The sequence below is a fragment of the Coregonus clupeaformis genome, chromosome 27 (assembly GCF_020615455.1).
Source record: "Coregonus clupeaformis isolate EN_2021a chromosome 27, ASM2061545v1, whole genome shotgun sequence".
Taxonomy (NCBI): Eukaryota; Metazoa; Chordata; class Actinopteri; order Salmoniformes; family Salmonidae; genus Coregonus; species Coregonus clupeaformis.
This window is the reverse complement of record NC_059218.1, coordinates 30,200,548-30,344,726: the sequence shown is the minus strand read 5'-3', so window position 1 is coordinate 30,344,726 and position 144,179 is coordinate 30,200,548. Positions and strand designations below refer to the sequence as shown.

General features: G+C 43.5%; 1 protein-coding gene across 1 annotated transcript; it reads left to right on the top strand.

Moving 5' to 3' along the window:
- Positions 1-37,826: 37,826 nt before the first annotated feature.
- On the top strand, positions 37,827-99,075 carry LOC121541730 (leucine-rich repeat transmembrane neuronal protein 4). The gene is made up of 3 exons (XM_041850997.2): positions 37,827-38,380; positions 63,206-64,854; positions 97,278-99,075. The coding sequence occupies exons 1-3, from the start codon at positions 38,377-38,379 to the stop codon at positions 97,341-97,343; spliced, it is 1,719 nt and encodes a 572-aa protein (XP_041706931.2). The 5' UTR covers positions 37,827-38,376; the 3' UTR covers positions 97,344-99,075.
- The last annotated feature ends 45,104 nt before the right edge of the window (positions 99,076-144,179 follow it).

Here is a 144,179-nt window from a genome sequence, read left to right as displayed (position 1 = left end):
ACCGGCTGGTACCCTAATACACACTGAAAAGGGGTTAGTTGGGTGGAGGAGTGGCGGAGAGAGTTCTGTGCCATCTCGGCCCAGGGCACATATCTCGCCCACTCCTCCGGCCGGCCCTGACAATATGACCTCAGAAACCTACCCACATCCTGGTTGACTCGTTCAACCTGCCCATTACTCTCCGGGTGGTAACCCGAGGTAAGGCTCACCGAGACCCCCAAACGTTCCATAAATGCTCTCCAGACTCTGGAGGTAAACTGGGGGCCTCGATCGGACACTATATCCTCGGGCACCCCGTAATGCCGGAAGACGTGAGTAAATAGAGCCTCAGCGGTCTGTAGGGCCGTAGGAAGACCCGGCATGGGAAGGAGACGACAGGCCTTCGAGAACCGATCCACAACGACCAGGATGGTGGTATTCCCCTGTGAGGAGGGAAGATCGGTAACAAAATCCACCGAGAGGTGAGACCAGGGTCGTTGTGGAACGGGCAGGGGCTGTAATTTACCCCTGGGCAAGTGTCTGGGCGCCTTACACTGGGCACACACTGAGCAGGAGGAGACATAAACCCTCACATCCCTGGCTAACGTTGGCTACCAGTACTTCGTACTAAGGCAGTGCACCGTCCGGCCAATACCCGGATGTCCAGAGGAGGGGGACGTGTGAGCCCAATAAATCAGCCGATCCCGGACCTCGAGCGGGACGTACACCCGACCCACCGGACACTGTGGAGGACTAGGCTCGGTGCGTAACGCCCGCTCGATCTCCGCATCGACCTCCCACACCACCGGTGCCACCAGACAAGACTCCGGTAGTATGGGAATGGACTCCACGCACCTCTCCTCCGTGTCATACCGACGGGACAGAGCATCTGCCTTCCCGTTCTGGGACCCAGGGATGTAAGTGATCTTGAACACAAACCGGGCGAGAAACATAGTCCATCGAGCCTGGCGAGGATTCAGTCTCCTAGCTGCCCGAATGTACTCCAGGTTACGATGGTCGGTCAGAATGAGGAAAGGGTGCTGAGCCCCCTCAAGCCAATGCCTCCACACCTTTAGGGCCTGTACTACGGCTAATAGCTCCCTGTCCCCTACGTCATAATTCCGCTCCGCCGGACTGAGCTTCTTAGAATAAAAAGCACAGGGGCGGAGCTTAGGTGGTGTACCGGATCGTTGAGAAAGAACTGCCCCGATACCGGCCTCAGACGCGTCCACCTCAACTTGGAAGGGTAAAGTGGGATCCGGGTGCGCCAACACCGGGGCCGAGGTAAACAGGTCCTTCAGTCTCCCAAAGGCCCTGTCCGCCTCAGCTGACCACTGCAAGCGCACCGGACCCCCCTTCAGAAGAGACGTTATGGGAGCTGCCACCTGTCCAAAACCCCGGATAAACCTCCGGTAGTAATTCGCAAAACCCAAGAACCGCTGCACCTCTTTAACCGTAGTTGGGGTTTGCCAATTACGCACGGCGGACACTCGGTCCACCTCCATTCTCACCCCTGACGCAGACAACTGGTAACCCAAAAAGGAAACTGACTCCTGGAAGAACAGACATTTCTCAGCTTTGACATACAGGTCATGCTCCAACAGTCTCCTCAATACCCTGCGCACCAGGGCTACATGCTCGGCCCGAGTAGCACTGTACACAAGAATATCATCTATGTACACCACTACTCCCTGCGCCTGCATGTCCCGGAAAAGTTCGTCTACAAACGATTGGAAGACTGATGGAGCATTCATTAACCCATATGGCATGACGAGATACTCGTAATGGCCAGATGTAGTACTAAATGCTGTCTTCCACTCATCGCCCTCCCTAATGCGCACCAAGTTATATGCGCTCCTGAGATCCAATTTTGTGAAGAACCTTGCCCCGTGTAAGGACTCCGTCATGGTCCCAATCAGAGGAAGTGGATAGCTGTACTTCACCGTCACCTGATTGAGACCGCGGTAATCAATACACGGACGCAAACCTCCATCCTTTTTCTTCACAAAAAGAAGCTCGAGGACGCGGGAGAAGTGGAGGCCCGTATGTATCCCTGTCTCAGAGACTCGGCAATGTAAGTCTCCATTGCCCTTTTCTCCTCCTGTGACAAAGGATACACATGGCTCAGCGGAAGCGCTGCTCCTGTCTGGAGGTCTATCGCACAATCCCCTTGTCTATGAGGTGGCAACTGTGCCGCTCTGGTCTTACTGAACACGAGCGCCAAATCCTCATACTCAGGAGGAATGTGCAGTGCTGGCATCTGGTTCGGACTCTCCACCGAGGTCGCCCCTACGGAAACACCCAGACATAACCCCTCACACTGAGCAGACCACCCTTTAAGAGCTTTCTCTACAACGAAATAGTAGGATCATGGGTCATCAACCAGGGAAGCCCCAGTACCACCGGATACGCAGGAGAGTCGATAAGATAGAGTTGAATCGTCTCCTCATGACCCCCCTGCGTCATCATCCTAAGTGGCGCTGTGACCTCCCCAATCAACCCAGATCCTAACGGACGACTATCTAGGGCATGTACAGGAAAGGGTTTTTCGACTGGAAGGAGGGGAATCCCTAACTTAACACAGAATCTCCGGTCTACAAAATTCCCAGCTGCGCCTGAATCGACTAGCGCCTTATGCTGGGACCCGAGGTGCAACCTGTGGGAAACAAACAGGTAAGGTAATGTGAACGACAGAAAGCTCTGGGTAAGTAGGGCGCCTACTCACCTGGGTGGACTCCCCACTGTATGACCTGCTCTCTCCCTCACCAGGGGACCCTCCCCAGCACCTAGCCGCGGTGTGCCCTCCGCGCCCACACTTGGTGCAGGAGACTGCCCCCCTCGGGCTCCTACCTCTTCTCCCTCTAGCGCCAGCACCTCCAAGCTCCATCGGACACTGCTCGGAGGCGCTGGAGGGTGGAATGGGGGCCCCCACCTGGGACGTCCCGCGGGGTCGCCAGCAGGTTGTCCAGTCGAATGGCCATGTCCACCAGCTGGTCAAATGTTAGTGTAGTGTCCCTGCAGGCTAACTCCCTGCGGACGTCCTCCCGAAGGCTACATCTGAAGTGGTCTATGAGGGCCCTCTCATTCCACCCCGCATCAGCCGCTAGAGTCCCGGAACTCCAGCGCAAACGCCTGAGCGCTCCTCATCCCCTGTCGGAGGTGGAATAGACGTTCCCCGCCGCTCTCCCCTCTGGTGGATGGTCGAAGACCGCACGGAAGCGACGGGAGAACTCCGCATAGGTGACTGTGGCGGCGTCTATTCCCCTCCACTCGGCGTTGGCCCACTCCAACGCCTTGCCGGTGAGACAGGAGATGAGGGCGGAAACGCTCTCGTATCCCGAGGGCGCCGGGTGTATGGTGGCAATGTAGAGCTCCACTTGTAGGAGGAACCCCTGACACCCGGCAGCGGTGCCGTCGTACGCCCTCGGGAGCGAGAGCCGAATCCCACTGGGTTCCGGTCGATGGACGGGCTGGTTGTCCGGTGGTGAAGGTGATGGTGCGATAGGTGGGGCTATGGGAACCCCGCTGGTCTCCCATCGACGAAGGGTGTCCATGACGCCCTCCAAGGCGTGCCCGATACGGTTGATCCGGTGCTCGTGTCCAAGGAGACGCTCCTCCATGGGGTCGACGGGTGCTCCTGCTGATTCCATTCTATGGTGTGTAATTCTGTCACGGTGCTGTGTATGGGTGTGGTGTAGAATCAGGCACAGGCAGCAGAGGGTAAGTCCAACAAGACTTTACTGAGCACGAAAATAAATCCAAAACAGCCCGGAGGCAAAAAGACGCACACAGGCGTAAATACAAGCGCACACACAGGTGCGTAAATCTCTCCTCACACAACAAGGAGGAAGCTCAGGAAAAATAGCGTACCGACACGGGTAGCGCAACCACGACACGAACAATTACACACAACACAAACCTAACAACAAGGAAACTAAATAGGGTGCTAAATGACACCTAACACAAAACAGGTGTGACTAACAGACAAAACCAAACAAACAAGAAACATCGAGCGGTGGCAGCTAGAACTCCGGAGACGACGACCGGCGAAACCTGCCCGAACAAGGAGGAGGAGCCGCCTCGGCCGAAACCGTGACAATAAGTGTTCAATTGGGTTGAGATCTGGTGACTGAGATGGCCATGGCATACGGTTTACATCATTCTCATGTTCATCAAACCATTCAGTGACCACTCGTGCCCTGTGGATGGGGGCATGTCATCGTATGGGGGCATAGCCATGATAGCCAAAATAATGGCCAAAATAATAATTAACTCAGGTACCACACCTGTGTGGAAGCACCTGCTTTCAATACACTTTGTATCTCTCATTTACTCAAGTTTCCATTACTTTGGCAGTTACCTGTTGCTAAAGTTGATTGCTGTAAGCACTTCCTGAAGATGACTGAAGAGTATAAACTAGATCAATACAAATATAGAATTCTACTTATGTTTTACATAAGAGAAGTAAACAAGTATTGTGGCCATTTTAGTAGTCTGGTGTGGCAACTAAAATGTTGATGCTGGATTCAGATCAGACAGATGATCGGAGAGCTCACCCTGCATTTGGGCAGCTTGTCAACAGCTTCAATATATTCTGCCTGAAGAGATGAAGGCCTAGATTCAATCATATCCGTGCTAGCCGACAGCGGTTGTTTTGGCGGTGTCAGAGGTGGAACTGCGTTAGAGCTGTAAAATCCACAAGCGGTCCACATTGCCATTGGATGCACTGAGTCACATTAGTAGAAATCCCATGCAACCGTGTTTCAAGTTCGAACACTGGCATGTGTGATCTAATCTACATCTCGATTAGCCTGATATAAATCGTATCATTTTGTTAAATGATTTTCAAATACACTTTCTCGTCCTGAACTTCTAACGGGAGTGAAACCGGTGTGGCTTCGTGACAACGATCAAGAGCAGCTGCTCACCGATTTGACAACTCCAATGCAGTTGGCACCTCCGACACCGCCAAAACACCAGCTATGCGGGTGTCGGCTAGCGGGGGTTAACGCTTGATCTGATTGAATCTATGCCGAAAACACCATGAAAAACAATGGTACTGAATGGATCTATTCAGATAATATGGCTTGTAGACTTGGCCATTCTCATTACAACCCAAGCAGAACGGAATAGCCTTTGTCTGCTCTCTCCTCTGTATGTTTCTGTCACAGAGCAACAGAGAAAATGGAGAAGCCATCCCTTCATTCTGCAGCTCCTGGTTGGAATCGCACAGCAACAGCCCAAAACAAAGTGGAGAGAAAACATAGACGCAGCACCAGCACATTGTCTCTCTCTCTCTCTCTCTCTCTCTCTCTCTCTCTCTCTCTCTCTCTCTCTCTCTCTCTCTCTCTCTCTCTCTCTCTCTCTCTCTGCTCGCCAACCCAGCCACAACTCTGGCTCCACGATGGATCTGCAATGAGGGAGATGTGATATAAAGGCATGCACATACACAAGCGCACACACACGCCTCCTCCCACATGCCCTCCCCTATAGAAACCACCACCACAGCAGTCTGTGGGCGCTGAGCTGAATAGATGGAACGGTGCGGTGGAGGATATTGAACACTGCCCACAAACCAAACTCACCCTCTGCTAGCTGAGGTGAGGGAATAAAAACACAGAGGCAACAGGTTCTCTCTGAACCCCATCCGTCAATATTGTGTAGCCATAAAAAAGTCTAAATGCATAAGCAGAAGAGAGTATGGCAATCCCCGTGGATTCACATTGTGAACATTCATGTTTATGCAGGGTTTTATTGTAGTCTTCATATGGTGGGTGGTAGCCTGTTCCCATACTTTGTGTTCTGTAGTCAAATCTTCTATCGTTGTCAAGCCTTACATTCTGGCCTCACTGCATATCTGAATGTGTGAACATTCCTGAAAACTGTGATCCAATCAGATGCATTTTTTTTACATTTCTGTAATTAAAACTAGTGAGAGCCCACAACACAGACAGCAAGAGATCGAAGTTTCAGAAAGTCTGTTTGCTGAAGCAGTCATTTCAGGCTGCAGTCGGCCTATTTCATAACATATTTTCCAGTAACTTGGTGGTAGATGAACTCATTTCAAAACGATGTAACTAATTCAGTAATTCTATCACCATGTACAGATGTAGGATCTTAATTTGAGCCAGTTTGTTACAGCAGGAAAATAATCCTGCAGCAACAGAAAATGTGAAATATTATGTGGATTGTAATTAAATACGCACTACAGGATCATAAGCACAACAAATTCGTAACATACAGTATGATTTGGAGTCGTACCATATTATACGAATTGCAGGAGGTAACATATCATACGAAATGGATGATGTAGTACACATTTTAATGATGTGATACACAAAAAACAAGGACCACTTTTGGCTTGTGTGCACCACTTTCAAAACTATTTGCTGAAATTATACAATAGTTTGGTCTAAGTGCCCGGGACTGGGTTTCTACTAAGCTAACATATGGAATTGTTTTAAGATGGTCATACCAAGGATCATTTAGCTTTTTTATTTAGAGTTTTAGGACCCCTGTAGGTATACAAAAAAAAAAAGTGTTTTATGAAACATTGAATTTGGCCTTACATAGAAACATGGAAAAACAGATAGTCCAAAACTAAATAAAAAGGAAGTATGTTTTGAAGTGTCTGTCCTATATCTGAGAGATAAAACCCTTTAACTGTCACACTAAGATTTATATGTCAGGGTGGAAAGAAATCAGAAAAATACACTACATAACCAAAAGCATGTGGACACCTGCTCGTCGAACATCTCATTCATGGGAATTAATATAGAGTTGGTACCTCCTTTGCTGCTATAACAGCCTCCACTCTTCTGGGAAGGCTTTCCACTAGATGTTGGAACATTGCTGCGGGGACTTGCTTCCATTCAGCCACAAGCGCATTAGTGAGGTCGGGCACTGATGTTGGGCGATTAGGCCTGGCTCGCAGTCGGCGTTCCAATTCATCCTAAAGGTGTTCAATGGGGTTGAGGTCAGGGCTCTGTGCAGGCCAGTCAATTTCATCCACACCGATCTTGACAAACATTTCTGTATGGACCTCGTTTTGTGCACGGAGGCATTGTCATGCTGAAACAGGAAAGGGCCTTACTCAAACTGTTGCCACAAAGTTGGAAGCACAGAATCGTCTACAATGACATTGTATGCTGTAGCGTTAAGATTTCCCTTCACTGGAACTAAGGGGCCTAGCCCGAACCATGAAAAATAGCCCCAGACCATTATTCCCCCTCCACCAAACTTTACAGTTGGCAGTATGCATTCGGGCAGGTAGCGTTCTCCTGGCATCCGCCAAACCCAGATCAAATCAAATCAATTTGTATTTGTCACATGCACCGAATACAACAGGTGTAGACTTTAACGTGAAATGCTTACTTACAAGCCCTTAACCAACAATGCAGTTCAAGAAATAGAGTTAAGAAAATATTTACTAAATAAACTAAAGCAAAAAAAATTAATACAAACAAACACAATAAAATAACGATAACTAGGCTATATACGGGTGGCCATTTTATTAATAGTTCAGCAGTCTTTTGGCTTGGGGGTAGAAGCTGTGAAGGAGCCTTTTGGACCTAGACTTGGCGCTCCGGTACCGCTTGCCATGCGGTAGCAGAGAGAACAGTCTATGGCTTGGGTGACTGGAGTTTTAGACAATTTTTGGGGCCTTCCTCTGACACTGCCTAGTATATATGTCCTGGATGGCAGGAAGCTTGGCCCCAGTGATGTATTGGGCCGTACGCCTTACCCTCTGTAGTGCCTTAGGGTCAGATGCTGAGCAGTTGCCATACCAGTCGGTGATGCAACCGGTCAGGATGCTCTCGATGATGCAGCTGTAGAACTTTTTGAGGATCTGGGGACCCATGCAAAATCTTTTCAGTGTCCTGAGGGGGAATAGGTGTTGTCGTGCTCTCTTCATGACTGTCTTGGTGTGTTTGGACCATGATAGTTTGTTGGTGATGTGGACACCAAGGAACTTGAAACTCTCGACCCGCTCCACTACAGCCCCGTCAATGTGAATGGGGGCGTGTTTGGCCCTCCTTTTCCTGTAGTCCACGATCATCTCCTTTGTCTTGCTCACGTTGAGTGAGAGGTTGTTGTCCTGGCACCACACTGCCAGGTCTCTGACCTCCTCCCTATAGGCTGTCTCATCGTTGTCAGTGATCAGGCCTACCACTGTTGTGTCGTCAGCAAACTTAATGATGGTGTTGGAGTCGTGCTTGGCCACACAGTCGTGGGTGAACAGGGAGTACAGGAGGAGACTAAGCACGCAACCCTGAGGGGCCCCCTTGTTGAGGATCAGCGTGGCAGATGTGTTGTTGCCAACCCTTACCACCTGGGAGCAGCCCGTCAGGAAGTCCAGGATACAGTTGCAGAGGGAGGTGTTTAGTCCCAGGGTCCTTAGCTTAGTGATGCGCTTTGTGGGCACTATGGTGTTGAACACTTAGCTGTAGTCTATGAACTGCATTCTCACATAGGTGTTCCTTTTGTCCAGGTGGGAAAGGGCAGTGTGGAGTGCGATTGAGATTGCGTCATCTGTGGATCTGTTGGGGCGGTATGCGAATTGCAGTGGGTCTAGGGTTTCCGGGATGATGGTGTTGATGTGAGCCATGACCAGCCTTTCAAAGCACTTCATGGCTACCGACGTGAGTGCTATGGGGCGGTAGTCATTTAGGCAGGTTACCTTCGCTTTCTTCGGCATAGCGACTATGGTGGTCTGCTTGAAACATGTAGGTATTACAGACTCGGTCAGGGAGAGGTTGAAAATGTCAGTGAAGACACTTGCCAGTTGCTCTGAGTACACGTCCTGGTAATCCATCTGGCCTCGCAGCCTTGTGAATGTTGACCTGTTTAAAGGTCTTGCTCACATCAGCTATGGAGAGCGTGATCACACAGTCGTCCGGAACAGCTGGTGCTCTCTTGCATGCTCCAGTGTTGCTTGCCTCGAAGCGAGCATAAAAGGCATTTAGATCGTCTGGTAGGCTCGTGTCACTGGGCAGCTCACGGCTGGGTTTCCCTTTGTAGTCTGTAATAGTTTGCAAGCCCTGCCACATCCGACGAGCGTCAGAGCCGGTGTAGTAGGATTCAATCTTTGTCCTGTATTGACACTTTGCCTGTTTGATGGTTCGTCTGAGGGCATAGCGGGATTTCTTATAAGTGTCTGGATTAGTGTCCTGCTCCTTGAAAGCAGCAGCTCTAACCTTTAGCTCGGTGCGGATGTTACCTGTAATCCATGGGTTTTGGTTGGGATATGTACGTACGATCACTGTTGGGACGATGTCGTCGATGCACTTATTGATGAAGCCGGTGACTGAGGTGGCATACTCCTCAATGCCATTGGATGAATCCCAGCACATATTCCAGTCTGTGCTAGCAAAACAGTCCTGTAGCGTAGCATCCGTGTCATCTGACCACTTCCGTATTGAGCGAGTCACTGGTACTTCCTGCTTTAGTTTTTGCTTGTAAGCAGGAATCAGAATTATGGTCAGATTTGCCAAATGGAGGGCGAGGGAGAGTTATGTATGCGTCTCTTTGTGTGGAGTAAAGGTGGTCTAGAGTTATTTTTCCTCTGGTTGCACATGCTGGTAGAAATGAAGTAAAACATAAGTTTGCCTGCATTAAAGTCCCCGGCCACTAGGAGCGCCGCTTCTGGATGAGCATTTTCTTGTTTGCTTAAGCCTTATACAGCTCGTTGAGTGTGGTCTTAGTGCCAGCATCGGTTTGTGGTGGTAAATAGACGGCTACGAAAAACATAGATGAAAACTCTCTTGGTAGATAGTGTGGTCTACAGCTTATCATGGTACTCTACCTCAGGCGAGCAATACCTCGAGACTTCTTTAATATTAGACATCGCGCACCAGCTTTTATTGACAAATAGACACACCTTGTCTCACCAGACGTAGCTGTTCTGTCCTGCCGATGCACGGAAAACCCAGCCAACTGTATATTATCTGTGTTGTTGTTCAGCCACAACTCGGTGAAACATCAGATAATACAGTTTTTAATGTCCCATTGGTAGGATAGTCTCGAACAGAGATCATCTAGTTTATTCTCCATTTATTTCATGTTGGCCAATAGAACGGATGGTAGAGGCGGGTTACCCACTCGCCGACGAATTCTCACAAGGCACCCCGATCTCCGCCCCTATATTTCCATATTTACTTCATGCGAATAACAGGGATTTGGGCCTGGTCTCTGAGAAGCAGTATATCCTTCGTGATGGACTCATTAAAGAAAAAATATTTGTCCAGTTCCAGGTGAGTAATCACTGTTCTGATATCCAGAAGCTATTTTTGGTCATAAGAAACAGTAGCAGCAACATTATGTACAAAATAAGTTACAAACAATTCAAAAAACACACAAAATAGCACAGTTGTTTAGGAGCCCGTAAAACGGCAGCCATCCCCTCCGGCGCCATTCAAACTATCCATCCATCGGAATGCCAGATGGTGAAGCGTGATTCATCACTCCATAGATTGCGTTTCCACTGCTCCAGAGTCCAATGGCGGCAAGATTTACACCACTCAAGCCAACGCTTGGCATTGCGCATGGTGATCTTAGGCTTGAAGAACAGTTATTGCGCTGATGCTGCTTCCAGAGGCAGTTTGGAAGTAGTATTGAGCGTTGCAACTGAGGACAGATGATTTTTACGCACTACACACTTCAGCGCTCGGCGGTCCCGTTCTGTGAGCTAGTGTGGCCTACCACTTCGCAGCTTAGCCGTTGTTGCTCCTAGATGTTTTTACGTCACAAAACAGCACTTACACTTGACCGGGATAGCTCTAGCAGGGCAGAAATTTGACCAACTGACCTGTTGAAAAGGTGGCATCCTGTGACGGTGCCACGTTGAAAGTCACTGAGCTTGTCATAAAGGCCATTCTACTGCCAATGTTTGTCTATGAAGATTGCATGGCTGTGTGCTCGATTTTATACACATGTCAGCAATGGGTGTGGCTGAAATAGCCGAATCCACTAATTTGAAGGGTTGTCCACATACTTTTGTTTATATAGTGTATGTGTGTTTAGCCTTAATATAGGCCATACATTTATATGTTTTATTTGCATGACTTAATATTTGATAGATAACGCATCTCAAACATCTCACCCAGGCGGTTGAGTTGCCCAATTAGGGTAATCTAATTTTGCATTGGAATTTGCATAGACATTAATTAACATTATGTCTGTTTCAGTTACTTAGTGGAAGACAGTCCTAGTTAAATGAGAAATTATATCAAATATGAATAAAATATGATACATTTGTGTGTCAAAATATGAATGTTTAACAATGTTAATGAATGCGTTTACTGTTTATATGCTCAACATACCTATAAAAATGTACTGAATAATATTGTGAAACATATTGAAGATAACAGGCAGACAGTAAATACTGATATGAATATGAAAATAGTTTTCTATTTGCACAGACAAAAATAATCCCATTACAATATTTCTCCATTGTCCATAATAGCTATCTTTGACTAAATTGCATTCCTTTAATGGGAAACTGAACTGCCTGGTAGAGCATATTTTTCAAGAGTTCCTAAAATGATAAACAACAACATTTAAATAATTTCATCATTCCAAAATGAGGTCAACAATATTTTACAGTTTTGTAATTTCCCATTTTATACACAATTAGTACTGAAAAAAATGTGTGGTTAATGAGGTTCGGTTTTGCTAATGTTCACTTCCTGGTTTTCAACCATCTTTGAATGTTAAAAATACAGGATTCCGATAATGAAAACCACATGATCATTTTACTAAATGGCATTGGTTGAGATTATAAAATATGCCAAACAAAATTCATGTTTAATTTCATTTTAACAAAATTCTTATGTTTAATTTCATTTACAATTGTTTGTCAAAATTAGCTGAACCGCCCAGTTGAGCTGCCTGTTAAACAGATAAGACAGAATGTTTTACATTGGAATTATCTGTATATCTTCGACGCCGAAATGCCCCATTCACTTCCATTCTTTTTTTGTCCCGGTACCGGGTTACCTTCAGACTAGTCCTGTGACACTTGTTGGGGTCGTAGAGCAAAACGGAGAACAACTTCATGTTTGTGAGAGTCTCATTCCATAGTTTGTAGCCCAAACATTCAGAGCTACAGATTTGTTCATGAGAAGACTGGATGTGGATGTGTCCTGGTCTGACTGACAGCGCTGTAACTCCACCGCAGATGAGGAAGGCCGACATCGGCGGATGCGGTGAATATAGCCCATGCAATAATCTCTATTTTAAACAGACAGATGTTTTTATTTGTATTATGCTAATTAGATTTGCGCAGGGGCACAGATGTCGACTCTTTTTTAAATACATTTTTTTGTAGGGGTTGATACATTTTTCGTAAGGGAAAATCAAGTCTGAAATTTCAAAGTGGAAATTTCAAACTTCAGAATCTTTTTTAAACATCAAACACACAACAAGTTTTACATTTCCTGCATTGCAGGAAATTTCTTCTGCAACCGGGTGATCAAATTAAGATCCTGATAAGGTGGCTTTACCAAAGCTACAACATTATCGAAAACATAATGTTAACTTTCACTGCTATGCGGATGACACACAGCTGTACATTTCAATGAAGCATGGTGAAGCCCCAAAATTGCCCTCGCTAGAAGCCTGTGTTTCAGACATAAGGAAGTGGATGGCTGAAAACTTTTTACTTTTAAACTCGGACAAAACAGAGATGCTTGTTCTAGGTCCCAAGAAACAAAGAGATCTTCTGTTAAATCTGACAATTCATCTTGATGGTTGTAAAGTCGTCTCAAATAAAACTGTGAAGGACCTAGGCGTTACTCTTGACCCTGATCTCTCTTTTGACGAACATATCAAGACTGTTTCAAGGACAGCTTTTTTCCATCTACGTAACATTGCAAAAATCAGAAATTTTCTGTCCAAAAATGATGCAGAAAAATTAATCCATGCATTTGTTACTTCTAGGTTAGACTACTGCAATGCTCTATTTTCCGGCTACCCGGATAAAGCACTAAATAAACTTCAGTTAGTGCTAAATACGGCTGCTAGAATCCTGACTAGAACCAAGAAATTTGATCATATTACTCCAGTGCTAGCTTCCCTACACTGGCTTCCTGTTAAGGCAAGGGCTGATTTCAAGGTTTTACTGTTAACCTATAAAGCGTTACATGGGCTTGCTCCTACCTATCTTTCCGAGTTGGTCCTGCCGTACATACCAATACGTACGCTACGGTCACAAGACGCAGGCCTCCTAATTGTCCCTAGAATTTCTAAGCAAACAGCGGGAGGCAGGGCTTTCTCCTATAGATCTCCATTTTTATGGAACAGTCTGCCTACCCATATGAGAGACGCAGACTCGGTCTCAACCTTTAAGTCTTTACTGAAGACTTATCTCTTCAGTAGGTCATATGATTGAGTGTAGTCTGGCCCAGGAGTGTGAAGGTGAACGGAAAGGCTGGAGCAACGAACAGCCCTTGCTGTCTCTGCCGGGCCGGTTCCCCTCTCCACTGGGGTTCTCTGCCTCTAACCCTGTTGCAGGGGCTGAGTCACTGGCCTGCTGGTGCTCTTTCATGCCGTCCCTGGGGGGTGCGTCACTTGAGTGGGTTGAGTTACTGACGTGATCTTCCTGTCTGGGTTGGCGCCCTCCCCCCTTGGTTTGTGCTGTGGTGGAGACCTCTGTGGGCTATACTCGGCCTTGTCTCAGGATTGTAAGTTGGTGGTTGGGGATATCCCTCTAGTGGTGCGGGGGCTGTGCTTTGGCGGAGTGGGTGGGGTTATATCCTTCCTGTTTGGCCCTGTCCGGGGTTTCTTCGGATGGGGCCACAGTGTCTCCGGACCGCTCCTGTCTCAGCCTCCAGTATTTATGCTGCAGTAGTTTATGTGTCGGGGGGCTGGGGTTAGTTGGTTATACCTGGAGTACTTCTCCTGTCTTATCCAGTGTCCTGTGTGAATTTAAGTATGCTCTCTCTAATTCTCTCGTTCTCTCTTTCTCTCTGAGAACCTGAGCCCTAGGACCATACGTCAGGACTACCGGGCATGATGACACCTTGCTGTCCCCAGTCCGCCTGGCCTTGCTGCTATTCCAGTTTCAACTGTTCTGCCTGCGGCTACGAAACCCCCTACCTGTCCCAGACCTGCTGTTTTCAACTCTAAATGATCGGCTATGAAAAGCCAACTGAGAGACCTGAGCCCTAGGACCATACGTCGGGACTACCGGCCGTGGTGACTCCTTGCTGTCCCCAGTCCGCCTGGCCTTGCTGCTATTCCAGTTTAAACTGTTCTGCCTGCGGTTATGGAACCCCTACCTGTCCCAGACCTGCTGTTTTAAACTCTAATGATCGGCTATGAAAAAGCCAACTGAGATTTATTCCTGATTATTATTTGACCATGCTTGTCACTTATGAACATTTTTGAACATCTTGGCATGGTTCTGTTATAATCTCCACCCGGCACAGCCAGAAGAGGACTGGCCACCCCTCATAGCCTGGTTCCTCTCTAGGTTTCTTCCTAGGTTTTGCCTTTCTAGGGAGTTTTTCCTAGCCACCGTGCTTCTACACCTGCATTACTAGCTGTTTGGGGTTTTAGGCTGGGTTTCTGTACAGCACTTCGAGATATTAGCTGATGTAAGAAGGGCTATATAAAATAAAATTGATTGATTGATTGATTGATTACATGTTCATGTCATTCCATTACTTTTCTTGAGTAAACATTGAATCATTTCCTCAGATTCGCAAGAGTTATCTTACTAACACACTGATGGTGGTATTGTAAAATTACTGTTACCGTGTTTATGGCACTATTACACCTCTACGCCCACTGGTAGCCATGGTAGTGCTGTTGACCGTGGTGTTCCACAGGGTGAGGGGTTGAGGTGTTGCTGTAGTAGTGTGACTGGCAGGCCTATCTCTCTGTCTCATTAGATAGGATAAGGATAGATCACTCTAAGAACTGTCTCCCTAACTCACATCTTTATGAGCTTTCTCACTGTGCTGTGTGATTACAGCAGCACCTCTATTTTTAGACACAGCAGGGTGAAAGGTTCTGCTCTCTTTTCATGTCATTATCATCCAACATTTACAGGTTGGAATCCATGCAAAGCTGTCCTTAAGCATCAAACAGATATGATGAGTGAGGAGAAAGGATTTGCCTCTAGTTTGTTCAATGAAGCCATCAAAGAATGGCTGAGAGCTTCTTAGCTTTTTTCTGATGATTGCTAATAACATATAAAATTTATTTGATTCTATACAATATCTTTACCCCTTTAGATGAGAATGAATGTTCTGAATAATGTTTGCACTAATTAACACACTGGACTTGAATGACTAGGGTTGCAAAGGGAGGGTATATTACTGTAAACTTTAGAAGATTACCAGTAAACTACCAGAATGTTGGTATCGTTCAAATATTTTATTTAATCTATCACAAGACATCTAGTTGCCGTTATGGGTACTTCAGATAATCACAGGTATCTGTAATAATCTCTGGCCCTCTGTGTGGCCTTATCACATGTAAAATAAATGAAATTATTAAATAAGATGATTTTTAAATAAATAATACAATGACAACTGTAAAACATTAACCTAAATAGAAACCATCAACTTAGTAAATAGCATTGGTTTTTAATATGAGGGTTTCAGTAAATATATTTTATTTATTTTTTACAAACTTTATTTTACTATGTCGATATGTATTTGCTGTCAATGTTTTTGCCGTCAAACTGGTGGCAGTTGTGAAAAAAGTAAATAGTTGGAAGAGTTGCAGAGTTAATTGAAAATAATGGCATTGTTGATTGGATGCTTTTTTCATTAATTAGGCTATTTTCTCTTGAACCATATGGTCTATCTACTAGAAACTCATGGACAATATGGACACAGATATAATACATTTATTACAACTTTTAAAAAAAGTTATTCAAGTATAAATTACCAAAGTTACAACAGATTGCCATAGCTTTTCTGTTAATTACCTAAAGTTACTGAATATTCCGGTAACTTCGGTAAATTACCAGTAGCTTTCCACCCCTATAGGACAGATTACACAATTACATATTTTAAAGTTGCACTTTGTAAAATGTGTGTCATTTTACCTCTGACTAGTGCAGTAATTGATAGAACAGAATGATCTTGGGTAAACTAACGGTACAGATCTTACACACACAGGCCACACAGGGAAGTGGCTAGTGGTAACAGACATCAGGAGAACAGATGACAGGCTTTTACAACCTTATTGCCACCTAGGCCTCTCTGAGTTAATGTGGTATTCAAGACATAATTGCAGGCTCTGATTAAATTACAAACTAAATTACTATGACATAGAAAGCTTACTCAATTAAGCCTGATGGCCTTGAAGGTACATTTGGTCGATGAATGCTTTGATGAATCTATTTGGTGAGTTTCAGAGGGGTACCTTTTATATCATTTTAGAAGAAAAAGATTGAGAGAGAGAGAGAGAGAGAGAGAGAGAGAGAGAGAGAGAGAGAGAGAGAGAGAGAGAGAGAGAGAGAGAGAGAGAGAGAGAGAGAGTACAGTAAGTAAGTAAGTGAAGCCCCAGGAGTAAGTGAAGCCCCTTAGTCATTTGATTGAATGGTTGACGGGTTAAAGTGGGAACCTTGATGACTTTCTGTGTTTTTAGGCCTTTGATAAAACATTTAAGTACAGTAATGAATAAGACAGTTGATAATCTTTGCTCACTGCAAAAGTGAAAAATAAATCCCAGAAAAATCTTTGTGCATTCAACTCACTCTCAAAATGTACAAATACTTATTCACATTTTTATTTTACTCAAGAGATAACAAATGTTATTGTAGCACTCTTGATCCTTGAAGGCAATTGCAAAGCAGGAGTGGGTAGTGGTTTGAATATAAAAACACATTGGCCATTCAATGACCACACAAGCTAATTAGCATTTGAATAATGTATACTTATTTTTACTGTAGCAATTTACATCAACAAGAACCCTGAGATTCAAACTTTTTTGTAGGCATTTTTGAAGTTTATAATTTTATTTATTTATAAAGCTCCTGGAGGCTTATGAAAAAGTGAATTCACACACACACACACACACACACACACACTTGTTCTATCCTCGTGGGGACCAAAAATGTATTTCCAATCAAAATCCTATTTTGCTTAAAATAGCCTTTGTTCACCAGGGAGCATTTCCCTTCTTTTACTATCCTTGTGGGGACATTTGGGGATTTCAGGTCCCCACAAGGATAGAAGAATAAGTACACACACACACACACACACACACACACACACACACACACACACACACACACACACACACACACACACACACAAATTTACCTCCCTCTCCTAAAATTTCTCAAATGCCTAAAGAGCTGCATTGATGTAAGATCCAGCCTGATCTCACAACCTGACATTGTTGCTTGTTAAAGGATTGAGAGGGGCATGACTGGTAGAGCATGTTAAAACTTGTATCAGTAATAGGTTATTGCTAATTATGAATGATAGTCTAAGTAGGCCTACATAATGTTACCATAAATGGAAGTGACAAGATAGAGGTTTAATTGAAAAGCCACAGGCCGTCTTTGGTAGTAATGGGCCCACACTTTTAATGAGAAAGCCCATTTTACAAATGTTCAATTTGGTTTTAAATTGAAAAATATTTGTTAAATGCACATTTTCTCTCATCTGCTATTTTGAGACTTGTTTTCCTCTACTGCAGTAGATCAGACAGGCACTGTGACATTTTCAACACCATTTTCATTAGCATGTGGCCAAGGTCTAACAGTTAGACACACTGGCCTCTGACCAAATAGCTCCCAGAGTTAAACTGCTCTAGTGAATGCATCGCCATAAAGTGGTTTAATAAATGAAGTAGGGACAAACCAGATGGTGTACTAAGTAAAGAAATGGAAGTAATTGGGTGCAGGTAATTGGGTGAATATGGTTGGGCTGATAATGAGGTGTTTGGACTAGCATGGCTCTGCCACGCATACACCCCACTGACCTTAGGGTCCTGTCTCTCTGGGGCCAGGGTGGGAGGGCTCCATCACTAGAAAGAAATGGCCACAAGATGAGCCTGGGTGGCAGCAGGGTGTAGCGGTCAAAGCCCTCTAAGCCCCAGGTAAGCTGTGAGGGCAGAGAGGAGCACACCTCTGAGAGCGACCTTGCTCTGGGTGCCCAGGTGGATGATGGGAGGATGAGGGAGGTTGAGGGTGAAAGACCTGTGGTTCTGTATCTGCTCTGTCGGGCCCAATTAGGCATTAAAGCCCTCCACCATGAGGTCAGCTGGCTCAGTGCACAGGTCCGTGATGAGCTATGGAGTAAATTATGTAACTGTTCTGGAAATAACGTAAAAACTCATGGTATTTTTATAATGTCAATAGCGTTGCATAAAATCATACTTGGCAACTCTATATTGTGGACATGCATTAGTGGAAAATAATTTTAGGAAGCCTAGATGGTATGATGACACAATTTGTTGGTCACAGGAAGTCAATCATGCTACAGAACTGAAAAACAAAACACTTTTGGATTGTCCACATACATGCCAGTTGGACCAAATGTTCAAGTCTGTTTACACACAGATGAAGTATTATTTTATGCATGAATCTACTCCTGTGTACAGTAGCATGTTGGCATTCCTCCAAGGACCATGCTTCTCCTTCTAAATAATTAAGTCTTGGGCCTCGGTGAAATGGTGTATATTTTCATTAGAGAATGTGTAGAGGATCTCTCTGAGTCAGTGAGGCAGTGTGGGCGCTGTTCAGCCTACCTGCTGAGGGAGGAGGTCAAGTCAGAGCTGGGGAGCTCTGTCAGAGCATCACCTATCGTTGTAGCGATAAGCTCTAGCACAATTACTTCAAAGACGTTGCTAATGCATGCGGAGAGGGTCCCTCCCACACTTCATGGTTATCAATCCCACTTCTCACACAGAGGAACATGAACCATGCCCAGTGAGTGGGGTGCCTGCCTGGGCCTCTCCCACTGTGGAAAAAGGGATTTGCAGTCTCGCTGGCTCTGTGCAAAGCTGAGTGCAACATGAAAGAGGAGCAGGCCTTTAGTCATGTTACCCAACAAACCAGGGGCGAATCCACCATTAAAGCAGCAGGGACATATCCGTTTTTTTGCATGGGCTGCATCTCAATCCACCGCATCTGCCGATATCGCCCTTCCGCATCTGCGGTGAAAGGTGGCAGTGCTAGAGCGATGATTGTCAGACCATGAGACATCCCGAAAATCGGTCTTCTCACGAAAACATCTGTAGCGTCCGAACGGTTTGGCCTACAAACTATTATGACCACTCTATGAGACTCTCACGAACATGATGGTGTTCTCCATTTTGCTCTAGGATGCCCACAAGCCTCACAATACCCGTCTGAAGGTCCCCGGTACCAGTTAAACAATTAATGGAAGTATACATTGCATTCGGAAAGTATTCCGACCCCTTGACCTTTTCCACATTTTGTTACGTTACAGCCTTATTCTAAAATTGATTAAATTGTTTCCCCCCCCTCATCAATCTACACACAATACCTCATTACAAAGCAAAAACAGGTTTTTAGAAATGTTTGCAAAAAAAAATAAAAAAAAGAATGATCACAATTACATAAGTGTTCAGACCCTTTACTCAATACTTTGTTGAAGCGCCTTAGGCAGAGAGTACAGCCAGGTTGGATGGGGAGTGTCGCTGCACAGCTATTTTCAGGTCTCTCCAGAGATGTTCGATCGGGTTCAAGTCCGGGCTCTGGCTGGGCCACTCAAGGACATTCAGAGACTTGTCCCGAAGCCACTCCTGCGTTGTCTTGACTGTGTGCATAGGGTCGTTGTCCTGTTGGAAGGTGAACCTTCGCCCCAGACTGAGGTCCTGAGCGCTCTGGAGCAGGTTTTCTTCCAGAATCTCTCTGTACTTTGTTCTGTTCATCTTTCCCTCAATCCTGACTAGTTTCCCAGTCCCTGCCACTGAAAAACATCCCCACAGTATGATGCTGCCACCACCATGCTTCACTGTAGGGACGGTGTCAGGTTTCCTCCAGACGTGACACTTGGCATTCAGGCCAAAGAGTTCAATCTTGGTTTCATCAGACCAGAGAATCTTGTTTCTCATGGTCTGAGAGTCCTTTAGGTGCCTTTTGGCAAACTCCAAGCGGGCTGTCATGTGCCTTTTACTGAGGAGTGGTTTCTGTCTGGTTACTCTACCATAAAGGCCTGATTGGTGGAGTTCTGCAGAGATGGTTGTCCTTCTGGAAGGTTCTCCCATCTCCACAGAGGAAAACTGATCCAAAACGACTTACAAATTGGTGCATTCACCTTATGATAGCCAGTGGGACAACCACTTTACAATATTATTATTATTATTATTATTATTTTTATTTTTTTCTCTCTTTGGGGTGGGGTAAGGGGGGGTAGAATGATTACTTTATCCTATCCCAGGTATTCCTTAAAGAGGTGGGGTTTCAAGTGTCTCCGGAAGGTGGTGAGTGACTCCGCTGTCCTGGCATCGTGAGGGAGCTTGTTCCACCATTGGGGTGCCAGAGCAGCGAACAGTTTTGACTGGGCTGAGCGGGAACTGTGCTTCCGCAAAGGTAGAGGGGCCAGCAGGCCAGAGGTGGATGAACGCAATGCCCTCATTTGGGTGTAGGGACTGATCAGAGCCTGAAGGTACGGAGGTGCCGTTCCCCTCACAGCTCCGTAGGCAAGCACCATGGTCTTGTAGCAGATGCGAGCTTCAACTGGAAGCCAGTGGAGTCTGCGGAGGAGCGGGGTGACGTGAGAAAACTTGGGAAGGTTGAACACCAGACGGGCTGCGGCGTTCTGGATGAGTTGTAGGGGTTTAATGGCACAGGCAGGGAGCCCAGCCAACAGTGAGTTGCAGTAATCTAGACGGGAGATGACAAGTGCCTGGATTAGGACCTGTGCCGCTTCCTGTGTAAGGCAGGGTCGTACTCTGTGAATGTTGTAGAGCATGAACCTACAGGATCGGGTCACCGCCTTGATGTTAGCGGAGAACGACAGGGTGTTGTCCAGGGTCACGCCAAGGCTCTTCGCACTCTGGGAGGAGGACACAACGGAGTTGTCAACCGTGATGGCGAGATCATGGAACGGGCAGTCCTTCCCCGGGAGGAAGAGCAGCTCTGTCTTGCCGAGGTTCAGCTTGAGGTGGTGATCAGTCATCCACACTGATATGTCTACCAGACATGCAGAGATGCAATTCGCCACCTGGTTATCAGAAGGGGTAAAGGAGAAGATGAATTGTGTGTCGTCTGCGTAGCAATGATAGGAGAGGCCATGTGAGGATGTGACAGAGCCAAGAGACTTGGTGTATAGCGAGAATAGGAGAGGGCCTAGAACTGAGCCCTGGGGGACACCAGTGGTGAGAGCACGTGGTGCGGAGACAGATTCTCGCCACGCCACCTGGTAGGAGCGACCTGTCAGGTAGGACGCAATCCAAGAGTGAGCCGCGCCGGAGATGCCCAACTCGGAGAGGGTGGAGAGGAGGATCTGATGGTTCACAGTATCAAAGGCAGCAGATAGGTCTAGAAGGACGAGAGCAGAAGAGAGAGAGTTAGCTTTAGCAGTGCGGAGAGCCTCCGTGACACAGAGAAGAGCAGTCTCAGTTGAATGACCAGTCTTGAAACCTGACTGGTTTGGATCAAGAAGGTCATTCTGAGAGAGATAGCAAGAGAGTTGGCTAAAGACGGCACGCTCAAGAGTTTTGGAGAGAAAAGAAAGAAGGGATACTGGTCTGTAGTTGTTGACATCGGAGGGATCGAGTGTAGGTTTTTTGAGAAGGGGTTCAACTCTCGCTCTCTTGAAGACGGAAGGGACGTAGCCAGCGGTCAGGGATGAGTTGACCGCTGGTTCTTGGTCACCTCTCTGACCAAGGCCCTTCTCCCCCGATTGCTCAGTTTGGCCGGGCGGCCAGCTCTAGGAAGAGTCTTGGTGGTTCCAAACTTCTTCCATTTAAGAATGATGGAGGCCACTGTTTTCTTTGGGACCTTCAATGCTGCAAAAATGTTTTGGTACCCTTCCCCAGATCTGTGCCTCGACACAATCCTGTCTCGGAGCACTATGGAAAATTCCTTCGACCTCATGGCTTGGTTTTTGCTCTGACATGCGCTGTCAACTGTGGGACCTTAAATAGATAGGTGTGTGCCTTTCCAAATCATGTCCAATTGATTTTTTCTTTTTACATCAATTTTAGAATAAGGCTGTAACGTAACAAAATATGGAAAAAGTGAAGGGGTCTGAATACTTTCCAAATGCACTGTACTGTATATGGAGATACTGTAGTTTTAGTGCCTAAAATAAGGGGATAGATACATGTAAAAAATAAATAATCTCTCAGATATAGGACAGACACTTCAACAAGAAACTTCCTTTCGTTTTTGGGGGGTACTATCTGTTGTTCCATGTAATGAATATGTTATTAATGTGTTTCTATTGGCTAATAGCTGTAATGCCAAATTCATCCAATATTTTTTAAATATATTTTACAATTCTGTATCAAATAGCTAAATGAGCCTTGGTATTACCATCTCTATTACTGTTTTTAGATTTAATTTATACCTTATTAAATCTGTTATTTGTTACATTGGACTGTGTAAAACCTAGTAGTACTACTTATTTATCGGTCCGTACTATCCTTGCGAAGTCCCTACCCCATTGAAGTTGACATTTAAAATGGTTAAAATAAGTATAGAAAAGGTGGACTGCATAAGGAGGGTTTGACTGCATCGATAATGCAGATGAAACAAGATGCAGGAATCCAAATAGTGTGGTTTTATTGCACACAAACACAGGAGCACATTTGGAAAGGTTGCAGGATAATGTTGTGGTTTACTAGGGAAATACAAGAGTAAAATACAAACACATGTTAACATACAAGCATGACTGACAAGTGCAAGAGATAAATAACTGAAATGCATCTTACATGCTGGACTGACAGGAAATTGTACTAAGTAATTTGGCAGCAGCATATACACTTTAACTTCAACTAAAAGGATCTTAATATCAACATTTATACGTGTTCTTCAATAATGGAAAGTACTCACTTTGTGAGTCACGCATGACATGGAATGGAAAACGTAAGTTGCCGCCCATTGCATTCACCAACAGGAATAAGGAAGACTGGAGGGAGAAACTGCTGCTTAAATAGTCAAGGGTGCTAATAAACTGAGTGGGGTGGAGACAGGTGAGGGGAGCAGCTTACCGATCACTGCACCTGTACACAGCCCATCTGTAATTAGCCCACCCAACTACCTCATCCCCATATTGTTATTTACATTGTTATTTATTTTGCTCATTTGTACCCCAGTATCTCTACTTGCATATCATCTTCTGCACATCTATCACTCCAGTGTTAATACTCAATTATAATTATTTTGCACTATGGCCTATTTATTGCCTTACCTCCATAACTTACTACATTTGCACACACTGTACATAGATTTTGTATTGTGTTATTGACTGTACATTTTGTTTATTCCATATGTAACTCTGTGTTGTTGTTGTTTTTATCGCACTGCTTTGCTTTATCTTGGCCAAGTCGCAGTTGTAAATGAGAACTTGTTCTCAACTGGCTTACCTGGTTAAATAAAGGTTAAATAAAAATAAATAATAAATAAAAGGGGAGTGGCAAGGGAGGGGTGTGGCCAGAGTAGACGGAAAACCTGGTTTCTGCCATGAGCCTTTGTAACAGTAAGGGTTAAGGTTTGAGTTAGGTAAAGGTTATGGTTAAGGTTAGGGTAAGGGTAGGGGTTAAGGTTAGGGTTAGGTTTTAGGGTAGGGACGTCCCAAGGGTCCCTGATAGCACTGACCCTTATTTCTCTGAAAGTGAGGCAGATATATAGCAATTTGCAACAAAAAAACATGATTATTTGTCTCTCTGAAATTAAACTATCAAGTGATAGATTTTAAACAAATACATGTATGTCATTGAATAACCCCATGCCATGACTAGATAGTGAAAAAACACACCAATCTCATTCATAATTTCTTTCAACATTTCTTGAAATGGATATAGCGTTTTGGAATGAAACTCTTCATATGCCCTGAAAAGGCCTGTCTCATGACTAGTTTCCAGTGAGAAGTCTGCACCAGCCTGGAAGGGAGGGAATGTAGACAGAGCAGAAAATAGAAAGTGTCAGGGTAAATTAAAAGAAGAGGTGTGTTAAGTTATTAATCAAATGTGTTACAGCCTACTTCACCCACTTATCTTCCTCTCAGTTGAGGGAGAGAAGCCAGACACATTCTGTTACATGCTACTTGAGTCAGAGCAGTACAGCTACCGGAGGTGTCTTATCGCTTGCCAATATACACACTACCTTGGCTCGCTTGTAAGCTTGAGATGTTTTTAATTAGTCATTCAGTGAAATTCAGTTTTACATAAACATAGTGGGGATAATCCAAAAATAGACCAAAAAGGTGCCTATGATTATTTATTTTTTAAGTATAGTTTTCAAAGAATTTCATATTATTTACATACTGCTTACATGTAGGAAGGCCTATAATGTATTGGCATGATGTTTCAGGATAATTTTGATGACAATATAGGATCATATGTTATGGCATTATAATTTTCTCATCTTGTAGAGAGATAAATATATGCATTAAGATTGGGGCAAAACATACCTCAAATTAAATATTGATTGGACCCCCAAAAAATATGATTTTCAACTTAAGAAATTGATTTGTGCCCTAGTGGGTTTTATTCAATGTTCGTCTCACAGAATTAAAGCAGTATTTCACACTGTGATTCGGTGTTATAACTTTCCTTTGGGTCCACACAATCTCCCCCTAAAAAAGCTGGAGATTGTTTCGGTTCATAAAAAGTAAATAGCACAAAAATACAGTAACTAACAGCCTGTGAAGCCATATCTTTAGATGCATGTACAAGATATATAGATAGACCTTATATAGCATAATGGCCAAAGGCTTTTCCTCATATCTGGTCATATTCGGTAAGATATAGTTAATAAGATCCCTTTAAATTAACATAATTACACAATTTCTTTAGCATGTTCTCTTTAAATACACTCTTCAGCAGCACAATGATAAAAATGCAGTGCTCATAATGTCACTGCCCTTAAGGCTCTATTCAATTTGTATCACTGAAGCGTTACAGATTGCGCGATAGAAATGTAAAGGTAATTTCCGATTGAGCCGACATATGCGTTGTTTACCGTGAATGCAGTTTCCGCTAAAGTGGGAATATTGCCTTTAAATTCAATCACATTGCAACGCTGAACTTCTGTGATACGGATTGAATGGAGCCCTTAGTCTTATCAACATTGGCAAATAATGCACTACTTGTTTCGAGAGAGATGTGTTGTAAAGATAAATTATTTTCCAATAGTGTGACAATAATCAGGTTTCCATCCTGTCACGTTCGTTGAATGACGGGTCAGACCAAGGCGCAGCGTGATATGCTTACATGTTTATTGAACTATAAACACACGACAAAACAACAAAGGAAATGAAACGTGAAGTCCTAAGGTAGATAACCAACCAACCTTAACCGGAACAAGATCCCACAACTCAATAGTGCCAATAGGCTGCCTAAGTATGATCCCCAATCAGAGACAATGAGCGACAGCTGCCTCTGATTGGGAACCACACCGGCCAACATAGAAATACCCATCCTAGATAAACCACATAGAATATACACAAACAAAGAATATACACACACCCTGACTCAACATATACGAGTCCCCTGAGTCAGGGCGTGACACATCCAAACATTTCATGCGGATTAATTACCTGACGCATTAAAAAAATCACAACCGGGCCAATGGAAACAGGATATGCTGGTACAATTTTATAAATGCTGACAGACAATTTGTTCTTTCGACATGGTGGGATTTCCTTTTGTCAGTATATTTAATTATGCGAAAGATTGCGGTGGAAAAGCCTTTTTGTGCAAATGTTGATACAATAACCATTATATCGAAGTAAACTTGAAGTCACGCGATGTTATCCCAGTTAGCAATGAGCAATCGGAAGGCTGGCATCCCTGCAGAGTGGTCGCGCACCGTGCTTTTTTGCCCATCATCTCATTCACGGGGCGCCAGCGATATGCCGCTTTGTTTTTTTGTGGGCCCACCCATGGCCCCTGCCCAGTCATTTGCAACTTTTCAGGGAAGTCAGGAACCAATATACACAATCAGTTAGGAAAGCGAAGGCTAGATTTTTCAAACAGAAATTTGCATCCTGTAGCACTAACTCCAAAAAGTTTTGGAACACTGTAAAGTCCATGGAGAATAAGAGCACCTCCTCCCAGCTGCCCACTGCACTGAGGCTAGGAAACACTGTCACTACCGATAAATCTACGATAATCTAACATTTCAACAAGCATTTCCACCTGGCTACCCCTACCCCGGCCACCAGCTTTGCACCCTCCACTGCAACTTGCCCATGCCCCCCCCACCCGCTTCTCCTTCACCCAAATGCAGATAGATGATGTTCTGAAAGAGCTGCAAAATCTGGAACCCTGCAAATCAGCTGGGCTAGACAATCTGGACCCTTTCTTTCTAAAGTTAGCCGCCGAAATTGTTGCAACCCCTATTATCAGCCTGTTCAACCTCTCTTTCGTATCGTCTGAGATCCCCAGAGATTGGAAAGCTGCCACGGTCATCCCCCTCTTCAAAGGGGGTGACACTCTAGATCCAAACTGTTACAGACCTATATCCATCCTGCCCTGCCTTTCGAGAGTATTTGAAAGCCAAGTTAACAAACAGATCACTGACCATTTAGAATCCCACCGTAACTTCTCCGTTATGCAATCTGGTTTCCGAGCTGGTCATGGGTGCATCTCAGCCACGCTCAAGGTCCTAAACGATATTATAACCGCGATCGATAAAAGACAGTACTGTGCAGCCGTCTTCATTGACCTGGCCAAGTCTTTCGACTCTGTCAATCACCGCATTCTTATTGGCAGACCTTGGTTTCTCAAATGACTGCCTCGCCTGGTTCACCAACTACTTCTCAGATAGAGTTCAATGTGTCAAATCGGAGGGCCTGTTATCTGGACCTCTGGCAGTCTCTATGGGGGTGCCACAGGGTTCAATTCTCGGGCCGACTCTATTCTCTGTGTATATCAATGATGTCGCTCTTGCTGCTGGTGACTCTCAGATCCACCTCTACGCAGACGACACCATTTTGTATACATCTGGCCCTTCATTGGACACTGTGTTAACAAACCTCCAAACGAGCTTCAATGCCATACAGCACTCCTTCCGTAGCCTCCAACTGCTCTTAAACGCTAGTAAAACTAAATGCATGCTCTTAAATCGGACGCTGCTTGCACCCGCCCGCCCGACTAGAATCACTACTCTTGGCGGGTCTTACTTAGAATATGTGGACAACTACAAATACCTAGGTGTCTGGTTAGACCAAAAACTCTCCTTCCAGACTCACATTAAGCATCTCCAATCCAAAGTTAAATCTAGAATCGGCTTCCTATTTCACAACAAAGCCTCCTTCACTCATGCTGCCAAACATGCCCTCGTAAAACTGAGTAGCCTACCGATCCTTGACTTCGGCGATGTCATTTACAAAATAGCCTCCAATCCCAGCCTTATCTTAGCTCATTGGTCACCATAGCAACATATGCACTCCAGTAGGTATATCTCACTGGTCATCCCCAAAGCCAACACCTCCTTTGGCCGCCATTCCTTCCAGTTCTCTGCTGGAGACTCTTATCTCCCTCACTAACTTTAAGGATCAGTTGTCAGAGCAGCTTACCGATCACTGCACCTGTACACAGCCCATCTGTAATTACCCCACCCAACTACCTCATCCCCATATAGTTATTTATTTTGCTCATTTGCACCCCAGTATCTCTATTTGCACATCATCTTCTGCACATCTATCATTCCAGTGTTAATACTAAATTGTAATTGTTTTGCGCTATGGCCTATTTATTGCCTTACCTCCATAACTTACTACATTTGCACAAACTGTATATAGATTTTCTATTGTGTTATTGACTGTACATTTTGTTTATCCCATATGTAACTCTGTGTTTTTGTTGTTTCTATCTCACTGCTTTGCTTTATCTTGGCCAGGTCGCAGTTGTAAATGAGAACTTGTTCTCAACTGGCTTACCTGGTTAAATAAAGGTTAAATAAAAAATTAATAAAAATGTGAAATCCATAGATTAGGGCCTAATGAATTTATTTCAATTGACAGATTTCCTTATATGAACTGTAACTCAGCATAATCTTTGAAATTGTTGCTTGTTGCATTTATATTTTTGTTCAGTATATATAGAGTACCATTCAAAAGTTTGGACACACCTACTCATTCAAGTTTCTTTAGTTTTTTTATATATATTTTCTACGTTGTAGAATAATAGTGAAGACGTCAAAGTTATGAAATAACACATATGGAATCATGTAGTAACCCAAAAAGTGTTAAACAAATCAAAATATATTTGAGATTCTTCAAATAACCACCCTTGATGACAGCTATGCACACTCTTGGCATTCTCTCAACCAGCTTCACCTGGAATGCTTTTCCAACAGACTTGAAGGAGTTCCCACACATGCTGAGCACTCGTTGGCTGCTTTTCCTTCACTCTGCCGTCCGACTCATCCCAAACCATGGTCAAGGGAAGTGGATGATAAACTTCATCTCCTTTAGTGTTTGGCACCAGACAACTGCTCTGGGGAGCTGAAGTGCATCATGCTCAGTTAGACATTGGATTACATGCAGGATCTTGGTGAAAGGCCAAGATGCCCCAGAGGCACAGCAGCCACAACACCATAGCCAACATTTAGTTGACCATAATGCATATTGTGAGATCAAGCCGAAACATTCAATACAGTTTAGATTCAATGGCCAAAACAGATTCATATGATATCATTAAAGGTATTTGACATGACAAGATGTATATTACTATATATACAGTATATGGTTATATAGGCAATAGACAGCATTGCACAAACCATTGCCAAGAGTGCATTAGACACACTCAGTGGTGGCTCCTCAGAGGAGGAAGGGGAGGACCATCCTCCTCAGTGAATTTCATAAAAATTAAAAATTAAAAACATTTTATAATTTATCCTTTTTAGATAAAACTACTAAATATATTCACATGTAACCAAATAATTGATTAAAACACACTGTTTTGCAATGAAGGTCTACAGTAGCCTCAACAGCACTCTGTAGGGTAGCAACATGGTGTAGCTGGAGGACAGCTAGCTTCCGTCCTCCTCTGGGTACATTGACTTCAAAATAAAACGTAGGAGGCTCATGGTTCTCACCCCCTTCCATAGACTTACACAGTAATTATGACAACATTCGGAGGACATCCTCCAACCTATCAGAGCTCTTGCAGCATGAACTGACATGTTGTCTACCCAATCAAAGGATCAGAGAATGAATCTAGTACTGAAAGCATAAGCTACAGCTAGTTAGCACCGCAGTGCATAAAATGTGGTGAGTGGTTGACACAAAGAGAGAGAAAGACAATAGTTGAACAGTTTTGAATAAATTATTTTTTTTCTAAAATGAAGGAGAAGCAAGAGAAAGTAGAGAGAGAGTTCACAATTTTTTTTCACTTTCAGTTTCACTTACTTAGCTAGCAAATGCAGCTAGCTAGTTTAGCCTACTCAAACACCCTACTCAAACAGAGGGATGCTATGTTAGCTAGCTGGCTATGACTATCCAACACAACACTGGAACTCTTCCAAGTCAAGGTAAGCTTTTGGTTTTACTAATTTATTGCCACCGGGCCGCCGGTGTAACTGCTAAACTGCTTACTGACTACACACTGTAACGTTACTGCATGATTGTAGCGGGTTTAGTAACGTGTTAGTTCTATTAGCTATGTTGACTATGACGTTACTTTAGCTAATGTAGGCCGTGTGCAGCGGTTATGATATGGTTTGGCTTGGAAAGGTTTTTTCGCCTGGTCACATACAGCTGATGTGTTGTGCATTGAAGTCCACAAACGAAGGGAAAAGGTGAGAGGAGGAGAGTGCATAGATGCAAGAAGGAATACAATGTGGCTGCTATGAAAGTGAACTGTGTTTACACATAATCAGGGGTGTATTCATTCTGCAAATTCAAAAATAAATAAATCGTAAACAGAAACAAACGGAACGAAACAGGGATAAACATACTTGAATTTCTCAAATAGAAACTCTCGTTTGCAACTGTTGGACTAATGATTACACCTTAGATCTGCTAGATGCAGGCAAGAGTGTGCAAGGCGGTACTGAATGTGTCACTGTCTGTCCATGTGTCACTGTCTGTCACCTCCAATTTTTCTATCGACCTGTGTGCACCAACATTGTAAACTTTAATTCATAGGCTTGGTTGTAGCAACCTCATGATGGGTATAGGGAAATTTTGAGTATCATGTAGTAGCCTAAACCTATCAATGTTACATTGAACTGGATAAATGGAATATGAATGACCAATATGCTGTAATAGAAATAAGGCCATGCTCATGAAAATAACAAAATCATCCTCCCTCATTTTAAACGGCACCGACCATCGCTGGACGCACTCTAGCATTGTATCACTAGAAATAGCCTCATACAGCCTCCAGGCAGGAGGCAGTACACATGCAGTACCCTAATCCCTACTTATACCTGCAGTGGTACTGTAAATAACCCCATGCAATACAAACCTGTATTTATGTTCGACAGCCATATGTACTGTACCACTCCACAGTGGCTCATGTTGCCATGGGTACAATCTGCCGACCACTGGGATCCAATCCGCCCAGAAACAGAAGTGAATGCATGTGCAATTTAATTGTTTCTCAAATTATTCATGAAAGCAGGTGGTGATCTATACTGAAACAATGGGGAGGCCTATCTATGGCGATATGATGTACTCAGGAGATGGATATATACAGTGCTCTGAGACTGAGAATGCAGTCTGGTTGAAACAAGTTCATGCTCTGACAGTCGAAAATAAGTGTCCTTTTCTTTTTAGGACCAGGTTGAGGTGGAATTGTCCAGAACATCTGTAAACAACAAGCAATTAGCAGCAAGCATGCACGGTTCAAACCCTCCAATCACAGATTATATGATTATATGATGTAACCAATCACTTTGCCACCCATATCCACCTTAGTCAACACCTCTTAGTAGGCCACCATCTGTAGTGAACACTTTCTGCAGGGTCTCTTCTACATCTCACAATGAAAATGAGTTCTGCAGCTCAACATCTGTTTGCCTAGGAGCAAGAGACAGAGGGCTGAGTAGAGTGTAGTTCAGGGTGTGGGGTCAGGTCAACCTGTTCTGTTTGTGTTGCACTGTGCTTTGTGCTATCAACACACAATTCCCTTCCTTTTCGACGCACATATTCCCTTCGACAGCAGCAAGGTCAGGCTCCAACCCTGTTATCTCAGAGCATGATTCTGCTCTTAGCCATAGTCAAGGGCTGAGAAATCAATGCCGGCTACCCCTTGTCTCTTGTCTCTTGCTGTGTGTCTGACTGAAATGAATCCCCTTCGGATGTGTGCTGTGCTTCTCTCCTCAGATACCGAGGCAGGCAAGCAGACGGGATGTCAGAGCTACCAGGAGGATACCTCCCCCAGGGAGTCATTTAGCCCCTGCAACATCTCCCAGATGACGGGTCAGACTGGTTTCACTGCCATTCCCAGTCTTAATCTCATTCTGTAGAAGGAGACTTGGCTCTAAGGCACAAACACACACAGAGGATTTGCATGAAGGCAGTAGGGAGAAACAGGGATTACAGCATTGGTCCTGAGGACTGTAAGCACATTATGTATTGGGCAGGAACCGGGTCAGGGCGGAGCCTATGGGTCCTGATATTAATCAAATGCAATGTCTCTACACAAGGCTCCTTTACCAGCAATCAGTACAAATAGTTGAACAAGTCTAGTACTAATGTGCACACTTTAGGTTGTATTCACATTGCCATCAGTAAACCAAGGTATGAGCAAAGTGCACATACTGTACAAACACAGTCTGTCACTAATACACAGAATAAGACAAATTTCCACAAATGATCCAGGCAGTAAGAGTCATACATGTATGACCTTAGGTCATCAAAGTTTACTCTGATGTGCTCATGTCAGCAATGTACAGTTAATAATTAGTCATTTAGCAGACGCTCTTATCCAGAGTGACTTACAGGAGCAATTAGGGCTGAGTGCCTTGCTCAAGGGCACATCGACAGATTTATCACCTAGTCGGCTCGGGGATTAGAACCAGCGACCTTTCGGTTACTGGCACAACACTCTTAACCACTAAACTACCTGCCACCAGTTGAAGTCGGAAGTTTACATACAACTTAGCCAAATACATTTAAACTCAGTTTTTCACAATTCATTACATTTAATCCTAGTACAAATTCCCTGTCTTAGGTCAGTTAGGATCACCACTTTATTTTAAGAATGTGCAATGTTTCGGGTAGCCTTCCACAAGCTTCCCACAATAAGTTTAGTCATTTAGCAGACGCTCTTATCCAGAGCGACTTACAGTTAGTGAGTGCATACATTTTCATACTGGCCCCCGTGGGAATCAAACCCACAACCCTGGCGTTGCAAGCGCCATGCTCTACCAACTGAGCTACACAGGGTGTTCTTCGGCTTGCAAGCACTCCCTTTTTCCTCCAAACATAACGATGGTCATTATGGCCAAACAGTTCTATTTTTGCTTCATCAGAACAGAGGACATTTCTCCAAAAAGTACGATATTTGTCCCCATGTGCAGTTGCAAACCGTAGTCTGGCTAATTTATGGCGGTTTTGGAGCAGTGGCTTCTTCCTTGCTGAGTGGCCTTTCAGGTTATGTCGATATAGGACTCGTTTTACTGTGGATATAGATACTTTTGTACCTGTTTCCTCCAGCATCTTCATAAGGTCCTTTGCTGTTGTTCTGGGATTGATTTGCACTATTCGCACCAAAGTACGTTCATCTCTCGGAGATAGAACGCGTCTCTTTCCTGAGCGGTATGATGGCTGCGTGGTCCCATGGTGTTTATACTTGTGTACTATTGTTTGTACAGATGAATGTGGTACCTTCAGGCGTTTGGAAATTGCTCCCAAGGATGAACCAGTCTTATGGAGGTCTACAATTAGATTTTCTGAGGTCTTGGCTGATTTCTTTTGATTTTCCCATGATGTCAAGCAAAGAGGCACTGAGTTTGAAGGTAGGCCTTGAAATACATCCACAGGTTCACCTCCAATTGACTCAAATGATGTCAATTAGCCTATCAGAAGCATCTAAAGCCATGACATCATTTTCTGGAATTTTCCAAGCTGTTTAAAGGCACAGTCAACTTAGTGTATGTAAACTTCTGACCCACTGCAATTGTGATACAGTGAATTATAAGTGAAATAATCTGTCTGTAAACAATTGTTGGAAAAATTACTTGTGTCATGCACAAAGTAGATGTCATAACCGACTTGCCAAAGCTATAGTTTGTTAACAAGAAATTTGTGGAGTGGTTGAAAAATGAGTTTTAATGACTCCAACCTAAGTGTATGTAAACTTCCGACTTCAACTGTAGGCCATTTACTGTACTACAGTTAAGTGCTCTCCAACCAACACTATCCGGTGCCTCTGACCATGGCTTGACCAAAGAGGTTTTATTAATGTCAAGATGGACAGGCTAAGAGGGCCAGTAGATTCCCCTGTATCCTGTATCATTATGTTCCTTTTGTTAACTTCCCTGTATATCTCCTGTCCCTCAAGTATTTCTGGTGAAATTAAGAGCATAGCAGCAGTTATTACATTTGATTTGTTTTGCTCCTCGGTGAGTGAGTGCATGTGTACTAGAATCAGAGCAGGTGGTCAGTCCAGTTCAAGAGTTCAGCAGTCTGATGGCTTGTAGATAGAAACAGTCTCTGAGCCTGTTGGTATCAAACGGAGTAAACAGCTTGTGGCTGGGGTGTGTGAGGACCTTGATGATGCTGCGTGCCATCCTCATGCACCATTTCGAGTAGATGTCGTGGATGGGTGGGAGCACAGTCCCAGTGATGTACTGGGCCATCTTCATCACCCGCTGTGGGGCGTTGCGATCGTGGACGAAGCAATTCCCGTACCAGGTCGTGATGCAACCAGTCAGGATGCTCTCGGTGGCGCAGCAGTAGTATTTGGAGAGGACTCGGGGTGGCATGACACATTTCTTCAGCCGCCTTAGGAAGTAGAGACGCTGTTGAGCCCTCTTGACAAGAGTGGTGGTGTTGTTGGTCAATGACAAGTCCTCTGTGATGTGCACGCAGAGGAACTTCAAACTGCTGACTCTCTCTACTGCAGTCCCATTGATGTGAATCAGGCATGTTCCCTCCTCTGCTTCCTGGAGTCAACAGTCAGCTCCTTTGTTTTGCTGACGTCGAGAGAGGGGTTGTTGTCCTGGCACCACAACGCCAGTTCACTTACCTCCTCCCTATAGGCTGACACGTCGTTGTTGGTTAGAGAGCCATGTTGTCAAGGAGACAGGAGAGATGTGTTAAATGGAATTACAGTACGTTTGCCTCCCTCTTTCTTTACTAATTCATGAGTTTACAAGGCCCATATAAGTCTGAACACCGTAGGGAGGTGTAAAACCATCAGACTCAGTGTAAAAGAAGTGAACGCATGAGAAACACACAGGCTCAGAGGAGAGAGAATCAGGGCCGTCCACAACAGAAGACATTGTTTACATTCCTCCTTCATCAACTTACCTTCATCTGAACTCCATCAATACAATCACACTGTAGCGCTGAACTTCAGCGATATGGATTGAATAGAGCTCTTAGATAATGTGCTCTGCTGCTGTGGGGGAACAGTAGAGCGATAGGTTGGCTGGCACACAGTGGTTTATTCATATCAAAAGTAATTATGCTCTACTCTCAATTAATAATAGATTAGTAAACAAACGTTTGACTACTTATTGTGTTCATCAGGACTCAATAATGTTCAGTCATTTTGAAACCATGGCATGTCAATAAACTACTAATTAGATTCAACAGCAGATGTACTGTTGCAATGCAGATAAACAGTGTACAGGATGTTGTTCAGTAAAGTACAGTACTGTGCCATAAGACAAACCAAATTAATTATTTTATGTTATTCTTTGCTGCAGAGATTTTGACCTTGAACAATAAGAGTGAGAAATTCAGGTGTAGGATCTTAATTTGATCACCCTTTTGTTGCTGAGAATTTTATGATGAAATGCAGATGAGCTTCGTGATTTACATAAATTCACTGAAAACACACACTAACAGACAGTTATATTAACAGTATTGCACTTTTCATTTTCTGCTTTAACTTTACAATTTTATGGGTAGTATCAACTCTTATCTATTATCGATTTAACTGCGACGTTCATGATTTCTAATCACAAAACTCTTCAGCAGAGAGAATAGTTCCTAAAGTCACACATCCAAATTCCGAAAGAAAGAAAGAAAGAAAGAAAGAAAGAAAGAAAGAAAGAAAGAAAGAAAGAAAGAAAGAAAGAAAGAAAGAAAGAAAGAAAGAAAGAAAGAAAGAAAGAAAGAAAGAAAGAAAGAAAGAAAGAAAGAAAGAAAGAAAGAAAGAAAGAAAGAAAGAAAGTTCACACACACATACACACATGGCACCGCTGAAGTTACTTTTCATGTTAGTCAGGAAAGTTTACTGAGAGGGGAACCCCTTGGGTCTGCTCTGACTTGAGAGCATCTGAACAGGTCACAGCTTCGCCTCTTATATGTAATGCGTTAATACATCATTAGCATTGTCTAGCATTAGTCTTTAATCATGCAAGCATCCAATCTGGCAACCTCGTGTGGAAGCTTCCAATCCGGCAACCCCATGTGGGCCCAAAAGATGTCTGGCTGTCTGACAGGTGATAGTTGTGGTCAGTAGTATTCTCTCATGTCTTCACTATCATTCCAACCCAATCACCTAATCAATCTGATTCATTCATTGTGTCCTCTCAATCAATACAAAAACAACAGCCACAAGCTGCAATGAAGGAGGTTTTAAAGAACCTCTTATTTTTTCTGTGTGCTTAACAATCTCTTTTTTTTGTTGAATATAGAGTGCGCTGACAGTGCCATTGAGGTTGTTGTGAAAAGTTAACATTAGCTGAGTTTCTGATGAAAGAGACTTTATTACATTGTAGAAGACACAAACCTTCTTCTAGCCTTCTCTATCAGTTGTTTCTAGTCATACTCTGTGAATGGTAAACGTCTATGATTTGATGTGCGTTATGCACTGCAAATTAACTATCCTTCAGAGACAGTTATTTTGAAATTAATTAAATTCAGTTGAAACGTATTACATTTCATTTCAGGACACTAGTTGCAGTTATTGCTGTAAATAACAATACATTGCAAGCATGTAAGTCTCCCGAGTGGCGCAGTGGTCTAAGGCACTGCATCGCAGTCCTAGCTGTGCCACTAGAGATCCTGGTTCGAATCCAGGCTCTGTCGTAGCCGGCCGCGACCGGGAGACCCATGGGGCGGCGCACAATTGGCCCAGCGTCGTCTAGGGTAGGGGAGGGAATGGCCGGCAAGGGATGTAGCTCAGTTTGTAGAGCATGGCGTTTGCAACGCCAGGGTTGTGGGTTCGTTTCCCACGGGGGGTATAAAAAAAATAAAAAATAATAATAATAATAATAATGTATGCACTAACTGTAAGTCGCTCTGGATAAGAGCGTCTGCTAAATGACTTAAATGTAAATGTAAGCATGCGTAAGTAAGTAAAGAAAGAAACAAAAACTTTCTCCACAATACAACAGACAATATTTAAAGCCATCTCTTTCTCTGTGATGCTTTATGCTGAAATGTGAAAGTAAGGTGAAGAGTGGGAGTAAGCTGCCTGTTTCAGCAAACCTACTCAAAACAAAGCCTAGAGCTAATAATGCTCAATAATGAGAGAATAAGCTAATAACGGGAGACAAAAACCATTGTATTAGACTTCAGTTTTAATGGCTGTGGATAAACCCACTCTGAAGGAAATGGTTGGTGATGATAACAACTGCTAATTATGGTAATTATGACCTTTTGTGCTTGAATGATCCTTGCTCATGTCAAGAGTGTCAGAGAACCTAAGTGCCCATAGATTTACTTATGTAATATGCATGTGACATGTGCCATTTAGCCTCAAAAGTCAATCCTCAAACACAGGCGATTAACCTTTTACTGCAGTGGGCTAAATCAATGTCACACAGAGTGATTCTTGTAGACTTAAACAAATCTACTTTCAAACAAAAGTATACACCTCACACACATGGTTATGGGCTTAAAGAAAATAAGACCCCTGTATCATGGCAGATATAGAGTTGGAATGGATTGAATTTTGAGTTTTCATTCCAATGTTACACTTTATATATATATATCACAGAAGTCTGAAATATAACAAAACTGTTTGACATATAACACCGGATTTTCGTTGTTTTATTTGTAGTAATCGTTATTAATTATGACATTTTGAAAAATATTAATAACATTCTCACCCATGAGGCCAAATAGGTCACTTTTGGTAATTGACTGCAGGAAAGGGCTACAACCTGCCTGGCCTGAAAGGAACCATCCACAAATACTGATAGTAAGCTCTCTGTGCACTGCAGTACTGGTACTGTACATAATGTGATGTACGATGTAACAATGGCCTTGAGCTGAATCAGAGACACTTGAATCAAAGTGGTGTCCCTGTCCCTGATATAACACCTGTTCATGTATATATAGGGTTAGCTGCAGAGTGTTTTGGGAAGAGGAGATAGAAAGAAAAGGGGTGCATTAAACATAAATCTGAAACCATAAGCTGTAAAGGGCAGTTCTTTGACAGAGACATCTGCAGACGAAACTGTTGGTTCCACTGCTGCAGCTCTACCTGACACACACACACACACACACACACACACACACACACACAATGTACAGGGACACCGACAAACTCAGGGGCGCGCGCAATCACGGGCGCACGCTCGCATCAGACTGCACACTACAATGCCAGCCCTGATTCCTCTGCTCTCCCTCAGAATTCGACGCTTTCTCTGGATGTTTGTGGCAAGACTGCTATGAAGGCATCATAAAAGGCTGGTCTTATTCTCTTAGCAAAACGTAGAGAGTTTTATTTAAACTTTTCATCCTGCCTTTAGCATTCTCTTTATTTTGTGTATTCCTGTTGTGGGTAAAACCACATACCACAAAAATATGAGTTCTGTGCGTCGGTAATTTTTTTCCTTAGGCTACCTCGAAAATAACCTAGATTCATGCCTAACTTGAACGAAATTCTGATTATGACTAAAAGTTAACACATCGTGGATAGCCTATGGTCATGGGGGTAAACTTGAATTTGGGGTATATAAACCAATAACGTTTGGATGAATTGTTTAGCATGAGAGCAGGTGAGCCAGTCTTCGTGTTTGTCTAGTGAGGCGACGTGCGCATTTCCCGCTGAAAGAACGAAGCGGAGTATTGGAGAACGGAGGAGAACGGCGCAGTGATCTGTGCTGGGGATTACGCCTCCGAACACCGCAGAAAAGCCAGCCGCACCGATATGGGTGAGTGGATACCGTCCGATTTCGAAACGATTGTGGGGGGGACCCGTTGGTAGCTTACTGTTCAATGTAATATATTCATAGTCAAGCACTATCTTTCAATCAAGAGCGGATGATATGAGTCAGTGCCATTTTTTTCTCTGAAGGGTAGAGTGGCTGCAGTCTGCACAGGTAACAGGAGACTGAGGGGTATGAGATTAATATTTTGTCATTATCAAGATTCGAAGCATAATGGATATAAAATGAACCTTTATACCACTGTTTAAAAATGAGCATGTGTCTCCTGCTTTTAATTGAAAGGCTATAAAAGGTGTGGTGCACTTGTTTACAGATCATTTGATTTTGCTAATTATTTAATGATGCATTTGTTTATATGCATAGGCTATGCACTAATGCGTTATGGACAGTTGTTGAGATATTCTAGTTTCGCCAAAGTGTTGCTTTGCTCTGCCCTGCTCTGTATGAGGATTCCACACTGGTAAGACGTCGGTATGGTCTCATTATTTTATTTTTTTATGAATATATTTAAAACAATTGACCTCTGCCCCCCTTAGTCATCCAGTGTTGACCTAGCTGATGAGCCATCCCTGCCGTGAGGCAGGACCCAACAGGTCAAAGGGGCAGTGCAGTCAAAAACGTGATTTTCTTGTATTTTATATATATTTCCACACTATGAGGTTGGGATAATACTGTGAAATTGTAAAAATTATGATAATGTACTTTTAGTGTGAGAGTTGTTTGAAAAGACTGCCTGAAATTTCAGCTTCTTTGGCTGGGTGGCATCACCAGGCGGTATACACAAAACATTAGGAACACCTGCTCTTTCCATGACAAAGACTGACCAGGTGAATCCAGGTGAAAGCTATGATACCTTATTGATGACAACTGTTAAATCCACTTCAATCAGTGTAGATAAAGGGGAGTAGACCGGTTAAGAAGGATTTTTAAGCCTTGAGACATGAATTGTGTACACTACCGTTCAAAAGTTTGGGGTCACTTAGAAATGTCCTTGTTTTCGAAAGAAAATCACATTTTTTGTCCATTAAAATAACATCTAATTGATCAGAAATACAGTGCAGAAATTGTTAATGTTGTAAATGGCTATTGTAGCTGGAAACGGCTGATTTTTAATGGAATATCTACAAAAGCGTACAGAGGCCCATTATCAGCAACCATCAGTCCTGTGTTCCAATGGCACGTTGTGTTTGCTAATCCAAGTTTATCATTTTAAAAGGCTAATTGATCATTAGAAAACCCTCATGCAATTATGTTAGCACAGCTGAAAACTGTTGTGCTGATTAAAGAAGCAATAAAACTGGCCTTCTTGAGACTAGTTGAGTATCTGGAGCATCAGCAATTGTGTGTTAAAAATATTTAAGTGCCTTTGAACGGGGTATGTTAGTATGTGTCAAGAACTGCAATGTTTTTTCACACTCAGCAGTTTCCCATGTGTATCAAGAATGGTCCACCAGCCAAAGGAGATCCAACTAACTTGCCACAACTGTGGGAAGCATTGGAGTCAGCATTGGCGGCAGAATCTCTGTAGAACGCTTTCGACACCTTGTAGACTCCATGCCCCGACAAATTCAGGCTGTTCTAAGGGCAAAAAGGGTGCAACTCAATATTAGGAAAGTGTTCCTAATGTTTGATATATGGTATACTCAGTGTAAGTTAATAGACGAATAACAAAGAGAGTTTGCCCTCCTCTCTGGTAGGTTAGCGTTTTTTGTTATGAATCCTGTTCTGGAGGCAGCTCTGCGGAGTGGTCACTAGCTAGCACAGCCACAAAGTCATAAAATCATATTTTAATCCTAAACCTAACCTTAACCCTAATCTTAGCCACACTGCTAACCCTAATGCCTAACCCTAACCTTAAATTAAGACCAAAAAGCACATTTTTGTTTTCATGAATTTGTACAATATAGCCAATTTTGACTTTGCAATTGGCCTATCTAAGAGGACATCGCTCAGTTCTGCCTCCAAGACAAGACTCATGACAATAAATGTCAACCTGCTCCTCTCTGCCAATAACAGCTAGTTTTCAAGTTACACATCCCTCCCATTAGGCTCCTCCTTCTCTCAGACTACTCCCAGACACCAGACAGTCCTAGCAAATTTCTTGCTTGAGAAATCTTAATTTTCTATAGAGATAAAAGAAAACGGCTGCATTGAACCTTTAAACCCAATTACTGCTTCGCCTATCGACTCCTTTAATCAGTGGCTAGAGATAGATTCCTCATGGAGTTATCAGCTACTGCAGGCCACATCACTGCCCATTAAGTTCACTCTAACTCCTCAGTATGGATAGCAGGGGAGAGAGAGTCTGACAGTGGCTTTAGGCATACATTTCTACCTACCAATGCCATGGCTAGCTTCTCTGATGGGATATGCTATCCCTACTGACACCTGTGCATCAAAATGAAAGCTCCAGTGATCTGTCACTTTTGGAGATACACGCTTAAACGGTCATGCCCTGCCCCCGGTGCCCTGTCCCCCTTCCAGCCCAAATGTCAAGTGCTGGTAAGTTGCATGGCCGGAGGCGGGGGGGGTGGGGTGGGGGGGGTGGGGCTATTTCATATGACCTGATTTTGGCTGTTGAAGCCTGATCTTAGTACACCTGGCACCTCATGGCAGCACTGTAGTGTAGTGGAAGTCCTAGAAATTAGGAATTCATGCTCTTTTACAATGGTGACATTTCACATGCCTCATGTGTCATAGCTCATGTGTCAGAGGAGAGTTGGACTGAAATCCAACCAACTAATTGGTTCTCACTAGTAGCACTGGGAAACTTTCATAAATATACTTGCTTTGCTTTGTATGAATTCTGAATGCTTCATACATCTAGGAACCTGCATCACAATGAGACAAATCAATACACACATGAATAACAGCTGATTTTATTTAACCTTTATTTAACCAGGAAGTTCCTTGAGATTAATAATCTTTAAATTTGAGACCTGTATATCAAGCCCTTTTACATTTAACTGTGATGGAACAAATGAAAACAGTTATACTACCTTCTACTTAAAATGTCTTCCCTCCCAATTAATGTACATATCCATTGATGCAGGTTCTGGCATGGTTCTGTCTCTCAAGAGCCTCTTAAGAATTGGTTTGGTGGGAAATTGACATTTAAGGGCTATTAACATTTCATTGGTGGCTCTTACCTACAAATGACTGTTGAACACCATCATAGAAGGATAGGTGATGGAGATCATTGGGGCTATAAGAAGGCATGGTCTAATCGTCAGCTGTCTTTGATGTAGAATGGTTCCTCTATGGCTTTATCTGTCTGCTGCCATGATCATTTACGTGTTCCTTGCTGATTGTGCTTGTTAAACAAAGTGTAGAGTGGATCCATGCTTAATCCCCTCCGCCTTGCATGTTTACTAAAACAAGACATGCAGTAACTGCTCTCAGCTTCATTGAGACCTGGGATCACATATGGCTTAATGTAGCCACCTACTTAATCTCCTCCTGGATAAAGATACTTACATATACTTTCTTTTATGGACATTTCTAACACACTTTGTGGTTGGCATTTCAAAGAAACAATGGAGAGGTCTATTTTTGATTTAGTTGCAATGTATTCCTAATTATTTATTCTAAAGCTTGGTTGAAAAAAGTCAATATGGCTGAACAGGCTATCAAACAGAGTTACTTCCATGGTTAGGCCTTATTTACAGGCTGCACCCGAGCGGTTCGCTGTCCATTGTAATGTGGTGCTGAATTTCAGAATTCTGATTATGTCACTGTCCATGGTGCTGAATCTCCTCCCGCTGCTATTACAGCTTGTTTCCTGTGACAAAGATGCCACACACTTAAAGCAAACAGGTAAAAGCATTATAATGTGGTTATAATGCATTGTAAAACTTGTCATAAGCATGTATGACCCCCTCATAGATGCTTATAACAAGTTATAGGCTTCATACCTGTCTGCTTTAAACAATTAAATAAAGTTGTTGGCTCAGCTGCAAGCCTGTTCATTGATAATGGGCAATGAAACCCTAGAATTATCTATACTCTTTTTATTATTGTGATTATATTAGCTAATCAGCACTTAATGCCCATAATTGTTCAGTTTAATCTTGGCATTAACTCTTAACCCTTGAGTTGTTATCTACTCAGTGTGAAATTCTGGAAAATATCGCTTTGCATACTTTAGAATAAATCATATGGCAAAATAGACCCACTACTATACCATTATATGATATGCACTGGAAAATACTAATAAGCACAGTTAAGGCATAGGAAAATACAAAGTTAAATGCAAGCTAGTTCCCCCCCAAAGCCTATCGAAGAGAGCGCATAAGACAGCTCTTGCTCTTCTCTTGAGCCTTCCCCGATATGTTTTTTCTCAAATAATTTATTATGCTGTGCAAATCCCTCCCCCAGCCTCCCACTCTGATTCCAGGGATGTGTGTGTGTTGGCCTCTCTCCCTCAGTTCTGCTTCGGCAGGTCAGAGACGTACCAAATCTGCCTCATTCCAGCCACACAGAATCATTGAGGTTAAGGATGTTTGTCCTCATTTCATTTAAGGCTCTAATTTATGCACTGTAATCCAGGCTGAATTTCTCTCACAATTACTCTCTCTTAGTAACCAGCTCCTATACTATACGGCTACAGCTGTTGCTGTGCTATACACTCTTAGGAAAAAAGGTGCTACCGTATCTAGAACCTAAAATGGTTATTTGGCTGTCCCCATAAGAGAACCCTTTGAAGAACCCTTTTTGGTTCCATGTAGAACCCTTTTTGGTTCCAGGTAGAACCCTTTTTGGGTTCCATGAAGAACATTTTCCACAGAGGGTTCTACATGGAACCCAAAAGGGTTCTACCTGGAACCAAAAAGGTCTCTCCCACGGGAACAGCCGAAGAACCCTTTTGGAACCCATTTTTCTAAGAGTGTAGCTTTAGCTCCTCTACCACTGCCTCACCTACCTCTGCCTCCACTACCACTACCTCCACTGCCTCTGCCTCCACTACCTCTGCCTCCACTACCTCTGCCTCCACTACCTCTGCCTCCACTACCTCTGCCTCCACTACCTCTGCCTCCACTACCTCTGCCTCCACTACCTCTGCCTCCACTACCACTGCCTCCTCTACCTCTGCCTCAACTACCACTGCCTCCACTACCTCTTCCTCCACTACCACTGCCTCCACTACCTCTGCCTCCACTACCTCTGCCTCTGCCTCCACTATGCTCTACTACTGCTCCCTTGTTCTACTGTGAACTGGAATTACAGCTCTCTCCAATTTCTAAATTAATGGGTGTAAAATAATGGGTTTAAAGTGTGTAAGGGTACTTCATTTCAATATTGCAATTTAAGTTTGACCAATTAATCTGTGTTGCATGATGGCAGTCCTGCATCGGTAATATGTCCCAGACTTATGTGGCCTGAAAGTCTTTTTTTAATTGTATGTGTCTTAAATCTGAGTGAACACACTCACTATTACAGTATATCACATAGTGCTACTAAGCCAGAGCTTGGCTCAGCACTAGTGTTGTCATGATACCTACATTTTGACTTCGATACAGATACTAGGTTTAGTATTACGATACTCGATGCCGAAACAATATCACAGCAAAAAATAAAAGAAAGCTTATTAGCTAAAGTCACAGATTGTTTAAAAAAATTAACATTGCACAATATGTTGATAACTAGTAGAACAACTAAAATAACAAATATAATATATTCTATTCTATATTCAATTTATTTAAAAAATAAAACACCATATTAAATAATAGAACAATATATTACATTTTCCTTATGCAAAACCATATCTGGGACTCAGAGCATACAAAGTATATATTTTTTTACATCTAAACTGTTTAAAAATGTTATTTGATACATATCAGGGATAATTTGCTCATCTATGGCCATAATATTGGGTCAAATTACAATTATTAGACCTAAGATTCATTATTCATTACAGCTAAATAATTGTATGTATTAAATGAATAGTTTAGTTCCAAAACAACATAAAAAACACTTTGAAGCTAATTTCTGAAGCTTCAATATTGCAATAGTTTACTGTGCAACACTACTCAGCTGTCACGCCCTGACTCTTAGGACTTGTATTTGTTGAGTCAGGGTGTGTATTTTCTGTGTTTGCTATGTCGATGTTCTATGTTTAAGATCTAGAATGTGTAGATCTATGTTGGCCTGTGTGGTTCCCAATCAGAGGCAGCTGTTGCTCGTTGTCTCTGATTGGGGACCATACTTAGGCAGCCTTTTGGCACCTGTTAGTTGTGGGATCTTGTTCCGTGTAAGGTATGTTGTGTGTATGCTACCTTGGACTTCACGTTTCGTTTGTTGTTTTGTCGTGGTTTTTATTCGTTAAATAAACATGTATGCTTATCACGCTGCGCCTTGGTCCTTCTCGTTCGTAAACGATCGTGACAGAAGACCAAGCAGCGTGTTCAGGAGCAAACACTGGGAATTAAACAGGAGGTTACGTTAGTAGATGTCCTCCTCGGTTGGGGGAGAATCACGGAGGAGGCCGTCCGTTACCGGAGGGCGATGAATGAGGATGCCCAGGTAGGAGAGGAGAAACGGCGCCAACAGTGCCGACGACAGAGACCCGAGAGGCAACCCCAATCATTTTTGGGGGGGGGCACACGGTGTGGACGACGAGGCAGCAGGAGGCAGCGACATGGCGAATCTGCAGGTTAGGAGAGGAGGCCACCAGGTTACGGGGGCTATTGGTCCAGAGGGAGCAGGAGTTATTTGGTCAGAGGGAGGAGCTACAGGAGGCTATAAAGGAGAAGGAGAGTGTAGAGGCACGGCGAGAGGAGCTGGTTAGGCAGCAGAAGGAAGTGGTGCGTGTCGCCAGTCCGGTCCGGCCCATTCCTGATCCCCGCACTAAGCCAGTGGTGCGTGTTCCCAGTACGGCCCGACCCATTCCTGCTTCCCGCACAAGACCAGTGGTGTGTGTTCCCAGTACGGTCCGGCCCGTTCCTGCTCCCCGCACTAAGTCAGTGGTGCGTGTTCCCAGTACGGCCCGACCCATTCCTGCTTCCCTACAAGGCCAGTGGTGTGTGTTCCCAGTACGGTCCGGCCCGTTCCTGCTCCCCGCACTAAGCCAGTGGTGTGTGTTCCCAGTATGGTCCGGCCCGTTCCTGCTCCTCGCATCAAGCCAGTGGTGCGCGTCGCCAGCCCGGCCCGGCCCGTTCCTGTCCCTCGCACCAAACCAGTGGTGCGCGTCGCCAGCCCGGCCCGGCCTGTTCCTGCCCCTCGCACCAAGACAGTGGTGCGCGTCGCCAGCCCGGTCCGGCCTGTTCCTGTCCCTCGCACCAAGCCAGTGGTGCGCGTCGCCAGCCCGGCCCGGCCTGTTCATGCCCCTCGCACCAAACTAGTGGTGCGCGTCACCAGCCTGGTCCGGCCTGTTCCTGTCCCTCGCACCAAGTCAGTGGTGCGCCTAGCCAGCCCGGTCCGGCCTGTTCCTGTCCCTCGCACCAAGCCAGTGGTGCGCGTCTCCAGCCCGGTCCGGCCTGTTCCTGCCCCTCGCACCAAGCCAGTGGTGCGCGTCTCCAGCCCGGTCCAGCCTGTTCCTGTCCCTCGCACCAAGCCAGTGGTGCGCGTCGCCAGCCCGGACCGGCCTGTTCCTGCCCCTCGCACCAAACCAGTGGTGCGCGTCGCCAGCCCGGCCTGGCCTGTTCCTGCCCCTCGCACCAAGCCCGTGGTGCGCGTCGCCAGCCCGGCCCGGCCCGGCCTGTTCCTGCCCCTCGTACCAAGCCAGTGGTGCGCGTCGCCAGCCCGGCCCGGCTTGTACCTGCCCCTCGCACCAAGCCAGTGGTGCGCGTCGCCAGCCCGGTCCGGCCTGTTCCTGTCCCTCGCACCAAGCCAGTGGGTCCAGTCCGGCACGGCCCGTGCCTGTTCCACCGGTGCCTGGTCCGGCACCGGTCAGCTGCTCCACTCCGGAGCCAGAGCAATCCGCTCCACCGGGGTCCAGTCCAGCTCCGGTCAGCGGCTCCACTCCGGAGCCAGAGCAATCCGCTCCACCGGTGCCTGATCCAGCTCCAGTCAGCGGTTCCAGTCCAGACCCAGACGTCTGCCCCTCTCCAGGTTCGGGGTCTCCCACACCAGGGTCCAGACAGGGCTTGGTACGTCGTGGGAGGAAGGAGAGGGGAAGCTGCGCGCCGAGGTCCAGACCAGACCAGGGGCGCAACAGGGAGGTGGAGAGTAAGTGGTGGTCATGCCCAGAGCCGGATCCGCCTCCGAGGCGGAGTGCCCACCCGGCCCCTACCCTGTTATGTTTATGTGGCGCGGTCGGAGTCCGCACCTTTGGGGGGGGGGTACTGTCACGCCCTGACTCTTAGGACTTGTATTTGTTGAGTCAGGGTGTGTATTTTCTGTGTTGTGTTTGCTATGTCGATGTTCTATGTTTAAGATCTAGAATGTGTAGATCTATGTTGGCCTGTGTGGTTCCCAATCAGGGGCAGCTGTTGCTCGTTGTCTCTGATTGGGGACCATACTTAGGCAGCCTTTTGGCACCTGTTAGTTGTGGGATCTTGTTCCGTGTAAGGTATGTTGTGTGTATGCTACCTTGGACTTCACGTTTCGTTTGTTGTTTTGTCGTGGTGTTTATTCGTTAAATAAACATGTATGCTTATCACGCTGCGCCTTGGTCCTTCTCGTTCGTAAACGATCGTGACATCAACACTAATACATACTTTAAGCTGTCTGCTCCTGTGTCGCAAGGAGACACTAACAATGGTCAGAGTCTAGACTATGGATTCTCTTGCGTCTATCACTTTCCTTATCCACTCACTCACCTTAACACCAGAGACCTTGAGTTAGCCTGGGGTAATGTACTATAAAGGAAGTGTTTGATCTTGCCATTTTATCTTTACAAGGAGGGGGTCAGTCCTCCATGTTGTTCTTCTTTGAAGCCCTTAACCCCTGTAACCCCTGGTAACTACCCACTATAGAGGAGAGCATGTTTCTATGTAGGCAGCAGCTCAGAGTAGAATACCAGAGATGTTCTACTTAAGCAATAAGGCCCAAGGATGTATGGTCTATGGCCAATATACCACAGCTAAGGGCTGTTCTTAAGCACGACGCAATACGTAGTGCCTGGAAATAGCCCTTAGCCGTGGTATATTAGCCATATACCACCAACCCCCGAGGTGCCTTATTGCTATTATAAACTGGTTACCAATGTAATTAGAGCAATACAAATACATGTTTTGTTGTACCCATGGTATACGGTCTGATATACCACGGCTGTCCGCCAATCAGCATTCAGAGCTTGAACCACCCAGTTGATAATGTCTGATATAACACTGCTTTCAGCCAATCAGCATCCAGGACCCAAACTACCCTGTTTATAATCACTGACATTTAAGTGTTTTACGGAGCTCTGACATACTCGAGTTGTATCTTCTTCTTCTTCATTTCAAATACACATTAGAAATAAACAATTTTGAGCCATGTTATCTTAAGACCACATTTCTTTCCCCATTGCTAGTAGTTCAACGTCCATATTGATTTATACTTATCCAGGAAATCTATTACTGAGTGTGATTGAATAGGAATTTTTTTTACACATCCTATACCGTATCTGACCCATGCTATATGTAATATTTTTTGGTTCTCTGAAGTGCTCCATGGTGCAGCTCTCACGGTGCTGGCCACTCTACTCACATGGGCACTCTGGGAAATAGCCTTTGTGTCAGTGCACAACAAGAGGACTGTGCATTCAAATGAAATATCAACTTGTCGCCCCGCCAAAGAAGACGACAGCTGACTCTGCCATGGCTGCCAGAATCCAACTCAGTCTTATGAAAGAGCCAACCTCTGTTTTAGATGATTTTAAATGAGTTGCTTTTAAATGAACTAACCTTGGAGGAGCTCGGTGCCATCAATGTACAGTATTTTAGTATTTATTATTTTTGAATAGCTTTTTATTTGCAGCTGTCACGATCGTCGGATATAGAGGACCAAGGCGCAGCGTGGAAGGTGAACATACTTATTTATTAAATGATACACGAACAAAACAACAAATCGATACGTGACGTCCACAGGTGCAAAACACAAACCAACACGGAACAAGATCCCACAAACACTGTGGGAAAACCACCTGACTAAATATGGTTCCCAATCAGAGACAACCAGCAACAGCTGATACTCGTTGCCTCTGATTGAGAACCACTCTGGCCAACATAGATATACAAAACTAGACTAGACACAACGAGCACAAAACATAAACTCTACACACCCTGGCTCAACTTAAAAGAGTCCCTAGAGCCAGGGCGTGACAGCAGCGCAACCCTGAGGTGGTAGCTATGCTTACACCAGAAGCTCGTTTCATGCCTTTGACTTTGTAAAGAAGGTTCTGTGGAATGTACTAACATTCTGCCACGACCTTAAAGTAGAATGTTGCAAATGAAAATGGCATTAGAATAAATTGAGCTGCCAGTGTTCATCCTTTTATGAGATGTTCCTCTCACTGATGATTGTAGCAGAAGTAGAGCATTGGGAGGCACAAGCTCAATGTGTTCATCCTAAAATGAGATGGAAAAGTAGCCGTAGTCTTTAAGTGTAGCATTACATCATTGGATAGAGAGGGTGCCAGATAAAAACCTGGCTGGGGCTATTTTATGTCATGGTAATGTTAGCTAAGCATTGTGTGTGTGTGCGTGTGTGTGTGCGTGCGTGCGTGTGCGTGCGTGTCTCTGTGTCTGTAAGTCCTTTGTCATTGCATCTCTCATGTTCTTTCTTAATTCCCCTTGGTATGCCTACAGAGGCAGGCTGGGGCATAACAATTTGTTTTACTCTATTTTATCTAATAGGCTTGTTGATTAATCTCTGTCATGCAAGTGGTTTCTAGAGAGCATTAGCCCCACCTTGGGAAGGCGGACTCCTGGCAGGCCCTATATTATGTCAGATCCATGTGATAAGGGAAAATCAGGTTACGGCTGAACAGGATGTCACGTTTAATGACCAGTAATGACCTGATGATTAATCAGAGACGTCTTTCTGCCTGGCGCTCTTTAAAAGCCCCAGAGGGAGCCCGATAAAGTCACATCCAATGGGTTTTATCGCTCCACGTCCGTTCATAGGTCTATGTTGAGCCGACGTGTGCTAATTAGCGTAGCCGTCATGCGGAGATTTCAATGAGCCTGAAGCATGGGGAAATTATATGTTACATCTGGGGAATTTTCCCGGATGTCCAGGTGTGTCTATTGATTTCCCCACTATGGAGTGGCACGTGTTCTCATGCAAGCCACCAAATGGTGTGTAAGTGATCTAAAAGAAGAGAGGGTTCTCTGTAGGCTCACTGGAATGACCGTTTAGGTAAAAGTGATGAGTCTGTAAATTGCAGTGGATGCTTGGCCAGCTCTGTCGGTGCACTCTTAATGAAGGTGAGGGCGGTGGCTATGCATACTGTATTGGTTTAATGACCTCAGGGCTTCATTTACACATAGCAGCTTGAATCATCCTTTCCAATACACAGTTTGAATCATCATTTCATAAACTGGAGGCTGCATGATTTTCTCTCACAGAGGAGTTTTTCCTCCAACTATGAGCCAGAGAATCATGGGAAAAGAGATTATATGAGGAAATTGCCTCTCCTGTAATGGATTTCATTTTGATGCCTTAGAATATCAGGATTATTCGGGGCTGCAATGGGTGACTGATAAAATGCAGCCTCAAATTGGATACTGATCATTTTGTGACCATACTTGTTAGTCAGAGTTTAAACAAGTTTACACGGATGAAAGGCAGCTTAAAGCCAGAACCAAAGGACTGTGAGATGAAAGATAAAACAAGGCATCAGCACATTTATTCATCCAAGACCAAGCAAGAACTCTGATCAGAGTGGTAACATGCTACTAACAGGTTTCTGTTTCTTCATGTCTAGTGCATGTCCAGTTCTGTTACTAACACCACTGGACACAAAGAAACAGAAATAACTTAATAGACACTAAAGCCAATGTACGGCAATAGTCTGGGCTCTCAAACCACCAAGGTCAGAACATGATCAAATACTGAGGGGCCACAGAATGTAAATGCAATTCAAAGGCCAGACACGTACTGCATTTTTAAAAAACATTATGAAATCATGAAAACCATACGTCTTTTCATGAGTGAGCTGTGGCTTTACCAAATAGGTTAGGACATTTTAAATGAGAGATTGATATTCCATTGGAAAAAGGAAAACCTGCACTTACTGGAAATAGTCTTTAGAAGTTTTATTTTCTTAAACAGCAGCAAAGGTTGATATTTCATCGCATGATTTAGGAAAAGAAACGTACTATGACTGTGATATGTGGTTGTCTCACCTAGCTACCTTAATATGAATGCACTAACTGTAAGTTGCTCTGCATAAAAGTGTCCTTTATGTCCTCACGGATATCGAGTGAGAACACTTCCCTAGAGAATTGGCTGCTCTGATCAGGGGCCCCATTAGGCTTGTCATACCTTCATACTGACCTTGTGCCATCTTGCGATATTCAGTAATACCGGCACTGAACACAAGGAATGCTATTTTCAAACCCCACTGAGCCTCTGTAATCTGAAGATTAGCAACGCTAACAAGTACATGTAAAATCTCATAGCGAATGCTAGCTAAATGCTAAAGAGCGCATTGCAAAAATGTTATACAATCTCTGACAAACTCTTTGCAGGACAGACATCCCAGCTCCTAAAGTTATACAAGTAACTAAAAAATGCTGCTCACAGTTTGCTGCACACACAAAAACAAATATTAGACAGCAAGGCTCTTGATCCAGGAGGGGATTCCCTGATGTTACCAAGAGAAGCTTGATTTTGCAAGAAGCTAACCACTTAGCTAGATAACTAGCTACTAAATTAGCAAACCAAATGCAGAACTGCAGAGCATTTAGCACATTTTAGACAGTTAACTTAATACTTATAAGATATATAGCTGGCAAACATTTTGTTGTGAATTCCATACTACAGTGAAGTGACTCAGAAGGATCTGGTCTCTAGTCCTTGTGTGCTTGTAAACAAACACCATGTGACTGGGGTTCTAAAGGTAAGCTTCATAATGAAAAAAAAATGTGACAGGTGAAATGAAGAACACGATCTGCTTTATCTCCTAACATATTGCACAAGTTGACTGTAGGAATTTACTTTAAAAGTAGCTACAAATATTCAAATGTATTAAAAATTTTTCAAAGAAATAGTTTCAATAGTATATTTTTTAATTTTTTAATTTCACCTTTATTTAACCAGGTAAGCCAGTTGAGAACAAGTTCTCATTTACAACTGCGACCTGGCCAAGATAAAGCAAAGCAGTGCGATAAAAACAACAACACAGAGTTACATATGGGGTAAAACAAAACATAAAGTCAAAAATACAACAGAAAATATATATACAGTGTGTGCAAATGTAGCAAGTTATGGAGGTAAGGCAATAAATAGACTATAGTGCAAAATAATTACAATTAGTATTAACACTGGAATGATAGATGTGCAAGAGATGATGTGCAAATAGAGATACTGGGGTACAAATGAGCAAAATAAATAACAATATAGGGATGAGGTAGTTGGGCGGGCTAATTTCAGATGGGCTGTGTACAGGTGCAGTGATCGGGTAAGGTGCTCTGACAACTGATGCTTAAAGTTAGTGAGGGAGATAAGTGTCTCCAGCTTCAGAGATTTTTGCAATTTGTTCCAGTCATTGGCAGCAGAGAACTGGAAGGAATGGCGGCCAAAGGAGGTATTGGCTTTGGGGATGACCAGTGAGATATACCTGCTGGAGCGCATACTACGGGTGGGTGTTGCTATGGTGACCAATGAGCTAAGATAAGGCGGGGATTTGCCTAGCAGTGATTTATAGATGGCCTGGAGCCAGTGGGTTTGGCGACGAATATGTAGTGAGGACCAGCCAACAAGAGCGTACAGGTCACAGTGGTGGGTAGTATATGGGGCTTTGGAGACAAAACGGATGGCACTGTGATAGACTACATCCAATTTGCTGAGTAGAGTGTTGGAGGCTATTTTGTAAATGACATCGCCAAAGTCAAGGATCGGTAGGATAGTCCGTTTACGAGGGCATGTTTGGCAGCATGAGTGAAGGAGGCTTTGTTGCGAAATAGGAAACCGATTCTAGATTTAACTTTGGATTGGAGATTCTTAATGTGAGTCTGGAAGGAGAGTTTACAGTCTAACCAGACACCTAGGTATTTGTAGTTGTCCACATACTCTAGGTCAGACCCAGTCGAGAGTAGTGATTCTAGTCGGGTGGGCGGGTGCAAGCAGCGTTCGGTTGAAGAGCATGCATTTAGTTTTACTAGTGTTTAAGAGCAGTTGGAGGCTACTGAAGGAGTGTTGTATGGCATTGAAGCTCGTTTGGAGGTTTGTTAACACAGTGTCCAATGAAGGGCCAGATGTATACAAAATGGTGTCGTCTGCATAGAGGTGGATCTGAGAGTCACCAGCAGCAAGAGCGACATCATTGATATACACAGAGAAAAGAGTCGGCCCAAGAATTGAACCCTGTGGCACGCCCATAGAGACTTCCATAGGTCCAGACAACAGGCCCTCCGATTTGACACATTGAACTCTATCTGAGAAGTAGTTGGTGAACCAGGCGAGGCAGTCATTTGAGAAACCAAGGCTATTTAGTCTGCCAATAAGAATGCGGTGGTTGACAGAGTCGAAAGCCTTGGCCAGGTCGATGAAGACAGCTGCACAGTACTGTCTATTATCGATCGCGTTTATAATATCGTTTAGGACCTTGAGGGTGGCTGAAGTGCACCCATGACCAGCTCGGAAACCGGATTGCATAGCGGAGAAGGTACGGTGGGATTCGAAGTGGTCGGTGATCTGTTTGTTAACTTGGCTTTCAAAAACTTTCGAAAGGCAGGGCAGGATGGATATGGTCTGGAGGGGGTCTAGCCCAGATGATTTGTAGGGGTCCAGATTTTTGCAGCTCTTTCAGAACATCAGCTGTCTGGATTTGTGTGAAGGAGAAGCGGGGGGGGGGGCATGGGCAAGTTGCAGCGGAGGGTGCAGAGCTGGTGGCCGGGGTAGTGGTAGCCAGGTGGAAAGCATGGCCAGCCGTAGCAAAATGCTTTTTGAAATTCTCGATTATTGTAGATTTATCGGTGGTGATAGTGTTTCCTAGCCTCAGTGCAGTGGGAAGCTGGGAGGAAGTGCTCTTATTCTCCATGGACTTTACAGTGTCCCAAAACTTTTTGGAGTTAGTGCTACAGGATGCAAATTTCTGTTTGAAAAAGTTAGCCTTTGCTTTCCTAACTGCTTCTGTATATTGGTTCCTAACTTCCCTGAAAAGTTGCATATCGCGGGGGCTATTTGATGCTAATGCAGTACGCCACAGGATGTTTTTGTGCTGGTCAAGGGCAGTCAAGTCTGAGGAGAACCAGGGGCTATATCTGTTCTTAGTTCTGTATTTTTTGAATGGGGCATGTTTATTTAAGATTGAGAGGAAATTACTTTTAAAGAACAACCAGGCATCCTCTACTGACGGAATGAGATCTATATCCATCCAGGATACCTGGGCCAGGGCAATTAGGAAGGCCTGCTCGCTGAAGTGTTTTAGGGAGCGTTTGACAGTGATGAGGGGTGGTCGTTTGACCGCGGACCCGTTACGGACGCAGGCAATAAGGCAGTGATCGCTGAGATCCTGGTTGAAGACAGCAGAGGTGTATTTAGAGGGTAAGTTAGTCAGGATGATATCTATGAGGGTACCCATGTTTACGGATTTAGGGTTGTACCTGGTAGGTTCGTTGATAATTTGTGTGAGATTGAGGGCATCTAGCTTAGATTGTAGGACGGCCGGGGTGTTAAGCATATCCCAATTCAGGTCACCAAGCAGTACGAACTCTGAGGATAGATGGGGGGCAATCAATTCACATATGGTGTCCAGGGCACAGCTGGGGGCTGAGGGGGGTCTGTAGCAAGCAGCAACAGTGAGAGATTTATTTCTGGAAAGGTGGATTTTTAGAAGGTATAGAAAACGGTATAGAAGGTATAGAAAACGGTATAGAAAAACCATCCCATTGCTATTTCCAAATGCACCGCTATACAGTATATACAGTATACTGCCCAAGCCTAGGCACCATGTCAATGTACTGTATGGAGCATCTGATCTACACACAGTCATCCATCCGTAGCCTACAGACCTCCTTGATAACTGAAGAAGCAATCCAGCTGAAGGGGCCACTTCATGGACACACATCAGTGCTCAAGGGAATCCAATGACTTATCTGAGGTCAGGAGGTCAGGAGTCTCCTGGTTTACATTTAAAGCTAGAATTCTTAATTTAATCACAAAACGGGCACCCCGCCTCTGTTTTGGTATAAAGCTGAAGGATGGGCCTAGAGAAATGTAACGACTTTCAAATTCATAGACAGAGCTATGGATGCAAGAACTGTAATATCACAAGATGGTGCTGACAGACACAGTTGCCATGTTTCTAGCTCCTAGACAACTACAGGATTTATGTGTGTGTTTTTCCTACATTATTTGCTCAGAACGTTTCTTGTATTATTACCTACAGCTGAAAATAACTTTTGGATATTCGATCGGTGGTCACGCACCAGAAATTCGAGCAGAAATTTGCCCTACTTCTTCTTCCCGAGGCAGATATATTAATCCCGGGGCCTGCAACAAAATCTGACGCCGGAGAAGAGGAAGAAGAAGTAGGGCCCTAGTCAGACTCAAGTTGCATGCATACCATCCACCGCTTCTAAGTATATTACTCGCTAACATTCAGTCCCTGGACACTAAAGTAGATGAGCTCAGGGCGAGGATCTCCTTACAGAGAGACAGACATCAGGGACTGTAACATAATCTGTTTTACGGAATCATGGCTCTCTCCAGATATAATGTCCCCGGGAACAGGAAGAAACAACATTCTGGGAAAAAGAAAGGAAGAGGGGTTTGTTTCATTATATACAACTCATGGTGTGATTGTGGTAACGTTCAGGAACTCAAGTCCTTTTGTTCTCCTGATTTGGAATACTACCATCAAATGCAGACCGCGTTACCTCCCAAGATCATTTTCTTTGGTCATCGTCACTGCCGTATGTATTCCTCCCCAAGCCGAAACCGCAATGGCTCTAAAGGAACTACACTGGACTGTGCAAACTGGAAACCAGTCACATTTATTGTAGCTTGGGACTTTTATAAATGAAATCTGAGGAAAACGCTACCGAAATTCTATAACATTTACATTTACATTTACGTCATTTAGCAGAAGCTCTTATCCAGAGCGACTTACAAATATCAAGACATGTCCTGTCCTTACGCGCATCACGGACTGGATTATGCTCGGCCGCCAGAGTCTGCCGTCTGCCTAACGGGCGCCTGGACTGCCCGTCTGCCCAACGCCCGTCTGAACTGTCCCGTCTGCCAAGCGCTGCATGAACTGCCCGTCTGTACTGAGCCTGCCAGAGCAGAGCCGGTCCGCCGACAGGAGCCGCTGGAGCCGTCCGACAGATGCACGCCAGAGCCTTCCGACAGACAGGATCAGCCAGAGCCTTCCGCCAGCAGGCCAGCCAGAGCCTTCCGCCAGCCATGAGCAGCCAGATCCGTCAGCCAGCCAAGAGCCGTCCAGCCAGGAGCGCCAGGCCCGCAGCCAGGATCCAGCCAGGATCCGCCAGAGCCGTCAGCCAGGATCCGCCAGAGCCGCCGTCCAGCCGGGATCCGCCAGAGCCGTCCAGCCAGGATCCGCCAGCCAGCCAGGATCCGCCAGAGCCAGCCAGCCAGGATCCGCCATTCAGTCCGGTGCTGCCCCTTAGTCCGGTGCTGCCCCTTAGCCCGGTGCTGCCCCTTATCCTGGTGCTGCCCCATATCCTGGTGCTGCTCCTTATCCTGGTGCTGCCCCTTATCCTGGTGCTGCCCCTTATCCTGGTGCTGCCCCTTAGTCCGGTGCTGCCCCTTAGTCCGGTGCTGCCCCTTAGCCCGGTGCTGCCCCTTAGCCCGGTGCTGCCCCTTATCCTGGTGCTGCTCCTTATCCTGGTGCTGCCCCTTAATCCAGTGGGATTAAGTTGGAGGGTGGTCATTTGGAGGAGGCTACGAAAGCGGGTAGTGACTATGGTGGGGTGGGGACCACGACCAGTGCCAGAGCCGCCACCGTGGACAGACGCCCACCCAGACCCTCCCCTAGACTTTATGCAGGTGCGCCCGGAGTTCGGGCTGTGATGATTAGAACTTATCGAAACCAAAAACCGTGGATAGATGGCAGCATTCGCACAAAACTGAAAGTGTGAACCACCACATTCAACCACGGCAAGGTGACTGGGAACATGGACGTGTACAAACAGACCATCTATGACCTCTGTAAGGCAATCAAAGAGGCAAACGACAGTACAGGGACAAAGTAGAGTCGCAATTCAACGACTCAGACATTACATTTACATTTACATTTACGTCATTTAGCAGACGCTCTGGGAGAACAAGTATTTGATACACTGCCGATTTTGCAGGTTTTCCTACTTACAAAGCATGTAGAGGTCTGTAATTTTTATCATAGGTACACTTCAACTGTGAGAGACGGAATCTAAAACAAAAATCCAGAAAATCACATTGTATGATTTTAAAGTAATTAATTTGCATTTTATTGCATGACATAAGTATTTAATACATTAGAAAAGCCGAACTTAATATTTGCTACAGAAACCTTTGTTTGCAATTACAGAGATCCTACGTTTCCTGTAGGTCTTGACCAGGTTTGCACACACTGCAGCAGGGATTTTGGCCCACTCCTTCATACAGACCTTCTCCAGATCCTTCAGGTTTCGGGGCTGTCGCTGGGCAATACGGACTTTCAGCTCCCTCCAAAGATGTTCTATTTGGTTCAGGTCTGGAGACTGGCTAGGCCACTCCAGGACCTTGAGATGCTTCTTATGGAGCCACTCCTTAGTTGCCCTGGCTGTGTGTTTCGAGTCGTTGTCATGCTGGAAGACCCAGCCACGACCCATCTTCAATGCTCTTACTGAGGGAAGGAGGTTGTTGGCCAAGATCTCGCGATACATGGCCCCATCCATGCTCCCCTCAATACGGTGCAGTTGTCCTGTCCCCTTTGTAGAAAAGCATCCCCAAAGAATGATGTTTCCACCTCCATGCTTCACGGTTGGGATGGTGTTCTTGAGGTTGTACTCATCCTTCTTCTTCCTCCAAACACGGCGAGTGGAGTTTAGACCAAAAAGCTCTATTTTTGTCTCATCAGACCACATGACCTTCTCCCATTCCTCCTCTGGATCATCCAGATGGTCATTGGCAAACTTCAGACGGGCCTGGACATGCGCTGGCTTGAGCAGGGGGACCTTGCGTACACTGCAGGATTTTAATCCATGACTGCCGTGTGTATTCCTCCCCAAGCCGAAACCGCAATGGCTCTAAAGGAACTGTGGTCCCAGCTCTCTTCAGGTCATTGACCAGGTCCTGCCGTGTAGTTCTGGGCTGATCCCTCACCTTCCTCATGATCATTGATGCCCCACAAGGTGAGATCTTGCATGGAGCCCCATACTGAGGGTGATTGACCGTCATCTTGAACTTCTTCCATTTTCTAATAATTGCGCCAACAGTTGTTGCCTTCTCACCAAGCTGCTTGCCTATTGTCCTGTAGCCCATCCCAGCCTTGTGCAGGTCTACAATTTTATCCCTGATGTCCTTACACAGCTCTCTGGTCTTGGCCATTGTGGAGAGGTTGGAGTCTGTTTGATTGAGTGTGTGGACAGGGGTCTTTTATACAGGTAACGAGTTCAAACAGGTGCAGTTAATACAGGTAATGAGTGGAGAACAGGAGGGCTTCTTAAAGAAAAACTAACAGGTCTGTGAGAGACGGAATTCTTACTGGTTGGTAGGTGATCAAATACTTATGTCATGCAATAAAATGCAAATTAATTACTTAAAAATCATACAATGTGATTTTCTGGATTTTTGTGATAAAAATTACAGACCTCTACATGCTTTGTAAGTAGGAAAACCTGCAAAATCGGCAGTGTATCAAATACTTGTTCTCCCCACTGTATGTGGCAGGGACTCCAGACAATCATGGATTATAAAGGGAAAGCCAGCCACTTCAGACACCGTCGCATCGCACCCGGACAAGCTTAACACCTTCGAGGAAAACTAAATTGAGCTGCTGACGCAGGCCCCCATCGCTTACAAGGACTATGTGCTCTCGTTCTCCATGGCCAACGTGAGTAAGTCATTTAATCGTGTTAACCCTCGCGAAGCTGCCGGCCTAGACTGCATCCCCAGCCGCGTCCTCAGAGCATGCTCAGACCAGATGCCTGGAGTGTTTACGGACATATTAAATCGCTCCGTATCCCAGTCTGTTGTCCTCACTTGCTTTAATATGTCCACCAGTGTTCCTGTACCCAAGAAAGCAAAGGTAACTGAGCTAAATTACTATCGCCCCATAGCACTCACTTCTGTCATCATGAATTGCTTTAAGAGGCTAGTTAAGGACCATATCACCTCCACCTTACCCGACACCTTAGACCCACTACAATTCACATACCACCCCAACAGATCCATGGACGTCGCAATCGCCATTGCACTGCACACTGCCCTATCCCATCTGTACAACAGAAATACCTATGTAAGAATGCTGTTCATCAAATACAGCTCAGCATTCAAGCCCATCACTAAGCTCAGGGCCCTGGGTCTGAACCCCTCCCTGTGCAACAGGGTCCTGGGCTTCCTGACGGGCCGACCCCAAGTGAGGAAGGTAGGCAACAACACCTCTGCTACGCTGATCCTCAACACGGGGGCCCCACAGGGGTGCGTGCTCAGCCCCCTCCTGTACTCCATGTTCACCCATGACTGCGTGGCCACGCACGTCTCCAACTCAATCATCAGGTTTGCTGACAACACAACAGTGGTAGGCCTGATTACCAACAATGACGAGACAGCCTACAGGGAGGAGGGGAGAGCCCTGGCGGATTGGTGCCAGGAAAATAACCTCTCCCTCGACATCACCAAAACGAAGGAGCTGATCGTGGACTGCAAGAAAAAGCAGAGAGAGCACGCCTCCATCCACATTGACAGGGCCGCAGTGGAGAGGAAGCGCTACCATCTAGAAGGCAGAGACAGTACAGATGCATCAAAGCTGGGACCAAGAGACTGATAAACAGCTTCTATCTCCAGGCCATCAGACTGGTAAACAGTCACCATTAGCTGGCATCCGCCCAGTACCCTGCCCTAAACCTTAGTCACTGTTACTAGCCGGCTACCATCCGGTACTCTACCCTGCACCTTAGAGACTGATGCCCTATGTGCATAGACACTGGTCACTTTAATAATGTGTACATACTGTTTTACCCACTTCATGTATATACTGTATTCTAGTCATGGCTTATTCTATATAACTACTGCTGTACACACCTTTTCTGTACTGTCCATACTGTCTATACACACCATTATATATATATATATATTCCAGACTCTGACTTTTTACATTTGGATTATGTGTGTATTGTTTTGGATTGCTAGGTTGGATCGAGAAACACAAGCATTTCGCTGCACCTGCGATAACATCTGCAAATCTGTTTACGCGACCAGTAAACTTTGATTTGATTTGACCATCCATGATATCAAAATGATCGTTTTAACCATGTTTTGAGGCTATGTAGGGTTTGTTTACATTTACATTGTTTACAAACATTGGGGTAAAATAAGCTTATATTTTGGGTTATCAAGGTGTATGACAGTTCAACTAAACTCATGAGGCATTTATAAGTTATATTCTTCAACAATCAATGGGTATATATCATTATACCCCCTATTCTCCCTAGTAAGTTGTTCCTTCCACTGTCAAACCAGCCCAGAGTACCCCCGCCCCCATATGCTCCCTAGTACGTTTTTAGCGGAGGGTGCAGAGCTGGTGGCCGGGGTAGGGGTAGCCAGGTGGAAAGCATGGCCAGCCGTAGCAAAATCCTTATTGAAATTCTCAATTATCGTAGATGACAGTGTTTCCTAGCCTAAGTGCAGTGGGCAGCTGGGAGGAGGTGCTCTTATTCTCCATGGACTTTCCAGTGTCCCAAACGTTTTTGGAGTTAGTGCTACAGGATGCAAATTTCTGTTTGAAAAAGCTAGCCTTTGCTTTCCTAACTGATTGTGTATATTTGTTCCTGACTTACATATTTTTTTACATTATAGTCATTTAGCAGACGCTCTTATCCAGAGCGACTTCCAATTAGTGAGTGCATACATTTTTCATACTGGCCCCCCATGGGAATCGAACCCACAACCCTTGCGTTGCAAGCGCCATGCTCTACCAACTGAGCTACAGGAGGGCTGAAAAGTTGCATATCGCGGGGGCTGTTCGATGCTAATGCAGAATGCCACAGGATGTTTTTGTGCTGGTCAAGGGCAGTCAAGTCTGGGGTGAACCAGGGGCTATATCTGTTGTTAGTTCTGACTTTTTTGAATGGGGCATGCTTATTTAAGATGGAGAGGAAAGCACTTTTAAAGAACAACCAGGCATCCTCTACTGACAGAATGAGGTCAATATCCATCCAGAATACCCGGGCCAGGTTAATTAGAAAGGCCTGCTCGCTGAAGTGTTTTAGGGAGCGTTTGACAGTGATGAGGGGTGGTCGTTTGACCGCGGACCCATTACGGACGCAGGCAATGAGGCAGTGATCACTGAGATCCTGGTTGAAGAAAGCGGAGGTGTATTTAGAGGGTAAATTAGTCAGGATGATATCTATGAGGGTGCCCATGTTTACGGATTTAGGGTTGTACCTGGTAGGTTCCTTGATAATTTGTGTGAGATTGAGGACATCTAGTTTAGATTGTAGGACGGCCGGGGTGTTAAGCATATCCCAGTTTAGGTCACCAAGCAGTACGAACTCTGAGGATAGATGGGGGGCAATCAATTCACATATGGTGTCCAGGGCACAGCTGGGGGCCGAGGGGGGTCTGTAGCAAGCGGCAACAGTGAGAGATTTATTTCTGGAAAGGTGGATTTTTAGAAGTAGAAGCTCAAACTGTTTGGGCACAGACCTGGATAGTATGATAGAGCTCTGCAGGCTATCTCTACAGTAGATTGCAACTCCGACCCCTTTGGCAGTTCTATCTAGACAGAACATTTTGTAGTTGGGGATGGACATTTCAGAGTTTTTGGTGGCCTTCCTAAGCCAGGATTCAGACACTGCTAGAATATCAGGGTTGGCGGAGTGTGCTAACGCAGTCCGGGAGCAGTTTGATGGCTGCTACGGCACAGGCGAGCAGGAGGCACGGTTGTTGATTGCGTGTGCTAGCGGGCCGGGCTAGCAGATGGATCTTTGTGGTCGTCGCAACGGGAAGCCTGTTGAAACCACATCAGGCGATTACATCGGCAGACCAGTCGTGATGGATCGGCGGGGTTCTGTGTCGACACTAGGAGGTCCCGTCCGGTTGACAGAGAGGTATATAGTCGGGAGATGGGCCTGGCTCGAGGCTAGCTCAAGGCTAACTGGTGCTAGCTTCGGGACAGTGGTGATTAGCCAACAACAACATCCATTCGGTTGCAGCTAGCTAGTTGCGATGATCCGGTGTTAAAGGTCCAGTGATTCAGTGATTCCGGCAGAAAATCCGATATGTTCTGAGTCGATAGCGTGCTGTGCAGACTGGCCGATAATTGTCCAGGCTGGCTGGTAGGTAGTGCAGGCCACGGCTAACGGTGGCTAATAGCAAGTAGCTAGCAAGTAGCTAGTTAGCTGGCTAGCTGGCTAGTTTCAGCCGGTTCTAGATAAAAAGGTATAAGAAATAATAGAATCCGTTCCACATTGGGTGAGGCGGGTTGCAGGAAAGTATATTTAGTTGATGGATGAAAAGTGAGATTGAGAAATATATACGAAAAAGACAAATAAACAGGAACGAGCACACTACAGAATACACGACCACACTGCTACGCCATCTTGGATATCAGTGGTTCCTTCCACTGTCAATCCAGCCCAGAGTACCCCCCATTCTCCCTAGTAAGTGGTTCCTTCCACTGTCAAACCAACCCAGCCAGAGACTAGCATAAGAGAATAAGAGGCTGTCAGGTCAGAGTGTGTCTAAGGAGAGAGCTCAGCTGAACAGCCCCATCCTGTTGCTACCTCAGCCTGCCTGCACAGCCGTTTTGCTCACAGTCACGTCACGCTGTCTTTATGTGCAAAGGGAGGACATCACACAGCAGGCAGCAATGTGTCTCAATTAGAGCTAAATCTACGGGTGTTCTTGTTTCCCAGCAAATTGTTTAAAATGGGGACAAGCCGTTACTGTCTGCTGCACAAGAGAACAAAGCAAAGAAAGAATAGGATCAAAGCGTTGAATCACAGAGGGGTTGAGAGGAGTGTTATGTGTCAAGAGAAGTAGGGTCTTGTCTCCTGTTTATCAGGGCATATGCTTAGTTTGTGTGCTGTCTGCTTCAGCATTAGAAATGCAAAAAGCTCTAACACAAGACAATGAGCCCTGCACAGGTTCACTGGGGTGAAAAGAGAGCACACCAATTACCCAAAACAAACATTGTGTGTGTGCACTTTGTCATAGCAAATGAAGTAGGCATGTTTTTTCACTGCTGTCTAGCAACATACCTTGAAAGTATGGGATTCATAATGTAGTAATTTCTTGTACATCAATTTAAAATTGATTACAACGAGAATATAAAAACATGATGTATAAGTGTTTACTTACAGTATGTGTATTCATTTCAATCAAATATCTTTCAGAATGTCCTTTTACAATGTACGGAGCTTTCTTGAATGTGGCAATGATGAACGTACTCTAATTTAACTATACGATTATGAGTATTTATCATTTTATGGGTATTTACATGGATCTGCCTTAGTAAGAATTCCTCTCTAACATGCCTGCTTCTTCTCTCTCTCTCGGTCTCTCTATCTGTAGGTTCCAGGCTGTGTGATGTACGACCGGTGCACCTCCCCCCCATCCTCCTCCTGCTCCTCGTCCTCCAGGCCATGCTGCCGCTCTGTTCTGGTGAACGCACCTGCCCTCACAGCTGCCGTTGTGAGGGGAAGATAGTCCACTGCGAGTCAGCTGGCTTCTTGGACGTCCCTGAGAACATCTCAGTGGGCTGCCAGGGCCTCTCTCTTCGCTACAACGACCTGCACACGCTGCTCCCCTACCAGTTTGCCCACCTTAACCAGCTCCTCTGGCTCTACATGGACCACAACCAGATCTCTTCTCTAGACAGTCGGGCCTTCCAGGGGGTCCGCAGGCTTAAAGAGCTGATCCTCAGCTCCAACAAGATCTCTCAGCTCCACAATGCCACCTTCCATGGGGTGCCCAACCTCCGCAGCCTGGACCTGTCCTACAACAAGCTGCAGGTGCTTCAGCCGGGGCAGTTCCACGGCCTGAGGAAGCTTCAGAACCTCCACCTGCGCTCCAACGGCCTCACCAACGTCCCCATCCGGGCCTTCCTGGAATGCCGCAGCCTGGAGTTTCTGGACCTGGGCTACAACCGTCTCCGGGCCCTCACCAGGACCACCTTCCTGGGGCTGCAGAGGCTCATGGAGCTTCACCTGGAGCACAACCAGTTCTCCCGGATCAACTTCTTTCTGTTCCCACGTCTTGCTAACCTGCGGGCACTCTACCTGCAGTGGAACCGCATCCGAGCAGTCAACCAGGGCCTGCCCTGGACCTGGCACACGCTGCAGAAACTGGATCTGTCTGGCAATGAAATCCAGACCCTGGACCCTGCCGTGTTCCACTGCTTGCCCAACCTCCAGACCCTCAACCTGGAGTCCAACAAGCTGTCCAACGTGTCCCAGGAGGCAGTGTCTGCCTGGATCTCCCTGAACTCTATCAGCCTGGCGGGTAACGTGTGGGACTGTGGGACAGGCATCTGCCCCCTGGTGGCCTGGCTGAGGAACTTTCGTGGCACTAAAGACACCACCATGATATGCAGCAGCCCAAAGCAGCTCCAGGGAGAGAAGATCATGGAGGCTACGAGGAACAATGGAATTTGTGAGGAAACAGATTACTTCCAGACAGAAACCCCTTCACCGACCCCAGATTTAATTGAGACGACACCCGACGCAACCCCCGCACCCACCAGCCCCCCTCCACCCCTGCCTCCACCTACCACCCTGGCCCCCCTACCCCCACCTCGGCCTCAGTCCCCCCCCCGGCCCACTTTCCCCAGCCGGGTAAGGATTGACCCCAGAGACTCCCCTCCCCAGGCCCCGCCCTCCCTCCGCAGCCTGGTGGTGACTCAGCCCCCAGAGCTGGAGCACATGTCCTTCCACAAGGTGGTGGTTGGCAGCGTGGCGCTCTTCTTCTCCATGTCGCTCATCCTGACAGTCATCTACGTGTTGTGGAGGCGCTACCCGAATGCGGCACGGCTCCTGCAGCAGCGCTCCGTGGTGGGCCGCAAGCGGCGGAAAAAAAGCCCAGAGCCTGAGCAAAACCTGAGCTCCCAGCTGCAGGAGTATTACATGAGCTACAACCCGGCCGCCACCCCTGAGGGCTTGGAGGTACTGGGCAACGGGACTGGCTCCTGCACCTGCACCATCTCCGGCTCCAGAGAATGCGAGGTATGACCCGTCGCATCAGCCTTTTAAAAACAAAACCCAAAAAGCAAAAACACAAAGGCTCAAGAGAGAGAGAGGTAAATCCTTTATCAGGCATGCACTGTTTAGAGAAACTTTGGATCAGGGCTAAGCACCCTTGACTCTTGGTTCATAACACGCTCGACTTAGAACCTTGAAGGTTTCCAATTATTTCTGCAGTTTTCATTCATAAATCGAACCGGACACTGGAAACATGAAAATGACATTTAGAACCAGGAGGCAACGGTAACCTAGCTCAGGTTCAGAGAGCTGCATTATTACACGTGTCATGTTTGGCTCGCTGGCTTTAATGCACTTTGTTCACTTTATCGTTTGTATAGTTTATTTGCCAATCAGCTTATTTTTGTTCAGCGTTGCACTTCAACAGAGTTTTGAGGCACAATTCTTAATCATACACACACTTTTTGCATGGCTCCAGTGACAGATCCTGGATACTTGCACACTGTTCCTGCTTCAAGGTCTCACACAAGTCATTGCTACGATATCATGGCATGGCTCACTGGATGCTTTGATATACACTACCGGTCAAAAGTTTTAGAACACCTACTCATTCAAGGGTTTTTCTTAATTTTTACTATTTTCTACATTGTAGAATAATAGTGAAGACATCAAAACTTTGAAATAACACATATGGAATCATGTAGTAACCAAAAAAGTGTTAAACAAATCAAAATATATTTTATATTTGAGATTCTTCAAATAGCCACCCTTTGCCTTGATGACAGCTTTGCACACTCTTGGCATTCTCTCAACCAGCTTCATGAGGTAGTCACCTGGAATGCATTTCAATTAACAGGTGTGCCTTCTTAAAAGTTAATTTGTGGAATTTATTTCCTTCTTAATGCGTTTGAGCCAACCAGTTGTGTTGTGACAAGGTTGGGGGAGGTATACAGAAGTTAGCCCTATTTGGTAAAAGACCAAGTCCATATTATGTCAAGAACAGCTCTAAGCAAAGAGAAACGACAGTCCATCATTACTTCAAGAACTTTGAAAGTTTCTTCAAGTGCAGTCGCAAAAACCATCAAGCGCTATGATGAAACTGGCTCTCATGAGGACCGCCACAGGAATGGAAGACCCAGAGTTACCTCTGCTGCAGAGGAGAAGTTAATTATAGTTACCAGCCTCAGAAATTGCAGCCCATATAAATGCTTCACAGAGTTCAAGTAACAGACACATCTCAACATCAACTGTTCAGTGGAGACTGTGTGAATCAGGCCTTCATGGTCGAATTGCTGCAAAGAAACCACTACTAAAGGACACCAATATGAAGAAGAGACTTGCTCGGGCCAAGAAACACGAGCAATGGACATTAGACCGGTGGAAATGTGTCCTTTGGTCTGGATTCCAAATTGGAGATTGATGGTTCCAACTGCAGTGTCTTTGTCAGACGCGGTGTGGGTGAACGGATGATCTCTGCATGTGTATTTCCCACTGTAAAGCATGGAGGAGGAGGTGTTATGGGGTGGGGGTGCTTTGCTGGTGACACTGTCTGTGATTGATTTAGAATTCAAGGCATACTTAACCAGCATAGCTACCACAGCATTGTGCAGCGATATGCCATCCCATCTGGTTTGGGCTTAGTGGGACTATCATTTGTTTTTCAACAGGACAATTACCCAAAATACCTCCAGGCTGTATAAGGGCTATTTTACCAAGAAGGAAAGTGATGGAGTCCTGCATCAGATGAGCTGGCCTCCACAATCCCCCGACCTCAACCAAATTGAGATGGTTTGGGATGAGTCGGACCGCAGAGTGAAGGAAAAGCAGCCAACAAGTGCTCAGCATATGTGGGAACAACTTCAAGACCGTTAAAAAGCATTCCAGGTGAAGCTGGTTGAGAGAATGCCAAGAGTGTGCAAAGCTGTCATCAAGGCAACAGCTGGCTACTTTGAAGAATCTAAAATCTAAAATATGTTTTGATTTGTTTAACACTTTTTTGGTTACTACATGATTCCAAATGTGTTATTTCATAGTTGTGATGTCTTCACTATTATTCTACAATGTAGAAAATAGTAACAAGAAAGAAAAACCCTTGAATGAGTAGGTGTTCAAAAACCTTTGACTGGTAGTGTATGTGTGTGTGTTTGTGCATAAGAGTGTATAAGAGTGCTTTTTAAATGTGTAGTACATTCAGAGTATGTGAGTAAGTTAATGTTTTGTGTGTGTGTGTGTGTGTGTGTGTGTGTGTGTGTGTGTGTGTGTGTGTGTGTGTGTGTGTGTGTGTGTGTGTGTGTGTGTGTGCGTGTGCGTGTGCGTGTGCGTGTTTCATCTATAGGGGCCTTTCTTTCAAGGCCAAAATGAAAAACAGGGCAGGGGTTAGCTTAGGGCCACTAGCTTACCCTGTCTTGACCAAACTGAAAATGTTCGTTCTCCACCTCATGAGATGCCAAAAAAACAAACTCCAAATCGATTCAAGCCAAATCACAACATGGATTAATGAGGTATTGATCAGCATCAGTTGGATGCCCCATAACAGAGCGACTGGACCTCCCTGTCCTCTAATGTGGCAGAGTAGACACAGAAGAGATCCCAGTCCGCATGGCTGCATGCCTCTACAGCCACTTAACTCAACAGTGTGTTTAGTAAAATAGCAGAGGGCATAGTGTAAGGGGCATTCTCTTAACTCAAGCCTGTTTTGGGAAGATTTATGGTAATCTCAAAAGAGCCATAGCGATATGTGTAATCCCAAATCTTATGATATGGCTCTTTAATGCGGATGGATCCCCCCGGCCTGCTAAGATGAGGCACCTATTTATACCCAATACCAGGGTAATTACAATCACCAGCCATTGCACCACGTCTGCGTTTGATCTCAGGAAGCATGTTTTCCTGCACAGATGCGCTGTTTTATGAAAAGATACTCACCTGAAGTGATTTCGTAAAAGGGGATTATTTATGTTCAGAGAGGAACTGTTTTGGAAGGAGGAGAGAAAAAAGTGACAGAAAGTAATATGTTTATTACACTCCACTGGAAGGAACCAAAGATCACAGGAAGCGAAAACTAAAACCCTGTAAATGTTTTGTTTGTATAATGAGGAAATTAATTGACTCACTCATGTGTTTACAGGTTGAATTAATGATTCTATGACAGTGCTGCAAAACAAAACAAGTCCACAGAACCCATGTTATCCATATGAATGATCACTTTCAACATGATCCTTTCTGCTGACTGCAGTTTGCTCAATGTTTTATCATTAATAGTAATGAAGGAATAAGGCATTTATTTAATATCAGAACTCCCATGGCACCGATGTCAAATTTCTATTCTGCTCAAAACCTTTTCTAATAATTTTTATATGCTTAACCTTTCGTGAGTAATTTTAGAAATATGACATGAAGTACCTATAGGCACCAATCTACCAAGCCATTCATTATAATTCTATGAAAAGGAGAGCTGTTGCATAACTAATTATTTTTGCACTCTGTCAACGCGTTATGCCCTTAATCCATGGAGATAGAGAGACCTCTTATTACCTGCAATGTGATTAACTCAACTTTAAAGGCTGGCATATTATTTCTGATTGGAACTTCATTTAATTCAATCTGAGTTTCTCTCAGACAATGCATATATTTTTCCATAAGTGGATCCCAAGGCCTGTACTTTCTTTTTTTTCATGGAAACATGGCAGTGAAATGAAGTACAAATGTGTTTTATCCCAATTACAGTGACAATGTGAATCTCATCCCCTCAAACACAGACACTCTTCTCCCTGTCCTCTGCAATGTACTAAAGTGGGTCTGCAGCAGTTTTTTTTCTATGTTATTTTGTTGCTCATTTAGGTGAACGTTTAATAATTGAGGAGCAGGCATCAGCTCGGTTTAACTTGATGAAAGAGCCATATTGCCGGGCAGCACAGCTGGCTGTGCCTTTCATTATGGCTCAGTGCAGTGCAAGCAATCCCAACGGAAAACGGTGAGAAAGACTGGGAGCTGCGGCACGCTCTCAACTGTGCCTGTGATGAAATAAGAAACAGTCAGGATGAGAGAGGAATGCTTGCTGCATGCCGGGTCAAAGCCCAATTAAAGCACCAGAGAGAAAGGATCAGCCTAAAAAAAATACCAAAATATAATTTTTGAGTGGATTTTCCCTTCAAAAAGGAATAGTTTCACCATAATTTACATTAAATCTGACAATTTAGTCATTTAGCAAACGCTCTTATCCAGAGCGACTTACAGTTAGTGCATTCATCTTAAGATAGCTAGCTGGGACAACCACATATCACAGGCATAGTAAGTACACTTTTCCTCAATAAAGTGGTTATCAGCAAAGTCAGAGCTAGACAGTGGGGAGGGGGGGGGGGGTTGTGAGTCAAGTGTTGGTTCACACTGTAAACCCTAATAAGTTCACATAACTCAAAAATTATTTTGTAACAGATTACACAAAAATATTTTAGTGATGTTTTTAAATGTTTTAAGTTTACATAAAATAAAAATTACATTTACAGTGGCCTTAAATTATCTCAATGTTATCTTATAAATATTGATATTCCTCAACTTATAATTAGGGAGTAATTCACTCAAAATTTTCAATATTTTTCAACTCATATAATGTGGGAAATACACTCAAAATTTTCAATATTTTTCAACTCATATAATGTGGGAAATACACTCAAAATATTAAATATTCTTCAACTCATATAATGTGTGAAATACACTCAAAATTTTCAATATTCTTCAACTCATAATGTGGGACATGCAATCAAAATTAATTCTAAACTGAAATACTGATGTCGGTCCATTACACAATTATAATCAGCGAATAATGTTAGAAAACATGAAAGTGACACCACAGTGACAATTTAACTTTTTTTTTATTCAACACAATGTGCTTTTAAAAAGGCATGAATCAAAAGGAGCTCAGTCAAAACAAGTGCTTGTCATAAATTAAAACAAAAAAGGAAAAGGAAATGACTCCATAAAAACAAAATGTGTTTTAAAGTACATTAAGTGTTAATAGTTCCATATTCTGATAGTGGTCATTGGTACAGAGGGTAGATTCAGTATTTTGGGTCTCCATATCACATAATTCAGTAAACATTATGATAAAAACTCAAAGGCTTCATGATAAAATTCAATAAGATTCTAATTATAATCCATCCTCAACAGCAATGACAACTATTAGAATGTGGAGCCATTTAAAACCGTTTTGGCACTTACTGTACCTTGAAGGCTGCAACTCACTTTTTTTAAACAAAACATTCAAATAAAAGTACTGGTTTCTACTGTGCCGTACTTCAACTGGCAACATCAAGGTAAGCATTAGGTCACACAACATTAAACATGTATAGTGCATGAATTCAACAGTCGTTTCCCACAAGTACAGTACAAAAACTTGGGCTTGGCAATACGTCAATGTTGTGATATTTATCTATTAACAATCAATGTATTAAATCTGAGGTAGAAGTGGCAAACAGTGTAACATATTAAACATGAGGTAGAAGAGGCAAATTATTACATTTGTAAAGAGGAAAAAAACAAAAAACATCCTCAATACTCAGCTCAACAAATAGTCCATTCTGAGTGATTCACTCATTGAACAAATCATTCTTCAGTGTCAGTAGACGCCCTTTCAGTGGTTTGTTGTCCTCAAGACACATCACAACTTTTTGGATAAATGTGAATGTAAGCTCGAGATTCTTTGGGTACTGTAGGTCTAGTGCATAGACATACCCAAAGAGCAAGAGAAATGAGTCAGCCAGGTTTGTGGGACCACTCACAAGTATTTCATCTTCCACGACAATACAGATGCTCTCAGGGCTGAAGAGGGCCGCATCAGTAGTATCATCAGTGACAACTGTCAGGAGAGCCACCGGAGTGTCAGTGAGGTCTGGACCATCTGCTGACTATAAAACACAAATAATACAAAAATGAGTTCAGCCCCTCAAGGATACAAATCATGCTAATGATGTCTAGACATTACGGTCACTTTGCACTTAGACTGCAACTAAGCTACATGTTTAAACTATTTTCTTTACACATGCTTATTATTTTATGTTAGTTTCACACCTACCTGTAAGCATACTTTTTGTTTAGTGGAATTCTTTATACTTACCTTTTCATTTATGTAATTTCTACATGTCAGTTTGCAGAATAACAACTCAAGGAAACTTCATAAACAGGTTCTGGGGGCTATTCCAGAAAGGAGGTTCAACAAACTGAGCCTAACCCTGAACTCAGAGTTGACTTACCCTGTGAAGTGAAACTGAGTTTTCAGTTACAGAACAGCTGATCTGGGTTAGGTAAGTTGACTCAGAGTACTTAACTCTGAGTTGAGCTTGTGCCTGACGACTAGTAAAAAGCCACCATCAATGGAGCTCCGATACGGTTATTCACCATGGCAACGGGAGAAAACAGGAAGCAGACATTTTCTGGCTGCGGCTGTTATATAAATCACTGACAGAGTTTCAGATGCAGTAGTCTTTTCATTTTGAATTTAACATCACTTTATTTTATATTAGCCTTTAAGGAAGTGGTTGAATGTTGTTCAATGTTTTATTTTAGGCTATTTTGTTTTATTTAAATCGGCTGAAAATGAAATAAAAACATTTTATCTCATACTCAATGCGGCGACAAACTAGAAACACGGACTTTGAAATTACGTTGTTGGAAAAAATACAATTGGCTATACTGATGGTTTTCACATAACCTGCTTTCTGGAATGCCCCTCTGGTTCTCCTAGAGTTCTTTGAGTGATGTCATGTTTAAGCTGACTGAATAGCTAAGCAAAGGGATTGATAGTGAGGCCAGTACACTTACATTACAGGTCCTGAAAAACTTGGAGGCATCTTCACGCAGGTACACAGGAAGTGCACGAAGGACGAGGAGGCCCGTCTCATATTTACATCACGTTGTTCCTACATGGACAAAAAATATCCAGTACAATAATAATTACACAAATATCAAAAACATTCATTGTACACTAATTATAGTAAAAATGAAAATGTTAAAAGATTAAGCAAGTTAGTTATTAACAAGCAAAGCATCAAATTTGTGTGCTTATAGATCTGCTATTTCTGTTGTTGTTCTTTGTATTTAACAAAGTATTAATAAAGGGTTCAAGTGATCAACTGTTGACCCCACAGTTGAGATAAAAACATTTAGAGAAATAGCAAAAGAATGACTGTGGAAACACATAAAATAAAACCAATTATTAGTGTAACCTCTCACCAGGCTCGAATTTGACTCTCACGATATTACCTTATTTAGAATATCTGAACAGCATGGGATATTAGGTGAGAAGGACATCTCCAATAAGAATCCCTATTGTAAACTTGCTAGGGTGAATGACAAATAGGGTATTAACTTCAGATAGAATGATTATAGACTTGGTTATTGTTATAAGGATATGCTTTCCCATGCATTAAATGAAACTGAAACAGTAAATGACTCCACCAATAAAACAGACATAAGGTTCAAGATCTATATTAATCAAATGTTCAATGTATCACATCAAAAGAAATAAAAATTATAAACCCCAATGATTTTTCCACAACCCATGTCCAAATTATTTGCAAGCTTGCTTAAACCCTGGGCGCGCGTTGGAGCTCATAAAAAAAATGACGACATACATAAAGTCCCGAAGTCCACCCCACATTTGTAGTTACTCACTACTTGTAGATAATGCCTCAGCAAAATATAGTAGTTCCGTGCAGGTGTCCTCACAAGATCCACCGCGAACACAGCTATCAATGCAGCCAGTACTCGGTAGCAGCAACAGACATCCGTTGGAAACCCAAACTGATCGTCACAAGCAATTCTCTCCAAGTCTTGCACGATGCTAGGCTAACCTCTAGGATGTCGAATGTCTCCACAATGCGACGGCAGCTTCAGTCTCCACTTGGTCTTTCTTAACTAAATAATAAACACTCTCTTATAGAAATAAAATCAGGATTTCCCTTAAAAAAAACTCTGTAGGTATGGTTTTGTTCTCTCTTTCTCGTTTCCTTTGGTCGTTTTTCCTTCACCAACCCCACTAACGTCTCTCCTCTCCCTTCTTTCAATTTTTCCCTCTCTTTCTTTCCCAGCAACCAGTCCACTCTCCCATTGGCCACAACTTAACAAGTTAGCTCATTGGTCAAAACTTTAACGAGATACGTGGGAAATTTAAACTTAAAAGTAAACCAACCTATTCACTTGTACATTTTTTTAAACATTGCTTCAAAAGAAATGCATTAATGACATTACAAATCAGGAGCTATTCGATCACCCTTTAAATCTAATACCAATGAATTATAACAAATAAACTCTATACTTGGTTTTAGCAATGTATTACATTAGTAACACTATTTCATAATACATCCTACCTGAACTGTTAAAAGGATTTCGAGATAATCTCACAACCACACACTTGAGCCTAGGAAGAAATACAAACACAGGCCTGGTTAGCATCATGATAATTTTTAAACTATTTACAACAAATATTCACTGTGCACATTGTACAAATGTATTCCCAGTTCCACATTTAAGACTATCGAAATTCAATTTTTTTTAAAAACAACAAAAACAACATTAGAGTTACTTACCAAATCAGAGGTGATGATAAGATGGCGCTTAAGAAAACGAGGGCAATAAGACTAATGATAAAAACGCGAGGTGGTGGTGGTTTCAAGCGGGCAGCATAAAAGTGCGCATTGCAAACAAATTAAAACAAATTAAACTCTGTTCCACATCCACAGCTTCGACCCAAACATCCCCGCATCAAGGCAAATTCAAGATGGCTGACTCAGCTTTCCTGAGGGAGAGACGACCCACCCACCAGAACGTCATGACGTCGTTAACGTCATGACACTACCTAAACTTTTTGAGCGTTCCACACAAATTACCTATAAAATATTGAGCCCTCTTCAATTAAAGTGGCATAAATCTCAACAGAGCTCAACACTTTATAGTTTGGTCAACTGCATAACGACATTTGACTGTTATGACCTTATTACTTATGAGCTAGTACAACTGTTTGGGATTACAGTGCAGGATTTTATGTTTTATTTTTATTTTTAAACAAGAGTTCAGTTCACGTAACAGGGTTGACCTTAAAATGAGGGCTAGGTTTTTTTTCAACCTTACAATTAATCACTAACCACATTAACCACAAATTATAGTCTTCAGAAATGACTATGTCAAAGCAACAAAATAACTAGGGCTTTACAATGATGGTGAAAACTTTGAGAAATGTTGAGGTTAAGTGGGTTAAACTCTTCAAAGAAGTCACAGAGAGTGCACAGAGGAACATGTTAAAATGCTGAATTTCAGAACTTTAGCAAGTCTTTATTCATATAGAAAATCAGATTGATTGAATTGTTCATGTGGTCTATATTAAAGGGTACTTAATTTAATATAACAGGCTTTTAAAATCCAATTTCTACTTAAAATATCAAAGGGACACAAAAGGGACTCATTTTGTGCAACGACCCTTGTAGAGAGGTATATCTCTCGCGTACTAAATCAGACTTAAGTCTTCTTCCTTCTAAAAACTCTGATAATTGAGAAGAAGTCGGCCATGCTTTTTGCCCCTCTGAGCTCAATTAGAAGAGATTTACATTCAGGTAGCTCCAAAACACTATCATTTGTATTTAATTACCTGTATAATGCCTCCCTCTGACATTTCCTTACAAATAGAGAGAAATAGTGTTTTCTTGGCAGTGGTAATGGAAAAAAAGCACTGAGACATACAGTACCACACTGAGAGCATAGTCACAATACCTTTTCATATGGTAGAAGTCATAACAGAGATTTTATTTGAACTTATTGGCTGAAACACAATGAACCACTCAGGAAATAACAGACATGGTTTTATGATGAAAAAGAGCGGTTAGGTGCAATTAATGGAATAATTTTACATTGAAGAGTGCTTATCATGATAAGCATTCAATCAGCATGACGGTTTGAGCATTAGTATGGTGCATAGCTTCAATTGAGTGAGCCACTTTTCCTCATCAGGAAATTATGAGCTACACTCCGCTCACCGCTACTGGGTAGAACTATTTCAATCAGCTGTTAAGTGATTGAACATTGTCTGCTTCCTCCATGGATATGGTCAGAATAGGACGTTTAAAGGCGCTTAACAGTTTTATGTTCCCTTTCATCTGAAACCTAAATTGAACTGGCCAACCTTAAAAATGCACTGTAAGGGTATTCTATATACACTACATGGCAAAAAGTATGTGGACACCCCTTCAAATTAGTGGATTCGGCTAATTCAGCCACACCCGTTGCTGACAGGTGTATAAAATCAAGCACACAGCCATGCAATCTCCATAGACAAACTGAGGAGCTCAGTAACTTTCAATGTGCCACCGTCATAGTTCGTCAAATTTCTGCCCTGCTGGAGCTGCAGTCAACTGTAAATGCTGTTATTGTGAAGTGGAAACAACAGCTCAGCCGCAAAGTGGTAGGCCACACAAGCTCGCAGAACGGGACCTCTGAGTGCTGAAGCGCATAGCGCATAAAAATAATCTGCCCTCGGTTGCAACACTCACTACTAGTTCCAAACTACCTCTGGAAGCAACGTCAGCACAATAACTGTTCGTCGGGAGCTTCATGAAATGGGTTTCCATGCCCGAGCAGCCGCACACAAGCCTAAGATCACCATGCGCAATGCCAAGCGTCGGCTGGAGTGGTGGAAAGCTCAATGCCATTGGACTCTGGAGCAGTGGAAACGTGTTCTCTGGAGTGATGAATCATGCTTCACCATCTGGCAGTCCGACGGATTAATCTGGGTTTGGTGGATGCCAGGAGAACGCTACATGCCAACTTTAAAGTTTGGTGGAGGAGGAATAATGGTCTGGGGCTGTTTTTCATGGTTCAGGCTCTTAGTTCCAGTGAAGGCAAACCTTAACGCAACAGCATACAATTACATTTTAGACGATTCTGTGCTTCCAAATTTGTGGCAACAGTTTGGGGAAGGCTCTTTCCTGTTTCAGCATGACAATGCCCCCGTGCACAAAGCGAGGTCCATACAGAAATGGTTTGTCGAGATCGATGTGGAAGAACTCGACCTCAACCCCATCGAACACCTTTGGGATGAATTGGAATGCCGACTGCGAGCCAGGCCTAATCGCCCAACATCAGCTCCCGTCCTCACTAATGCTCTTGTGGCTGAATGGAAGCAATTTTCCAACATCTAGCGGAAAGCCTTCCCAGAAGAGTGGAGGCTGTTATAGCAGCAAAGGGGGGACCAACTCCATATTAATGCCCATGATTTTGGAATGAGATGTTCGACAAGCAGGTGTCCACATACTTTTGGTCATGTAGTGTACATTATTAATAATGACCTGAAAATTAATAGCACATTTGGTTTGAAAGTTATTATGGTAATAGAAATCACAAAGTATTCAAATCAACATTTCATGCTATTCCACCCATGCAAACTTCAGTTTGGACACTCCGGGGCTCTTGGACTTTAACTAAAGGAAGGTTTAGAGTATACCATGTCATAACCATGTATACATGGCCAAGGGAAGTGGATGATAAACATAATCTCCTTTAGTGTTTGGCACCTGACAACTGCTGTGGGGAGCTGAAGTGCCTCATGCTCAGTTCGACATTGGATTCCATGCAGGATCGTGGTGTAAGGTGTCCACATTCTTTTGGCCATGTAGTGTAGCTGATTTCTGGGGTAATCCCGACCAGGTTGGGGGAAGCGATGGGTCGGGTTCTTCAGGTCGTCCAACGCCTGGAGAGAAGAGGAACCGATCCGTCGAGACCAGCTGGCCAACCAGATCAAGCCACCTACGTCACAGCACCCGGAGGGATCCAGATATCTCAACCACGGGTGTTCGATGGGACGCCGGATGCATGTTAGGGATTCCTTCTCCAACTGGAGCTGTACTGCTCCAGTGTCAGGCCGGCGCCATCAGATCGAGAACAGGTGTCCGTCCTCATTTCCTGCCTCTCGGGGAAAGCCCTGGAGTGGGCCAACGCGGTTTGGAGAGATGGAGGAGCTGCGTTGGAGGACTACAGGGAGTTCACCCGCCTATTTCAGGCAGTTTTCGATCACCCGCCCGAGTGTTGAGAGGCGGGTGAGCAGCTGGTCCACTTGAGGCAGGGGACGAGGACAGTACAGGAGTTTGCGCTGGAGTTCCGTATTCTGGCAGCAGGATCCGGGTGGAACGAGCGGGCTCTGATCAACCAGTTCCGGTGCCATCTACGGGAGGACGTCCGACGGGAGCTAGCCTGCCGTGACACCAGTTTGTCTTTTACCAAACTGGTGGACATGGCCATTCATCTGGATAACCTGCTGGCAACCAGAGGACGTCCTGGAGGAGGTCTGCCCATTTCCGCCCCGACCATCGCGGATCCAGAGCTCATGGAGCTGGGTGGTACCGCGCACCGAGAGAGCGGAAGACGACAGTGCCAGTGCCAATCGGATGGCTCGAAGGTACATTCCACCACACGTTGTCGTCAGCGCTGTTTTGGGTCAGGAGGCGGCCGGCAGGGCACTCTCGCATCACCCCAGGTATTGAGCACCCACACTTGTTCAGAGCCCTCTGCGCACTGTACCATACCCATATACTTCCCTGATTACATGAGAGTTCCCAAGTGTAAGGCCCTAGTAGATTCTGGCGCAGCTGGGAACTTTATGGATAAAACTTTTACACGCCGCCAGGGCATTTAATTAATTCCCCTCTCCATTCCACGCCCCATCAGAGCACTTGATAGTCGACCATTAGGGTTCGGGTTGATAAAGGAAGTCACGGTACCAGTCACCTCGATCACACAGGAGACGTATTGTGAGCAGATCACTTTTTCCATAATTGAGTCTCCTGCTTTCCCTGTGGTGTTAGGTATTCCGTGGCTAGCACTCCACAACCCCACTTTCTCATGGCCGCAGAGGGTTCTCACAGGGTGGTCGCGAGAGTGTCAGGGTAGGTGGCTGGGTGTTTCCGTTGGTGCAACCACGGTGGAATGTCCAGACGGTGCCTCCACCGTGCGCATTCCCCCAGAATACCATGATCTGGCACAAATAGTCTCCAAGAATAAAGCAACTAAATTTCCACTTCATCGGGCGGGGTATTGCGCAATAAACCCTCGGTTAGACGCTGTACCTCCCAGGAGTCATGTGTATCCCCTGTCGCAGGTGGAGAGGGAGGCTATGGAGACATACGTCACCGAGTCCCTGCACCAGGGGTACATACGTCCCTCCACTTCACCCGCCTCCTCAAGTTTCTTTTTTGTGAAGAAGAAAGACGGCAGTCTGCGCCCGTGCATTGACTATCGACCACTGAACAAGGAGACGATTAGATCTAGTTATCCTCTCCCCCTCATTCCGTCAGTGGTTGAGTCATTGCATGGAGTGTGCTTCTTCACTAAATTCAGCACAACCACGGGACATTATGAATACCTGGTGATGCCCTATGGTTTGATGAATGCTCCCTCAGTCTTCCAGTCCTTTGTGAACGAGGTGTTTCGGGACATGCTTGGTCGCGGTGTAGTGATCTACATCACATCTTGGTGTATTCCGCTACGCGCGCCGAGCATGTGTCCCTGGTTCGCAAAGTACTGGCCTGACTGTTGGAAAATGACCTTCATGCTAAGGCAGAAAAGTGTATGTTTTTCCAGCAGTCTGTCTCCTTCCTCGGATACCACATTTCCTCCACAGGTGTGGAGATGGAGGGCGACCGCATTGCAGCAGCGCGTAATTGGCCGAATCCAACCACGGTAAAGGAGGTGCAGCTCTTCCTTGGCTTCGCCAACTATTATCGGCGGTTTATCCGGGGCTTTGGCAAGGTCGCAGCTTCCATTACATCTCTGTTGAAGGGTGGGCCGTCCCGGCTCCGCTGGTCTGCTGAGGCTGACAGGGCCTTCAGTAACCTGAGGGAACTTTTCACCTCGGCCCCGGTACAAGTCCACCCCGATCCATTACTACCGTTCGTAGTGGAGGTGGATGCGTCTGAGGTTGGGATGGGAGCAGTCCTATCTCAACGCTCGGGCACGCCACCCAGGCGCCGCCCCTGTGCGTTCTTCTCAAAGAAGCTCAGCCCGGCGGAGCAGAACTACGGCGTTGGTGATCGGGAGCTGTTGGCTGTTGTCCGAGCTCTGAACGTGTGGAGACATTGGCTCGAGGGGGCGAAACACCCTTTCCTCGTCTGGACGGACCACACGTAAGCTGGAGTACATCCGGGCAGCGAGGAGGCTGAACCCTCGCCAGGCCAGGTGGGCCCTATTCTTCACCCGGTTTGATTTCACTCTATCATACATTCCGGGTACGAAGAACGTGAAGGCAGACGCACTGTCCCGGCTGTATGATACAGAGGAGAGGCCCAGAGACAATACCCCCATACTGCCAGACTCATGCATTGTGGCGCCGGTAGTATGGGCGATGCACGCGGCTATAGCGCAGGCATTATGCTCAGATCCATCTCCACCGCAGTGTCCAGCTGGGCTGCAGTAGGTGGCTGCACTTATCCGTGATCGTCTGATCTACTGGGCACACACGTCACCCTCCTCTGGTCACCCAGGTATCGGTCGTACAGTGCACTGCCTGACCGAGAAGTACTGGTGGCCTACCTTGGCTAAGGACGTGCGGGTGTATGTTTCCTCCTGCTCAGTGTGCGCCCAGAGTAAGGCACCTCCCCAGCTGGTAAGTTCAAACCTTTACCAGTTCCACAACGACCATGGTCTCATTTGAGTGTTGATTTTTTAAACTGATCTGCCTCTCTTTCAAGGGAACACCACCATCCTGGTCGTTGTGGACCGCTTTTCGAAGGCCTGCCGCCTCCTTCCTCTGCCCGGTCTCCCCACGGCTCTGCAAACTGCGGAGGCCCTGTTTACACACGTCTTCCAGCACTACGGGGTACCAGAGGATATAGTGTCTGACCGAGGTCCCCAGTTCACGTCAAAAGTATGGAAGGCGTTCATGGAACGTCTGGGAGTCTCGGTCAGCCTGACCTATGGGTTCCACCCTGAGAGTAATGGGCAGGTGGAACGGGTAAATCAGGATGTGGGTAGGTTCCTGAGGTCCTATTGCCAGGACCGGCCGGGGGAGTGGTCGGTGTTCCTGCCATGGGCAGAATATGCCCAGAACTCTCTCCGCCACTCCTCTACGAACCTAACGCCATTTCAGTGTGTTTTAGGTTATCAACCGGTTCTGGCACCGTGGCACCAGAGCCAGACCGAAGCTCCTGTGGTGGATGACTAGTTTCGGCGCGCGGAGGAGACGTGAAACACTGCCCATGTTCACCTCCAATGCGCCGTGCATCGTCAGAAGGCCAATGCTGACCGTCACCGCAGTGAGGCCCCCGTCTTTGTACCGGGGGATCGGGTCTGGCCCTCGACCTGGAATCTGTCCCCCCACCTGCCCTGCCGGAAGCTGAGCCAGCGGTTTGTAGGGCCGTTCAAAGTCCTGAGGAGAATCAACGAGGTCACATAGGTTATTACTCCCCCCTGATTACCGTATTAACCCCTCGTTTCATGTCTTTCCTCAGGCCAGTGGTGGCTGGTCCGCTCCAGGAGTCTGAGGTGCGGGAGGTCCCTCCACCTCCTTTGGACATCGAGGGGGCGCCGGCGTACTCTGTCCGTTCCATACTGGATTCGAGGCGCTGGGTGGGGGGCCTTCAGTACCTTGTGGAGTGGGAAGGGTACGGTGCTGGGTCCCAGTGAGGGATATACTCGATCCCTCTCTGTTGATGGACTTCCATCGTCGCCATCCGACTCGCCCTGCTCCTCGTCCTCCTGGCCGTCCCCGAGGCCGGTGTTCGTGCGCTGCTGGAGCTGCGCGTCAAGGGGGTACTGTCTCCTCCTTGCTCAGGCAGGTTTCGGCGTTCATCGTCACCGGCTTACTAGCCACTACCGCTCCATTTATCATCATTCCATTTGTCTTGTCTTGTCTTGTCAATCACACACACCTGGTACTCATTCCCTCATTAGTCTGTGTATAAGTGTTCCCTCTGCCCCTTGTCCTTTGTGAGTGATTGTTCATTGTGAGAGTGAGTAGCTCGGTTTCCCTTGTGCTAGTTTCGTTTTGACGCTTGCTGCACTTTATTCATGTACACTGAATAAACTCTGGATTTCGGTGTTTTACCACCTGCGCCTGACTCCGTCATTCACACATCATCACACGTATACCAAGTGCCTCACATGTACACGCCTTTCTGATGGCCTCACGGGCACCATCCCACTTCTTACACCAATGTAGCGAATTTGTGGGGTAGCCCAAAGGTGTTGGCTTGACACTGCTAGGCGTTGGGTTAAGGTCGCTACACTATGTTTATTAGTGTGATATCTTGTTTGTTATGATTATGAACATCTTGCTACATATGAGTGCTAGGAACAGGTTACTGGCTACCCCAATGGCTGTGGAAAGTCAAACTGAAAAAGAAATGTACAGTATTAGGATTTTTGTGTAAGATATTTCCATGTCATAAGATTTCAAGTCAGGTATAACTAACTACCTTTTTGATCTGCTTCTCTACTCAAAAAGAGCTGCCCCCTATTCAAAGACCTCTACATATGTAAGAAGCTAAAAGGTTATTTAATTTCAAATAAACTATAATCTTGTTTTCATACCCTGGATATTTATCTAGATTATAGATATTGCTGCTGACATGATCTTGTACAGTATATCGGAATCTTCGCATTGTGCTCCACGTTCCATTATAATATAATTACATCATAATAAAAATCAGTGTCAAATGAGTGCCGCTATCGATGTATTGTTCATGTCTATCTTGTGTTAGGGGAAAGAAATGTGTCCTCCATTGTGTCACCTTTCATACCGGGTCTACCCTGCAGCACAGAGTTACTTTCAGAGATACCCCTCCTCCCCTCAAACAGCTTTGAAGACAGGGGGCATGTCACGCAGCCCGACACAGGCCTCCGTTTTCATGTCCCCTGGCTAATTTCCCCTCAAGTCCCGTTCCACTTGACAGGCGTTCCTCTAAACACCATTTACAGAATGCTTTCATTCTCCACTGCCTCTCCCGCTCTCTCTCCCCACTTTCTCTCTCGCTCTCTCTGCCTCATCGGCTTTAAGTAGCCATTAAGTGCTTAAACGCACACATTCCACTGAGGCTTCTTAATGAATATCCAATAGGTTCTGGTTTGATATTTTGTCCCCATTTTTCAAATCATGTCTCATCCCTCTTAACATGATCTATGGTCTGCAAGAGAGCTGCTTAATGTGTGCGTCATCTGATCTTTTCACTTTAATTATGAATTAACTGATTAATTAATTGATTCAGTGATCAGGTCAATATTGTCTCCGTAAAGAATAGGGGTGTGAGGTAGTCTCATGGTTAGGTGGAGGGTTTAGGTGGAGGATGATGAACTAGTCCCTGAACACTCTCTCCATCCTCTAGCTCCACAACATCACACTGCCATTGACTCTCTAAAGGAGAGTCTAAATCTGTCTATAAAAGGCAGTGACTGACAGAAACGAGACTAAATAGCATTGAGCCCCGTGAGGCAAACACATGATGCACCTGATGGTTCTTACATGCCAATGTTGTTATCCCAAGCTTGAACTCATCAACTCTGTGTCTCAGGAGCAGGACTTTATTCCTCCTTGCCTATATTGCAGACATGACCTGAAATTGGTGCCAGTGTGCAGTAGCTCCTCAGGACGCCCAGTGTGAAGACTGTGGCTGGATGGATAGGATACCCCGGGCCCATACAGGCTATTCCCTCCTCCCAATCCACCCACACTACAAACCCTACTGAGCTGTTTATTAATAGTTGCAGCTGGCACCACAACGGGCCCTGAAGCTAAGACAAATAGGGAGAGCAAGTAGGCCTGTTTTATAGCAAATCTGAGACTAAGACAGTGAGGGGAGAGATTCTAAGACTGATCTGCTGCTGTGACACCGGAAGGAAACAAACGCAGTGGCAGTGTGGCACCTTATATCAAAGAGCTACCCCCTCCGTTGCCTTAAATTGAATTTTGTAATCTTCTACCTGCTCCTGTTTCCTTTTGCCGCCGGCGCTGGCAGACACGTTGTACTGCGTCCACAGATAACAGTAACACCCACCCACCTTCCAGCTCACCCACACACACTGCTATAGTCTATATACTGCAACACAGAGTTGAAGACACACACACACACACACATACACATGTGTGTGCGCAGGCTAGCACTCAAGCGCACGAACACACACACATACACACACACAATATCCAATCACATACAGCAGGTGATTGAGAGTGTGTTATTCTTTCAAACAGACAAAAGCTACTTTACAGTATTGTCCAAGTGACTCCACGCAGGTCTTCAGTGTCAAGCCATTTGTCTTATTAGAAACCTCATCTCCATTTATTTTGCTGCCTTCCCCTCCCCACTTCCTTATAGCCCTCTGGTCCATAAGCAAGGAAAGGTCAATTAAATGGGCTGAGGGACAGAGGGAAAAAAGCCTGCAGGGATTCAGCTGCGATTGAAAGCAAAGAATGAGCAGCTCCTGCACTCCAGGCTCTATTTATATCAAGATGAGGTGGGAGGATAATGTGCCATCAGTTAGGAGATGGCATTAAATCAACTTTGATCAGGGAAACATGGATCCAGCTCCTGAGAGAGGCTTAAGACAGTCCTACAGCTCAGTAGGACTGTCTTAAGGGTAAAGAGGGAGATATGGATCTGCGTCTAGGCACGCCTGGTCTACAGGACAGTGAACCTAACCAGTTAACACTGGGAACCACAAAGGACTTTCATCTGACAAGCAAATACAACATGTCATATATGCCAGTTTCTAAAACATGATTTTGCTTTTCACCTATTGGCTGAAAAGTCAAAGTAAGGTCTTTTCGTAAATACACATACCACATTTCCTTTCAGAGTATTGTCTGAAAAGTTACGTTTTGGCATCTTCACAGTGTGGTTCTATTAATTGTAGAGCCCTAAGCTAAGGAGTCCAGAGCCCCAAGGTCTCATAGAGACAATATCATTTGATAAGGAGATTCTAAAGTGCATTGAATATCTGCACTGTTGAGACATTGCATCCTATCTTTTTTCATATCAAGACAAATCAATGCAAACCATCAAAAAAAGCATAAAGCAACAGCGTTTTTGTCGATTCCCCCTCCTAGTCACTCTAACTGTACATCACATCATTTTACTTTACCATTCCTAGGGTTGCTTGAGTGGAGGCATATTAGAGGGCTTCAATGCCCTGTGTCACCTCTGTCATCTCCTCCTGAAGATGAATACATTAATAGAGATCTTGAAAGACTGTCAATTAAATCCAGATCAACAGCACCATCAGGCATCAACACAACTAACTTCTGCTTTGAAGATACAAATGTTTTATATCAGGGACTATTTTTTGCCCATAAAGTTTTTACAGAACGTATTTGCAGTTTTGTTCTCTTGTCACATTAATTTTAATTCACAAAGACTTTGGCTCTCTTTCTCAGCAAATGTTTGAATTATTAAAGGGTGGTTTTCAGAGGGGAATGGAGACATTTGTCGAGATCCACATATTTTTTAAACGTGCCCTATAGGCATATACGTTCACTCAGTGCCTGTGTTCAGCTGCAGTCACTATCACAGTGAGAACACAACCCACACTTCCTGTGTTCTCTACTTATTTTCGCCAGTTTTCCAACAAAGCCACTTTTCTACTTAGTGGTATTACACAAGCTTCTTTGTGTACAAATTAATGATGCCCCTTGAATAATAATGGTGAGAGGAGATAGCCTTGTTTGCCCTAATTTAACCACTGAATTACGGCTAAAGAAGGCTGATTTCTTTGTTAGATATTCAAGGTGGAGAGCTTATCCTGTTTAGGTAGTTTTATAAACCATGAATAAATTGATAAATACGTGGATTAAAGAGGTAAAGTGCCTTGCAAAAGTATTCATCCCCCTTGGCGTTTTTCCTAATTTGTTGCATTCCAACCTGAAATTTAAATGGATTTTATTTGGATTTCATGTAATGGACATACACAAAATAGTCCAAATTGGTGAAATGAAAAAAAATTACTTGTTTTAAAAAAATCTAAAAAATAAACTACGGAAAGGTGGCTGCATATGTATTCACCCCCTTTGCTATGAAGCCCCTAAATAAGATCTGCTGCAACCAATTACCTTCAGAAGTCACATAATTAGTTAAATAAAGTCCACCTATGTGTAATCTAAGTGTCACATGATCTGTCACATGATCTGAGTATATATACACCTGTTCTGAAAGGCCCCAGAGTCTGCAACACCACTAAACAAGGGGCACCACCAAGCAAGCAACACCATGAAGACCAAGGAGCTCTCCAAACAGGTCAGAGACAAAGTTGTGGAGAAGTACAGATCAGGGTTGGGTTCCAAAAATATCCAAAACTTTGAACATCCCACGGAGCACCATTGAATCCATTATTAATAGTTAGTTATGCACGCTCAAGTTTTCTGTTTTCTTGTCTTATTTCTTGTTTGTTACACAATAACAAATATTTTGCATCTTCAAAGTGATAGGCATGTTGTGTAAATCAAATGATACAAACCCCCCAAAAATCCATTTTAATTCCAGGTTGTAAGGCAACAAAATAGGAATACTTTCGCAAGGCACTGTACACTCAGTCAGAGATGGAAAATTATGTTAACATCTTTGTAAAATCCTTTTAATATCCTTTTTTTGTTGGGATGGAGAGTTTGTTGGATTTTTTATGATATTTGTTTGTGTGTGTATGTGTCTGAGAGAGAGAAAGAGGGAGCGAGGGATAGAGTGAGATTGTGTTGGAAGGAAGCTGCCGCTCCTAATGTCGTCGTCCATCACTGTCATAAATCGAAATCATAAATCATAACACACACATACGCAGGCACACACACACACACAATTTCATTGGGACATGTTTGGTTGGATCCTCTACAAGTAAATTGCATCACATTTCCTTTGAGAGATCCTTGAGCCACCAACATTCCTAAAGCATGGCTTATGTGTCTTTTCTCTACTCTCTGCAATGCATGTACAGTACATACATACAATCATTCTCTACCGCCCCCAGAATCTTATCGCTATTCTATCACATACTTAGTGACTGCAGCAGTCCATAGTTAAATCCTATATATGATAATTTGTTCCAATAGATCTCAGCCACTGCCTGTGCTGGCTGCCTGCCTACCTTTGTAAGGCTCCTGGAGATTTGTGCACCCTGTCACACTGAAGTTTGCGTTCCAGTTTGAGTCATGATACGCGTCTCCGGGCAAAACATTACTCTTGCTGTCAAGATTTATATATTCATGCATTCATGCTTTCAGCACTACAATTAATCTGTGCTTTTATTATTTTCTTCTTAAGGAAGAGGGGAAAGGAGGGGGGAAATGGTATACATTCAAAATAAGATAATAATTAAACACTATGTTTAGACATTGTATGATGTTATCACATTGTCATGAAATAGCACAGTATATTGGGTGGAAGGTAGGGACCTCCATGAGAATGACTCTGATCAAATGTGTTCCTGTAAACATCAAATTTGCCTCCAGTATAGTTTCCGATGGTTGATACTCCATTTAGCTTGTTTGTTTTTAGAGCTACCGATATCAGATCCGAATTTGACCCGTTTCGTCGCAGGAGGAAAATAATCCTGCAGCAGGAGGATTTGAATATCTGAATAAATATTTAGAATTGCCGCCAGGGAGTAGCTGGAAGCGGTGTTTGTATACAATGCACCTGTACCTAGATTGTACCTTATGTAGGCTACGTGCAGGCTACAGCGCGTCTCGTATTAATTCTTATGTGGATTATAATAAATAGACATATTTGTAGGGGGTAGATTTATTTTTCTTAGGGAAAATCTGTTTTTGTTAGATCAATTGTTTAATTATATTTTGAAGGCAAGCAATAGCCACAGCTAGAGTTGGCATGGGTTTGAATCCGGCCCACTGTTCATGGATGAACGTCTATTTCTGATGCATTAATTCTGCATGGTTACAGGGTTAATTCTGAGTGGTTGCATGGTCAAAACAGAAACAACTCAAAGGTTGTTTACCTAAAATGATCAATCCTATATTGGTCTTTCACAGGCAGGCCAACCGAAGCTCTATTGTGAACGTAGGCTAATAGTAGGCCTACTATTGAAACAGATAAATGAGGCTGTTAACTGAGTCAGAAATTCACAGGTTTCTGGTTTTTCCTCTTTCTTTTCAGGTATTTGCTCACTTTTTTATTATTATAGGAAAACAACAAAAGTGGTTGTTTTAAGTCCATGACAATGCTTAAACCACATCAGGACATCTCTTTTGAGGTTTGGGAAAAATCTAAGAAATTCAGATTTCTTTGTCTAGTTACCCTTTAATTCAAGTGCACAGGTACTGTACCTAGCACTGTTTTTTGGTTAGCTGTGTTTCAGTAGCCTAGCACATGAGATGGAGTTTACAAAACAAATGGCCACCGGATTGATGCAAATAATCATGATATCATTCTGACAGGTAGGCATAGGCTACTTTGTAGCTAGTTAACATTTAATTGAGATAGTTTGTGGGAAAGCCTTTCCATCTACCAGAAGACCTCCACTACAATACTTTGATGCGCATCGTGGGGACTAAGAAGTGAGTATACGCAATGCACACTGAAAAACGTGTTGTTATACATATACCTGCGTATACCCTTCACTACACTGGAAATAAAGTATTTCATCATTTACCACTACTGTGGTAATTTACCCAACACTTTGTATGAACGGAAACTAATGTTGGTGTAGGTTATTGTTTTTATTTTATTTGTTTCCAATTTATTTTATCCAAAGGTGTCTGGCATGATAATTTCTTATGAAGATCGGGGGTAAAATATCCCTGGACTGTCCATATTTGAAATGTGTAAATAAATAAAGTAAAATGCCAGAAGGGCGTGGGCCGGATTCGAACCCACGCCAACAGGGTAGGTCTATACTGTCTGTGCACGGCTGTGCTGAAGGCAGTGCCCTTACCGCTAGAATACCCCAGGCCAAGTTTTAACTCAATTATGACCATAGCATACACTTGACACTGTATTTCGTAGCCTAGTGGAGACCAATATCTATCTTGTGTTATTAAGATATATAAAATGACGGTTGTTGATGTGTAAGGCTGCATTTCAGATACATTGTTGTACGTTTGAATGTTGCAGTAATAGGACCTAGGCCTAGCATTTGAGCAAGCGAGAGAGAAAGTTATTTTGATAGCAAGCCCTAATCCCAATTACTCGACTGCCCCCGTATTGAGAGAAAGAGATCTGCTCTTTTTCAGGGACTCAAGAGGCTCATTTGAATTTTCTGAAGCAGCAGCAAATTTCTCGGTGACAAAAGAGTGATCAAGTTAGGATCCGACATCTATATCTACCCTCTCACTTTAATGAAAAAAATAGATTAATTTATTGTAGCTTTGTACAATAAATTAGTCAGAACGTATTAGTCAGATTGAGATTTTTGGTGCAGGCCTATGTTTCCCTGCAGGTTTCATGAAAGATGAACAGAAATTGTTTTGAGCCCCTTTGTCTTTGCCTTGTGTTGACCACTATTTACTTGGAAGTAACCAGCAAACATAAAACATTGCTGCCAGAGCAATGTGCCCCGTTATGCACAGCACGTCTTCATTATTAAAGTCACAAACATTCTGTGATATGTTTACTAAGGACGATACAGCAGGATAATTACTGGGGTTTATGAGGCTGGGAACTTTCATCGAGCTATTTGCATGTGAAGACATACAAGTCTACACAAATATGTGAAGGACCTTTATAAATTATATGACCGACCAGCTCGATTCGGTCCTATGTAGCAACATTTGAAATTGTGTTTTTTACATTGGATAAAAGTAGAGACTCAGAGCTAGAAAATGGTGTATCATACACTGCAGTTGAGGAACAATGGGATTGTAATTCTACTTTGAAATTTGATAAACTTTAACCCCACTTTTGAGAAAATTGCCCTTGAATGTGTTGATACGCCTACTGGAGAGCTCTTCTTTGTCTACACCCATTCAGCATCTTTCACACCCTCTTAAGCCTTAGCCCCACCCATCTCTTTAAGGATTCACATGGGAGGCCATGTGCTTGTAGTAAACAACCAAAGATTTCAAGATTAAAGTGGTGAAAGTAGTAGCAAAAATGATAGGATACAGGATACAGAAGGTGTAAACAATACAGTGAAATGGTTACTTGCATATTTGCATAATAGCAATATCCAAAAAAAAAAGTGTCCAGATAAATATTTTATAATTATTTGATGACTCTTACCCAGACACACTTGTCTAAATTGATGGGTCATGTGAAGGAAATGCTATAACCACCCCCCAGCAATATCTAGCTAAGTGGATGGGTCACTATTGTCTAGACATGTACACATGTTCATTAAATACAATAGATGGCTGTAATCACCCCCAGACACACCTGGCTAACTTGATGGGTCATGTAATCATCTGGCGAAGTGGAGTCTTTTGTTTAGACATCTAGCTAACTAGCTAGCTAGCTAAACAATGAACCTAATGGTGCTTTCAAGACAACTGGGAATTTGTATAAATACGAGGTCAAATCATGCTGTCAGTGATCTTCAGGTCAGAAAGGCGGGGCTCTAGAAAGAGAGTTGGAATTCCTAGTTGGATGACCATTCAAAATAATTTTTCAAGGTCGGAGCTAGTTTTTTTCTAAGTTCCCAGTTGTCTTGAACGCACTGAAGTCGGAGAATTCCGAGTTCCCAGTTCCGAATTCCCAGTTGTTTTGAACGTGGCAATAATACCAACCCATAGTACTAGCAATACAAACTGATTGTCATAGCTAGCCACCATACATGAATCTGCAGGTAACTCAAGCTAACCAACTACACTATATATACACAAGTATGTGGACCCCTTCAAATGAGTGGATTCGGCTATTTCAGCCACACCCGTTGCTGACAGGTGTATAAAATCAAGCACACAGCCATGCAATCTCCATAGACAAACATTGGCAGTAGAATGGCCTTACTGAAGAGCTCAGTGACTTCCAACGTGGCACCGTCATAGCATGCCACCTTTCCAACAAGTCAGTTAGTCAAATTTCTGCCCAGCTAGAGCTGCCCCGGTCAACTGTAAACGCTGTTATTGTGAAGTGGAAACGTCTAGGAGGAAAAGCAGCTCAGATGCGAAGTGGTAGGCCACACAAGCTCGCAGAACGTGACCACCGAGTGCTGAAGTGCATAGAGCGTGAAAATCGTCTGTCCTTGGTTGCAACACTCTCTACCGAGTTCCAAACTGCCTCTGGAAGCAACGTCAGCACAATACATTTTTGTTGGGAGCTTCATGAAATGGGTTTCCATGGCCGAGCAGCCGCATACAAGCCTAAGATCACCATGCGAAATGCCAAGCGCTGCTGGAGTGGTGTAAACTCGCCGCCATTGGACTCTGGAGCAGTGGAAATGTGTTCTCTGTAGTGATGAATCATGCTTCACCATCTGGCAGTCCGATGGACAAATCTAGGTTTGGCGGATGCCAGGAGAACACTACCTGCCCGAATGCATAGTGCCAACTGTAAAGTTTTGTGGAGGAGGAATAATGGTCTAGGTCTGTTTTTCATGGTTCGGACTAGGCCCCTTAGTTCCATTGGAGGGAAATCTTAACACTACAGCATACAATGACATTCTAGATGATTCTGTGATTCCAACTTTGTGGGAACAGTTTGGGGAAGGCCCTTTCCTATTTCAGCATGACTATGCCCCGTGCACAAAGCGAGGTCCATTAAGAAATGGTTTGTCGAGATCGGTGTGGAAAAACTTGACTGGCCTGCACAGAGCCCTGACCTCAACCCTATCAAACACCTTTGGGATGAATTGAAGCGCCGACTGCAAGCCAGGCCTAATTGCCGAACATCAGTGCCCGACCTCACTAATGCTCTTGTGGCTGAATAGAAGCTAGTCCCCGCAGCAATGTTCCAACATTTAGTGGAAAGCCTTCCCAGAAGAGTTGAGGCTGTTATAGCAGCAAAGGGTTGACCAACTCCATATTAATGCCAATGATTTTGGAATGAGATGTTCGACGATCAGATGTCCACATACAGTGCATTCTATTAGTATTCAGACCACTTCCCTTTTTCCACATTTTGTTACATTACAGCCTTATTCTAAAATTGATTAAAAAATATAATAATCTTAGCAATCTACCCACAAAAATCCATAATGACAAAGTGAAAACAGGTTTTTAGAAATGTTGGCAAATGTATTAAAATTAAAAAACAGAAATACCTTATTTACATAAGTATACAGACCCTTTGCTATGACACTCAATTGAGCTCAGGTGCATCTTGTTTCCACTGATCATCCTTGAGATATTTCTACAACTTGATTGGAGTCCACCTGCAGTAAAGTCAATTGATTGGGCATTATATGGAAAGGCACACACCTGTCTATATAAGGTCCCACAGTTGACAGTGGATGTCAGAGCAAAAACCAAGCCATGAGGTCAAAGGAATTGTCCGTAGAGCTCCGAGACAGGATTGTGTCGAGGCACATATCTGGGGAAGGGTACCAAAACATTTCTGCAGCATTGAAGGTCCCCAAGAACTCAGTGGCCTCCATCATTATTAAATGGAAGAAGTTTGAAACCACCAAAACTCTTCCTAGAGCTGGCCGCCTGGCCAAACTGAGCAATCGGGGGAGAAGGGCCTTGGTCAGGGAGGTGACCAAGAACCCGATGGTCACTCTGACAGAGCTCCAGAGTTCCTCTGTGGATATGGGAGAACCTTCCAGAAGGACAACCATCTCTGCAGCGCTCCACCAATCAGGCCTTTATGGTAGAGTGGCCAAACGGAAGCCACTCCTCAGTAAAAGGCACATGACAGCCCAGTTGGAGTTTGCCACAAGGCACAGAAAGGACTCTCAGACCATGAGAAACAAGATTCTCTGGTCTGATGAAACCAAGATTGAACTCTTTGGCCTGAATGCCAAGCGTCACATCTGGAGGAAACCTGGCACCATCCCTATGGTGAAGCATGTTGGTGGAAGCATCATACTGTGGGGATGTTTTTCAGCGGCAGGGACTGGGAGACTAGTCAGGATCGAGGGAAAGATGAACGGAGCAAAGTACAGAGAGATCCTTGATGAAAACCTGCTCCAGAGCGCTCAGGACCTCAGACTGGGGTGAAGGTTCACCTTCCTACAGGACAACGACCTTAAGCACACAGCCAAGACAACGCAGGAGTGGCTTCGGGACAAGTCTCTGTATGTCCTTGAGTGGCCCAGCCAGAGCCCGGACATGAACCCGATCGAACATCTCTGGAGAGACCTGAAAATAGCTGTGCAGCGACGCTCCCCATCCAACCTGTCAGAGCTTGAGAGGATCTGCTGAGAAGAATGGGAGAAGCTCCACAAATACAGGTGTGCCAAGCTTGTAGTGTCATACCCAAGAAGAATCGAAGCTGTAATCGCTGACAAAGGTGCTTCAACAAAGTACTGAGTAAAGGGTCTGAATACTTATGTAAATGTGATATTTCAGTTTATTTTAAAAATGGATAAAAACCTGTTTTTGCTTTATCATTATGGGGTATTGTGTGTGGATTGATTAGGGGGAAAACAGTTTAATCCATTTTAGAATAAGGCTGTAACGTAACAAAATGTGGAAAAAGTCAAGGGGTCTGAATACTTTTCGAATGCACTGTACTTTTGGTCATGTATTGTAGGTTCAATGTTAGCTAGCTAGCTAACAATAGGCTATAACTAGCATAATATTACAACACAGATCATACACGTAACGTTAGCTAGCGAGCCCGCCAGCTAACGTTAGCTAGCTATCTAACAGTACACTTTAACTTACAATGAAAAGGACTTTCTGACAAAATTTGAAACTTATAATATCTGAAAATGTAGCTAGCTAGTCTCTTTCCCATATACATGGATGAATACTTCTCCCTCACTGTTGTGGATACCATGGTTGCCCTTAGTTTGTAGATGTAATCCGGAGACAGGTGTTTTTTACAACAGCCTTCTGTGTTCTCTTTTCGACTCCCTCTGCATATTTGCAATCAAACACCAGAATTGTGTCCATCTCCTTATCTATCATACTCTGCTTCCACCGGGCATCCCACTGATTTTAAAACTTGGTAAACTTCTTCCGTGACAACAATACTGTTGATCGCCATTTCTTCCCCATCACTGTCATCAAAAGATGCTACAATGTCTGGTTCAATTAAAATGTTTAACCTAAATCAGGGATTTCCTCATCGTCTGATTTATTTTCAGAGTCAGCATGGCACGATCGTCCTCCAGAAAGTGGAGAGCAAGACTTTTGCGGTTCTTCATGATATCTTTCAAAAAAGCCACAGTAGAAAGCATTATCTACACATACTGAGCAGCTCATGTTATAGACAGGAGCATGTTAAATGGCAGACCAATTCGAACTAATCTCTCGGCATGTCCAGCCCATCCATTATCTCAGCCAATCATGGCTAGTAGGAAGGTTCCTGTCTTTTTCGTGGCTAAACCAACTAGGCTTGTAATTTAACAATTGCATTCGTATTTACAGATGGCATACAAGTTTGTTATTAAGGCTCATGAAAGTTCACATGTTCCAGAAGGCATTTCTGCCAACTGTAAATTGCTCTGGATAAGAGTGTCTGCTAAATGACTAAAATGTAAATATTTGATAATTCCCAAAAAAAGGTGTAAAGCAAAAGAGAGAGGGAGAAAGAGAGAGAGCGATACAGAGAGATAGCGTTAAAAAACATATGAGGTTAATAGCTCCAGAGTTTTACAGTATATTAATATATGACCAGCAGGATGTAACATTAACAATGTGCTATCCTCTACACAGAGACAGGCAGAGGGAAGGAGATAGAGAAGCTCAGCTTTGCTCCCCTTTCATCCCTCTCTCTTTTGTCCTTTTCTAGTGAGAAGATTAGAGCTGCCACATGTCCATAATGATCTCATTTGTTGGCAGGGGGGTGAATCACACAGTCCCCAGTGTGCTTCCTCACACTCACCTCCTCCCCAGTCCTAGCAGACCTTGTTAATCACATGCCCTACAAAGACCTAGCATGGGCCGTGTTCATCCACTGCCACCGCAACCCGCTCCACGATCCATGCACAGGTCACTGAAGCATCATTTAGCACAACTAATTTATTCTGCTTGCTGTTTCGTCTCATGTCAAATAGGAGAGGAGTGAAAGCTTCAGTAAAATAAGTAAAAGAAATTGCTGGCTAATTGGAGCCCAGGGTGGAGGGAGAGAGAGGGAGAGAGGACCCTGTGCTCCCAGAAAGAGGGCCTGGCATTTGTCTTTGTTAGCTCCCACTACCCTGGCACAGAGCAAACTAATTACCTCATGTTTATATCATCCTAATTAGTGCACACTCTAACAGGCTAATTACAAGAGTGTCGCAAACTCTCTGAATGTTTCCTGAAAAGTAGAAGACTGTCTGAGAAGTGTGGACATTTTGGAGTGAGGAATCTCTAGACTTTGTTTGAGATGCATATGTCTTTGTGCTCTGTTTTATCTCTTACATCATAGCTACAGGTGTAGGATCTTAATTTGAGCCAGATTGCTACAGCAGGAAAATAATCACGCAGCAACAGGAAATGTGAATTATTATGTGGATTATAATGAATGGACATTTTTGTAGGGGTTGATACATTTTTCGTAAGGGAAAAATTCTGAAATTTCAAAGTGTAAATGACAAATTTTAGAAGCCTTTTTAAACCTCAAACACACACAAATATGAAATGTCCTGCATTGCAGGAAAGTTATCCTGCAACAGGGTGATCAAATTAAGATCCTATATCTGTAACACAGCTAATACCCATGGCAGGGTATGTAGAGCTGTTACTGTAGGCACATCCATAATAGAAACACTTACATAGTCATACTGAACAAAAATATAAATGCAACATGCAACAATTTCAACGATTTTACTGAGTTATAAGGAAATAAGTCAATTGAAATAAATAAATTAGGCCCTAATCTCTGAAATTCTCATGACTTGGCAGGGGGCGCAGCCATGGGTGTGCCTGGGAGGGCATAGGCCCACCCACTGCGGAGCCAGGCCCAGCCAATCAGAATGAGTTTTTCCCCACAAAAGGGATTTATTACAGACAGAAATACTCCTCAGTTTCATCAGCTGTCCGGGTGGCTGGTCTCAGACGATCCCCCAGGTGAAGAAGCCGGATGTGGAGGTCCTGGTCTGGAGTGGTTACACGTGGTCTGCGGTTGTGAGGCCGGTTGGACGTACTGCCAAATTCTCTAAAACGACGTTGGAGGTGGCTTATGTAGAGAAACTAACGTTACATTCTCTGTCAACAGCTCTGGTAGACATTCCTGCAGTCAGAATGCCAATTGCACGCTCCCTCAAAACCTGAGACACCTGTGGCATTGTGTCACGATCGTCAAACAGAGATGAGGACCAAGGCGCAGCGTTGCAGGCAAACATACTCTTTAATTAGAGACACGATCAAAAACAACAAACGATACGTGACAGTTCACGGTCTAACATAAACAGACTTGAAACAAGATCCCACAAACACAAATGGGAAACAGACAGTTTAAATATGGCTCCCAATCAGAGACAACCAACGACAGCTGACACTCGTTGCCTCTGATTGGGAGCCACTCAGGCCAACATAGAAATACACATACTAGATAAACAAATGAAATGCACACCCTGGCTCAACATACAAGTGTCCCCAGAGCCAGGGCGTGACACATTGTGTGACAAAACTGCACATTTTAGAGTGGCCTTTTATTGTCCCCAGCACAAGGTGCACCTGTATAATGATCATGCCGTTTAATCAGCTTCTTGATATGCCACACCTGTCAGGTGGATGGATTATCTTGGCAAAGGAGAAATGCTCACTAACAGGGATGTAAACAAATTTGTGCACAACATTTTAGAGTAATACACTTTTTGTGCGTATGGAAAATTTCTGGGATATTTTATTTCAGCTCATGAAACATGGGACCAACACTTTACATGTTGCGTTTATATTTTTGTTCAGCACACATCTATTTTTATATGGTACCTATGTTCCAGTGTTGTCTGCTAAAGAAGTGCAGGTAGCCACAAGGAGGCTTATGTTACCAGAACGATGTCTGAATTCAATAGTGGAAAGGCTATTTTACAAGAAACCCCATTGGGTTATCTGTCTCTGTTGCATAAGTAACATTTCTGTAAAATGTTTGCTTCAGTGAATTCATTTGTTATAGTGTCCTGAGGTAAAGGTTGTCTCTGTGAACGTCTGTAGTCAAAGTCTGTGTGTGTGTCCCCCTGGCTGTATGAGCTGTGTTAAAATTGAATTTGCATGAAGTTCTAAGATTAACTCAGTGCACCATTAGCTCCCCACCTGAGAGACTCAAATGGCATATATTATATTATTATATTCAGCGAGAGATGATTGAGTTGTGTCTGGCTGTTTGATAACTGGCTGAATCAAAGTTGGGCTCAGGGCATCCTAGATGTAGCCTTACGTCAGAGGGAAACAGGATCTGACACTCACACACAGTTATCTAAGCTGTGGCACCAGAACGCTTCGCCTTCATAATTCCATGCAGATTCTGAGAGGTCCAGAAATTGCTTAGGACTGCAAAATCCAAAGTATTTCAGAACATCTACATTATTAAGACTGGATTTACATGGAGCCAAGACCCAAAATAAGCTTTTTTAAAGGTTAAAATGCAAACTAGGGGTTTTAAGGAGGGAAAGGCAAAGAGGCAACCTTGGTAAGGCAGAGACTGAGTCTATCCCTGCCGCTGTTCGGGTTTAAGATTAATTCACAGCTTGTGGCTCTGGAGTTAAAATAAGTGTGGAGATTCCATTGCTTAAATACAAGCTGGAGCGGAGCTCAGTGACTTTAATTGACATTCAAAACACTCCAGGAGGAATGAAGACCTTTTTTTTTTGTGGTTTAGGGGAAAAAACACATCTGTGGTGTGGAGGAGCAACATAGGTTAATACATTCCCATATCTGCAGAGAGGAAAACTGCTAGCTGAGATGTGTCATGTAAATACGAATGTCTTTCAAAGGGGGAAACATTATGTAGCCTAATAGGTCAGCACCAGAGCGATATTTTAGATTCAGGCCTTTATCGAACTAGAGGGTAATTGAGATAACGATCATTGCGCACAATACACATTACTATTAGTATTCAGAAAGGATTAAAACAATTTGTTTAAGATACAATTTAAGCAAGGTCAATTGAACAGAATAGAACAATTTGATTTAAATTCCGAAACGTGAATTAACATTTTCTAAAATTAACACGGATGACGAGTCAGAATTTTAATTTTGTGGAGTCTCATCGTTCTGTCTCTATCATTAAGCGAAGCCACTCCATTTCAAACTTCTAAACTGTTCAAGCGGTAGCATTTCATTGTCTGCTTAATTGCTTATCCTAATTTGCTTTTCTTGCATTGTCATGGCTCCAGGGTGCCATGATCAGATTAACCAGGAACTGTACTTAACTTTATGTTGTAACCACCACCAATGTACCACACTCACAGACTGCTAGATTGTTTTAACTTTGCTATCTTTATTTTCCCCTCAGAGTGAATACACATGTCCCCGTCCACTACCTGGAGCTTGGCTTGGAGATGTACCCACCATTCACTAGAAGACGTACGTTTTACCAGCCAGTTGCTAACAAGCAGAGGAATCAGGCCCTACAACACTACAGCTACCCCATTACTGTCTGTCCTGATCTTACGGTGGCACTCTCTAAACATCTGATACAGACAGATGTCAAACTATACCTCAACAGGCCCATTGACAATCTAATTTGGAAGCAAGAATGACTTTCAGGATTTCTACCACTGAATATTTCTCCATAATCTTTCTGTATCTTGGTTCTCAGCTGCCCTACGACAGTGTTCATCCAACTATGACTAAGGTTGCTGTTAAAGCCTTGGCCATGTTAACCCTTTGATTGAGGGGGTTTGGAACAATTCACGTCTGCAACACCTCTCTGACCGTTGCCACAATGGGTAGTGTCACCCTGTCACTCTGCTGGAGGCTGGCGAAGTGAAAATGGTCTGTGGAGCATACGGACCATTACAGCTAATGGAGGTGACAAGTGGACAGGGCGGTGGCCGTCCAGACGCAGATTGTCCCTTCTTTCCCGGCAAGAAACCACAGGTGTCAGCCCAGCAACGACCTGATGATGTGCACTGAACAAGTAGCTCTGACTGCCTGGCAAAATTGAAATGTGCAAACTCTGCTGTGTGTAATTTAAAATACATTTCCATGTTTTTTCTTTGCTGTTGAACAACCCATTATTTGCAGCTGTGGTTTAGAAAAATATCAATAATTTCTATTCTGCCAAGATGGCTTCAAAAAAAGCTATGCTCTCGTTTGCAGCTCAGAAGTGTTCATGTGGATTTTGTTTGCTTTATAAGTTTACAGCGTGTACCTGTCTCTTGAGTAATATTTGAGTAAAGCTCTCATTGTTCATCTAGTCCCCTGGGGAGAGCTGCAGTCAATAGCTGGAGGTACTTTTCTGAGAAGTCTGAGGATCTGGTCTGGAGAACAACTGATCTTCATGCCAATCACATCTAGTAGTAGAGGAACTCAATCTATTCCCAGACACACAGACAGCTGTAATTACACATCATGGCCCATAATCAGGAAAGAAAAGAAAGAGACTCAAACTTCTCAACTGTATATGACTATTTACAGTATTATTTGTTGCTACCATCTTTCTCCGACACCAAAGGCCTTTAGGGGTGGGTGTTTTGGATCTCTCTGTCTCGTGGGCACTGGGGAGAACTCTAGCTTTGGTGGTTCTGTCTCTTTAAAAGGACCAGAGGATTTCACAACAGAACCATTTCAAAGCGGAGTTGCCTCGGTGGGAATTCTCACTGATATGAGACTAGTGCCATAGGGTGAACGCACTACAGAGATGGATGTTCTGTATGAGCCATTTTATCTGTGTGTGCGTGTGCGTGTGCGTGTGCGTGTGTGTGTGTGTGTGTGTGTGTGTGTGTTGGAATGATGAACGTTCCAGAGAGGATTCCTTGAATTTCTCTAGAACCTTTGAAGATGGATGAAGCCTCAACGCTCCCCCGTTCTTATAGTACTACAGTGCTCTTCTGCCAAATCAACATGCATGTCTGTGTGGGTGTGTGTATGTGTGTGTAGCGTGTAGCGTGTTTGACTTCATTCATGAGTGTGCTTGCATTGCTTGACAGTGTATTTGAACGAGAGATTATGTATGTGTGTCACAAATACGGTTCATGCCACTGCTAACAAATTGTGAGTAACGCTGAATACATGCTGTGTCTACATCAAAATCTCCTTAAAAGGATATGTCAAATCCCCTTTAAACGGATGTGTTGAATTTGTGTGTGTGTGGGTGAGTGGGTGGGTGGGTGTGTGGTTTAACTTTACCAATCCTCACAAGGATAGAAAAAAAAAGGTGGGACATTTCGCAGGTCCCCAAAAGGAACATTTTTATTTTAGGCTTAGGGGTTAGGTTTAGGGTTAGAATTAGGGTTAGGGTTGGAATTAGGGTTAAGGGTTAGGATTAGGAATTAGGGTTAGGTTTTGTTTTAGGGTTAGGGGTTTGGGGTTTGGGGTTAAGGTTAAGGTTAGGGTTAGGGTTAGGGTTAGGGGTAAGGGAAAATAGGATTTTGAATGGGAATACATTTTTCGGTGCCCACTTGGATAGTAAAACCAACGTGTGTGCGTGTGTGCGTGTGTGTGGAGAGAGGAATGGGGACTCATATTCACCGCTTTCATTCTTCATAATTGTTCAAATGGGGTTGAGCTCAGAGGCGTTTGCCTCATCTCAAAACAGTATCAATGGATTTCTACATTAAAAAGATAACTATTTTGTACTGTATATTTCTGCTATCTCCCCATAAAGGTATTGAACATTTTATAATTAACTGTATTATTTGTTCACTGAAAAATTTTCTGTTTTATAATGTAAATAACTGAATCAATGGTGAGCAATAGAAATTGGTCAAATAGAAATGGTCATTCATCCTTTTTTTCTACCATACTTTAATGGAAACAATATACATTTGTTACAAAGCTGTTCTCCAGCATATGGACTTTCAGGGTGTACACCATTTAATAAAATCAAAGGAAACGTGAGCATGAGCATGAGCACACCAACTTGAGAAAGTATAAATCGTGTTTGAATGAGCTTGTTAGTGCCCTACTTGAGTCTGTGTGTGTGTGGGTGGGTGAGTGTGTGTGTGTGTGTGTGTGTGTGTGTGTGTGTCTGCCTGTGTGTATGTCCATATGCAGTTATTAAACATGTGTGAAGTTGTATGATGAACTCAATGTACCTGCTAGCTACCAACAAACTTATTGTATGGGACACCTTTAAATGTGCCTTTAGAGGCCATGCAATTCAGTACTCATCTCGAAAACAAAAGCAATTTAGGTCAAAAGAGTTTATACTAAGAAAGGAAATAGAAAGTCTAACAGAACAGATAGATGGCAATAAAAACTGTAACATAGAGGCTCAGAATAAATTAGAGGAAAAACAAAAAGAAATGGAGAAACTTATTCAAGAAAGATCAAGTGTAATATATTATTAAAAAAAAGCAAACTGGATGGAATATGGGGAAAAATGCACAAAATTATTTTTTTATCTTCAACATAGGAATGCTACCAAAAAGAACTTAATGAAACTGGTTACAATTGACGGAGTCACCCATAATTCACCAAATTATATTTTGAAGGAAGAAACAAAGTACTTTAAGCATATGTTTTATTTTCAGTCGCCTCCATCTCCTCTAACTGAAGCTAATTGTAGAGATTTTTTTTCTATTGATAATGTAAAATTAACAGCCACACAGAAAGACTCATGTGAAGGTGAAATTACAGAGGAGGAACTTCTGGATGCAATTAAAGACTTTATGTCTGGGAAAACTCCAGGGTTGGATGGCATACCAGTCGAGGTATACCAAACCTTTTTTGATATACTAAGAGGACCGTTATTAGCATGTTTTAACCACTCCTATGTAAATGGTAGATTATCTGACACTCAAGAAGAAGGTCTGATCTCATTATTACTGAAACAGGATACAAGTGGAAAATATAAAGATCCAGTCCATTTACAAAATTGGAGGCCCCTTACACTTCAGTGTTGTGATGCAAAAATCCTAGCAAAATGTATAGCGCATATAATTAAAAAGGTATTGTCGGATATTATTCATTCTAATCAGACAGGTTTTTTACATGGAAGATACATTGGAGATAATATAAGGCAAGTATTGGAAACAATAGAACACTATGGAAAATATGGGAAACCAGGCCTGCTATTCATAGCAGACTTCGAAAAGGCATTTGATAAAGTTCGACTGGGGTTTATATACAAATGCCTGGAGCATTTCAATTTTGGAGAATCTCTTATAAAATGGGTCAAAATCATGTATAGTAACCCTAGGTGTAAAATAGTAAATAATGGCTATTTCTCAGAAAGTTTTAAACTGTCAAGAGGAGTGAAACAAGGTTGTCCACTATCGGCATATCTATTTATTGTGGCCATCGAGATGTTAGCTATTAAAATCAGATCCAATAATAATATCAGAGGATTAGAAATACAGGGCTTAAAAACAAAGGTGTCATTGTACGCTGATGATTCATGTTTTCTTTTAAATCCACAACTAGAATCCCTCCACAGCCTCATAGAGGATTTAGATACATTTTCTAACCTCTCTGGATTACAACCAAATTATGACAAATGTACTATATTACGTATTGGATCACTAAAAATACAATCTTTACATTACCATGCAGTTTACCAATAAAATGGTCTGATGGTGATGTGGATATACTCGGAATACATATCCCAAAGGAAATAAATGATCTCACTTCAATACATTTTAATAGAAAGTTAGCAAAAATAGATAAGATCTTACTACCATGGAAAGGAAAATACCTGTCAATTTGTGGAAAAATCACCCTGATTAACTCTTTAGTATTATCCCAGTTTACCTATTTGCTTATGGTCTTGCCTACGCCTAGCGAACAGTTTTTTAAATTATATGAGAAAAAAATATTCAATTTTATTTGGAACGGCAAGCCAGACAAAATTAAAAGAGCATATTTATATAATGAATATGAATTCGAAGGACAGAAATTATTAAATATTAAAGCATTAGACCTATCACTAAAAGCGTCAGTCATCCAAAAGTTATACTTAAATCCGAACTGGTTCTCAAGCAAATTAGTAAGATTGTCTCACCCAATGTTCAAGAAAGGCCTTTTTCCCTTTATTCAGATTACAACCTCTCACTTTCAGTTATTTGAAAAGGAAATAATCTCCCAAATGTCACTATTTCTAAAACAAGCCATAGAAAGTTGGTTGCAATTTCAATTTAATCCTCCAGAAACGACAGAACAAATAATGCAACAAATATTGTGGTTAAATTCAAATATACTAATTGACAAAAAACCTTTATTTTTTGACAGAATGTTTAAAAAAGGTATAATCTTCGTAAATGATATCATCGGTAGGACTGGTGGAGTTATGTCGCACATGCAGCTGACAAAAACATATGGAAATGTCTGCTCTACCCAAAATTACAACCAAATAATTGCAGCCTTACCGCAAAAGTGGAAGAGGAAAGTGGAAGGGGGAGAAAGTAAGGAACTTGTCTGTCGGCCTTGCATTAAAGAACATAATTGGTTAAGGAAAACTGTGATAAATAAAAAAGTATATCAGTTTCACTTAAGGACCAAAGGATTGACAGCCGTCCCATATAGATTGCAAAATAGTTGGGAAGAGATCATTGACGTACCGATCCCATGGCATAGTGTTTATGAACTGACACGCAAAACGACACCGGATTCAAAAATTAGAATCTTTCAATTTAAATTATTATATAAAATTCTTGCTACCAATAGAATGTTATTTATATGGGGGATACAATCTTCCCAGCTCTGCAGATTTTGCTGTGAAGAGACAGAATCATTAGATCATTTGTTTTGGTTCTGTCCATTTGTAGCTTGTTTTTGGACACAGGTCCAAGAATGGCTAAAGGATTGCAATATTTACCTGGAACTAACCTTGCAGATAGCATTACTGGGAGATCTGAAAAGTCATAGTCAATCAATCAATAATATAATAATACTTTTAGCAATTTTTTTTATTTTTAATTCACAATCTGTAGAAGCAATGAGAATAGAAAGGTTCAGAACTTTTGTAAAACATCACAGTACGGTTGAAATATATATGGCAAATAGAAATCCTATATGGATGGTGTTAAGAGATAGATTGGAGGTATTGAATAGAGTTGAAGGATGGGACTAATAACAAATAACAACAAATAATAACAAAGATAGCTAATAATGTAAGCATACTGTGTCGGCAGGTAGCTTAGTGGTTAATAGCGTTGTGCCAGTAATCGAAAGGTCGCTGGTTCTAATCCCCGAGCCGACTAGGTGAAAAATCTGTCGATGTGTCCTTGAGCAAGGCACTTAACCCTAATTGCTCCTGTAAGTCGCTCTGGATAAGAGCGTCTGCTAAATGACTAAAATGTAAATGTAAAAATGTGTCCATAATAAGTATATAGGTTGTATGTTGGGAGCTTTTGGGAAAGAGCACCGTTAGAAAGATATGGCATATAGAAGCAAACCGGATGGACATCATGAAAATGATCGGAGAGGTTGAGAGTAGAAGAAGTTAAGGAGCAATAAAAAAAAATATATATATATATATATAATAGAATTATTGTAAAATTAACTCTGTCCATAAGGTGTAGATAGTAAGTATAGACCGGAAGTAGAGGCCTGGGCATTGTTGTTCACTAATTTACTCCAAGTAGGGAAAGGATGGTGGGGTTGAAAAGTAATAAAGGGGAGTATATATATAAAAAAATTTAAAATAAAAAAAACATGGCGGATTGGAAGTGATGCAGACAATTACATTGATAGAAGATACAATCTATCTGCAATATTAAGCTGATCCATTCCCCCCGAAACCCCCCCCCCAAAAAAACAAAAAAACAAAATGCGTGTGACTGAGACTGCAAATGACACTGCCACACAGTTTGTGTTTATTTGTATACGTCTGATCTGTGTCTGTGTTAATGCTCGCCAAAGTCTATCCTATTCCCCACACATCTCTCAGTGATGGTCCTGTCACATCACCATTATTAGTCCCATTAATTCGGAGAGTGGAGCATTGATCTCTGTTCGACCGTATACTGTTCATGGTGACACTCACCACGGGTGCCGCGCCGCTGCACCGGCCCAATAATTACGCTCCATGTACCACAGCATTACTTTTCTCAAGAGGGGGCCAAGTTTGTGAATTTGCTTCTATGTTTCGCTGCTCTTGGAACGTGTCAAGCTGTCAGCTCAGAGGTCCAGATGGCAAATATCCCTTGCCTTCCCTGTGGCGTTCCATCTCCCCGTCTCTTTCTCTCTCTGGCTCTACCTCTATATATATATCTCTCTCACTCCCTCTATCTCGCTCTTCCCCCTTCTTTCACTCATTCTACCCCCCCCCCCACCACCCGCTCCCATTTCTCTCGCTCTCTCTCCCTCGCTCTCTCTCTTTTTTTCTCCCCCTCTCCCCGGTGATGGTAACACAGACAGAGCGCAGTGTTGAAGTCACCACACTGATTGAATAATGCATGAGGCTGTATAGCCCCTGTGTTGACCAGGGTCCAGACCAGACAGTTAGCAGTCCATAACATTTCCTCCTCCGGAAAGGCCCCAGAGTGAATATGTTCAACTGTAGGCAAATACACTGGTGTGGCCTTTATTAACTCTGGTCATGACACTGTACACAATCCAACTTGACACTGTGAAAGTACTACTCTGTCACATTTCTTTCCCATGTGGGTGCAATATGGATTACATACTGTACACAATCGCAGCTGAGTCAAACAAACAAACAAGAGAAAAACCACAGTGGGATTCAGGCCAGCCTGTTGAGATTTTTCTCAGATTTTGCACTGGCAAAGATCACCACCTCAATCCTTCAACACACAAAAAAAACAAGCAGCACCACCCTAATAGAACCAGGAAGTCCACCTATTTATGCAATGTACCTAAGTCAGTTGAACTACACTTGCGTGGACCAATTTCTCATGAAGAAAAATCCCATTTTAAAAAGGTATGAAGTAATTGCTGTAATTTTTATGTAAACAATTATGAAACACCTACTGTAGAACTGTGTGTTTTTTTTGTCCTACTTGATTAGTCTTTTAAAATGTTGCAGTCGAGATGAATACGCTTTCCAATTTACCGATTCTCCGCACACATCGATTTCCCACATACAATCATTATTTCATCAAGGTTAAGATAAGACAGAGACTCAATATAAGAGAACAGGTCAGGTAAAAACATATCTTCCTTCTCATGCTCCTCAAATCAGGTTGAAATTACAGGGCTGTAATTGGTGATGGAGGAATTTCTGTTCACGCCTCTGCTTCCTCACTGCCACCGCCACGTCTTTGTTCACCCTGTCTTCCACCTCAAAGCCCATAGCAATCTGCTCAGGCTGTGATTGTCGCTCTCACTAGAGAGAGAGAGAGAGAGAGAGAGAGAGAGAGAGAGAGAGAGAGAGAGAGAGAGAGAGAGAGAGAGAGAGAGAGAGAGGCGAAAGGAGTGATGAAGGGAGAGGGAATTGTGAAATAAGCCATCTTCAGTCACAACAGTTCCATGGGGGTTGCCTCGCAACTATTAATTCATGACACTCCCTAGATATAGATATTTTTAAACTTTACACACTCAGCTTTTCATAGACTCAGAAAAGACAACCCTTGATTGTTAAAGCACAGACTTTAATACCATGAGCATTACTGTTCATCAGACAGACACGGACAAGACCTGACAGAAAGACCTTAGCTCCTTTTTCCTGTCCATCTCTTTTACAAGAAAGCCCTTCAAGAAACTGCCCGTCACTTGGCAGTGATGCACCCAGAACAGAGTCAATGAATCGCTTTGCATTAAATTACCACAGAAACAGCAGCTGACAGGGCAAATTACCCCATGCATGCCTTAAGCTGCCAATGACATACATTATATACCATAAGAAGGAACTACCCAAATTCACCTACCATAGCATATGGTTTTCTTAGCTCTCCATTTGGGTGTGTCGCAGAGGCTCCTCAGAGGAGGAAGGTGAGGATTATCCTACTCAGTGAATTTCAGAATTTAAAAAAAATTATGAAACATGAAAAAGGTTATCCTTTTTAGATAAAACTATACTAAATATATTCACGTCACCTGACATGTTGTCCATCCAATCATTTGACATTTTGACATTTTTGTCATTTAGCAGACGCTCTTATCCAGAGCGATTTACAGTTAGTGAGTGCATACATTTTTCATACCAATCATAGGATTAGGATTAGAGAATGAACCTAGTGTGGTGTATTGGGGTTGTGCCACAGAGCATTATGGGGGTTCTATGTGTTGAGAAGCTTGGTGAGTTGGTGACATATTGGATAGCGATTGAGAGTGAAGTGTGATAGTTGAAAATGTTTAGGATATGATTAAATTCAAATTAGTTTCTTCAAACTACAGCAAACTACATATATTGTTTTCTTGGTTTTAGAACTTTATTTTTGTGTGGAGTTAGTGCAATTTATTTCAATTTGCCCTGCTAACTTTAGTAGCAAGTGCTAGCGTTAGCTAGCTACCAGAGTGCAGTTTTCTCCGGCAGAATAGCTAGCTAATGCTAACAATGTAGTGTTTTTTTTGTTGAAGAACCCCTTTCATTGCCCACATCAGATTCCAGCTTCTTGGAAAAAGCTGCCTCAATCAAGTAATGGACTAACGTCTGCGTATTCAAACTGTGCTACACGAGAAGGTAAGAAGAAACAGGGTCACAAGCAGCTTATCGGCAAGAGTTGGCTTTTACTTAGGGGCACGATGAGAGGGAAAGTTCAGCTAACAAGGGCAACTACAAGGAGCTTGCACAGGTAATTGCACGTTACGATGCTTTACTTGTTAAACATATGGACGTTTCTACTGTCTTCTCTGGGATGTCGAAATCAATTCAGAATTATTTGATCGCTTACATTGCATCATCCATTAAAAGTGAGATTAAAAAGAGAGGTTGACACAGCACATCTTTTCACGCACTCTCAAGTAGGTTTTCCACTTTCCTCCGGTATTTATTTAGCAAAGGTGATAACACATTATCACTCCGGACAGACACATGCAAAAGCTCATGACATAAATATTGCAGCAGCCTAACTAAACATTAGAGATCTGAAAACGAGACCATTTTTCAGTCTGATCAACTGTAGGCTACTAATAAAATAAATGCACTGTTGGTTAAGGGCTGTAAGTAAGCATTTCACTGTAATGTCTGCACCTGTTGTATTCGGCGCATGTGACCAATACAATTTGATTTGATTTGATTTGATTTGATAATAGCAGCTGCATACAGACTATGTGCCCTATTCTTCTGGTCAGGGTAAACAAATTGGTAACGTTATGTATTTAGAATTAATTTGTTTGTCGGGAGAAAATATGAATGTGATCAGATTAGGTTTATATTAAAACTTTTCAATCCAAAATTATTAACTGGAATTAATCTATCAACATAATAGTGATGACATAGACTGTGAGTACATTTTTTATTAGGCCTACAGTTGCATAGGCCTGCATGATACAAACATGCATAAAGCAAGCTCAGCCCTCTGAGTTCTATTGTCTATCAGTTGTTGTCTCTGTGCTGGGTAGTCTAGTCTAAATATAATTCATATTATAAGGTTGCTGCAGTTTGACAGGGACACCTATACCGTGGGACTCACATCCTCCTAAATTTTTCAAGTCACCAGCCTCCACTAGTGTGTTGGTATTAGGCTACATCAGGTGTGATACTACACCCTATGCCCACATATTGCACATTGAAATGAATTCTGACCCACAAGGGACCCATTTATCCTATGACCCCTGTCCAAATAGCCCAAATCAGAGACCAAATGGTTCTGTCGCCTGGCCCTCCAGGGGCCCACAAATTGACACACAAAGAGATGTGTTGCTGATGGCCTTGATGTAATCTGGACTGGTTTAAACAAAACCAGGGAGAACGAGCGGTTGATCCACTGCAAGCCAGTGATAACGAAGACAAATAACACAACATGGCACCGATGGAGACCCAGTACCGCCTGTGTGAGAGATACCCCTACCAGGAAGCCTGGGCCTGACAAAAAGCTTTTCGATCAACTGTGCATTCGAGCGATAGCGATTAAATCACTTTCACTAGGAAGTAATCCTTGTATATGACTGGTTCATCCATCTCACACTCATCCAAGTGTGTGGAAGTGCTTTGTGTGTGTGTGTGTGTGTGTGTGTGTGTGTGTGTATGTGTGTGCATGTGTGGGTGGGTGCATGTGTGTTTGAATGAGGGAGTGAGCACTGCCGGGCGATACTCCAAAGCTGCTTTAGAAGGTTTTTGCTGCTCTTTGGGAAAAACACAACATATCATAAATGTGCTTTTCAAAACCCAGTCAAAATCAGGTTTGAAAGGAGCGTGATCCTCTGGGAATGCAAAAGGCGTGGATTGAAAAGCTAAGAGATGGTGACGTCCATCTATTTATCTCTCTTTTAACAAATCAAAAACGAATTTAATTCAAATGAAACCCTACATTATTGGCTACCTGCTGTGCAAACATGAAGAAATGTGCAATACTCTAAGAATGAAGACAAACCATGGGAGAAAGCTACATATTGTATTGTCCTCAATTTACCATTCTACTGGTGTACTGTCCATGCCAATTGAGAGTGAAATGCATGTCAATTTGATTTGACACACTACTCATCTCGTTAGCCTATGATAATTTCTGTATTCTTCTCTAATGGAATAACTCAGAGGCTGATAACGGTATAATTTGATTTAATGTTATGAAATATTTTGATATATGGCTTAATACGACTGTAGGGAATGTTCATATATAAAAACCTTTACATATAATTTAATTGTTTAACACTAAGAGCTCGATTCAATCCGTATCACGGAAGTTCAGCATTATAGTGCAATTGAAAGGTAATTTTCCGATTGAGCTGACATATGCGACATATGCATCATTTACCGTGAATGCAGTCTCTGCGAAAGCAGGAACATTGCCATTAAATTTCAATGGCGCTTTAGCGCTGAACTTTCTGTGATATGGATTGAATCAAGCCCTTCGAACAGTACAATGCAGTCAAAAGTAAAAGTTTTTTTTTCCAGTATAGATTTTTTCCTCCACATTATAGTGTACAAGTGTTACATTTCTTTAAGGGCCTGATTCCGACTTAGGAAATTACGCCTTTCTTACCACGTCTTTCCTACGCACTTCTTAGTAGTTGGTATTAAGACTTACCTTATGAAGGTGCATAACAGGTTTTGCAGGCTTGGTTCCCTTGCACGCATACGGAATAAATGTAATTCAACCACTGATATCCCTCACACTTGCTGGCCAAAAGTTTTTATTCACTAGGGTTTTCAGTACCTTTATCTTAAGTAATCCCTTTAAATACGGTATACCTTTTAGTTTGAATTTTGTCGACAGACTCAATAGAATAACGCGAGACAATGGGTTCAGAATATTTGGGATCAATGTAAGAAAGCCATCTAAATATGTGACCCGTTTCCGAAAACTAGGCGTATGTCGCGGGTCACTACTTCACAGGAGAGCTGTTTGAATGTAAACTTTTTTTTTTTAATCAAAATGCGTTTTTTTGGCATAAATGCCTTCTCGAACAAGTGAACTTTCATGTGCCTTAATAACAAACTTGTATGCCATCTGTACGCGTCCACCCATGAATGATGTGTACGGGTAAAATAGTCTAACTAGCTAAATATTCAGATATTACACGTTTCTAATTTTGACAGAAAGAGCCATTTGTTTGGCTAGCTATAGCCTAATGTTAGCTAGGTAACATTGAACCTGGTTGGTTAGCTACCTGCAGATTCATGCAGGGTAGTAATGTCATGAGTTGTGATTATGGTTCATTGTTTACCTAGCTAGCTAGCTACATGTCTTAACAAAAGACTCCACTATGCAAGTAACCATTTTGGGTGCGTTCGTAAATTCAGTCTGGCCATCTACTCCGATTTCAGAGCACTCTAGTCTGAGTGTGCCAGAGCGCAGAATAACTGATGAATTTACTAACGCTCATCACCTGTTGAATATGGCTGCTGTTTGTAAACGTCGGCAGAAACGCGTTATTATTGTTGCCAGCAGCACAGTTACTGTCACCAACGCTCTGGATAACATGAAAACAGCATAACCAGCTCTGCTAGGGTGAGTAAAACGGTCAGTGGGGTGTTCTCTCATTATGTGTCTGGAAGTAGCTAGCAAGCTAGGCAATGTTAGCCAGTTAGCTTGGGTGCTTATAATAATAATATGCCATTTAGCAGACGCTTTTATCCAAAGCGACTTACAGTCATGCGTGCATACATTTTTGTGTATGGGTGGTCCCGGGGATCGAACCCACTACCTTGGCGTTACAAGCGCCGTGCTCTTGACTGCCGTTGTGAGGTCAGAACGTTCAGATCAACCCTACTCATCGGCCAGAGCGTCCGGTGTGCGCTCAGAGAGCAACAGGTTTTGAATTTACGAACGGACAATCTGACAGCACAGTTGCAGTCACCAACGCTCTGGATAACATAACAACCTAACCAGCTCTGCTAGGGCGAGTAATGTTCAGTGAGCTGTTCTGTCATTTGTGCCTCGAAGTAGCTAGCAAGTTACCTTTGGTGCTTGACTTCTGTTGTTAGTACAGAACGCTCGGACCAACCCTTAAAGAGATGGATGAGGCTAAAGCTTAAGAGGGTGTGAACGATGCTGAATGGGTGTAAACAAAGAAGGGCTCTCCAGTAGTAGAACCAAAATATTCAAAGTTTATCAACTTTCAAAGCTAAATTACTTTCGTATTGTTCCTCAATTGTAGTGTATGGTATACCATTTTGTAGCTTTGAGTCTCTATTTTTATCCAATGTAAAAAACACAATTTCAAATTTTGCTACATAAGACCGATTTGAGCTGTTCGGTCACATACAGTGCCTTGCAAAAGTATTCTTCCCCCTTGGCGTTTTTCCTATTTTGTTGCATTACAACCTGTAATTTAAATGGATTTGGATTTCATGTAATGGACATACACAAAATAGTCCAAATTGGTGAAATGAAATTTAAAAAATAACTTGTTTCAAAAAATTCAAAAAAATGTATAACGGAAAAGCCCCTATATAAGATCTGGTGCAACCAATTACCTTCAGAAGTCACAGAATTAGTTAAATAAAGTCCACCTGTGTGCAATCTAAGTGTCACATGGTCTGTCACATGATCTCAGTATATATACACCTGTTCTGAAAGGCCCTAGAGTCTGCAACACCACTAAGCAAGGGGCACCACCAAGCAAGCGGCACCATGAAGAGTAAGGAGCTCTCCAAACAGGTCAGGGACAAAGTTGTGGAGAAGTACAGATCAGGGTTGGGTTATAAAAAATATCAGAAACTTTGAACATCCCACGGAGCACCATTAAATCCATTATTAAAAAATTTAAAGAATATGCACCACAACAAACCTGCCAAGCGAGGGCCGCCGGCCAAAACTCACGGACCAGGCAAGGAGGGCATTAATCAGAGGCAACAAAGACACCAAAGATAACCCTGAAGGAGCTGCAAAGCTCCACAGTGGAGATTGGAGTATCTGTCCAAAGGACCACTTTAAGCCGAACACTCCACAGAGCTGGGCTTTACGGAAGAGTGGCCAGAAAAAAGCCATTGCTTAAAGAAGAAAATAAGCAAACACGTTTGGTGTTCGCCAAAAGGCATTTGGGAGACTCCCCAAAGATATGGAAGAAGGTAATCTGGTCAGATGAGACTAAAATGTAGCTTTTTGGCCATCAAGGAAAATGCTATGTCTGGCGCAAACCCAACACCTCTCATCACCCCGAGAACACCATCCCCACAGTGAAGCATGGTGGTGGCAGCATCATGCTGTGGGGATGTTTTTCATCGGCAGGGACTGGGAAACTGGTCAGAATTGAAGGAATGATGGATGGCGCTAAATACAGGGAAATTCTTGAGGGAGACCTGTTTCAGTCTTCCAGAGATTTGAGACTGGGACGGAGGTTCACCTTCCAGCAGGACAATGACCCTAAGCATACTGCTAAAGCAACACTCAAGTGGTTAAAGGGGAAACATTTAAATGTCTTGAAATGGCCTAGTCAAAGCCCAGACCTCAATCCAGCAGAGAAACTGTGGTATGACTTAAAGATTGCTGTACACCAGCAGAACCCATCCAACTTGAAGGAGCTGGAGCAGTTTTACCTTGAAGAATGGGCAAAAATCCCAGTGGCTAGATGTGCCAAGCTTATAGAGACATACCCCAAGAGACTTGCAACTGTAATTGCTGCAAAAGGTGGCTCTACAAACTATTGACTTTAGGGGGGTGAATAGTTATGCACGCTCAAGTTTTCTGTTTTTTTGTCTTATTTCTTGTTTGTTTCACACAAAAAAAAATGTTTGCATCTTCAAAGTGGTAGGCATGTTGTGTAAATCAAATGATACACCCCCCCCCCAAAATTGTAAGACAACAAAATAGGAAAAATGCCAAGGGGGGTGAATACTTTCGCAAGCCACTGTATATGCATATTCATCTCAGTTTCAGCACCAATTGGTAGATTTAAAAATACTCTGATCTTATAGATTATTTAGGGTTGGGTAAGTCTTTATGAATCATAACAAACATGATAGAAATAGGAAACCGAGAAAGTAAAGATATTCGAGAGTACCTATCCCTGCAAGTTAAAAGGCTGTACAATTACAGTGGGGAAAAAAAGTATTTAGTCAGCCACCAATTGTGCAAGTTCTCCCACTTAAAAAGATGAGAGAGGCCTGTAATTTTCATCATAGGTACACGTCAACTATGACAGAGAAATTGAGATTTTTTTTTTGTAATGAATTTATTTGCAAATTATGGTGGAAAATAAGTATTTGGTCACCTACAAACAAGCAAGATTTCTGGCTCTCACAGACCTGTAACTTATTCTTTAAGAGGCTCTTCTGACCTCCACTCGTTACCTGTATTAATGGCACCTGTTTGAACCTCAAACAGTCACACTCCAAACTCCACTATGGCCAAGACCAAAGAGCTGTCAAAGGACACCAGAAACTAAATTGTAGACGTGCACCAGGCTGGGAAGACTGAATCTGCAATAGGTAAGCAGCTTGGTTTGAAGAAATCAACTGTGGGAGCAATTATTAGGAAATGGAAGACATACAAGACCACTGATAATCTCCCTCGATCTGGGGCTCCACGCAAGATCTCACCCCGTGGGGTCAAAATGATCACAAGAACGATGAGCAAAAATCCCAGAACCACACGGGGGGACCTAGTGAATGACCTGCAGAGAGCTGGGACCAAAGTAACAAAGCCTACCATCAGTAACACACTACGCCGCCAGGGACTCAAATCCTGCAGTGCCAGACGTGTCCCCCTGCTTAAGCCAGTACATGTCCAGTACATGTCCAGGCCCGTCTGAAGTTTGCTAGAGTGCATTTGGATGATCCAGAAGAGGATTGGGCGAATGTCATATGGTCAGATGAAACCAAAATAGAACTTTTTGGTAAAAACTCAACTCGTCGTGTTTGGAGGACAAAGAATGCTGAGTTGCATCCAAAGAACACCATACCTACTGTGAAGCATGGGGGTGGAAACATCATGCTTTGGGGCTGTTTTTCTGCAAAGGGACCAGGACGACTGATCCGTGTAAAGGAAAGAATGAATGGGGCCATGTATCGTGAGATTTTGAGTGAAAACCTCCTTCCATCAGCAAGGGCATTGAAGATGAAACGTGGCTGGGTCTTTCAGCATGACAATGATCCCAAACACACCGCCCGGGCAACGAAGGAGTGGCTTCGTAAGAAGCATTTCAAGGTCCTGGAGTGGCCTAGCCAGTCTCCAGATCTCAACCCCATAGAAATCTTTGGAGGGAGTTGAAAGTCCGTGTTGCCCAGCGACAGCCCCAAAACATCACTGCTCTAGAGGAGATCTGCATGGAGGAATGGGCCAAAATACCAGCAACAGTGTGTGAAAACCTTGTGAAGACTTACAGAAAACGTTTGACCTGTGTCATTGCCAACAAAGGGTATATAACAAAGTATTGAGAAACTTTTGTAATTGACCAAATATTTATTTTCCACCATAATTTGCAAATAAATTCATTAAAATCCTACAATGTGATTTTTTGATTTTTTTCCCTCATTTTGTCTGTCATAGTTGACGTGTACCTATGATGAAAATTACAGGCCTCTCTCGTCTTTTTAAGTGGGAGAACTTGCACAATTGGTGGCTGACTAAATACTTTTTTTCCCCACTGTACAGTTTTGCATAATGGCACAGCATTTTATCAATTTTACTGTGGAAAAGTTGATATGTTGATATGCTTCAGTTGGCTGCCATATGACTGGTTTCACATTTGTCTCCAGCGATTATAAGGTAAAATATATCTAAAACAAGTGTCATTTATATTTACAATTCCCGTTTCCAAACAAATTACCCAATTACCTAGTTCTTATCAATAGCTATTATCAAGTTGTGAATTATAGTGCATGGAGAATGGTGTTATTTATATAAAAAAATATTAAGTAGATGCTTTTCCCACTTATTCATGGTGTCCTCGCGCGCCAAGGTTGTAGAATTATTAGGGAATTAACATTTTAGTGCAGTGGGCTAAATGAGGGTCAGAGTGATTCTTCGTAGTTTTAAACAAATCACTATTAAACAAAAATATAAACGCAACATGTGAAGTGTTGGTCCCATGTTTCATGAGCTGAAATAAAATATCCCAGAAATGTTTCATGCTCACAAAAAGCGTATTTCGCTCAAATGTTGTGCACAAATTTGTTTACACAAATTTGCATTTCTCCTTTGCCAAAATAATCCATCCACCTGACAGGTGAGGCATATCAAGAAGCTGATTAAACATCATAATCATTACACAGGTGAACCTTGTTCTGGGGACAATAAAAGGCCACTCTAAAATGTGAATTTTTGTCACACAACACAATACCACAGATGTCTCAAGTTTTGAGGGAGCGTGCAATTGGCCTGCTGACTGCAGGAATGTCCACCAGAGCTGTTGCCAGATAATTGAATGTTCATTTCTCTAACACAAGCCGCCTCCAACGTCGTTTTAGAGAATTTGGCAGTACGTCCAACCGGCCTCACAACCGCAGACCACGTGTAACCACGCCAGCCCAGGACCTCCACATCTGGCTTCTTCACCTGCGGGATCGTCCGAGACCAGCCACCCGGACAGCTGATGATACTGATGAGTATTTCAGTCTGTAATAAAGCCATTTTGTGGCTTATTCTGATTGGCTGGGCCTGGTTACCCAGTGGGGGAATCTTTAAAAAACAAAAACAAAAATTAATAACATTCCACCCATGAGGATGAAAGAGGGCGCTTTTGGTCATTGACTGGAGGAAAGGGCTACGTCAAGTTCAGAATACGGCTATCTGTGGACACACCTCTGCCACACCTTCATTTATTGCCAAGAGTGTGCAAAGCTGTCATCAACGCAAAGGGTGGCTATTTGAAGAATCTCAAATCTAAAATATATTTTCAATTGTTTAACACTTTTTTGGTTACTACATGATTCCATATGTGTTATTTCATAGTTTTGATGTCTTCACTATTATTCTACAATGTAGAAAATAGTAAAAAAAAAAAAAAAAGCCTTGAATGAGTAGGTGTGTCCAAACTTTTGACTGGTACTGAAAAAGGAAAGTATTCAGACCCCTCGACTTTTTCCACATTTTGTTACGTTAGAGCCTTATTCTAAATTTGATGAAAATGTTTTTTTCCCTCATCAATCTACACACAATACCCCATACTGACAAAGCAAAAACTTGTTTTTAGAAATGAAAAACATCCCCACAGCATGATGCTGCCACCACCATGCTTCACCGTACAGATGGTGCCAGGTTTTCTCCAGATGTGACGCTTGGCATTCAGGCCAAAGAGTTCAATCTTGGTTTCATCAGACCAGAGAATCTTGTTTCTCATGGTCTGAGAGTCCTTCAGGTGCCTTTTGGCAAACTCCAAGCGGGCTGTCATGTGCCTTTTACTGAGGAGTGGCTTCCGTCTGGTCACTCTACCATAAAGGATTGATTGGTGGAGTGCTGCAGAGATGGTTGTCCTTCTGGAAGGTTCTCCCATCTCCACAGAGGAACTCTGGAGCTCTGTCAGAGTGACCATCGGGTTCTTGGTCACCTCCCTGACCAAGGCCCTTCACCCCCGATTGCTCAGTTTGGCCGGGCGGCCAGCTCTAGGAAGTCTTGATGTTTCCAAACTTCTTCCATTTAAGAATGATGGAGGCCACTATGTTCTTGGGGACCTTCAATGCTGCAGAAATGTTTTGGTACCCTTCCCCAGATCTGTGCCTCGACACAATCCTGTCTTGGAGCTCTACAGACAATTCCTTAGACCTCATTCCTTGGTTTTTGCTCTGACATGCACTGTCAACTGTGGGACATTATATAGACAGGTGTGTGCCTTTCCAAATCATGTCCAATCAATTGAATTTTCCACAGGTGGACTCCAATCAAGTTGTAGAAACATCTCAAGGATGATCAATGGAAACAGGATGCACCTGAGCTCAAATTCGAGTCTCATAGCAAAAGTTCTGAATACTTATGTAAATAACGTATTTCTTTTTTTTATATATATATACACATTTGCCAAAAGTTCTAAAAACCTATTTTTCGCTTTGTCATTATGGGTTTTTGTGGGTAGGTTGCTAAGATTATTATTTTTTAAATCCATTTTAGAATAAGGCTGTAATGTAACAAAATGTGGAAAAAGTTAAGGGGTCTGAATACTTTCCGAAGGCACTGTATATACACACACACAGTATTTACACTGAGATTACAAAATATTAAGAACACCTGCTCTTTCCATGACATAGACTGATCAGGTGAATGTAGGTGAAAGCTATGATCCCTTATTAAATCCCCATCAATCAGTGTAGATGAAGGGGAGGAGACAGGTTAAATAATTATTTTTAAGCCTTGAGACAATTGAGACATGGATTGTGTATGTGTGCCATTCAGAGGGTGAATGGCAAGACAAAACATTTATGTGCCTTTGAACGGGGTATGGTAGTAGGTGCCAGGTGCACCGGTTTGTGTCAAAAACTGCAACGCTGCTGGGATTTTCACACTCAACAGTTTCCCGTGTGTATCAAGAATGGTCCAACACCCAAAGGACGTCCAGCCAACTTGACACAACTGTGGGATGCATTGGAGTCAACATGGCCCAGCATCCCTGTGGAACGCTTTCGACACCTTGTAGAGTCCATGCCCCGACGAATTGAGGCTGTTCTGAGGGCAAAAGGGCCAGGTGCAACTCAATATTAGGAAGGTGTTCCTAATGTTTGGTATACTCAGTGTATCTCATTTAGCTGACACTTCTATCCAAAGCGACTTACTGTACAGTCATATGCATACATTTTACATATGGGTGGTCCCGGGAATCGAACCCACTATCCTTGCAAGCATCATGCTCTTCCAAGTGAGCTATAGAGGTTTGCTGCCACGCAGCAAACCTCCGCAGCACTAACTCCCGAGCCTGTCCAATGCAGACTCTGCAGAGCTTTGGCTGAGCCAATAGGATGTGATATGGATGGTGTAGGTTGGCATGGTCCAGAGTCCTGGTTCTGGTTCTGGGCAGCCTGCACAGCTTCCTGCTCCTCCTGGGTCAGGGTGAAAGGGCACATTCTGGCTACGACCTCCAGGGCTGCCCTCTGACCTGACTGAATTGCCCAATCCATGTAGCCACACCACTGGGTGGCCATCTCCGTGCCGGCCCAGTGGATACTGGGAAGGAGAGTTCATGAAGACAGTTACCACTTCCTGCCAGCTGTCTTCACATTGAGAGGTTTATCATGGTTCTTTCATTGCCTGTCAATGCTACATAGGAATAGATTTAATCGATGAGTACAATTTATTTGCTTCCTGAAACAAGCGGCTGGTGATTATCTATGAAATCTGAGTGATAATGAGTGACACCTACACTAACAATATGCTCTACGCTGTCAGGGCGTCAGTGAAATGGAAGACGTACTTTACTCGAAGGTAAAACAAATAACAACAACCTCCACACAGGGAGGGAACAACCCCGCACACTAACGACAGCCGGAATAATAACAAACACACACAACACACAGTGTAAGACATAGGGTTAAATAGGGAAGACATCACTACATAATGGGAAACAGGTGTAACCAATAAAGACAGAACAAGTCGAACACCGATACATAGATCGGTAGCAGCTAGTACTCCGGTGACGACGAACGCCGAAGCCTGCCCGAGCAAGGAGGAGGGACAGCCTCGGCTGAATCCGTGACATAAGCACAACAGTATTTTGTATTACTTTTGATTGAGATATTAACACTAGAACTTCTCAAACAAAGACATTAGCTTTGCAAGAAATCCCTCACAGGCATACAAATATTTGTTGTACTTGGAGTGTTGCAATATTAAACCCTTGTCAAGTAAACAGCACCTCATATTACTTGTCCCCTATAGCTCAGTTGGTAGAGCATGGCGCTTGCAACGCCAGGGTTGTGGGTTCGTTTCCCACGGGGGGCCAGTATGAAAATGTATGCACTCACTAACTGTAAGTCGCTCTGGATAAGAGTGCCTGCTAAATGACTAAAATGTAAATGTTAGAGAGCCTGTAGTAGAACACTCCATTCTGAAATGTAATTAGGTACTATTACACAAGACTTGCAGCTTTTTCCGCTGACTATCAATAAAAAACAATGTCCAGATGTTCTAACAGATACCATTTTTTGAAGGATGTTTTTTTGGGAGAGTGAATTTGTTACTTCTCACGGTCAAAAGAGGCTGTTTTCTGTGCACAGTGTTTACTCTGAATGCATTATTGATGTGTAGGCTTACTTATCCATGAATCTCTGAGGTCACTTTACCCGCAGTGCCTTTCACCATCTGGATGGTCTCTCCCTCTCTCCATACAGATCACTCACATGTGAGTGGAGGATGTGCATGTGTTGGGCTGTTCAGCCTCAGCACCAGCTGACACACAGTTATAACGAAGGTTAGAAAAATAGTTTGTCCTGCACAATAATAGATGGTAAACACTCTCTCACTTATTAAAAAGACCTCATTCACTGGTTAGGGCTTCCATTAATTGGGGAGCTCTTAAAAGTAATTACAGTTTCTTACATTATTTATCATCTCCTCTAAATATGCAGTGATCTTATAGCATCTCATGGGAATGGATGAGATATATAATGAGAGGTTTGGGTAATCCACTGATTCTGTTGGGTTCTACAGTGAGGGAAAAAGTATTTGATAGTGCTTGTAATGAAAGTGAATTTCATACATTACGGGACGCCAAAATGAGTATGATGGTACAGTGAGGGAAAAAAGTATTTGAACCCCTGCTGATTTTGTACGTTTGCCCACTGACAAAGAAATGCTCAGTCAATAATTTTAATGGCAGGTTTATTTGAACAGGTAGAGACAGAATAACAACAACAAAATCCAGAAAAACGCATGTAAAAAATGTTATTAATTGATTTGCATTTTAATGAGGGAAATAAGTATTTGACCCCTCTCAATCAGAAAGATTTCTGGCTACCAGTTGTCTTTTACACAGGTAACGAGCTGAGATTAGGAGCACACTCTTAAAGGGAGTAACTCCTAATCTCAGTTTGTTACCTGTATAAAAGACACCTGTCCACAGAAGCAATCAATCAGATTCCAAACTCTCCACCATGGCCAAGACCAAAGAGCTCTCCAAGTATGTCAGGGACAAGATTGTAGACCTACACAAGGCTGGAATGGGTTACAAGACCATCGCCAAGCAGCGATTATTCGCAAATGGAAGAAACACAAAAGAACTGTCAATCTCCCTCGGCCTGGGGCTCCATGCAAGATCTCACCTCGTGGAAATTGCAATGATCATGAGAACGGTGAGGAATCAGCCCAGAACTACACGGGAGGATCTTGTCAATGATCTCAAGGCAGCTGGGACCATAGTCACCAAGAAAACAATTGGTAACACACTACGGCGTGAAGGATTGAAATCCTGCAACGCCTGCAATGTCCCCCTGCTCAAGAAAGCACATATACAGGCCCGTCTGAAGTTTGCCAATGAACATCTGAATGATTCAGAAGAGAACTGGGTGAAAGTGTTGTGGTCAGATGAGACCAAAATCGAGCTCTTTGGCATCAACTCAACTCGCGTGTTTGGAGGAGGAGGAATGCTGCCTATGACCCCAAGAACACCATCCCCACCGTCAAACATGGAGGTGGAAACATTATGCTTTGGGGGTGTTTTTCTGCTAAGGGGACAGGACAACTTCACCGCATCAAAGGGATGATGGACGGCGCCATGTACCGTCAAATCTTGGGTGAGAACCTCCTTCCCTCAGCCAGGGCATTGAAAATGGGTTGTGGATGGCTATTCCAGCATGACAATGACCCAAAACACACGGCCAAGGCAACAAAGGAGTGGCTCAAGAAGAAGCACATTAAGGTCCTGGAGTAGCCAGTCTCCAGACCTTAATCCCATAGAAAATCTGTGGAGGGAGCTGAAGGTTCGAGTTGCCAAACGTCAGGCTCGAAACCTTAATGACTTGGAGAAGATCTGCAAAGAGGAGTGGGACAAAATCCCTCCTGAGATGTGTGCAAACCTGGTGGCCAACTACAAGAAACGTCTGACCTCTGTGATTGCCAACAAGGGTTTTGCCATCAAGTACTAAGTCACGTTTTGCAGAGGGGTCAAATACTTATTCCCCTCATTAAAATGCAAATCAATTGATAACATTTTTGACATGCGTTTTTCTGGATTGTTTTGTTGTTATTCTGTCTCTCACTGTTCAAATAAACCTACCATTAAAATTATAGACTGATCATGTCTTTGTCCGTGGGCAAATGTACAAAATCAGCAGGGGATCAAATACTTTTTTCCCTCACTGTATATGTACTTTAACAAGTAATGATTGGATTATTTGGATCCCCATTAGCTTTTGCAGAAGCAGCAGCTACTCTTCCTGGAGTCCACAAAACACACAACAAGTAACAAAACACTGATACACTGGTAGACAAGGACAGTGGCACACATTTGAAATACAACGATATACAAACAATAAAACTAAAAGATCAAATCAAATCAAATGTTATTGGTCACATACATATATTTAGCAGATGTTATTGCGAGTGAAGTGAAATGCTTGTGTTCCTAGCTCCAACAGTGCAGTAGTACCTAACAATTCACAACAATACACAAATCTAAAAGTAAAAGAATGGAATTAAGAAATATATAAATATACTACGAAGAGCAATGTCAGAGTGGCATTGACTAAAATACAGTAGAATAGAATACAGTATATACATATGAGATGAGTAAAGCAGTATGTAAACATTTTAAAGTGACTAGTGTTACATTATTAAAGTGGCCAGTGATTCCATTGTCTATGTGTATATGGCAGCAGCCTCTAAGGTGCAGGGTTGAGTAGCCGGGTGGTAGCCGGCTAGTGATGGCTATTTAATGATGGCCTTGAGATAGAAGCTGTTTTTCAGTCTCTTGGTCCCAGCATCGATGCACCTGTACTGACCTCACCTTCTGGAAGATAGCGGGGTGAACAGGCCGTAGCTCGGGTGGATGATGTCCTTGATGATATTTTTGGCCTTCCTGTGACATCGGGTGCTGTAGGTGTCCTGGAGGGCAGGCAGTGTGCCCCCGGTGATGCGTTGGGCAGACCGTACCACCCTCTGGAGAGCCCTGCGGTTGCGGGCGGTGCAGTTGCCGTACCAGGCGGTGATACAGCCCAACAGGATGCTCTCAATTGTGCATCTGTGAAGGTTTCTGAGGGTCTTAGGGGCCAAGCCGAATTTCTTCAGCCTCCTGAGGTTGAAGATGCGCTGTTGCGCCTTCTTCGCCAAACTGTCTGTGTGGGTGGACCATTTCAGATTGTCAGTGATGTGTACGCCGAGGAACTTGAAGCTTTCCACCTTCTTCACTGCAGTCCCGTCGATGTGGATAGGGGCGTGCTCCGTCTGCTGTTTCCTGAAGTCCACGATCATCTTTGTTTGATTACTACATGATTCCATATGTGTTATTTCATAGTTTTGATGTCTTCACTATTATTCTACAATGTAGAAAATAGTAAAAATAAAGAAAAAGCCTTGAATGAGTAGGTGTGTCCAAACTTTTGACTGGTACTGAATATACAGTGCCTTCAGAAAGTATTCAGACCCCTCGACTTTTTCCACATTTTGTTATGTTAGAGCCTTATTCTAAATTTGATGAAAATGTTTTTTTCTCTCATCAATCTACACACAATACCCCATACTGACAAAGGAAAAACTTGTTTTTAGAAATGAAAAACATCCCCACAGCGTGATGCTGCCACCACCATGCTTCACCGTACGGATGGTGCCAGGTTTTCTCCAGATGTGACGCTTGGCATTCAGGCCAAAGAGTTCAATCTTGGTTTCATCAGACCAGAGAATCTTGTTTCTCATCGTCTGAGAGTCCTTCAGGTGCCTTTTGGCAAACTCCAAGCGGGCTGTCATGTGCCTTTTACTGAGGAGTGGCTTCTGTCTGGTCACTCTACCATAAAGGACTGATTGGTGGAGTGCTGTAGAGATGGTTGTCCTTCTGGAAGGTTCTCCCATCTCCACAGAGGAACACTGGAGCTCTGTCAGAGTGACCATCGGGTTCTTGCTCACCTCCCTGACCAAGGCCCTTCACCCCCGATTGCTCAGTTTGGCCGGGCGGCCAGCTCTAGGAAGAGCCTTGATGTTTCCAAACTTCTTCAATTTAAGAATGATGGAGGCCACTATGTTCTTGGGGACCTTCAATGCTGCAGAAATGTTTTGGTACCCTTCCCCAGATCTGTGCCTCGACACAATCCTGTTTCGGAGCTCTACAGACAATTCCTTCGACCTCATGGCTTGGTTTTTGCTCTGACATGCACTGTCAACTGTGGGACCTTATATAGACAGGTGTGTGCCTTTCCAAATCATGTCCAATCAATTGAATTTTCCACAGGTGGACTCCAATCAAGTTGTAGAAACATCTCAAGGATGATCAATGGAAACAGGATGCACCTGAGCTCAAATTCGAGTCTCATAGCAAAAGGTCTGAATACTTATGTAAATAACGTATTTCTTTTTTTTATATATATATACACATTTGCCAAAAGTTCTAAAAACCTGTTTTCGCTTTGTCATTATGGGTTTTTGTGGGTAGGTTGCTAAGATAATTATTTTTTAAATCCATTTTAGAATAAGGCTGTAATGTAACAAAATGTGGAATCTGTCAATGATAACCATAATAGTGGGAGATCAGTTACAAAGTCTATGGACAAATGATACCAGGGCCACTGAGGCACGGGAAGAGGAAGTAGTTTCCCTGCTGGAGTGTGCCGGTGAGATTTGGATTTAGTACATATGGATCATGAGTTGACATAGTGGGTGACGTCCTGCGCCATGGTGGACCACCAGTACTTTTTGGAGATAGTGCGAGTGATACCTGGGTGTTCAGTGGAGAGAGATGTGTGTGCCCACGTCAACAACCGATCTCTCACCCCTGTGGGAACGTAGATGCGCTCCGGAAGGCAGGTGGAAGGAGTGGGTTCCCGCTCCAGAGCCTGGCGGATGTCCACATGTACATCCCAACACACGGGGCCAACAATACAGCATGACCGATTAATAGGCTGGTGGACACTCACAGGGCCCTCAACTGGCGTGGAACCACAGGGTATGGGAAAGCAGGTCCTCTGACATCCTGGTCCCCAGGCGGTAATTTTCATACTCTACCATGTGATGGTTGGATTGTGACGTTGGAGCCACGGGAGGCCGAGGATCACCTTGTGTACAGGTGTGGAGGTGATAAAGAAGGGAAGGCTTTTCTGGTGCATGGGTCCCACAGTGAGGGTGAGTGGTGCAGTGATGTGTGTAACTGTGCCGGATCCCAATGGTCGTGTGTCCAGAGCTTGGATAGGAAAAGGAGAGGAGAGCGGGTATGAGGTTAAGTTCAGGGAGGAGGCGAGGGCCTGGTCGATGAAGTTCCCAGTGGCACCGGAGTCAACTCGAGGGACAGCCAGCCAGTGAAATAGGAACTGTAAAGGGTTTGAAAATGACTATGAAAATGGGACACTCACGCCTAACCTGGGAGATGGAAGGTCACGGGGCCGCCCCGCTGCTCTGGTGGACCCGGGGTTAGGGTGCACCGGACAGCACTGAAGCTGGTGCCCCTTCTGGCCACAATAGGGACAGAGCCCCAGCTGTCTCCAGCGACACCGCTCTACAGAGAGGTGTGTGGCCCCTACCTCCATGGGTTCATGCTCTGCCTCAGGACAACCAAAGGAGAGTGGCGAGGTGGACACCGGAGCCCCCGCAGAAAGTTATCCAGACGGATGGCCATTGAGATGAGTGTCCAAGGAAATATTGTCATCCCGACATGCCAACTCTGTCTGGACCTCCTCACACAGTCCACTGTGGAATAGAGTGTGGAACGCTGCCTCATTCCATCCGCTGGAAGCTGACACAGTCCGAAAGGTGAGGGCGTACTCCGCAGCGGTCTGGGCACCCTGCCGGAGCTGGAAAAGTTGCTCACCTCTCTCTCTGCCATCTAGAGGATAGTCGAAGACCGCCCTGAACAGAGCCATGAACCTCTCATAGGAATCCAGCTCCTCCTCTCCTCTCTCCCAGATGGCCGTAGCCCACTCCAACGCCCATCCGGTCAGCAGGGAAATGACTGTGGCAAACTTGTACCTCTCGGTGGTGGGGGCTCCCGTCTGATAGGCGAAATAGAGGGAGCAGTGGAGTAGGAAGCCACAGCATTTCGATGGAGTGCCGTCATATTGTTCCTGAAGGGAAAGTCGGGCATTGCTGACCTGGGCAGACGGCTGGGTAGGCTGGGGAACTGGCTCACTGTGACGACCCATGGTAGGAGGCCCTCTGATAGAGGAATGGAGAACCTCGCTGGTGGTGTCGAGGCGGTGGATAACGCGGAGGACCTCCTCTCTGGCCGTACCCAGTTTCGCCAGCTGGTCATGGTGTTGATGGAGTAGATGACCTTGTTCGTTAACCGTCTGGAAGAGAGTTGAATCTTCTGCTGCTTCTATATTGTTGAGGTGATATTCTGTAACGTATATGCCGGGAGTCAGGAAACAGGTGCACAAGGTGAGTTTATAAAAGAACCGATGCAGATGAACAAACATGAGGAGTGTACTGAACGTGAGAGAAAACAATAACACCTAGTGACTGAAGACAACTGAGGGCTAAATAAAGGGGGAGTAATCAAGGAGGGAATGACGACCAGGTGTGCATAATGATGGGGAACAGGTGTGCGTCATTATGAAGCCAGGGCCGGTGGTTAGTAGACCGGCGACGTCGAGCGCCGGATGGAGGGAGCAGGAATAGGTGTGACAGTGTGTGTTAGAGTGTGTCTGTGTGTGCGTGTTTGTGGTTGTGTCCGCTCACAGTCCCCGCCGTTCCATGAGATGTTGTTTAATCAATTTTATTAAGGTAATTTTGCTGTTTGCTTGAGTAATTGGAGATGGGAGTTCCATGCGATCATGGCTCTGTATAATACTGTGCGTTTCCGTGAATTCATTTTGGACTTGGGAACTGTGAAGAGACCCCTGGTGGGATGTCTTGCGGGGCATGTACAGTCGTGGTCAAAAGTTTTGAGAATGACACAAGTATTGGTCTTCACAAAGTTCCGCCCTGGCATGCTGTCAATTAACTTCTGGGCCACATCCTGACTGATGGCAGCCCATTCTTGCATAATCAATGCTTGGAGTTTGTCAGAATATGTGGGTTTTTGTTTGTCCACCTGCCTCTTGAGGATTGACCACAAGTTCTCAATGGGATTAAGGTCTGGGGAGTTTCCTGGCCATGGACCCAAAATGTCGATGTTTTGTTCCCCGAGCCACTTAGTTATCACTTTTGCCTTATGGCAATGTGCTCCATCATGCTGGAAGGATGTGTTGGTACCATTCTTTATTCATGGCTGTGTTCTTAGGCAAAATTGTGAGTGAGCCCACTCCCTTGGCTGAGAAACAACCCCACACATGAATGGTCTCAGGATGCTTTACTGTTGGCATGACGCAGGACTGATGGTAGCGCTCACCTTGTCTTCTCCGGACAAGCTTTTTTCCGGATGCCCCAAACAATCGGAAAGGGGATTCATCAGAGAAAATGACTTTACCCCAGTCCTCAGCAGTCCAACCTTTTACCTTTTGCAGAATATCAGTCTGTCCCTGATGTTTATCCTGGAGAGAAGTGGCTTCCTTGCTGCCCTTCTTGACACCAGGCCATCCTCCAAAAGTATTTGCCTCACTGTGCGTGCAGATGCACTCACACCTGCCTGCTGCCATTCCTGAGCAAGCTCTGGTGGTGCCCCGATCCCGCAGCTGAATCAACTTTAGGAGATGGTCCTGGCGCTTGCTGGACTTTCTTGGGCGGCCCTGAAGCCTTTTTCACAACAATTGAACCTCTCTCCTTGAAGTTCTTGATGATCCGATAAATGGTTGATTTAGGTGCAATCTTACTAGCAGCAATATCCTTGCCTGTGAAGCCCTTTTTGTGCAAAGCAATGATGACGGCACGTGCAGGTAACCATGGTAAACAGAGGAAGAACAATGATTTCAAGCACCACCCTCCTTTTAAAGCTTCCAGTCTGTTATTCTAACTCAATCAGCATGACAGAGTGATCTCCAGCCTTGTCCTCGTCAACACTCTCACCTGTGTTAACGAGAGAATCACTGACATGATGTTAGCTGGTTCTTTTGTGGCAGGGCTGAAATTCAGTGGAAATGTTTTTTTGGGATTAAGTTCATTTTCATGGCAAAGAGGGACTTCGCAATTAATTGCAATTAATCTGATCACTCTTCATAACATTCTGGAGTATATGCAAATTGCCATCATAACAACTGAGGCAGCAGACATTGTGAAAATTAATATTTGTGTCATTTTCAAAACTTTTGACCACGACTGTACAATATGGGTGTCTGAGCTGAATGTTTTTTGATTATGCAGACAATCTGGAATTTTCATCACAGTAATATTTCTCATAAAAACTACAAGAGATGTAGTTAAACTTGTCAACCCTCTACCGGGAAAGACTGGAGAAGTGCAATGGCCCAAGGCAACTGACCTGAGGGAAACCGCACTGTACATATCTGATGCTTCCATTGAAGAACAATCTCTGGGTTATATTGGATAAATACATTTCCAACCATGTGGTGGCAGGTGATGTAAAGCCATAGCAAGTGAGTTCATTCAATAACAATGTATGATCAATAACATCAAAGGCTGCACTGAAATCTAACAATACAGCTCCAACTATCATCTTATTATCCATTTATTTTAACCAATCATCTGTCATCTGAGTCAGTGCACTACTAGTTGAGTGCCCTTCTAGACTGTGTGGCCGCGCATGACTCCAACACCGTCATTAAGTTTGCCGACGACACAACGGTGGTAGACCTGATCACCAACGACGATGAGTCAACCTAAATGGAGGAGGTCAGAGACCTGGCAGTGTGGTGCCACGCAACAACCTCTCCCTCAACGTCAGCAAGACAAAGGAGCTGATCGTGGAATACAGGAAACTGAGGGCAGAGCACGCCCCCCTTCACATCGACGGGGCTGTAGTGGAACGGGTTGAGAGCTTCAAGTTCCTCGGTGTCCACATCACTAAGGACCTATCATGGTCCAAACACACCAACACAGTCGTGAAGAGGGCACGACAACACCTCTTGCCTCTCAGGAGGTTGAAAAGATTTGGCATGGGCCCTCAGATCCTGAAAATCTTCTATAACTGCACCATTGAGAGCATCTTGACTGGCTGCATCACCGCTTAGAATGGTACCTGCTTGCCATCTGACCGTACAGCGTTACAGAGGGTAGTGCGTACGGCCCCAGTACATCACTGGGGCCGAGCTCACACATAGACACACTTTCACACTCTTTCACACATGCTGCAGCTACTCTGTTTATTATCTATCCTGATTGCCTAGTCACTTTTACCCCTACCTACCTACATCAAATCAAATGACATTTTATTTGTCACATGCTTTGTAAACAACAGGTGTAGACCAACAATGCAGAGAGAGAAAAAAATAAATAATAAAAAATGTATAACACGAGGAATAAATGCACAATGACTACTAACTTGGCTATATTCATGGGGTACCAGTACTGAGTCGATGTGCAGGGGTACGAGGTAATTCAGGTAGATATGTACACATAGGTAGGGACAAAGTGATTAGGCAACAGGATAGATACATGTACAGTACCAGTCAAAACTTTGGACACACCTATTCATTCAAGGGGTTTTCTTTATTTTTACTATTTTCTACATTGCAGAATAATAGTGAAGACATCAAAATTATGAAATAACACATATGGAATCATGTAGTAACCAAAAACAGTGTTAAACAAATCAAAATATATTTAAATTTGAGATTCTTCAAATAGATGACAGCTTTGCACACGCTTGGCATTCTCTCAACCAGCTTCACCTGGAATGCTTTTCCAACAGTTTTGAAGGAGTTCCCAAATATGCTGTGCACTTGTTGGCTGCATGTAGTAACCAAAAACAGTGTTAAACAAATCAAAATCTATTTTATATTTGAGATTCTTCAAATAGCCACCCTTTGCCTTGATGACAGCTTTGCACACGCTTGGCATTCTCTCAACCAGCTTCACCTGGAATTATTTTCCAACAGTTTTCAAGGAGTTCCCGTTGAAGTCGGAAGTTTACATACACCTTAGCCAAATACATTTAAACTCCGTTTTTCGCAATTCCTGACATTTAATCCTAGTAACAATTCCCTGTCTTAGGACAGTTAGGATCACCACTTTATTTTAAGACTGTGAAATGTCAGAATAATAGTAGAGAGAATGATTTATTTCAGCTTTTATTTCTTTCATCACATTCCCAGTGGGTCAGAAGTTTACATGCACTCAATTAGTATTTGGTAGCATTGCCTTTAAATTGTTTAACTTGGGTCAAACGTTTCGGGTAGCCTTCCATAAGCTTCCCACAATAAGTTGGGTGAATTTTGGCCCATTTCTCCTGACAAAGCAGGTGTAACTGAGTCAGGTTTGTAGGCCTACTTGCTCGCACACGCTTTTTCAGTTCTGCCCACAAATTTCTATAGGATTGAGGTCAGGGCTTTGTGATGGCCACTCCAATACCTTGACTTTTTTGTCCTTAAGCCATTTTGCCACAACTTTGGAAGTATGCTTGGGGTCATTGTCCATTTGGAAGACCCATTTGCAACCAAGCTTTAACTTCCTGACTGATGTCTTGAGATGTTGCTTCAATATATCCACATAATTTTCCTTCCTCATGATGCAGTCCCTCCTGCAGCAAAGCACCCCCACAGCATGATGCTGCCACCCCCGTGCTTCACGGTTGGGATGGTGTTCTTCGGCTTGCAAGCAACCCCGTTTTTCCTCCAAACATAACGATGGTCATTATGGCCAAACTGTTTTATTTTTGTTTCATCAGACCAGAGGACATTTCTCCAAAAAGTACGATCTTTGTCCCCATGTGCAGTTGCAAACCGTAGTCTGGCTTTTTTATGGCGGTTTTGGAGCAGTGGCTTCTTCCTTGCTGAGCGGCCTTTCAGGTAATGTCGATATAGGACTCGTTTTTACTGTGGATATAGATACTTTTGTACCTGTTTCCTCCAGCATCTTCACAAGGTCCTTTGCTGTTGTTCTGGGATAGATTTGCACTTTTCGCACCAAAGTACGTTCATCTCTAGGAGACAGAACGCGTCTCCTTCCTGAGTGGTATGACAGCTGCGTGGTCCCATGGTGTTTATACTTGCGTACTATTGATTGTACAGATGAACGTGGTACCTTCAGGCATTTGGAAATTGCTCCCAAGGATGAACCAGACTTGTGGAGGTCTACAATTTATTTTCTGAGGTCTTGGCTGATTTATTTTGATTTTCCTATGATGTCAAGCAAAGATGCACTGGGTTTGAAGGTAGGCCTTGAAATACATCCACAGGTACACCTCCAATTGACTTAAATGATGTCAATTAGCCTATCAGAAGCTTTTAAAGCCATGACATCATTTTCTGGAATTTTCCAAGCTGTTTAAAGGCACAGTGAACTTAGTGTATGTAAACTTCTGACCCAATGGAGTTGTTACACAGTGAATTATAAGTGAAATAATATGTCTGTAAACAATTGTTGGAAAAATTAATTGTGTCATGCACAAAGTAGATGTCCTAACCGACTTGCCAAAACTATAGTTTGTTAACAAGAAATTTGTGGAGTGGTTGAAAAATTAGTTTTAATGACTCCAACCTAAGTGTATGTAAACTTCCGACTTCAACACTAAGCTGAGCACTTGTTGGCTGCTTTTCCTTCACTCTGCGGTTCGACTCATCCCAAATCGTTTCAATTGGGTTGAGATTGGGGGATTGTGGAGACCAGGTCATCTGATGCAGCACTCCATCACTCTCCTTCTTGGTAAAATAGCCCTTACACAGCCTGGAGGTCCTGTTGAAAAACAAATGATAGTCCCATTAAGCCCAATCCAGATGGGATGGCGTATCGCTGCAGAATGCTGTGGTGGCCATGCTGGTTAAATCACAGACAGTGTCACCAGCAAAGCACCCCCACACCATAACACCTCCTCCTCCATGCTTTACGGTGGGAAATACACATGCGGAGATCATCCGTTCACCCACACCGTGTCTTGGCCCAAGCAAGTCTCTTCTTCTTACTGGTGTCCTTTAGTAGTGGTTTATTTGCATCAATTTGACCTTGAAGGCCTGATTCACAGTTGATGTTGAGATGTGTCTGTAACTTGAACTCTGTGAAGCATTTATTTGGGCTGTAATTTCTGAGGCTGGTAACTCTAATGAACTTATCCTCTGCAGCAAAGGTAGCTCATGAGAGCCAGTTTCATCATAGCTTTTGATGGTTTTTGCGACTGCACTTGAAAAAACTTTCAAAGTTCTTGAAATGTTCCGTATTGACTGACCTTCATGTCCTCAAGTAATGATGGACTGTCGTTTTTCTTTGCTTATTTGAGCTGTTCTTGCCATAATATGCACTTAGTCTTTTACCAAATAGGGCTATCTTCTGTAAATCCCCCCTACCTTGTCACAACACAACTGATTGGCTCAAACGCATTAACCTTTAAGAAGGCACACTTGTTTAATTGAAATGCATTTCAGGTGACTTCCTCATGAAGCTGGTTGAGAGAATGCCAAGAGTGTGCAAAGCTGTCATCAAGGCAAAGGGTGGCTATTTGAAGAATCTCAAATATAAAATATATTTTGATTTGTTTAACACTTTTTTGGTTACTACATGAGTCCATATGTGTTATTTCATAGTGTTGATGTCTTCACTATTATTCTACAATGTAAAAAATAGTAAAAATAAAGAAAACCCCTTGAATGAGTAGGTGTGTTCAAACTTTTGACTGGTACTGTATATATTACCACATTGACTTGGTACCGGTACTCCTTGTATATAGTCTCGTTATTGTTATTTTATTGTGTTACTATTTCCTTTATTTATTTTTTGCTAATTTTTCTTACTTTTTAACTCTGCATTGTTGGGAAAGGGCTCGCAAGTAAGCATTTCACGGTAAAGTCTACACCTGTTGAATACAGCGCATGTGAAAAACACATGTTGATGTATGAATGCTGAAAGTCCGTAGTTAACTTGTTCTCTAAAAAATAGCATTGTATTTACTAAGAACAGGGAGCAAACTGATTGGGCGGCTGTTAGAGCCAGCAAAGAATGCTTTACTATTTTTAGGCAGTAGAATTGCTTTAGCTTCCTTCCACTTATGTGGACACACACACTCCTTTAGGCATTGGTTAAAGATATAGCAAATAGGGGTGGCAATACAGTCTGCTATTATTCTCAATAGTTTCCCATCAAGGTTGTCTATGCCTGGTGGTTTATCATTATTGATGGATAACAATAGTTTTTCCACCTCTCCCACACTAACTTGACCAAATTAAAGACAGTAATCATTTTCTTTCACTATTAGATATTTTATACAAAAATATAATTGTTCACCTGTTCGACGTTGTCATTTCAATTCTGAGTTTTCCACTTTACTAGTGAAAAAGTCATTGAAATGATTGGCAATATCAAAAGGTTTTGTTATAAATGACCCATAAACTTCAACGAACGATGCAGATGAACTGGGTTTTCTGCCCATGATACTCCAAAGTATTTTTACATTGTGTTTAAGTCATTTATCTTGGTTTGGTAATATAATTTATTGTTCTTTTTGGTAAGTTTAATCACAACATTTCTCAGTTTACAGTATGCCAACCAATCAGCTGAGCAGCCTGACTTGTTTGCCACCTCTTTTGCATCATTTATTTGAAACAAACAATTTTTCAATTCATCATCAATCCAGGGGGTTCTTACAGTTCTCACAGTTAATTTCTTTACAAGCGCATGCTTGTCAACTATTGGCATGAATAATTGTACAAATGCTTCCTGTGCTGCATCTGCACTTGGTGGCCTACAGCAGCACCCTAAAAGAAGAAGCTTTAGATGAGGTAGTTGAATTTGCAACCACAACACTTCAACAACATTTAACAAGAGATCCTCTCTAAGCTTTACAGGAATATGGCTCTGAACATACACAGTAACACCTCCCCCATAGGCATTCCTGTATTTTCTGTAGACGTTATATCCTTGTATTGCTACTGCTGTATCATCAAAGGAATTATCTAAATGAGTTTCAGAGTTATGAATGTGTTAGCAAGTGTTAGTCTGATGTTAGCAAGTTATTGATTTTGTTAACCTTATAAGGCTAGATATATTAACATGGTCTATTCTTAGCCCTTTCCTTGGTAGCTTATCGGAGATAGACATAATATGGAGAAAGTAAAAGTAAAAGTAAAATTAAAACATTGTTTTGCTAATAGAGTTAGTCAATCAGGCACTTGTAAGTGTCAGTTGGTGTGTGTGTGTGTGTGTGTGTGTGTGTGTGATGTTGGGCTGAAACTACTGACCCTGAAGCTTGGCTCTCACAATCCTGCCAGGCTTTTGGGAGGGAGGGTGGACAATGAGCTTGTCGTTGTGGATGTAAGCAATGTCCCCACGGTTTCTGGCAACTTTCATAGCTGGGATAAGTTCTTTCCGCCTCTGTCGCATAGCTTTAGAGAAGTCCTCGTTGAGGAAGATGTTGGTTCCTCTCAAGTTCTTGGCTCACTCCAGAACAGCCATCTTGTCCTTGAACCTTAGGAACTTGACCACTATCAGCCTGGGTGTGTCACCTGGGCTTGTTACAGGTTTTCCAGACCTGAGGGCGCACTCCATAATCTTCTTATTATCCATCTGCAGCTTTTCAGTGATAATTTTTCTCACTTTCTCATCAGACTCCGTCCAGGTCTCATGTGGAGACTCTGGTATGCCATCCACAACAATGTTATTCCTCCTGGATTATCCCTCTAGATGTAATCTCGCGTGGATTTACAGTTTGTTGTCATCTTGTTGCAAGTCTCTTTCAGGACATCCACCTTTCCCTGGGAGAACTGCAAACTGTTCTTAAGGTGTTGGACCTCTCTGGTCAGATGGACAAAGCTCTTGAAGCTATTTTCCTATTGCTGTAACAATTGCTTGTAGACATCTTTTCGTTTATTTCAAAGATCACGCTCCTGTGATAGCAAAACACTGTCCTCTCCATTACTCCAACCTTCTTTAACTTTGGGCGGCATGATGACAGCAACGCTGGTAGTCCACGCAATTCCAGCCAGCACAGCTCGCAGGGCCGATGGAAACAGCAACAAATAGCAGGGATTTAAACAGCCACAAGCCTGGGACTATCCGCGGTCTCATCCACAAAGGTTAACTGCGCCGCGGGCTGTGTTCAAACTGTCAAGGAAACCTGGCAAGCTTGATAGCTAGCAGCTAGGCTAGCTACTTCACCAAGCAGCAGCTCTCCAGAATTTAGGGTTTGGCATTATCCCGGGACAGATAGTAGCGGTCCCAGCAACTGAGGTTAACTGCGTCGCACATGTATCCATGTATCCTCATCCTCATCTCCTTGAGGATCAATTTCACATTATGGGAGAGAGAGAATGGGGAGGTCTGCTGAGCTAATGCTGCTGCTGTCCACCTTACATAATGAGATCCCCATGGTCCCTACAGACTAAATGGACGTCTCTGTCTCTATCCCTCTCCTGTTTTTTTCTTCTTCATCCCTCTCCATCCCTTTCTCTCTCTCTCTCCCTCTTTCTCTACATCCATCTTTCCCTCTCTCCCCCATCTCTCTCCCTTTCTCTTGTCCATGGATTTATTTATTTATTTTATTATAATCATAATAAAAAATACATTACAGACAAAATACTGTACAATTTTCATACATTTCAAAACATTAACATATTGTATGCATCTATCAGTTACACATACATGTTAATACATACACACAAAAAGTAGGTCACATGGGGGAGAGGCGTTGTGCCGTGAGGTGTTGCTGTTCACTTGCGCTATATAAGATGGAAGGGAGTTCCATGCACTCATGGCTCTGTATAATACTGTACGTTTCCTTGAATTTGTTCTGGACCTGGGGACTGTGAAAAGACCCCTGGTGGCATGTCTGCTGGGGTAAGTGTTTGTGTCAGTGCTGTGTAAGTTGACTATGCAAACTATTTGGAAATGAATGTTTCTTATTAAAACAAGAAGCGATGCAGTCAGTCTTTCCTCAACTCTTAGCCAAGAGAGACTGACATACATAGTATTGATATTAGCCCTCTGATTACAATGAAGAGCAAAATGTGCCGTTCTGTTCTGGGCCAGCTGCAGCTTAACACTAGAACCACTGGGCCTCGAGGGACCCCTTTCAAGCTAATGAGTCATTCTGACTGCAACATTCTAACAGTAATTAATACATTTCATACTGTATATGGTATAGCAAAAATAATAATTTGGTTGTGTTTATGAAGGCCTTGGGTAACATTAGTTTATTTGAAATAAAACAATAGCATTTTAATTTGTTTAATGTTACTGTAGGCTATACGTTTAAAAAAAAACACAAACATAAAAATTTAAGTCTTCAATAAATTGTATTTGTGTAGTGCCTTTATTAAAACTATGAAACAGAAAGCATATGTGTTGGAACACAGTAACAGCTTATTTTTATAATGGCAATAAATAAATACCCCAACCACCAAGATGCACGGTGAAATGATGAAAACATCAGTAGCCTAAACATCATCATAAGCTCCAAGTGGCCTTGATAAATAGTGAAACTCAGCACAAAAGCAATAATGACATTATAATTAATATAAGTGTTGATATGACAGCGGTCAAAATTAGTCAATTATTTTGTTTGCGTCTTCACACAATGGCATCAGTGGATTTCATTTAGAAGTTATCCCATGTCCTAACAGTTGACCATTTTTATAACTTTCACCTGCTTGACACTCTTTGACATACAGTGGGGAGAACAAGTATTTGATACACTGCCGATTTTGCAGGTTTTCCTACTTACAAAGCATGTAGAGGTCTGTAATTTTTATCATAGGTACACTTCAACTGTGAGAGACGGAATCTAAAACAAAAATCCAGAAAATCACATTGTATGATTTTTAAGTAATTAATTTGCATTTTATTGCATGACATAAGTATTTGATCACCTACCAACCAGTAAGAATTCCGGCTCTCACAGACCTGTTAGTTTTTCTTTAAGAAGCCCTCCTGTTCTCCACTCATTACCTGTATTAACTGCACCTGTTTGAACTCGTTACCTGTATAAAAGACACCTGTCCACACACTCAATCAAACAGACTCCAACCTCTCCACAATGGCCAAGACCAGAGAGCTGTGTAAGGACATGAGGGATAAAATTGTAGACCTGCACAAGGCTGGGATGGGCTACAGGACAATAGGCAAGCAGCTTGGTGAGAAGGCAACAACTGTTGGCGCAATTATTAGAAAATGGAAGAAGTTCAAGATGACGGTCAATCACCCTCGGTCTGGGGCTCCATGCAAGATCTCACCTCGTGGGGCATCAATGATCATGAAGAAGGTGAGGGATCAGCCCATAACTACACGGCAGGACCTGGTCAATGACCTGAAGAGAGCTGGGACCACAGTCTCAAAGAAAACCATTAGTAACACACTACGCCGTCATGGATTAAAATGCTGCAGCGCACGCAAGGTCCCCCTGCTCAAGCCAGCGCATGTCCAGGCCCGTCTGAAGTTTGCCAATGACCATCTGGATGATCCAGAGGAGGAAAGGGAGAAGGTCATGTGGTCTGATGAGACAAAAATAGAGCTTTTTGGTCTAAACTCCACTCGCCGTGTTTGGAGGAAGAAGAAGGATGAGTACAACCCCAAGAACACCATCCCAACCGTGAAGCATGGAGGTGGAAACATCATTCTTTGGGGATGCTTTTCTGCAAAGGGGACAGGACGACTGCACCGTATTGAGGGGAGGATGGATGGGGCCATGTATCGCGAGATCTTGGCCAACAACCTCCTTCCCTCAGTAAGAGCATTGAAGATGGTTTGTGGCTGGGTCTTCCAGCATGACAACGACCCGAAACACACAGCCAGGGCAACTAAGGAGTGGCTCCGTAAGAAGCATCTCAAGGTCCTGGAGTGGCCTAGCCAGTCTCCAGACCTGAAACCAATAGAAAATCTTTGGAGGGAGCTGAAAATCCGTATTGCCCAGCGACAGCCCTGAAACCTGAAGGATCTGGAGAAGGTCTGTATGGAGGAGTGGGCCAAAATCCCTGCTGCAGTGTGTGCAAACCTGGTCAAGACCTACAGGAAACGTATGATCTCTATAATTGCAAACAAAGGTTTCTGTACCAAATATTAAGTTCTGCTTTTCTGATGTATCAAATACTTATGTCATGCAATAAAATGCAAATTAATTACTTAAAAATCATACAATGTGATTTTCTGGGTTTTTAGTTTTAGATTCCGTCTCTCACAGTTGAAGTGTACCTATGATAAAAATTACAGACCTCTATATGCTTTGTAAGTAGGAAAACCTGCAAAATCGGCAGTGTATCAAATACTTGTTCTCCCCACTGTACCTTTGTTTGGTTGTAGTTTTCTCATTGTGTCCCTGTCTTCTTGTCATTCTTCAGCACTGTTGTGGACATTATACAGGTGCCTTATTTTGCGCAGAGGGAGGGAGCTGCCATCTCACTTTGTTCATGGTGCCTGCCAGACTTGTTTTCTTTGCAAGCAACTTGTTCGCCAATGACAGTGAAGTAAAGAAATTGTCCATAGTGACATTTCTCCCCTTGCCAACCTAAGGTTCCACAAGCCTCATCACCACAATCTCCGACACTTGCTCAACTGCTGCCCAATGTGGATATATTCCCAGATATTGAAAGCCGTTCAGCATGTACAATTACACACAATCTCACTGTGTAGCCTACTCCAAGTAGGCCAGAGTAGACTGATAAGACTGCTTTGATTATATGGACTGATATAGGGTACCATATGTTTTTACCATGACAGTTTACAATCTAAAGTAACACAAAGTAATTTAAACTCCTCAACTTGCTCAACAGCCACACTATTCAATACCAGAGTCAGCTGAGGTCTAGAACTTAGGGAATGATTTTTACCAAATACAATGCTCTTAGTTTTAGTGATGTTCTGGACCAGTTTATTACTGGCCATCCATTCTGAAACTAACTGCAATTCTTTGTTTAGGGTTGCAGTGATTTTCACTAGCTGTGGTTGCTGACACGTAAAGGGTTGACTCATCAGCATACATGGACACACAGGCTTTGTTTAATGCCAGTGGCAGGTCATTGGTAAAAATAGAAAATAGTAGAGGGCCACGAGTGCTGCCCTGAGGCACACCACACTTTACATTTTTAACATTAGAGAAGCTTCCATTACCCTCTGTGTTCTATCAAATAGATAGCACTGAATTCACGATATGGCAGAGGTTGAAAACACATAACACATATGTTTTTTCTCCAACAGGTTATGGTCAATAGCATCAGAGGCTGCACTGAAATCTACCACAGTCTTCTTATTAACAATTTCTTTCAACCAATCATCAGTCATTCGTGTCAGTGCAGTACATGTTGAGTGCCCTTCTCTATAAGCATGCTGAAAGTCTGTTGTTAATTTGTTTACAGAGAAATAGCATTGTATTTGGTCAAACACAATTTTCTCCAACAGTTTGCTAAGAGCTGGCAGGTCGGCTGTTAGAACCAGTAAAGGCAGCTTTACCATTCTTGTATAGCGGAATGTCTTTGGCTTCCCTGGCCTGAGGACAAACACTTCCTTCTAGGCTCAGATAAAAAATATGACAGATAGGAGTGGCTATAGAGCCAGCTACCATCTTCTGTACCTTTCCATCTCCCGAGTGGCGCAGTGGTCAAAGGCACTGCATCGCAGTGCTAGCTGTGCCACTAGAGATCCTGGTTCGAATCCAGGCTCTGTCGTAGCCGGCCGCGACCGGGAGACCCATGGGGCGGTGCACAATTGGGAATGGCCGGCAGGGATGTAGCTTGGTTGGTAGAGCATGGTGTTTGCAACGCCAGGGTTGTGGGTTCAATTCCCACGGGGGATAAGAGCGTCTGCTAAATAAAAAATAAATAAAAAAAGTTTGTCATTATTGATCGATAACAATACTTTTTCTACTTCTCCCACACTAACTTTACAAAATTAAAACGTACAATGTTTTTCTTTCCTCACTAAAATGTGTATCATGAACACGATGGCTCACTGTTCGTTGTTGGCATTTCCTGTCTAAGTGTTTTTCATCATTCTTTATATCATTGATCTAGGCTTCATAGTACTCTTTTTGTTGAGTTTAGTCAAATAATTTCTCAATTTGCAGTAAGTCAGATGTGCAGCTAGACTTATTAGCCACTCCTTTTGCCCAATCTCTTTCAACTGTACAGTTTTTCAATGTCTCATCAATCCTCAGTTTCTTAAAAGGTGCATGTTTATCAATAATTGGAAAAAGCAATTTCATAAATTAATCAAGTGCATCTGTTCAGTTGTCTACATCTCCTTACAGGCCATTAAAAATTGATTATGTGACCGTTTTTCCAAGAGTGGTGTTCCCTTCAACCTCTCGTCCATTTTCTTTGGGCCTCAACTAATGTCTCCTATTGAAGAAGTAATCAATGATATTAGTTGAGATTGTTGCTCAGCGGCTAGCTGGTGCGGGTTTGTAATGGGGCCATATGGGGGATACAGAAGCTGATTGTGTGTGTGTGTGTGTGTGTTATGGTGGAAGGAAAGAGCATAGACAATATGTGGGTGGAGAAAGAGTGGAGTGTAAGGGCTGTCATAGAAGGTGCATTGGTAAATAGACAGGGTAGATGCAGTATGTCACTGGTGTTGCGTGCTGGTAGGATGGTGCTGATGAAGAGGAGGGATGGAGGGAACTAGAGGGGAGGTTTAGAACAGTAGCAGCTTAGCAGTTAGCAGGGTTTATTACCTGCCACAGGGTCTGCGGAGGCTGGGGTGGTAATATGTCAGCAGCCCCGGTGCCATGACATTAACAGGACACCCCCACTGTACTCCTCCAAGGCCCAGTCCTGACAACACACAATAGAACACATAACACACAATCCTGCAACACAACACTAAACACACAGTAGAACACAAAGCTAGAACATACTGTACAGTCCTGCAGAAAACACACAACACAGCAAAACACATCTAGAACACAAGTTACTTTACCTCTATTTACTACAACAACAGCAGCAAAGACACCAAAAAAGGTATCTCTATTCACTACACATGTACAATACAACAGCTATTATGTTCATGTGTTTACATTCATAACCGTTGCGTGTTTAAATTAATCAATTACTGGAAACCATGAATTCCTAAGAAAAGATCATGTGGTTTGTGCTTTTCTCTCACATTATGCTTATTTTCTCTGTAATATTATATCTCAACCCGCCATATCTCTTCTAAGAGGCCAATCTGCTCTGTCATATTCCCACTGTGTTGTGTGTAAATCCATTTGCCCACTGACTTCCTCTCTGTCTTCACTGTATCTCATACCTGTTGATATCCCTCTAAATTGTTTCTCCCTCCAGAGTCTCGTAACCAGTCAAGCAGGGAAAATCCTCCTCCTCCATGCCCTCTCAAGCCCTGGACTCCTCAGGGGCAATCTTCCTAGCCACTCAAAGCTTAAGCACATGAAAAGCCGCCCAGGGAGCAGAATGCTAACATATTGCTACAGACAACGTCTGTCAGGCCAATGTGCTTGTTTGTCAATCTGGGCAGTGAGTTGTGTCACAGGGACAAGCGATGTGTGTTTTCTACTTCCCCACAAGACTGACTGATCCCAGGGAAGATTTTATTGACCGGTGCACTTCATGCTGTTCAAATGTTCTTGCTGGAGAGATGTTTTGAGAAAAACCAGCAGGCAGTTGTTGAGTTCAGCTCTGATGGCAGTTATTACCTGAGCCGGCTCTACAGGGTGGCAAAGCCGAGCATGGACCCCCGAGATAGAATTTGTGCCCCCCTCCCCCCCAGTTTTGTTTCCTGATAAACTGAACAAATGGTATAGGATTTACAATGCCCAGTTTTGCAAATGTAGCGTTGTCGGGCCTGCCAGTATCGCAGACCAGGACAGAGGCTATGCCGGGTGTGCGTTCATGATTTGAGGAGGGGTAGGGAGGGGGGGATGTAATAATGTAATATGTAGTAGTTACATTTCAAAAATGCATTCTGATTGGGCACCTAGCCATGCAATGTCATTAGGTACTGCCTTCATTACCTTATTTAGTAAGCTCATTGGATCCCACACAGGACGAGGTCAAATTTAAAGTTTTTTTCTCACCGAGAGGGAAAAAAGTTGTTTACTTTTCCAGACAGCTACAGCTAATAATAGGCTAGCTAGTAGATACTAGCTTTGTTACATTTTAGTAGTGGTGAGCTGAATAATTATAGCTGGCTAATCAGCATGGATATCCGAAAATGGCTGGGCACTGCCAAGAGCAAACAACTGAGGACCACCATGTCGAGTGCAATGCCGAGCTCACCGAGCAGCTTGCTGACATGACCACCGAGGTTGAGGAGCTTAGCAGCAAATGTAATACTTGCCCATCCCCCATGCTGCCTGCTGACTAACAAGATCGAGAAGGGCCTAGCACCAACAGCACGAGGGTAACATCACAACAAACACCTGCACCTCCGTTACCCCAGCCACTAGCACCTGACGATCTGTTGGATCTAACCAAAACTGAAACAGTGGAAGCAGAGTTTATTGATTCTTGCAAAGTGAAATCGCAACCACAGCCAGCAACAACAAATGGACCCCACTCAGTGTTCTTCAAAGATACGGCAGGCCTTTGTCAGCAATGCCGACTGTGCTGTTGGCACTGAAACATGGATTTGAATTAACATTTGGGACATCTTCAGCAATGTGCTAAAATTCCTTCTCCACTCTGAAGAACGTATTCAGTGAACACAGACACAGCCTGTTACATCAACGAAAAGCCCAGCTTGTCCAGCTGGAAATTGAGAGGGACCTGACAAGTAAATTTAGCCAGGAAGGAGAATGGAATCAAACTTCTCATGAGGTTCAACACAGCATGGAGGAGGCTGCAACTCGTCTAAATGGTAAGCTACAACATTTATGTCCCTGGCAGCCGTGCCAGAATTATTAATTAATTGGTTTTCTCTCATGTAAGCCTATTGGTTGTTTGGCTGATTTTTGAATAATGTATAGTTTAGTACTTAGATTTATCTGTAATTCTTAATGTTATTGCTTGCTTTTGCAGGTCTAATTGCTATTGATAGATATACAACTTTGCATTATTTGACGGGTATAGGGACAATGACCAATGTAGCCTATCGGTTGTGCTCTGAGGTGACGCTGAAACATTATCCTTTCATCGCACTGACTGGCAGTAGCCTTCTGTCCATGGTCTTGAATCAATGGTTACGGTGTGTGCTGTTTTATCGAGCGCGTCTTGGGCTACCAGTCTTCGTGGGGCTTCTTTTCAACATCAAAATGACAGTTGTGTATATGGCTGCATTTCAAATAGGCCAAATGTTTTACATGTTTTCTTTGTAGGACCAATACCGTGTGTAGCCTACTAAAACAAGTAGGCAAACTTTCACTCTTATCATTAATTTGCATTACACAGTCATTGTGTGATAGGCTGCTGTAAAAGTGAATATGATGAAAATGACACAGCCTACTTTTTCGCCCCCTCCCTGCTCTCTTGCTATAGCGTGTGTGAGTTGCTCTCAGAATGGGCATTTACTCTTATTCGAAGCAGATTCAAATTAGCTACTGCCATGTAGGACATTTCACATCAGCTATGACTATAGAATATGCACTTAGTTTGATTTAGTTTGCTTTTCTGAAATTCTCCCACACAGAAAATATTGCGTACCTGGAGAAGTGACGGCTTGGTTATGCTCATTGCATAGTGTCACAAATTCAACAGAAATGTAGCCTATAGTTTTAATTATAGATGTTTAAGCTATGAAGCCTGTAAGAATCTTTGATAAGCTAGTGGTTCTCATCCTGTCGAGCTGATCTGTGCGTGTTGGTAGGTGCAAATGATATGTAGGCCTACTGCAGCTACCGCTGCATTTCTGATACACATGTCATAGTGGGGCACATATCTTGTGTTATTATATAAAGCCATGGTTGTTGATGTGTACGACTACATTTCAGATACATTTTTTAAAAAAACATTAGAACAGCAGTGGGACCAATCTACCTTGTGTTATTAAGGCTCTAAATAAATACTAATTGTGCCCCCCCATGGATTTAAAATGGCCCCTCAGGCATGTAATCCTGGAGCCGGGCCTGGTTATTACCCAGGGACCGTAATAGCAGACAGAATAGAGGGCTTAGTGGAGAGGCTCCAGTCTACTGCTCATCCAACACAGGTTTCCCAGTGTCTTTAAACCAAAGCTATTTCTTTCTATATAAATAATATTATAGGAGACATATTATTAAATATGAAGAGGTTAAGGGACTGTCCTATTCAGGCATGACATTCTATGACATTCATATCTAGGCAAACAGACATTTACTTTCTCCTCATAGTGGATGTAGCTAGCGTTTTCCTCTCCCTGGTATTTTACCAGGCTGAGAACGACAGATCACATGAACAGGAGGTGAAATTAGTCAATCCTGAAGCTCTCACTTCACATTGGCTCATCATGCACAGAAATATGCCTGGCCAAAGAACAACAAAGAAAATATGAAAGTGGGAGAGAGAGAAACAGAGAGAGAAATACAGCAGTGCAAATGTACTTAGACTTGAATATTTCAACAACTCTTCTCTTCCAGCTTGTTAGGAAATCATATGTACCTACAGGGGAAGGATGGCCAGTCACACAAGAGGGTGATTTTTACAAAGGAGGAGAAAGAGGCCTTGCTGACCGAGATACATGCTGGCCATTTTGGAGTGAAGCGCATGATTGCCAAAATCAAGGAGGTGGACAGCTGGGTAAGTGAAATAAACGTTTGTTTATCAATCACATTCTATTATATCAGAAATTATTATGATTTCAATGAATGTCATATCAGAGAGCACACAAATATTTCAATTTGTCACTTTTTGCTTAAAGGTCAGTAGTACCCTGTCTAGCCTGCCAGAAGTTTGAGAGGGTGAAGACTGTGGCGCCGGAGTTGAAGCCCATCAAAGTTGTTTCACCATGGCACATGATGGGTAAGTGTCCCAATTCTGCCCTGATAAGTTGTTTTGTAATGGTTGCTTTATTTGACCACAGCAGAGTTCAATATTATAGAATGTGTGTGTGTGTGTGTGTGTGTGTGTGTGTGTGTGTGTGTGTGTGTGTGTGTGTGTGTGTGTGTGTGTGTGTGTGTGTGTGTGTGTGTGTGTGTATGTGTCCTTATAAATATGAAAATGTGAATACTGTATGACACAAAAAAAGGTGTAAGAATAAAGTAATCTTCTCTCTAACACTTTAAATGTTAGGGGTGGACCTCATCGGACCCTTCACGAAATACAGGAATGGCAACAGCTGGTGTCTGACAGCGACCGATCACTTTACCAAGTGGGTGCAGGCAATACCCATTAAGGTCAGTAAAGTATGTGCTTAACTCTAAATTCCTGTGAAGCCCAATAGACAAAGTATGTTAAGCTTTGGTTGACATTTGAGAAAGCAAGAAATGGTAGTTATGCTGAGCTTATAAAAATGTACCTCTTCAATTTACCTCTCCAAATGACTTTAGGACCATCGACTGTCCGAGCCCCCCAGAGGGTATCCTATCCACCAGAACCAGTGAGTTCGGATCAGTCTGATTCTCTGTGCTCTGAGTCGGAGGGGGACCAGCTTGAGGTAGGCTATAACTTCCAAAAGTGTTGAAAAGTACATATCTCCCATTTATAACACTGCCCTAATCCATCAAATTTTCTCACAGTAAAGTGTAACGTGTGTTTGCTTGTTTACGTCTCTGTCTCCTATCCCGTTCCCTTTAACTCTGCTCCTGTTCTCCAGGAGCTAGGGGTTTTGCCCAACACGCAGATGTGGCTCCA

Bases quoted from the DNA above. Each gene is read 5' to 3' on its own strand.
- LOC121541730 (XM_041850997.2), top strand. The intron at 64,855-97,277 runs GTATGACCCGTC...TTTTCCCCTCAG, and splicing joins CCGGCTCCAGAGAATGCGAG to AGTGAATACACATGTCCCCG.